Source organism: Ambystoma mexicanum, chromosome 3p, assembly GCF_040938575.1.
Source record: "Ambystoma mexicanum isolate Mex_15411 chromosome 3p, UKY_AmexF1_1, whole genome shotgun sequence".
Lineage (NCBI taxonomy): Eukaryota > Metazoa > Chordata > Amphibia > Caudata > Ambystomatidae > Ambystoma > Ambystoma mexicanum.
In genome coordinates, this window is record NC_090925.1 from 397365924 (window position 1) to 397510102 (window position 144179).

The following is a 144179-nucleotide window of genomic DNA, read 5'->3' on the forward strand; positions in this document are numbered from 1 at the left end:
GAATAGACTCCAATTCTCTGGGCTGGACTTCTTCAGTGTATCGTTGTTATGCCTTCCTGACACTGAGCAGGTTGACATCGAGAGGGCTTAGAAGAACTAGTTAGGTCTTTAGATAAAGTAAATCTGGCCAGACAAGGTACAATTTCTTTAGAAACATGTATAACTGCTTTACAAGTATCAGGAATAAGTCCATACGCATCATCAAGGTGAGTGAGGGGCCCAATGCGATTATTAATGTACAATGCGACAGTTCATTTAGTTTTCCCTGCTGAGGGCGATGGTGACAGTCCAAAGAGTAAATATTATAAAGTTTGTATATACATTAAAAGCCCTCATATTCCTTCCATGAGCCATATCCAACATTCTTGTTTGGCTCCTTAGGTAGCTTATATCCCATGGGGTAGGATGGTTATAGCAGTGGGTAGAACTCTAATTCTACCAATTCCATTACTTAAGGAAGATATCTTCAAAATATCATTAACAATATGTGGGTATCTATCTACAAGTAACCACCACGCAGTTGCCCTGAGGATGCTTTTGCCCCGTACCGGCCCATTCACTCCCATAGCCATTAGAATATGTCAGCCTGCTTCCAGGGTAAGGTCTGATTTATTGGTGTAATGAGTCTTCAAAATTAAATAAACAGCTGTTTCTGTTGGACTTGATCTAAGTGCTAGCATTTGACACAAGACGACTACAAGTAGTGATGCTGCAGGTGGAAGATGAAGTGTAGAATGCATTAAAAGGCAAGCCCTCTGAGTTTGTTTGTCTGGTAACATATTTTGTAAGGTTTTGCAGGGATCATCTGGCTCCAAATTACCAGATTGAGTAAATTTAAGTAGGTCAGCATATGTGACTGGCACCTGACCAACATTGGTCAAGCCAGCTGTTGCTGCTGGTGATTCTTGAGCTGAACCTTCCTTCTGTTTCCTTCTATCATAGACCTTATTGTGGTAATGTGAGAGCCTAGTTAGTCCAGAAGTCTCTTTATTATGAGAATATGGATCTTGAGCAGTCAAGGACATCCTGGCACAACCATTATTAGGATTGAGTTAACATTGAGAGCGAGGGCAGGAACTATATCAATCATATTTTGTGCAACCACAGGAAGGTATCTATTACGGCCATTATTACATATCTTTTGAGTTTGGGTTTGAGTCAACCTGGTCAGACTTGTCATATTAGCCCCCGATCTTAAAGTTTTAACTTTGGCTTTGAGTTGCTTAGCTCTTAGTTGGGCATTATCCAATGACTCTTTAATAAGATCAATAACTGTTCTCATAATCAAGAGCTGGTAGACCCAAAGTCCCCAAATTTCAAAACACACATTGTGATTAATGTTGAAATCATGATCAACATAGATGTTTGGATCAGAGGTATTGGCATCACAAGGGACATTTGAAAAATAAAGTGGGGTGGAACTAAAGATGAGGAAGACTCAGAGGAGTTGGTCTGACCTAATATGGATGATGGCATGTGTGATGTATCATTGGATACATTCACTTCTCCCCAGGGGGATGGCTTTTCGTGTGAGACTAGGGAAGTGAGCCGGCTATGCGATGTTACTCCTAGGGGTGGTGGCAGTGGGATCTCACACAGAGAGACTCCCCTTTGGGGACAAGGACTCCAGTTCCGAGGATGAACTCAGACATAGCTACAAAACCAGAATCCTCCTACATCTGTTATTGTAGTGCCTCTACTGAAGGTAAAAATGTATCTGGTACTCAGATGAGTAAACACCAAGGGGTAGAAATGAATAAAGGACTGTCTGATGCTGGGACGAAGAAACCCAAAGGATTTGGGTAGAGCATAACACCAACACATAGAAAGGACTGTTGCCGGAAACTGAGGAAGCCTCAATATTGCATCATAAAAGTGGCAGGAGTGAAGCAAACCTGGGATTTTCAAATGGGCTACAGGGAGGCAGAGACGCTGACCTCCAGACAACCAAAAAGCACAGAGGAACTGGTGCCCGAGGAGCACCTGTGTGGTGAAAGCCTACCAAGAGGCTACAAAGTGGACGAGCAGCCCGGGAGGGACTCGCTCCTGAGAGGTAGTGGCTGGAGGACGGTGAGAGAAGAAAACCCACTCTGTGGAGGGGAGCAGCTATAATGAATGGCTTAACCCTAATTGACAACAAGTCTCCAACCTAGACTCTAACACCCCCTGTGTCCTCATCGTGCTTGATCTCTCTTCTGCCTTTGACACTGTCAACCATGCCATTCTGCTAAATTGTCTCCATGATAACCTTGGTATCACTGGTCAGGCCCTGGCGTGGCTGACTTCCTTCCTCTCTGACCGACCCTTCCAGGGCCAACTTGGGTCCTTCCTCTCTGCTATCTTCTTCTCTACCTGTGGTGTCCCCCAGGGGTCTAACCTCTCTCCCTGGCTGTTCAACAAATACCTGGCACTCCTTGCCCACCGCTTTGCCGCTCTCTGCCCCAACTTTCAGTGCTATGCGGATGACACTCCGCTCATTTTCAGGCTACCTCCGACCACCTCTTCTCCATCCATCATCTCTGACTGTCTGTCTGCTATCCAGGAGTGGTGTGCCGCCAATGACCTCTGCCTTCATGCCAGTAAGACTGAGATTCTCCTCATCGGCACACCCCACTCCCTCCTTTCCTGTAGCTCTCTGGCCAGCCTCTCTTGGCCCTCTTCCTGCTCCCACCTGCAAGGCTAAAATCCTCAGGGTCATCTTCGACTCTACACTCTCTTTCTCTCCTCACATCTCTGACGACTCTAAGAAGTCACAGTACCAGCTGCACCTCCTCAGAGGTATTCTTCCTTTCCTCTCCTTCCCCCAGAAGCTCAATGTCTCCATAGCTCTGGTTCTCTCTAGGCTGGACTATTGCAACAGCTCTTTCAAATCTGCTTGCTTCTACTCTACGCCCTCTGCATCTCATCTAGAACAGAACTGCGGGACTTGTCCTTGGCCTCAAGCCCAGGGATCGTATATCTCCAGGACTGAAATCTCTGCACTGGCTCCCAGTGGCTGCAAGGATTAAGTTCAACACCCTCTGCTTCGTCCAAAAGGCCTTCTGGGGCCTGGGGCCTCAATACCTTCAACTCTCTCTTCCTAAATATCTTCCGCTCTCGAGCTCTTCGCTCTTCCGCCTCCAACTCCTTCATGGTCAGTCGCGTCTCCAAGCAACGAATTGGTGCTAGATCTCTCTCTTCAGCTAGGGCCTCCCTCTGGAACAGTCTCCCTGCCTCCCTGAAACTTGAGGAGAACCATCGTTGGTTTGGTTCCGGAAGCACCTTAAAACCTTCCTCTATGCTTCTGCTTTCTCTCCCTCTCTCCCCTGCTGAAGTCCTTGCTGATACCGAGACTTTACTGGTTAGCTGGCCACCCATCTGATCTCAGGCCCTAGCCCTGCCAGTTGCACGCCTACACTGCCCTCCTGGCAACCCCTGCACCTGGGGACTGTTTTCTGTATCCCTGCAGTCCCCCCACCAGCACTTATGTCTGCACTCACCCTGCACTGCCACCAGCTGGCCGTTCTTTTATTTATCTTATTTATTATCCCATGTACTGCACTTTCCCCACCCCCTTCACTTTTCTTTTCCCCCCTTCCCTTGCACTTGCGCGATCTGAATCACACCTGGCCTAGTAAAATTGTTGTCTACCTTCCCTCTGTTCCCCCTCCCTTGCCTCGTTACGCCTTGAAACACTTGTGTATAGGCGCGTTATAAATGCCATATCATATCATATCATATATCATATCAAGAAGAGTGAGAATAAATGCAGGACTCTTCTTACTGGTCCCAGTAGTGTTGCAAACCTTAAGAAGAGTGAATCTGACCCCTGTGTGCAATACACAGAGCTAGGGATGAAAGAAGGAAGCAAAGAAAGGGAAGCGAAGAAAGGGAAGGCAGAAACAAGGAAGGGAGGGCGCGAGGGAAGAAGGGAGGGAGGGACATTTGTTATGTTCTTTAACACTGATGACGAGCACTGTAGTTTTAGTTGTGCTAGGTAGAGCAATCCTTAGATTAGTGAAAGTAAGTAATTTTCTTCTTTATTTTGAAGTACTAGCAAAAGTACCCGTTCTCTGAATGGGTTCTGTAGACGGACATGATAACACTCATTAACTGTTGAAAATTAATGATCCTGTAGGTCGCTGTTCTGCCTTACCCTGGCGTGTTGCAGTTTGTTGCTGTGTATTGCAGTGCAAATGTCTTGGAAATCGTGCATCCTAGGGCCTTGAAATGTAGTTTTCAAGGTCCCATAGGGACCTTGAGTTTTGTTCCTTGTGTCGGGACCAGTTCAGAAATAAAATGCCTGTTTCCCTTCCCGGTGAACATGGTTTATGGCTTTGTCAGCAGGCAAAATCTTGCACAAATCCTCTGGAAAAGTAATTTCACCTGATGTAGCAAAAATGTGGAACCTTCTGGAATGCTACCTGCCTTTACATTCGCCTCTCCGTTCCATTAGCCTCGTGTACGATTTTTGTTTCCCTTCCAAGTGAACATGGTTTACAGCGTTGTCGGCAGGTCACAAACACATTTTAACTTTTGCTGAAATCTGGGGAAAGGGGTGGGGTGTCCAAATGTCATGTAGCCGGTAATGTCTGGAGGGTCCTAAAAGGTATCTATGCAAATTTGGTACAGATCGGTGAAACAGTGTGCAATTGTATAAGGAACAACACTTTGTGCCACAAACCACTTTTGACTAATATACACTGTTTAAAACGGTGATCCCTGGTCTGTCTCATCCTTCTGACCCGCCACACATGGCAGGAGTGCAGCAGACAATGATGATGTATCCATGAATGGTTTTGCCCATGGTAGAGGACTATTCTTTGGATGCCACTTATTACTATCTACCTACCCTTAGCGCAGTGCCTGAACTGGAAGCAGTCCAGACACTTAGGTAGTGAAAATATTGTCGTGTGCAAAGGAGCCGCATGACGTTGAGAATACATTTCTACAATAACCAGATAGTTTTGTCATCCTGGGAAGGATCTATTGGCAATACTTTGGGTACATTTGTGTGATGGAAGTCGGAGACCCCCCGATTGTATCCCACAATCCCCAGGGCGTCACCTGCTGAGTTAAGGCGAGCTGATATATTGGTTAAATCTAGAACATTGGTTACTTTGTTTAACAATGTGTAGACTAGAGAGGATTAAACATCCACATTACTCTTAGAGCAGAGGGTTATGTTACCTTTTGTGGTTCTCAATGGACCATCCATAGTACCACTAGTTTTACTGGTTGTGGCTGTAAAGCTTAAAGGAGTAGCTAAATACAGGCACCGCTGCAATCCCATACATAAAAAGGAAGGGGGTGCATATTCTAGAACACTATCTCTCCTAGAAAGGAACATTTGGCAGCGGTGCATCAAGAGAGGGATGTACATCCAAGCTTAACATGTTCCACTAGATTGCAACTTTCTAGCAATCTGAACTGAGTGATTGAACAAAATCATGAATGGGAAAGCAAAATAAACGCACACATATAGATTTTCAAAATATGGGGACATCCTACGCTGGATCTGTTGGCAAATGCCCAGAGCACCAAATGCCCCAGCTTTGTATCCAGAAAAGGGATCACTAGGGAAACTAGTCAGGGATATATGCAAACTCTTTTTCCGGCAAAACTGTTCCTCCATAAAGGAGTTCACAAAATACTTGAACAATATCTTGCTATAATACTAACTGTCCCAATGCAGGCAGGAGAACATGGTACTCCATATCATAAGGTTGGAACTTCAACCACCCAAGAAACTTCAGGTGGTACACATCTTGCTAACACCGCAACTCAGACAATAAACACATCCATACCCACAGACATCGAACTTGGCAGCATGTCTCTGAAGTCCTAGAATTTGATATTTTGGAATTTCCAACAAGATGCATGAAAATAGTAAAGCAGGCCAGAAAACCCAACACTAGACACTGTTATTTCAACAAGTGGAAGCGTTTTTGTGCTATGGTGCACACAAAAAGGAGTTTAAACCGGTTGACTGCACACCTGCATATATTGTAATATACCTGTTATTCATATTGTTCTCCAGACTAGTCTTTAACGCAAAGTTCACCTGGCTTTGCTGGCAGCCTACACCCCAGCTCAGCAAAACAATCTTCTGGAAGCCCCAGTAGTCAAGCCTTTGGGAGTGGTTAAACATATCCACCCCCCAGTTGCACACCACATCAACCACATCACAGTTCTTCAAAGACTCATGGGTGCCCCCCTCGAACCTATACATAATAAAACATTTAAAGACCCACCATATAAAGGTGATTTCTAAATAGCAGTTACTTCTAGTAGATGAATACGTGAATTGCAGGTTCTTTCTGTTAAAAAACCCTTTTTTATCCATTCACAAGCACAAGGTTGGTTTAAGGTCTCACCCTTGCTTTTCTCCAAAATAAATGTAAGTTCTGCGTCAACCAATCCATTGAACTACCTCCTCTGGTTCCAAATCCTCAATGTAGAGGAGCAAGAGCTTTACACACAGACTGTATGTCCATAGGGTTGTAATGTTTATCTTAACAAAACTAAGAAGATCAGGAAAACCAGCCAATTTTTTGTTTCTTTTGCAGTCGGCTGAGAAGAGTATCCCATAACCAAGGCCACTATTTTTAGATGGATTGTCAAATCCATTAAGCTATGTTATTAGTTGGCTAATAAAACTTTACCATTCACGCCAAGAGCCCAATCCACAGCTGGAGCAACATTGGCCTTTATTGCTAATGTACCACTAGAAGAAATATCGAAGGCTGCAACTTGCATTACAGTCCATGCGTTTATGCAACACTACTTTGTAGACACACAAGCAAGAGCAGATTCACTGGAAGGGCAAGATATTCTTAAACATGCACAGAAATGTGGGTTCACCCTAAGAAATCCAGGGTAATCCAGACGTGGACCCCTTCCTCACTGTGTCTTGGATTGGCTCAGCATCACCTCACTGATGAGGCCCGACTAGGCCAAAACACGTGTCTCGGGTTGCTGATGGTACTCTTGTTCAGAGATTTTCCTAGCATTTCGGTGCTGAACTGCCCTTGTGGGTGGGGACAAAAACTGATATGCATATGGATATTTCTCCTCTGTGAAGGGTGCAGTGAGCTAAAACGTATTTGTAGACCCTCATTCGTGGACGAAATTCCATAGAACAGGGTATTTGACCCATGTTCATTCTCAGTAGAGGGGCACCAACACTTCTTTGTAACTTGGTAAAACTTGGGGTTTCACCCTAAGTAACCCAAGGTAATCCAGACGTGGACCCTTTGTTTACTTTGTCTTAGAGTGGCTCTACTTCACCTCACTCATGAGGCCCGACTAGCCCGAAAAACATGTGTCCGGGGTTGCTGATGGTACTGTTGTTCAGTTGAGATTTGCCTAGCATTTCAGTGCTGGACTACCCTTGTGGTTGGGACAAAAACTGATATGCTAATGGATATGTCTCCTCTGTGAAGAGTGCAGTGAGCTAAAACATGGTTGTAGACCCTCCTGAGTGGAGGAAATTCCATAGAACAAGGTATTTGCCCCATGTTTGTTCTCAGTAGAGCGGCTCCCACACTCCTTTGTAACATTCTTAAACATGTATTCTATACTGTGCCTGCTGCTCGCCCAGCACCTTCTTGAGGTACTGCTTGCCAATCTATGCATACCATGTGAATCTAAGCAGATTCACAATCCCCAGAAGACAAATGCTATTTTCCTAGTAATAGGTTTTCTGAGGCCTGTATCTGTTTGAAATACCATGCACCTGCCCAGCCTCCCTCCAAGGGCGCAACAGGAAAGTACAAGATATCAGCTACATGCACAACAATGGTAGTCAGGACAGAAAAACAAAGAGTGTTAGGTTTAGGTGAGACCACTGAATGAACAGGCTTAAGCCGCGTGACTTTGGCCAAGGATTTATTTCTGAAAGTGTAAGCCAAGTCCTTACGAGCAGTGACCTCCAACTGCATTCACACACACCAACTGATACTCCATGGAACCTTGAACCTCTCCTGTACTCTAGGCCAACTAGTTCCAGGTTCCATGTGGTAGTACATAAAACAAGAGCAATGATCAATAAATACAGAACAGAAAACAAATATAATAAGCAATACATACACAACCTGAGCACACTCCTAACACCTCCCTTCCTTACACTACCCAACAGCCACCTTACAACTTGTGTATGACAACCACTCTCTCCTTATTCCAAACCCCTCCACCTTTGAAAAGAACGGATATCCCCATAGCTTTGACAACCTCCTTGGGCTCTGGAAATCTTGAATTGCCTTTCCTCACTTTCACTCATAGTTTCACCTTAATCATATCACCTGAATTCACAACATTTCTGCAACAATTCTTTTTATCAACTCTTCTCTTAGACTTGTACCCACTAACCAAAAACATCTCTCTCACGCCTGCCACATCCACCCTCTCAGACCTCGATCTACCCATCCAACCCAGGCAAACATGGGTATTGGGCTTTCTCCAAGCAACACTTCAAAAGGCGTGACTCCTGTCACCGCATGTGGAGCCAACCTGTACTGGAAGGTTCTCTCCATGACAGCTCTCACCAGTCCCCTCCAGTGGCCACTGCAATCCTGATAACTTCCATCAAAGTGGAGTTAAATCTTTCTACACAACCATTCCCTTTAAGATGATAAAGAGCCGTTGTAACCTGTTCGATGCCATACCTGTCCAAAAACAACTTGAATTCCTTTGAGACCAACTGACTACCATTGTCTGATAAGCATCAGCGAGGGAAACACTCCCCCAGAACAGATGCTCTAAAAACCTTATTATACTGCTATTGGTAACCTATTTCCTCACACAGACTTCACTACTAAAAGATAACAAATCTGCGCCTCAACATCATGCGAGGTTTGTACACCCTCACTCCCTTGCCACCTTCTACAGAATCAGCACACTCTCTAACCATTTCCTCCACGTCCTTGTCAAAATCAGGCCACCAAAAATCAGACCTTGTAAAACCCTTGGTCCTAGCCGGGCCCAAAAGACCACTATGTCCTAACTCCATGAGCGCTCTGCTCATCTTTTCAGAAACTACCAGCCTATGTGCCCTGCACAGATAGCAACCCTTCACACAGAGCTAATTTCTCACTTTCCTTTAGTCCTTAACTCTTTCATCCACAACATCTTTGGAGTTTCTTTTCACCAGATCAAGAACCGACTGATAAGTACTGTCTTCGGTGCATGCAACATCCCAGTCTTTCCTCTTGAAACTCTCCTGTACCTGAAACATTTCAGCTGCCTCCTGCCCATCCTGATCAACACTCTCCTCAAACACCTGGTGATCCAGCACAGACCTGGAAAGGGCATCCGCAACAACATTATTCCTCCCTTGAACATGTTCCATGCGATAATGTAGGCCCTGTCATTATCCTTCTAGATACCCCTTTCAAACCACCAAATACTAATCAGTTGCTTGTGATCTGTCCTTATTATGAATTCACGCTGCCACAGGAACATTTTAAATTGGACAGCCCACATGCATGCCAGCGCCTCCTTCTCCACTATGGTGAATCTCATCTCTGCATCCCTCAGGGTTCTAGAGGCAAACGCAATGCCTGACAACTCCTCACCATATTCCTGCATTAAAACAGCACCTAAACCAGATTACTGGCATCTGGATAGATCATAGTTTCTGCCCTCCTAGAAAACTGCATAATACAGGGGTATTGATGTAACTCTGTTTGGTTGCTTCAAATTATTCGGAACACACCTCATCCCAGTGGAGCGCTACACCTTTCTTCAAGTTTTCTCATATTTTTATCTTATCAGACAACTTCTCTATAAATGTACTATAAAACTCCACCAGGCCTAAGAATTATGCTACATCACTCTTACTTTTGGGACACACCATTCCTCTAATGGCTTGTACTGTATCATGTTTCAGTCTTACTCCCTTCCCTGAAATCGCATGCCCCAAATAGGTTACCTGGCGTGCCCTGAAAGTACACTTCTTTCTGGCAATAGTTAGTCCTGCTTCATTCAAAATTTCTAATACTCTGCTCAAACGCCCATCATGATCCTCCACGCTCATGCCACAAATTAGTACATCATCCTGGTAAAACAATACCCCTTTCACACACCCCAACAAGCGATGCATGACATTCTGGAAAACTCTGGCTGGCGAAATCAAACCAAAGGGCATTCTTCGACATATGAACAAACCAATGGGTGTTATGAATGCCGTCAAATCCATTGAATTCTCGTGAAGTTCTACCTGGTGATATGCTGCTCTGAGGTCAAGGATTGAAAACACCTAGGCACCCGTGATGCCTGCCAGGAGTTCATCAATCCTGGGCAAAGGAACCTTTTCTGTCACCACATGGTTGTTCAAGTTTCTCAAGCCTATACAAAGTCTCACAGAACCATTGGGTTTCCTCACAACAACTATGGGGCTAATCCACTGCGAAGCTTCAATTTTCTCCACAATGCCCTCTCTCTCCATTCTGGTGATCTCCACTTCAACTTCCTTGTGCAATGTCAACGCTATCATCTGCAACTTGGATGATATCGGAACTGCCCCTTGTTTGAGTCTTATGCGATGCACAAACACCTTGAGGCCTCCTAGTCTTTTCTCAAACACACCTGAAGGCCAATCCATCAACTCTAATGATTTGTTGCACCCCTCAGTTCTTTGAACTGTGAGCACCTGCTCGGATGTCATGGATCTAGTCGGATGGCCAACTCTGCTTGATCATCCCACGACAACAATTCCCCCCCTCTTCTTGCCACATATACCATGCCCATGGCTCTTCTCCCTTTGATTTCTAACTAAGCACCAAATTGGCCCACTATGTCAATGGGTATGCCACCATAGGCATTGGCCATTATTTCCGGTTCCTGTAGTGTGCAACAGTGAAACTTACTTGTATGCTCATCAGCGTGTAGTCAGCACCACTGTCTATTGAAATGGAAGTAGGTACTCCATTTATAGCAACCCTTGCATAGGGTTTGCTCCTTCTCACTGTTCCTGAGACAGCCTGTATGGAACTAATAACTTATTTTCCTGTATTCATCCTCTTCATCATCATCAAACACCTCTCACTTGACCAAAGGATCTGCAATTCTTGCAGCAGTGAGCCATATGACCCTTGCGTCCATACTCAAGACGCATTTTGTGAATGGCCACACACTCTTGTCACTAGCCAAGTGTATGCCACTACCACACCTTCTACTCAGAGTGAATATGGAATCTTTGGGTGGACCCCACGTCCATCCTGGATTCCTATTACTACAAGGCACCACGTCGTCTTTTGCATCTCTTGTCTCCCTCTCGCCCATCTTTTCACTCGCCGATCACTGCTTCTGGGACACCTTGGAATTTTTATTTACAGAACCTTCTTCCGGAGCCACCTTGTGACTTTCAGTCCCCTTGTTGGAGTGGAAAGCTTTGATACAGCTTTCTGTGTGTTCTATGCATGTTGCCATTTCAATGGCCCTTGTCAAGGTGGGGTTCCACTCCTTCCACATTTCTTCTCGTATCTTGTCATCGGTACACTTGATCATACATTTTTAGGGCCCAATTTTAACACCCTGAGCTCTTTTCCTGACCCCTCCTTTGTCCTGCTCTGCCTGCGACCTGACTGGTGGGCACACATGGGCCATATGACCTGTGACCCATAACCCCACAAATCGATGTCCACCAGAGAGCCTTGAGTGGGCAGCCAGAAAAGGGCATAGTCAAAGGGCACCACCTGTTTGCCTGATGCCCAAGCTCTGCCACAGTGCCACCCAGCAGGTGGACTTGAGAATTGGTAAAACAAAACACCATTATTGTAATCTCTATTCCAGTAAAATGTGTTGTTCTGCCCTAGAACTCCATAGCATAGCTATGTTATTCCACCCGTTTACTAAAGATTCTCACTATTCATCCAGATTTTTTCGCTGCTGCCAGAAAACCCTCAATGTGTAGATAAATTCCTGTTATGTTGCCTGAGAATTTAATTTCATATCTGTGTTTATTACGTTGCCTTTTTATTTCACTGTCTTGCCAAAGCAACTGATTTGTTGCCTCTGACTTTTACTGCATAGCCAGATTATTTCTCTAGATGCCTTGAATGTAACTGAATTACCCATTTGGTTGATGTTGCTGCCTTGAGCCTCACTGCATAGCCAGATTAACTGATCTATTGCCTCTGAATTTGACTGCATATACAGATGGTCTGTCTTGATGCCTCGGATCTCGTTGCATACTGTCATTTATTTGCCACCTATTTATTTCACTGCATAGCCAGATTAATGTATTTGTGGCCTCTGAATTGGATAACATAACTAGATACATTTTACTGCCTTTGAATCTCACTGCATAGCCAGATAAATTGATGTTGCTGCCGCTCAATGTAACTATATAGCCAGATGTTGCTCCCTTGAATCTAACTACATGGTCTGATTAGCTGAGTTCACCAGGCTGCCATCACAAACATGGGGAGTCTCAGGCCTGCCTCCTTTCTAACCCAAGTCACCTCAGGGTTTCCTGTACCTCCCTTTACCTTCAAATGGATATTGGTACATCGCTGGGGCTTCCAGGGACAAGGGTTTGCCTTGCTGCTCCTTTGGGCTTCTCTCCAAATCTGCGACAACAGTGAGGCTTCTCTCTGTGCAGCTCAGCTTCTAAGTGGTTCTCTCTGTGTTTATGATGGCAGCCCGGTCTCCCTCTGTGCAGCTTGGCTTTGTTGGGTTTCTCTCTATGTCTCCATCAGCGCTGTACTTCATTGAGCAGTTCAGCTTCCTTCTGGCCTTCGGGGGCCTCCCCTGCAGCTCCCGAGAAAAAAGGCTGCAGCGCCCTCCATACTCCTTCTCTGGTCCCCCAAACAACTGTGAAACACCTGCAGCAGAGAGTTTCCACAGCTGCCGTCTGTATCGGCTGGAGTCGACAGGTATCGTTGGCCCTCTGTAGTTTGTATACAATTTAGCCAGTTCCAAATCAGTTCGTTCTATAAGTCCTTCATCTCTTTTGTTGTTTTGTTCTTGATACTGGTGCAGGCCACCTTGTAACAATACTTGCTTGGCAAGTGATCTTCATGTTTCCTACACTTTTCCTCATCATAGTACTTGCAGGTTCCCTATAGTTTGCTACCTGATCGGTTTGCTCTCTACAAAGGAAGTTCGAGGAAAGAGAGGTTAGAGTGTGTGGGGGTGTGCTGATGTTACAAGGGCTGTACCCTAGATGTTCATACTCATCCCTAGAGCAGGAGTCAGTCCTGCTTTATACCACCCCCAGGGGGACTATCAGGCAGCTGCCTCACTTCCCTGGCCTTATGGGAAGGGGCTCACCCACAGGGAGAAGTGACAACATCGACTAAATTGTCACACCATTCAAATAACCCCCAAACAAGTCCCTTTTTGCCACAAAATCTGCACCGCTGGCCAAATTCCTGAAGCGCCTCATTCTAAGAGTCACCACTGATTAAACACCTTACATCACAATACCATACTCTATAGCACCCATCACTGGCACCTGACCCCACCAAGAATTCGGAGCCCATTTGAGGGTAAAAGCAAATGTTACAAACAAACAGCAAGTCTGCTTTCAGCCCCCCATGTTGCGGAATCACATGGGAGCGGTTGTCACTACAGATCTTCTCATCAACGCCTGTTACATTGCCAAACACTCCCCAGACATCTATTATCTCCTTAGTGAGGACAACATAGACCTACTCTTCATCACAAAAATGCACAAAAATGCAGCCCTTAGATGATCGGTCACCAGTCATACATAAAACCATTCCCACAGAGTACAAAAGTAAGTTACATCAGGATTGCTCACCTTCAACCTCATATACAGATCTCCATCCTTCAACTCTTCTTTCTCTGACTACCTGACAAACATGGTTGCAAACCTCTACCTAGACTGCTGACATTGCACCATACTAAGATTTCAACATCTAACTTCAGAAGGAGAACACTGTCAGGAACTCAGAAGTGGTTGGGCCAAATGAGAAGTGCCGAGTTGCCAGTAGTATAGGATGTTTGTGTGGTCAGGGTAAAGGAAGATATAAGCACCTTTATTACAGGACTTTACTCTGTATTATATGCAGGCAGAAGGCTTGGAGCAAGCTACATGGACTTAAAAGCCCTCAGGAGCGTGGAAAAGGACAAGAAACTCCATTATCCAGAAGGCTCGCGTGGCCGCGAGCCTCTGGGAGTCCTCAGGACAACCCCGGACCAACCTCGCATGCGCGCAGAACGCATGAGGATCTCCGCTTGCGCTACGGACCATCGGAGAGAGAATACGTGTGTCGGCGGGCTGCTGCAGGCTGCCTACCGCGGGCCACTCCACGCCTGCGAACACTGCAGGCCCCGCTAAAGACAACAGATAAGTGAATTTGTGATCTTTTAACCGATCGCGCTTGCTAGTAGTGCTGGGAAACTTTGCATGCGGGGTGAAACTAATGAAAGTCAACGCAGGCAATGTTCGGGCTAAGGCAGTAATACAGAGCATTGAGGCTCACACTAAAGCGAGACTCCAAACCCTGCAGCACTATAGTCGGGGCACCAGCACCATTAACCCTCTACGCCGCATGTCGTAGAGAGATGGAATAGAGCTTGTGAAACTATGGGCCTCATTACGAATGTGGCTTAAAGGCAACAACGACCCCGGTAGTGCTACTGGCGCCGTTGTTACCTCTCTGCCACATTACGAGTTCTGCTTGCCGGTGCCGGACTGCATGCGTGGTCTGACCATGCGTGCAGACCGGCACCCACGAGCAGAACTCGTGATTGCACCGGCACCGTTATTAATGGGGCAGAATGGGGATCGGGAGGCCCGCCATACCGGCACCCGCGAATGGGCAATTATCGGCCCATTCATCTCGTAATGGGCTGGTAATGACCCATTCGCGAGTGCCAGGGCCGGTAGCGAGTTTGGCGGTAGCCTTGCCTTAAATAAGGGCTCGGCTACCGCCAAACTCGTAATGAGGCCCTATGTGAAGCTAAGTACTACTGTAATGCGATCCTCCGAGATCTTCCTGGCTCAGCTGGCACACCTCATCTCCTCCTTCTCCCCCAACTTCCAGTGTTTTGCAGACAACACGCAACTCTTTTTCAGACTTCCTGCTGACTCACTTGCACCATCCTTCATCCCTGTCTGGCATCCAGGCTTGCTGCTCTTCCAATGATCTCAGCCTCAACGCTAGCTAAACTGAGATCCTTGCGATTGAGAACCCTGCTCCATCCTTCTTCCTTTCTCTCTGGCCTACAACCTTGGGCTCTCCCCCTGCTCCTTCTTCTGAAGCTAGTAACCTTGGAGTCATCTTTGACTCCTCTTCATCCTTCCTCACTCACACGCAGGGCATTGCTAAGAAGTTCCACTTCCAACTCTTCCTTCTCAAAAGTTATTCTCCCATTTCTCACTTTCCCCCAGAAGCTCAATGTTTCCCAAGCACTAGTTCTCTCTGGGCTTGACTATTGCAACAGCCTCCTCCTCAATGTACCTTCGTCCACTCTGTGACCCTTTCAGCTAAGCCAGAATAGAGCAGCGAGACTTATCCTTGGCCTTAAACACAGGGACCAGATCTCTCCTGCTCTAAAAAACCTCCACTGGCTCCCGGTTGCTGCATAGATCAAATTCAAATCCCTCTGCATCAACCACAAGGCTGTCTGGGGCCAGGGACCACACTATCTGCAACTCTCTCTTATCAAATACTCTCCTTCTAGACCACTAGGCTCCTTTGGCACCAACTCTGTGTGTGAAGCGTTTGGCTAAACACAAAAGCAGGAGGCCGCTCGCTTTCCTCAGCTGGAACCCTCCTCTGGAACAGCTTCCCCCTCCCTCTGCATCTTGAGCAGGACCTTCTGAAGTCCTAAAAACACCTCAAGACTCCCCTTTCTTCTTCCGCCTCCCCTTCTTCCTTCCTCTGCTAATTACCACAGTTGCTTTGATTGGTGTCTTGGACTTCTTGCAACTTATGGGCCTCTGACCATTCACACCCAATCTACACAGCATTTTCTTCCCTCAACACTTGCCTCAGCACAAACTCCACACTGGATAATTGTACTTTCCACACAACGTGGCTCCTGGCCACTCTGAAAAACCTGAAGGTGTCTCCCTAGCTAGTCCCTGGTGAGCTATCATCCAGGTGGCAAGGACACAGCCATCACTATTGGATCCAGTTCCTGGGGGTGGACCAGTGAGGGAGGATCACCTGGATGGGTGGTCCTCTGGGAGTAAGTGTAGGACACCGAAGGGTGAGATCCAGTATCCCCCTTCTTTCAACACCTTTTCCCCATCCTACCACGTAGGACATTCAAAATCACTGTTTCCCCACCCCCATTTTCCGACAAGAACACTTTTGCACGATACACAGAATGGACTAACACCATAGCAGTTTACCTGACATGTCCCAATACAAGGGTTAGGCAATTGATCAGAATTACACACACCTGACGGCCCTTCCCCACAGGAATAAAAGGTTGAGCAAGAGAGCACAGTACGAGCAAGGCAGACTGCACGACAAGACAGCTATCCAGACCTGGAAGTTCAAGAGGAGGAGAAAGGCGGCAAATATCGAGAGGCTGATGAGGAGAGACACAACCTTGCCCTTTTTGACAAAACCCTGTGCAAACCCTTCTCTGAAAGATACTTACAACCGAGGACAATACCCCAGTGTGCTGCAACTGATGTCAACGGTACACAGAGAGTATCAACACTGATAAGCCGGAGCGAGGGAGACTCCTGCTTCCGTGGTACCGGTCTTGACTCCAGTAAGAAGGAACGGCAAGTGGTTCATCACAGCTGGTGAGTTGTGGGGAGAGCCGATAAGAACCAGGCTGTGGTAATTGAAATTGGCAAAGTGAAAGGAGTTTAAAAGAACTGTAACAATGTGAAGGGGAGAGCAGCTGCAAAAAGGGACCGGTAACACGTGGGTGCTGCCCCGAGAAACCCTGGCCAATCCCGGTGTGAGTGAATCTACAGATACTAGATGGCAGTAGAAGAGCCACCAAGATAGGTCAAAGTGGTCATACAGGAGGTCAAGCAGAATCCCTATATCGTCGAAAGCCTTTGACCTAAGAACTGTGAGAAAGCAAGGGAAGTGAATCCCGCTAACATTCGAAACAAATGCGAATATGAAGTGGCAAGAGTAAACCCGGAAGAGGGATGCTGACAAGAAGGGGGCAAGTCTAAAGTCCCAAGAAACAGTGTGTTGAAAAGAGTGAACCCGGTCGAAAGATGTCCACTGGAACTGTTTAAAAAGACATTAAGATTTGTGAGACACGATTTTTGAAAGGTCAGCGCCCGGAAGAGGGGGACCTAGGGGTGAACCCATCACCCAAAGAATATGTGAAAAGGAACTTTGTGTTTGCTTTGTTATTGAATACGTCAAGTCCTCGAAGGTAAGAGACTTTCCACAGAAACAAGACTTGGCCATCGAAGGTCCTGAGAGCTGCAAGTGGAACTGTCGTCTCATGCTGGAGAAGCTCGAAAGTGTGCTGTGCTCCACGATCCCACATTACCCCGTGCTCAAAACGTGGGGAAGGGAGTCCCAGGCTACCGCATTCTGACATATTATTTGAGAACACTTCTTTTCTTGAAAACGTTCTCACACCCCTTTTTGTATTTGTTGTAAAGTTTGCCAATAGGTATCTTAGTATAGGCCTTTTTTATTTGACACAATGCCACTAGGACTGCCTTATTTTCATTTGATGGTGGACGCTTGCTCCCATTTTAGATTTAGGATTAGTTTAGGATTAGATTAGGCGTTTTTCCAACCTACATATAGTTTAATAAACACCCTTGCACTGTGATCACTTGTGTCTGTCTTTACTGCTGCCGCCATGGGTTCCTTATATATGGTGTCATTAGTGGGATGTGACTCAATTGAAACAAATTGGGGAACCCTGAAATTTCAAAAACTTAGTCAGAGAGCTTCTAACCCTTCCATTGCCACCAAGAAATCAATTGTGTTTGATATCTGTATCAGTAGGGAAGCTATTATACCCCGTGGGAAAAGAGGAATGATTCCTATGGACTTGGTTTTGATACCCTCGTCCGGTGTGTTACATACGATTAGCCCCAAAATCTGGCTTATTATGGAAGTTCGGGATAGATGTCTTAGAGGGAGTTATTGACCCCGACTTTAGGGGAGATGTGAAGGTTCTATTACAGAATCATGGCGAAGTCCCTTTTGAGGTACGTCGGGGAGACCAAATTGCGCAGGGAATTTTTGGGGAAAGGGCTTTGTTCCCTCAGTTCAAAGAAGGCTAACCAGATAAGACAGGAAGAGGTTACTTAGGTTTTGCGCAGCTGATACATCTCTTAACGTCGAAGGAAGGAAAGGAGAAGAACCCACCGTCTATCCAACCTAGCCTTTGCCCTGGGAAATGATCCAGCTCTCGCTGAAGCTTTTCTACAAGCAATCCCAGAAGAGGAAGGCATAAAGAAGGGAAGTCCTTTTTTCTTCTTAAAACTTGGGTTACTTTACCAAAGAGAAACCCCCCAGAAGGTTTTATAAAGATCCAACTAGTAATACCTAAAAGCACAGAAAGGTTGTGCTAGGGTTCGCACAATCCCATCTCACTGGAGGATATTTGGGACACGTTGAAACCCAGGTGCATATTAGTGGAACGTTTTACTGGCCAGGTATCCATGCCGATATATGAAAACTTTCATACAAATCTGGGAAATATGTCAGAAGACCAGCCGCAGATCCCAGTACCTGCCCCTCTGAATCCGCTGCTGATCATAGAAGCCCCCTTTCCTAGAATTGGTATGGACATAATAGCACCTCTAATAAACATCTAAATAGGGCAATAAGTATGTCCTTGTGATCGTAGATTATGCAACCTGATATCCAGTGGCATTTCTGATGCAAAACACCACTCAGCAGATCCTGAAACATCTTCTACCATATTTTTCTGGGGTAGGTTTTCCCAAAGAAATATTAACAGATCAAGGTTTCAATTTTATGAGTAAAATGATGACCGAATGTCAAAGAGCTACTCTACATTACCACCTTGCGAACTTCGGTGTCCCATCCTAAAACCAATGGTATAGTAGAAAGATTCAATAAGACCTTGAAACTAATTCTACGGAAATTGGTAGACAAGGACAGGAAAGACCGGGATAGAATGATCCTGTGGGCCCTATTTGACGTGAGGAAAACCCACCAAGCTTCCACAGGTTTCTCTCCCTTTGAGTTACTCTATGGAAGAGAACCAGAGATGTCCTGAACATGCTCTGGGAAACCTGGAAAGAACGAGAGGAGGCTCCCATTCCAATATGACAAATCACCTCTAAATGCGAGAACACATGAAGTTGGTCCGGGACTTCATTTTGTCACACTCATCTGTGTCTCTGCAGGAGCGATGGACGAGCCTCCCTTGACACCGAGTCTTCACTTCCCCTGTTTCATCCGGAGGAATACCTGTCAAATACAAGGTGTACACTCAGACCTGAATTCACCCGATTCCCCTGGTCCCTTCCCTTTTCTTTACTGTGTGCTGTGATGTCCCCCTATGGGTTTACCTTGATGTTTAGTAGGGTGTGCACTCAATCCTGCATTTGCAGGGGTGTGATTCACTCATGTGATTGGTGCCAATGTCTGTAGGCTGAGTCCAGGTGTTTTATGCCTTCACAGCAAGGCTGAGAGTTCAAGGCGCCAGTTTCTTCACTGACTAGAAAGTCCTTCCCACAAGTGAACGTTGCACAGAGAATGTTGGTGTCCAGAATTGTCCGTATTGTCTTTGCCAGTATTTTTGTGGGTGAGTAGCACTGCATGTAGAAACTAGCTGCTGGTAGGTTTGCGCAGCGCCTTCAATTCGAGCACGCCTGGTAATGTCTCTCCCTTTCCCTTGCAGGAGCAATTATGTGGTATTAGCGCCTTGAGTCCGGGTTCAGCGCTACTGGAGACTTGGTGGTTAGGTAAGTTTGCACAGAGGCTTTTGGTAAGTATGCACCGCGTAGAGGGAGAGAGTGCAGTGAAATAAGTGTCCGCGTTATTGGAGCGAGCAAAATGAATAATGTCTCTTCTTTCTTACAGGGGTTTGTGTGCTCGTGCAACTAATCTGGATTCCAGCGTAGCGGGAAGATTCGTTGAGTATGCGCAGCGTTACTGATGTGCGCGTGTTAACGCTGTTCTTCTTTGTTCTTACAGGTGCCGGTGTAGAAGTCCCCTCTTGACTGGAGATAGTTGCGGCGTGGAGTAAGAACCAGGTAAGCTGAAGCTGAATGATCCAGAGCGGGTAAGCTGAAGTAGGATGATCCGGAGCAGGTAAGCAGAAGCAGGATTATCCGGAGCAGGTAAGCATAAGCAGGATGATCCGGAGCAGGTAAGCAGAAACAGGATGATATGGAGCAGGTAAGCAGATGCTGGCTGATCCAGAGCATGGCAAATGTGTTGCTGGTACAGCTCACAGTAAGCAACACGAAGCACTGGAAAAATCTTGGGTGTGGCTTATATAGCCAGCCACACCCAAACACTAGAGAGCTCATGAGTTATCATGCACTTCCTGTTTGGCAACAGGAAGTGGTAACCAGGAAGTTACTACAAACACTATGAAGGAATGAAAGGAGGGATTTGTTATGGGTTCTTTGTGTGCCTATGCCAGGCCTGCCAAGCCTTCACCCAGCTTGCCCCAACTACCTGCCTGATACCCATGACAGTCTTCCCCCTCAAGACCCCTCCCAATGGTGTGTATGAGGGCTTTGGTTTATCAGGATGGTCCTGATGGAATTTCCGCACCAATCGGGAGGCATGCACGTGCGTGCTGGATTCCCATGATCTCTCCTGGGGTCCGTACCCCTTCCAGTCAATCAAATAATACAGGGTCTTTCGTACTTGTTTGGAATGTAATATGTTCTTTACTTCATATTCTGGTGCTTCTTCACCCACTTGTATGGGTGCGGGAGGTGTGGAAGTTTGTGTTCCTGGGTATGCTGGTTTTAATAGTAACACGTGAAATGCGGGATGTGTACGCATATGTTGAGGTAACGCCAGTCTCATGGCTGCTGGATTAATTACCTTTTCTATTGTATATGGGCCGATGTATCTAGGCTGACATTTCTTGGGACCCTTTAAAGCAAAGTGTCTAGTTGCCAGCCAAACCGAGTCTCCCACTTGATAATCTGGGGGTTTTCGTCGATGACGATCAGTGTTTCTTTCTGTGTTTCTTTGGCTCGCTGTAGGTTCCTGCTGGCTTCTCTGGCTGCTTTCATGATGCTGGCATGTATGATAGTTTGATATGATAGTTTATTTATATAGCGCCTATACACAATGGCCCTCATTACGACCCTGGCGGAAAGTGACTGACCGGACCGCAACAGCGTAAATAGCGTTTCCGCCATTGCACGAAGGAGCAAAGTGCGGCCCATTCCGACCCATCGGGCACGAGCACCACGGCATGGCGGAAGTGCAAAGTCCGCGATGGCGGAAATGACCCCAAAACGGCCCACACCGCCGCCGTACGGCACCCTAGGTGCAATACCGCCACCCATCACAGCGGACACCGCAGAGTGCGCCTACCGGAAAGTACGGTGACCGGAAATATACGGAAACGGAAGTAAAAACATGGGCCCGGAACGGGAAACATCCCGCCGTACACCTATAAAACCACAAAAACCACACAACCACTAAAAACACTACCCCGAGACACACCCCAACCCGTCATCCACCCTAGCGAAACCAAGAAAAATGGGAAAAGTAGCGAAGAAAGCGTGCGACCGCAAGCGGCAGGTCCACTTCTCCCGTGAGGAACTCACCGTGCTAACAGAGACCCTCCAGGAGAATGCTGCCGTCGTCTTCTCCACGCAAATGACCAGGACGGCACTTGCGAACAAGAAGGCCATATGGGCTCTGGTGGCACAGCGGGTAAGTGCGGTGGGGACCGCACCCCGCAACCCACAGCAATGCAGAAAGCGATGGGACGACCTGCGGATACGCGTCCGCAGCATACTCTCTGCCAACCGCAACATTGCCACAGCCACCGGGGGAGGTCCTGAATCACCCATCAAGTTGACCCCCTGGGAAGAAATCTGTGCCTCCACAATCGGAATGGAGAGCATAGAGGGAGTCGGAGGGATGGAGAAAGGAGTGCAGACATCCGAAGATTCAGGTAGGTGGGCCAGATAAAACAATGCTAAATCCACAATGTCCAATCATGTGAAGTACCATGTGTCCACATAGTGCAACAGAAACACATGTCCAGGAGAACGTCCACACACATCGCCCTGATAGCGCACTTTAAAACTCACAATAAATACATAAATAATTAAAAACCCCTAAAACACCCACTACACGTGCAGCAGGCACACCCTAACTGCAGGCTGCCAAACAACTGCACCCTCACTCCACACACAAATGAAAGCACCTCCAAGGCCCCGACCCAAATCACCCTCAGGTACCACCCCAATGCATGTGATACAATGCCATTCCAATACCCACAGACCCATTAATAACCCTCGCCCTCCTTTACTCCACCACAGGGTCTGATCCAAACGACGAGCATCAGGACACCCCTACCAGCGCACCTGCAAAGAGGGCCAAGACCAACGGCCAAAGACCCTCCACCTCAGCTGCACGCATCAAGACACGGCAGCAGCACACATCAGGTGGCAGCACAGAGGAGGGAACATCAACAGGCACCCCAGCAGCCAGCATGCCCACAACACCACCACCACAGGTCCCCCCAACGGATGCCACAGAAGGCACTGCCTCTGGTGGCAGCAGCACCATAGGTGACACCCCATTGATGGCAGCATGCTCCGACACAGAAGACGGGGATGTCGAAGTCAGATCCATCCATGACCTGTCCCATTCCCCCTGTCTGTCCCATCCCATACAACATGAGGATACCACGCAGGGGCACCCACAAGACGACGACTGGCCATCCCCCACAAGCCCTGTGGCAAGGCAACATGAGGTCAACAGCCCCTCTGTGACACCCCCGCAAATGGCCATGGCCCAGCAGAGGCAACAGTCCCTCGACCAGTTAATCGTGCAACAGCAGCAACTGGCCACGCTCCTCAAGGACCATGCCGATGAATGTGGGCGCACTAAGGCAGACATAGAAACATCAACTGAGACACTCAGGGCAGAAATGGAGAGAAGTACAGAGACACTAAGGGCACAAATGGAGAGTAGCACCGAGAGCCTGAGAGTCCAAATGGAGAGAAGCACCGAGAGCCTGAGGGGGGAACTGCATGCGACGTCCAAAGACGTATGTGCCGAACTTGCCGCAGTGCGCCGTGTGCTCACTGAGCTCTCACAAACCCTTAGGGACATGCATGGACGTGAGCAGGCAGACACATCATCCGTTGCAAGTTCCGTCCAGGGCAGCCCCCAACGTAGATCTGGGAGGAACCTGCGCTCCACAGGCAGGGGTGCCCCTGACACCCGCAGAGGGGGCTTGCAATAGCGACAGCCCACTGACAATGAGCATCTTTGGACACTGGTGTTCGGGGGGGAGGTAGGAGGGTGGAGGGGGTGTGTTGGGCTCACTTGGGTGGCGGGTCGATAGGGTGTTCAACATGATATCACATATGCCATAAACAGTGCACGATCAACCAATGAGATGTGTGGACAATGATCTTTGTGTACTAGGCCATCATAGGCGTACAGTCCATATTGTGCATGTACCAGACACACACAGTGCCACGAGTCCCGTGTCCATGTATCAGCCACCAGGTGTGAGTGCTAGAAGCATGCATCAATGAGATGCTGACGAATGTCACGGCCCTCCGGTGCCTCGCAGACTCCTTGAGGTGCTGCCACATCCCCACCCTCATCATGACCATCATCAGGTGCTTGCAGTTCTGCGTCAGGGGGCATGGGCACATTTCTACGTACGCACATGTTGTGGAGCATGACACATGCCATGACCATCTTTGCAACCTTCTCATGGCGGTACAGGAGTGCCCCGCCAGACCTGCTGAGGCAGCGGAAACGAGTCTTCAGTAGGCCGAATGCCTGTTCAATGACTACACGGGTACGTGAGTGGGCATGGTTGTAGTCCTCCTCATGCTGGTCCCGTGGGTTCCGGACTGGTGTGAGGAGCCATCTCTTCAGTGGATACCCAGCATCACCTGTATGTGGACGATAAACGTATGATGTGGAATGCCATTGCTACGTACGCACCCCCCCCCCTTCCTGCCAGGTCATTGCCGCATCACATACCCCACATCATCATGCATGAAATGAGACTCACCGAGTAGCCAGGATCTGTTCCCTGCATGTCGCTCCATGTAGCGTGGTATAGTAGAGTTCCTCAAGACCATAGAATCATGGGTTGATCCAGGGAATCTGGCACAACAATGTGTAATGATCCTGTTGGAGTCACACACCATTTGTACATTCAGGGAATGAAATTGTTTTCGGTTGCGGTACTGGGCCTCCATGGCATGTGGGACGACCAATTCCACATGGGTGCAGTCGATGGCACCAATGCAACCCGGTATGCCGCCAAGTGCATGGAATCCCACTTTTGTGTTGGTAATTTCCTGCTCCGAGCGTGGTAGAGAGATGTAGTCGTCTGCGTGCTGCAGGAGGGCATCGAGCACTTGCAATAGTGTCCGTGAGAACAGTGGCTGAGAAATGCCATGCAACTGTCCGACTGTGTGCTGGTAGGTGCCTGTGGCCAGGAAGTGGAGTACAGACACCACCTTCAGTAGGGGTGGGATGGCGGTTGGGCTATCTATCATGCTGACAAGGTCAGCGTGTGTCATGTCCACTATTGCGGCTATGGTGTCCCGGTCCAAACGGTAGAGGGTGTGGATCTGCTCATCAGTGAGGTTGAACGGATGTGCTCGGAGGCGTGGGATTGCGGGCTGCCTGCGTGGTGGTAGTGGCTGTGCTGGCGGCCCTTGCTGGCCCTGCCTTGGCCTCCTCCTCCTCCTGCGTCTCCTCCGTGCGGCCGGTTGTAGTTGGTGTTCGTCTTCTTCTTGGAGTTGGAGTACTTGCAGTGCTATCAGGTCCCCCAGGGCCAACATCGCGAGTCCTGCCGGTAGCATTTCGGAGTGGGTGTGGTTGTGGGAGGAGACTGGGTGTGCAATTTATGTGTTTTCAGGCTGTATGGCCTCCACCTGTGGTGATTCATTCCACCTGTGCAAGCTGCTCTCCCCTTTGGGCGAGCACGTCCCGCACACAACGCTGCAATTCGAGGAATGGCATCTTGCTATTGCAATCATGTATTTGTACCCGATGGCCGTGTAACATTTGTTGATATGTACATTCGGCTATGGTCCCATTGTTTCACATACAATCTTTGCAGTCGCGAACAGACTTGTGATGGGTCAGTGGAACGTAGTACTCGAGTAACGGTGGGCCCTCATGCATCACTGTACCGAGTTGCAACGACGGGCGTGGCGTCCCATTAGTGGGTGATGGCAGTTGCCATTTTCACACACAGCCGCACTAGATGGATTAATTTGTGATTTCAAACGGCCACAGATGCCTTTTCGACGTGATGTTGCAAATGAGGAATTCGAAGGGCGGCGCTTTCGGTTTTCAGCTAGCGGCGAGGAGATGCCCACAGGTCTGACTGCAAATATAACGTTCTATTGTTCAATGTCCTTGAGACAGGGGCCATGGCGAGGAAGCAATGATTGATATGAATAGTTTGGGATGCGCAATAGTGACGTGGGCGATGAGGCCGGACGTTCCCAAATACATGTAACTTCACAACACTGGAATTACGGGCTGGGGCACTGTGGATTTTGCAGGCTGCATAACCCACAGACTCAATGGAAATTTCGAATGTTTTGTGAGTAAATATTCAGGCGTTTTTATAACAGGATGAGGGAATGATGAATGGATGCATGGGCAGGTGATTTGATACAGGGTTTGCCATGTACAGGGCTTCTTGGAATCTATCCGCCTCCCCTGCGCTATGTGATGCAGGGCTGCCATAGTGGGACCATCGTCTATCTGGGCTTGTTGAGCCCTCCCTGTCTCGACGCGCCTTCAGACACTTGTGTCCATGCACGTTAACATTCCCATCTGATGGAATCTGTTTTGACAGACGCATGCACAGGTACACTCATTTGTGATGGTGTTTACACCTCGATATAGATAGTTATGAGTCGCAAGTGGTTTTGGGGTGGTGATGATCCTTTCGAGTGGGCTAGCATGCATATGACTGTGGATTTAGTGTGATCATTGAAGTGAGTTGTTCGAATGTAGTTCTGATGGCCATTCTGTTCTTTTTCTTTTCTTTTGGTTGACAGGTATCTCCTCCCCTTTTGCCACTGCCATCTGTATGCCACTCCTGCAGATGGCGTTTACTCCCGACACCTGCTGCTTCGTGTTAATCAGTGGAGCAGCATTACGATCTTATGGGACGATCGCCAATGGGCCACATGCCCTTACGCAGTACTAGTGGCTCGGAGCAACATTTCGGCCTTTCAGCTGGACTAGTGCCTCCCCATTGGGACGGCCCTGCGGTTCTGTGCGCTTCCATGTTGCCTTTTCGTACGTGAATGTGGCTCTGTGTACCATGATGGAACAGGGCGTCACACAAGTAGTAGCTGGTCATTCCTTGCGGATGCAGCCCACAATGGTGATATGTGTTTTGGAGTTCATGGACTAATGGCTGTATGGGCTTGGTGATTTAGTTGTGCATTAAATTTCTATTCTGATATGGGCCGTGTAGCGTTCTTCTTTGCGAGTGATGTGGCATATTCCTATTTGGGGAGCGATGTATTGTGAGGAGATCTGCATTGGGTTCCAGCTTCGGAGTATAGTCGCGTGGTACTGTGCTGGGCGCGTTTGCCTACGGAGCCCAGTGAGGTCAGGGATGGGGGCTGCCAATATGACTGTTTGAATGTTGTCATGCTCAGGGGCGGGGGATTGGGTTTTGTGTAACAGATGCCGGTCAGCCAGGTGGACTGGTGGAATGTTGTGATTTTCGGAATATTGCTGGTCACAGGTGCCTGTGTTTGCGTGCGTTTCTGGGGGGGGACTGTGGTCATGTCCATTGGAATGGCTTCTGTATTCGTGCCATCTGTGCCCTGCAGCTCCCATTGGCCCCTCTTGTGATTCTTTTGTTCGTTAGCATGCATGGGTGACTTGTACATTTCACTGGTTGCATTGTGACTTCATTGCACCTACGGGGAGTTGTACTTTGTGGGCAGGGAGCGGTGTACAGGCACTCAGTGGGGCCGTTTACGGTTGATTCGCGATGCCGTACTTCTCACCATGGCGGAATGGTGCTTTCCGCCATGCTTGATGGCGTTAGGTACATGTCCGCTAGGGTCGGAATTCGCGTACCCTTGCGCCATGGTGGTATTTACGGTTTGGCATGGCGCGCGCGCGCGTACTTGGTGCAGTTAGCGTTGGCGTTCACTACGGTGTCGCTAATGGCTTCGTACTTTGCGGTGACGGGTCATAGTCGCACCGAGCGCTATTCGATGGCGGTATTGCATTTCCGCCATCGTTTTCCGATTTCCGCCAGGGTCGTAATGAGGGCCAATGTGTTTCAAAACGCTTCAAGGCAAGGAAGGGAACAAGGGAAAATACGACGACATTCTTACAGGCCATGAACAGTAAGGATGTGAAATTAACTATCGTACTCGGCCTGACGACATTTCAGATAGTGCAAGCGCTAAGACATAGATAAGGAAGGGAGGGGGAGAGTGGGAAGGAAATGGAAACAGACAGGCAACTACCGTACTAAGCCTGACGACATTTCTGGTAGAGCCGGAGGAAAACAAAAGGTGAGGGAGAGGGGTGCGAAAGGGAGAGGAGGAACAAAACAAGTGACTATCGTACTAAGCCTGATAACGTTTCAGATAGTGCTGGAGGGAGGGGGAGGGGCAACAGTAAGGGGATAGGGGAGCGACAGACGAGGTTGCTATCATAGTAGGTCCAGGGACAATTCTGATAGAGCAAGTGCATAGAAGAAAGTAAGGGGAGGAGGAGAGGAGATGGGAAAAGGGAGAGGGGAGGGGAGGAGATAACAGAGAGTAAGCAGTCAAAAAGAGTGGAGAAGCAAGAGAGGAGAGCGAATACAGTTGCAGAAGTCAGTAGTAACACATAATGTTGCAAGCCAGGATACAAGATGAAGATGGAACAGCATGATTCAGGGCCACCATGAGTACAAGATGCAAAGGAAGTCCAGCATAAGAGTTGAGAAAGGGTGACGCACCGTGAATCAATGAAGTCCATAAAAGTAAAATCCAGCATTGGCCACAAGACGGTGATGGTGAAAGCAGAATGTATCAGGACAGACCCTGTGTGCAGGAAGGGGGGGTGCAGAAGGGAACAACACAGGGGGACCAGAGAGGGTGGGGATGGCCTGTTGGAACAGAGGGTGTAAGCACATGTTGGTGCAAGCTTACCTGCTGTCTTAGAAGGGGGTCGGACCCTGGATCCTCCTGGTCTGAACAGGTCCAAACAGCAATAGCACTTTTCTTTGACTGTCTTTCACTTTGAACACCCGGGCGAGAGACGCCCTTCATCTAAGAGTTAAGAGCAGGAAGGAAGAGGCAGGGCTAAGAAGGTGGGCGGGGCTTAGGCCAGGTGACCTAGATCCACTTACAGCTGCTCCCCAGCTGCAAAGGAAAAGAGGCTGGAGGGCTCCTTAAGTAGGGAAAAGAGTGGCAAGCAGGAAGGCACCAGGTGGGCGGGGCTTGCTAAGTGGTGAAAAGGAGCGGCAAGCAGGAAGGCACCAGGTAGGCGGGGCTTGCTAAGTGGTGAAAAGGAGTGGCAAGCAGGAAGGCACCAGGTGGGCGGGGCTTGCTAAGTGGTGAAAAGGAGTGGCAAGCAGGAAGGCACCAGGTAAGCGGGGCTTGCTAAGTGGTGAAAAGGAGTGGCAAGCAGGAAGGCACCAGGTGGGCGGGGCTTGCTAAGTGGTGAAAAGGAGCGGCAACCAGGAAGGCACCAGGTGGGCGGGGCTTAGGCCAGGTGACCTAGATCCACTTACACCTGCTCCCCAGCTGCAAAGGAAAAGAGACTGGAGGGCTCCTTAAGTAGGAAAGTGAGCGGCAAGCAGGAAGGCACCAGGAGGGCGGGGCTTGCTAAGTGGTGAAAAGGAGCGGCAAGCAAGAAGGCACCAGGTGGGCAGGGCTTGCTAAGTGGTGAAAAGGAGTGGCAAGCTAGAAGGCACCAGGTGGGCGGGGCTTGCTAAGTGGTGAAAAGGAGTGGCAAGCGGGAAGGCACCAGGTGGGCGGGGCTTGCTAAGCGGTGAAAAGGAGCGGCAACCAGGAAGGCACCAGGTGGGCAGGGCTTAGGCCAGGTGGCCTAGATCCACTTACACCTGCTCCCCAGCTGCAAAGGAAAAGAGGCTGGAGGGCTCCTTAAGTAGGGAAAAGAGCGACAAGCAGTAAGGCACCAGGTGGGCGGGGCTTGCTAAGTGGTGAAAAGGAGTGGCAAGCAGGAAGGCACCACGTGGGCGGGGCTTGCTAAGTGGTGAAAAGGAGTGGCAAGCAGGAAGGCACCAGGTGGGCGGGGTTTGCTAAGTGGCGAAAAGGAGCAGCAACCAGGAAGGCACCAGGTGGGCGGGGCTTAGGCCAGGTGACCTAGATCCATTTACACCTGCTCCGCAGCTGCAAAGGAAAAGAGGCTGGGGGGCTCCTTAAGTAGGGAAAAGAGCAGCAAGCAGGAAGGCACCAGGTGGGCAGGGCTTGCTAAGTGGTGAAAAGGAGCGGCAGGCAGGAAGGCACCAGGTGGGCGGGGTTTGCTAAGTGGTGAAAAGGAGTGGCAAGCAGGAATGCACCAGGTGGGCGGGGCTTGCTTAGTGGTGAAAAGGAGCGGCAACCAGGAAGGCACCAGGTGGACGGGGCTTAGGCCAGGTGACCTAGATCCACTTACACCTGCTCCCCAGCTGCCAGCTTTACTGCGGGCATTTTAATCTTTTCTGGCGGATCGTAGACCGACATTCTGGGGTTTTGACCATATATAGTAAAGAAGGGTGTTGCTTGGGTTGATGAATGTGTTAAGTTGTTGTAGGCATACTCTGCCATCCATAGAATTTCTGTCCAGCTTTGGCTTGTTTGGTGTAATAGACAGCGCAAATACTGTTCCATGGTCTGGTTCGTGCGCTCGGTTTGGCCGTCCGTTTGAAGGTGGTGACTAGAAGACAGACGGATTTCTACTCTTGCCAGGGCACAACATTTCTTCCAAAAACGAGATACAAAAATGGCTGCCTCTGTCAGAAACGATTATGGTAGGGAATCCATGTAACTTGATGATTCTGCCTAGAAAAACCTGCGCCAGGGTCTGAGCTGAGGGAATACCCTTTAGAGCTATGAAATGGGCCATTTTGGAGAAGAGGTCCACTACTATGAGGATGATATTATAACCTGAGTTAGGCGGTAGATCAGTGACGAAGTCAATTGATACTGTGTGCCAGGGTGGTGGCGGAATGGTGATTGGCTGAAGGAGGCGGCTGGTTTTTGCCTGGATGTTTTGTATTGTGCACACACCTCACAGGTGCCTATGTAGGTGGCAATATCTTCTCGCCAAGTTGGCCACCAATAACATTTGCTTACTTTCTTCATGGTTTGGGCTATACCCGGATGGGCTTCTAACAGCGAGTCGTGGTAGTCTGATATGATTGCTTGTTGCAGATCCTTAGTTGGAACATAGAGGCTTTTTTGGTAGCATGGTAGTTTGTCTTGAATGGTGAACTGATCTCCCTTCGTGTCCCAAGCCAGTAGGTCTTCTTCAGACATATTTTCTTTAATTGTTTCCTGCAGAGTATTTAACGGAGATGGGCCGATGCAGAGGCCGAGCATTTTATGGCTGGGTATGATCTCCACCGGGTTAGGGGCATTGTAGACCTCCTCTCCTGTGCCAATGCGGGATAAAACATCCGCTTTCCCGTTCTTAACTCCGGGGCGGTAGGTGATTACAAAATCGTATTCCATTAAGGATAGGGCCCAACGGAGCTGCCTAGAAGACTGAGCTTTTGCTGAGCGTAAGTATTGCAAGTTCTGATGATCTTTTATTATTGTGATGGTGTGTTTTGCTCCTAGTAAGTAATGTCGCCATTCACACAGTGCGCTTTTGATTGCTAGGAGTTCTTTCTCAGAAATTGCATAGTTTAATACTGCTGGGGAAAATTTCCTTGACCAAAAGGCAATGGGGTGAAGGCATCCGGTTTCAGGATTTTGTTGAGACAATACGGCCCCCATGGCAATGCTTGAAGCGTCCGTTTCCACGATGTACGGAAAATCGGGTTGTGGGTGTCGCAGAATTGGGGCTGAGGTGAATTTTTCCTTGAGAGCTCAGAAAGCTTCTTCCGCCTCTGGTGTCCATTCGAACCTTCGGTGTTTGCACAGCAAGGATGTTATTGGATGTACAATATGTGAGAATACTGGTATGAAGCATCGATAAAGTTTGCAAACCCTAGGAAACTCTATACTCCCTTTACAGACGTGGGTGAGGATCAAGTGAGGATTGCCTCCACTTTTCTACTGTCCATCTTGATCCCCTGCGGTGCCAGTACATATGCCAGAAACTCCACCTCGGTGACGTGGAAGGAGCATTTTTCTAGCTTTGTGTACAGTTGGTTTTCACGCAGTTTGCAGAGTACAGCTCACACGTGGGTTACGTGTTCTTGGGGAGTGGTGGAGTAGAACAGAATGTCATTGATGTAGACGACTGCGCAGACATTGAGGAGTTCCCGTAACACATCATTCATAAAATGCTGGAACGCAGCCGGGGCATTGCAAAGCCCAAAGGGCATGACCTGGTATTCGTACAAGCCATAGAGGGTGCGGAACGCAGTCTTCCAGTCGTCCCCTTTCTTCATGCATACCAGGTGATATGCACCGCGTAAGTCTAGCTTGGTGAAAATCTTCGCTTGTCTCACCTGGTCTATGAGTACTGGTATCAGAGGTAACAGGTTCTTATTTTTTATGGTGACTTGATTTAGGGCCCAGTAATCAATACACGTTCTTAAGTCCCCCTCTTTCTTTGGTACGGAGAAGACTGGAGAGGCGGCTGGTGACTTAGATGGTCTAATGAAGCCATTGGCCAGGTATTGATCCAAGTTGGTCCGTAGATGAGTGTTTTCTTCCTCGGTTAATGCATAAATGTGGCTGTACGGTACTTGTGCCCCTGGTTGCAGGTCGATCTGGCAGTCGTAAACTCGATGTGGTGGTAGTGTATTAGCTTGCTCCTTCTCTAACACATCCTGGAACTCCTGGTAATCCTCTGGTAAAGTGCCCACCAAGCCTAAACCTGCTATCTTTTCCTGCAAAGCTAACAATGGGCTTCCTTTGATCCCTTTGATGTCGTAACAAGAGGCGCATTCCGTGGAAAAGAGTAAGGTTCGAGCTTGCCAATCTATCTTTGGGTTGTGCATCTCTAGCCACGGTATCCCAAGAATCAGCTGGAATTGGGGTGCAGCGATAAGTCGAATCTAATACTTTCTCTGTGGCCATCTTGGCAGATTAAGGTGATGATGGAAGTACACTGTGTTACTGGTCCCGAAAGGAGTTGTGTGCCATCCACAGCTGTCATGCTTTCTGCGGTGTCCTCACGGTGGAATGCTAATCCCAAGGTCTTTGCAGTGTTCATGTCTGGGTAGTTCCCAATAGCCCCACTGTCTATGAAAGCCTTGAGGGCATGTATTCTGGTGGGCTATGAAGGGTCTACCAAAACCACAGGAATACTGAAATGTGAGATCTGAGTGCTCCGTTCCTGGCTCGACAGACCGACCTCTACATCTTCCGGGCGTTGGAGTTTTCCGCTACCGCACCTGTGTCTTCCCCCATGTTATCTAGTACCCCCATTGTCTTTCATGGGGGTTTAATTGTGCAGTTCTGGAGGAAGTGACCAGATTGGCCGCAATATAAGCAACATTTTTCCTGACGCCTCCGTTCTCTCTCCGCCTTGGTGAGTGGTCCCCTGAGAACACCCAATTGCATGGGCTCTGAGTGTATTTCTGAGGCCTGTCGATGGGATGCTTCCTTTGGTCGGACATACACTGGTCTATGCTCTGATCTGGTTCGGTCGGCCTTGCGATCCTGTAACCGGTGGTCTAGTTGCATAGTTAGGTCGATGTTTTCACTGCAATCTTCGGGAGGATTAACTACTTGCGCCAAGACATCTTTTAATTCTCTTCTCAGTCCTTGATAAAATAACGTTATTCGTTTCTCCTCTGGCCAACCTGATTCGGCTATTAAGCAATTGAATGTGGCGACATATGAGATTAGATCCTGACCACCCTGTCGCAGAGAGAGTAGCTCATCATCTAGGACCTGACCTCGAGTCCGATGGGCAAATAGTTTTTCCAGTTCACGCTGAAAACCTGGGTAATTTCTCAGTAAAGGGTCGTCCCTAAGCACTAACGGGACAGACCAGTCCGCAGCGTGCCCTCCTAAATAGGAGAGGACAAAAGTTACTTTAGCTTGGTCGTTCAGAAAGTTGTCTGGTTTGCATATGAAATGTAGCCGGCATTGATTCATGAACACTCCAAATTTCTTGGGATCCCCAGAGAAGCGTTCCGGGGGTGCTAAAGGGATGTTGCCTGGAAGCCCTTTGGGCTTACCTTGATCTTTAGTAGGGTGTGCACTCCATCCTGCATTTGCAGGGGCGCGATTCACTCATGTGATTGGTGCCAATGTCTGTAGGCTGAGTCCAGATGCCAAACTCTGTTTTATGCCTTCACAGCAAGGCCGAGAGTTCAGGGCGCCAGTTTCTTCACTGGCTAGAAAGTCCATCCCACAAGTGAACGCTGCGCGGAGAATGTTGAGTGTCCAAAATTGTCCTTATTGTCTTTGTTTGCCGGTATTTTTGTGGGTGAGTAGTGCTGCGTGTAGAAGCTAGCTGGTGGTAGGTTTGCGCAGCACCTTCAATTCGAGCGCGCCTGGTAATGTCTCTCCCTTTCCCTTGAAGGAGCAATTATGTGGTATTAGCGCCTCGAGTCCGGGTTCAGCGCTACTGGAGACTTGGTGGTTAGGTAAGTTTGCACTGAGGCTTTTGGTAAGTATGCACCGCGTAGAGAGAGATAGAGCGCAGTGAAATAAGTGTCTGCGTTATTGGAGCGAGCGCAATGAATAATGTCTCTTCTTTCTTACAGGGGTTTGTGCGCTCGTGCAACTAACCTGGATTCCAGCGTCGCGGGAAGATTCGGTGAGTATGCGCAGTGTTACTGATGTGCGCGTGTTAACGCTGTTCTTCTTTGTTCTTACAGGTGCCGGTGTAGAAGTCCCCTCTTGACTGTAGATAGCTGCGGCGTGGAGTAAGAACCAGGTAAACTGAAGCTGAATGATCCAGAGTGGGTAAGCAGAAGTAGGATGATCCGGAGCAGGTAAGCAGAAGCAGGATGATCCGGAGCAGGTAAGCATAAGCAGGATGATCCGGAGCAGGTAAGCAGAAACAGGATGATCTGGAGCAGGTAAGCAGATGCTGGCTGATCCAGAGCACGGCAAGTGTGTTGCTGATACAGCTCACAGTAAGCAACACGAAGCACTGGAAGAATCTTGGGTGTGGCTTATATAGCCAGCCACACCCAAACACTAGAAAGCTCATGGGTTATCATGCACTTCCTGTTTCGCAACAGGAAGTGGTAACCAGGAAGTTATTACAAACACTAGGAAGGAATGAAAGGAAGGATTTGTTATCGGTTCTTTGTGTGTCTATGCCAGGCCTGCCAAGCCTCCACCCAGCTTCCCCCAACTACCTGCCTGATACCCATGACAAATTTATACTCATATGGGAAAGGCCCAGAACCAGCAGAAGGCTAATTGCGATTTAAAAAAGTAAATTTAAGATCTTGTTCTGTTGGACAGAAAGTACCAGTCCTCTTACCCACCTCGGAGAACAAACTAGTTTCGAAGTGGCACGGACCTTACGAGGTAATAGAATGAACAGAACTTGCACGTATAAAATAGGCCAACCAGACCGAAAATAGAAAGTCCACTTATACCACACCAACCTCTTAAAAGAGTGGAAGGAAAATCCATCAGCCACCCATGCCAAAGTACTAGCCTGCCAGGTTCCAGAAGATATAGATAACTTTGACTTAATTCCTTCTGAGTTATCATTCCAACAACGAGAAGATGTAAGAGATGTAGTGGTCTCATTCCCTGATGTATTCTCAGAAAAACCAGGAAGAGTAAAAGGGATCTACCATTATATTCAAACCCCTAAAGGCAAAATGGTTCATCTAAAACCCTATCGTCTACCAGAGGCATGTAAACAGATAGTGATTGAGGAAGTCAACAAAATGTTGAAGGCCAATATCATTGAGCCCTCCTGAAGTCCCTGGTCCTTTCCTATTGTGTTAGTTACAAAATCTGACCATTCCTGGAAATTCTGCATAGACTTCCGTCAAGTGAATGCCATATCCGCCTTTGATGCCTCTCCCATGCCACGCATCGATGACTTCATTGATGAACTCGGAAGACCACTTATCTATCCGCCCTAGATTTAACCAAGGGGTACTGGCAAGTCCCCGTATATGGGCCAGTTAAGGAAAAAACTGCATTTTCAACGGGTTTAGGATTATTCTAGTTTAAAGTCTTCCCTTTCGGCCTACACAGTGCACCAGCTACGTTCCAACGCCTCATGGATAACATCCTGCAGCCCTATTCTGATTTCTGTGGCGCTTATATTGACGATATTGTCATTTATAGTAAAAACTGGGAGGACCATCTCTTCCATCTTTATACCATCATGAAAGTCCTCAGGAATGCTGGCCTAACTGCTAATCCAGCTACATGCAGATTGGCACAATCAGCCGTGAAAAACCTTGACTTTTTCCTAGGGAATGGGAATGTACAGCCCCTACATGAAGAGGTAAAAGCCGTCTTGGATACTCCAACTCCCAAGACCAAAAGAGATCCTGGGCCTTTCCTTGGTCTAATCAGATATTGCAATAGGTTTATCCCTAGCTTTCGGATAAAATGGCCCGGCTGACAGATAAACTTAAAAATGCCAAACCCCAGAAACTTCATTGGAACGATGATGACAAGATATACTATAACATCTTAAAGCAGATGTTCTGCCAAAACCCAATATTAAAAGGTAGTCGACTTCTCAAGAGTGTTTGCGTTACAGACGGACGCATCTCTTACAGGGTTAGGAGCCGTTCTGTCCCAAATTTGCAACGGACTAGAACACCCCATACTAAACACCAGCCGCAAATTATTCCCACGTGAAAAATGTTATTCTCTGATAGAACTAGAAGCCCCAGCCATCAAGTGGGCCATTATCCATCTTAGGTACTACCTATTGGGATGAATGTTCACACTGGTTACAGACCACTCAGGCTTAGTCTGGATTAGCCAACGCAAAGAGTCCAACCCTCGGGTCATGCGCTGGTTTGTAAACCTCCAACCCTATTGCTTCCCAGTGGAACACCGGAAGGGAAAAAAACAGGGAAATGTGGATTTTCTTTCCCGGTTCCCTGTTAAGCAAATGTGGCTACATCGCATGGAGGAAGGGCATGTGAGAAACCTGAAGGTGCCTCCCTAGCTAGTCTACAGGGATCTGTCATCCAGGTGGTCAGGACACAGCCATCGCTTTTGGATCCAGTTCCTGGGGGTGGATCAGTGAGGGAGGATCACCTGGATGGGGGTCCTCAGGGAGTGGGAGTGGTACACCGATGGGTGAGACGTGGTATCCCCCTTATTTTAAAACCTTTTCCCCATCCTACCATGTAGGACATTCAAAACCATTGCCCGTCCCCCCTTTTCCGACATGAACACTTTCGCACGATACACCAGAGAATGGACTAACACCAGAGCCGTTTACCTGACATGTCCCAATACAAGGGTCAGGCAAAGTCAGGCCATTGATCAGAATTACACAGACCTGATGGCCTTTCACTTCCCCACAGGGAGAAAAGGTGGAGCCATGATGGGAACTATGGCGAGAACGTCTGGACATGTATTTTAATGCCACAGGGGAGAAAGATGACCGAACAAAAAAATGTACACTGATATATTCAGCAGGGCCAGCGGACCACAAGCTTTTCAAGACCCTGCGCCCCACCGATAATTCATACAATGAAGCTGTCAAAGCGCTGTCGGATTACTTTGCTCCCATGGTGAATACCGACTATGAAGAGTTTGTCATGTTCACAGCGATGCAAACAAGTGAGGAGAGCCTGGACAAATATTACAGTCGCCAGAGACAGCTGGCTGCAACCTGCGCCTGGGAGAATATGGAGGAAGAGGTGAGACTCCAAATCATTATTGGGTGCCACTCTGTCAAACTATGAATGCATATCCTTTGTGAACCAGGAATTATGCTTCCCAGAATCCTTGAGTTGGGATGCTCTCACGAGCTGTCGGTCGTCAGAGCATTCAAGATGGAGTCGGTGCTGAAGTCAGTCAAACTAGAGGAGGTGTGCTCAGTGGGGAAACAAGCCTTGAAAGCCCAAGGAACTCCTGATGACAGAAGAAACACAGAAACCCCTCGATCCCTGCCCCCTGCCCACAGTGCAGATATGATCTCCCCCACAAGAAAGACTGGCCAGCAAAAATGTACACCTGCACAAGGTGTGGTATCCAAAATCACTTTTCCAGGGTATCCAGAGCATCAGCCACTGCCAGCATACTGAGGGCTAATTAACGTCCCAGAGGCTTCCCGCAAGATAGGATGGCCAAGACCGCCAAGACCACGTCCGCAGTGTTTCAGATGGAACCACCCGTTGGAGGCATAGGGGATGAAGACAAAGACGTTTTCTTCATATCGGCCGTGCTCACAGTCGGTGGCCAGGGAAAGCGCCAAACTGATGCTCAGTTACTATTCTGGGCACCCCCGTCCATGTACCTCTCCATACTGGTGCCTCGGTCAATGTCATGGCCGATGAGCAATACCAGACGCTACCCAGACCTCCATCAGTCCAAGAGACCAAAGTGTGCATATTCACTGGGGCAAGACCCCACTACCACTAGAAGGCACCTTCATTGTCGCTGTCCAACACCATGGTGTCTCCATACAAGCCCGATTCTACGTGAACAAGGTAGTCACACAAACATTGCTCAGCAAGTTGAAGCCCTGGGACTCATTCAATTCGCCCATGGAGTGTTCATCGAGGATGTACAGGTACTGCTACAGATGTTTCAAGGCTTATTCACAAGAATCGGCAGATGGTGGACAAACCAATCCGGCTCCACATTGATGACACAGTCCAGCCGGTGGCGTTGAAACACAGAAGAGTGCCTTTACACCTTTGGGAGAAAGTAGAGGACGATATACAGAACCTAGTGGAGCCAAGACCACGTCCGCAGAGTTTCAGATGGAACCACCCGGTGGAGGCACAGGGGATGAAGACAAAAACGTTTTCTTCATATCGGCCGTGCTCACAGTCGGTGGCCAGGGAAAGCGCCAAACTGATGCTCAGTTACTATTCTGGGCACCCCCGTCCATGTACCTCTCCATACTGGTGCCTCGGTCAATGTCATGGCCGATGAGCAATACCAGACGCTACCCAGACCTCCATCAGTCCAAGAGACCAAAGTGTGCATATTCACTGGGGCAAGACCCCACTACCACTAGAAGGCACCTTCATTGTCGCTGTCCAACACCATGGTGTCTCCATACAAGCCCAATTCTACGTGAACAAGTTAGTCACACAAACATTGCTCAGCAAGTTGAAGCCCTGGGACTCATTCAATTCGCCCATGGAGTGTTCATCGAGGATGTACAGGTACTGCTACAGATGTTTCAAGGCTTATTCACAAGAATCGGCAGATGGTGGGCAAACCAATCCGGCTCCACATTGATGACACAGTCCAGCCGGTGGCGTTGAAACACAGAAGAGTGCCTTTACACCTTTGGGAGAAAGTAGAGGACGATATACAGAACCTAGTGGAGCCAAGACCACGTCCGCAGAGTTTCAGATGGAACCACCCGGTGGAGGCATAGGGGATGAAGACAAAGACGTTTTCTTCATATCGGCCGTGCTCACAGTCGGTGGCCAGGGAAAGCGCCAAACTGATGCTCAGTTACTATTCTGGGCACCCCCGTCCATGTACCTCTCCATACTGGTGCCTCGGTCAATGTCATGGCCGATGAGCAATACCAGACGCTACCCAGACCTCCATCAGTCCAAGAGACCAAAGTGTGCATATTCACTAGGGCAAGACCCCACTACCACTAGAAGGCACCTTCATTGTCGCTGTCCAACACCATGGTGTCTCCATACAAGCCCGATTCTACGTGAACAAGGTAGTCACACAAACATTGCTCAGCAAGTTGAAGCCCTGGGACTCATTCAATTCGCCCATGGAGTGTTCATCGAGGATGTACAGGTACTGCTACAGATGTTTCAAGGCTTATTCACAAGAATCGGCAGATGGTGGGCAAACCAATCCGGCTCCACATTGATGACACAGTCCAGCCGGTGGCGTTGAAACACAGAAGAGTGCCTTTACACCTTTGGGAGAAAGTAGAGGACGATATACAGAACCTAGTGGAGCACGACATCATCAAGCAAGTTTAAGGGCTCACCCCCTGGGTGTCCCCAATTGTCATTGGACACAAACCGAAACAGCAGGATAGTGTCTGCATTTGTGTGGATATGCGACTGCCCAACAATGCTATAAGAAAAGAAAGGCACTTAAGCCTCACACTGGATAACATCATCGCCGAACTGGAAGGCGCAACTGTTTTTCCCAAACTAGACCTCCGCTCAGGTTACCATCAACTTCTGCTTCACTAGGACAGTCGGTACATCACAACATTCACAACACATGTCGGCCTCTACAGTTATAAGAGGCTGAACTTTGGCATCTTGTCGACTGCCAAGGTTTCTTAGAATGCCATAAGCAGAGCCCTGGCGGGATTGCGGGGAACCCTGAATGTAAGCGATGATATCTTCATACACACCAAGTCAGAGAGCGAACACCTAGAGCGTCTAGAGAAGGTACTGTCGGGAATCCAGTCTCATGGCTTAAGTCTTCATTGCGAAAACTATGCGTTTCTCAAGAACAATATCGAGTTCTTTGGTTTCGTTTTTCAGGAAGGAGGGTTATCTGCCGATCCAGCCAAGGTCAGAGACATCTAGGAGACCAAAGCCCTGGAATCCGTTGCAGAAGTCAGGAGTTTTCTAGGGATGCTCACCTACTGTGGCCGTTTTATCAAAAACCTGGCCTCCCTATCTGAGCCCCTGAGAAACCTCACCAAGGGATCCACAGCGTGGCGGTGGACAGTCCTGGAACAAAACTCGTTTGAAAGCATCAAGAAGGCACTGTCAGACGAATGCATCCTCGCCTTCTTTGACCCACAAAAAGATACCAAGATCATTGTTGATGCAAGCCCAATCGTCCTTGGTGCTATACTCACACAGACAAACAAAGACGGCACCCCGTACACAGTTGCATATGCCAACCGAGCCCTCTCTTCGACCAAGCCGAGGTCTCCCAGATTGAGCGCGAAGCTCTTGCCGGTATTAGTGAGAGCTCGCCACCCAGCAGGAAAGTCGTCTCTTCCCCATGAGGCTTCTCCTCTCAAAGTAGTGTGAGTGCAAGGGTTGTAAATAACAGCCGCAGATGATCGCTGGCTGGTGACACAGAACTCCAGTTTCTTTCAGAGACTCTCTCGACTGCAAGCGGACTGGTATAGCGGAGAGTGGACAACACAACCCTGCTCTCCGATGTAGGTGACATGGAGGGCGACAACCCGAGAGAAGCACACCCTGAAAGAACAATGGATCCAGCACCCAATGGAGAGGGACATCACATAGATGCTTCCCCAGCTGTTGAGCCTGAAAGGCGATACCCAGCCAGTGAACTAAGAGGGCCCCCGGTGCGACTGAGATACTATGTTCTGAGCGCCTGAATTTAGACGCTTGGGGAATCCAAAGCCCAGCATTACCCATAATCTGGGGTAATCGTGAGTTTTGAGCATGTGGCATGTTAAGTCTGTTTTTGTTCAATATGAGTCTTACTGTTGTTTATGACATGTTTTACAAGACAAAGTTTGCTGTTATAAAAATGGGGAGGAGTGTTTTATCACGTGAATATTGTGATTTATTTATTTAGATTTATATAGCGTGCAAACATCCCTTGGGCATAGAGGCGCTGTTACATGTGATGAACTTAGTTACAGGGGGCATCAGAGACGCCTTAGGAATCAATACAGATTATTTGCATACATTTATAAATAGTAGGCAGGCAGTATAAGTGGCAGGCAAGTAGTATTGACAGTGTGATGTAGGTGCAGCATATGGTAAAGGTTTAGATGAAGAGTAGTGTCTGGACTGCTTCCTGGAAGGCCATGTGTGAGTTTTCTGCTGTGAGAGATGGTGGAAGGGCTTCCATTACATTGCTGCCAGTTAGGGGAAGCTGGCTCCACCTGTTCTGACTCACTTATCTTGGGAACTGTCTGCCTGTTAGAGTATCGGGTTTTCTGATCGTGTGACGTCATCATGCGCATGAAAGAATAAAGATGCCGGCTTTGCACTCTTTTAGTCAAAGGAACAGTTTGGATTTCGAAAGGAGCATGCAACGACTCATCAGCTACTGAGAGTGGTGGACACCATCAGCCATGGATTCAACATCAAGAAGTCAACAGGAATCGTCTTCCTGGATGTCGCCAAAGCATTCGACCGAGTCTGGCACAAGGGACCTCTGCACAAGATGATTGGCCTGGGATTTCCAAACTACCTGGTGAAGACGATTGCAAGCTACCTGGGAGGCCGCACCTTCCATGTCGCCATGCGGTCTGAGATGTCCTCATCACATCCCATCAGAGCAGGCGTGCCACAGGGATCGAACCTCGGACCCTTCCTGTTCAAACTCTTCACCAACGACATCCCGACAGATCTCCACAAGACCGACCTGGCGCTGTATGCAGACGATGTTGCAGTCATCTCCCAGTCATTCAGCAAAAAAGGAAGTGGCGAAGAACCTGCAAGCTTCATTGGATACCATTGCGAAGTGGTACAGCGACTGGAGGATAGAACTGAACACCAGCAAGACAACCGCAACGCTGTTCACCAGAAAGAAGACCAAGGAGCACCCACACATCAGCCTCAACGGGGAGACCATCAAATGGGAGAGCAGCAGCCGCTACCTCGGTGTGACCCTGGACAGCAAACTCAACTGGGAAAGCCACATCGAGAATACTCAGCAGAAGGCAACAGGAAAGATGGCAGCGCTGTACCCACTCCTGAAGAGCAAGTCCATGCCCCTCCGGACAAAGATCAACGTCTACAAGGCGATCATCAGACCAACCCTGACGTATGCCTCCCCAGCATGGATGACCTGCCATGAGCGACACCGGAAGAGTCTTCAGATAGTCCAGAACAAGGCCCTGCGGATATCTTCTGGAGCTCCAATCTTCACAAGGATAGCAGACCTTCACAGAGACCTGAACATCGAGATGTTGGACGAACATCTAGCGAAGCTGAGTAAGAACTTCTGCCAAGGACTGGATCAGAACCCGAACCCTCTGATCAGAAGACTCACTGCCACCACTGCAAGCCCCTTCGACCGCTACCTGCGGCCCTTCACTGCGAAGACCCTGTGAAACCAGCTCTACTGTGACAAGACCACACAGACCAAGAAGAAAACAAACCCACGACTACATACCCAACCCGAGAAGATGGAGTAATGAGGCTCAAGCCTCGGTATCCAAAAATCACCGCTGATGGATAAAAATCTATCAGCAAGAAGAACAAGCGCCGCGTCTTTTAGTCAGAGCAGAGCCAGGCCTCCTGATGCAAAGAACACTGCGCGCGCCTGTCAGTCTTTATGCGCTGCGCTTTGATGCCCAGCGCTCCATAACATGTATCATAGAACCACGGCAGGCACACAGAACTTCTAAGCACTTTTCTGTGTACGGTGTAGGAGCACGCATCACCCAAAGATGCCGCCGAGAATCCTATTAAAAAACGGATACCGAGTAAATTGTAGTCATTTGGTGATCACTCGGCCGAAACATATTAAACAATCCCATTATGGCAGCATTGTAGCGGTAAAGATCTTACGCCACTAAACCATTCCATGATGGCTGCTCCTTTCATTTTGGGCCGTCAGTCTCACGTCACTTTTAGGGAGGTGCTGCCATGGGCAGGCCAATCGTTCCCACTATATGGAGTGCAGGCGGGGGCTTCCTGCCGGGTTACCTAGCGACGCGTCCTTCGCCGAAAAGCAAAAGTCTGTGCCAAAGTCTCTGCTGTGTTGTGCCTCGGTGTCCATGGCGGGCCCCGCGAACCCGTCACCTGCTGGCAGGGTTCTGGCAAGCGGACACCGACCCCATGGGCTTCCCAAGCTGGCTTCCTGCCGCGGCGGACGGCAGTACAGCGTTGCCGTTCTGCTGGAAGCCAGCGGAGAGTTGTTCGCCGCCCCAGGTTGCAGCCCCCAGACCCGTCTCCGAGAGCTGAAGGAGCAGCTGGAAACCGTGGCAGGGGTCCCGGCCGAGCTGCAGCGGCTCAGTTATCTGGACGAAGGTGTGCGGAGGGTTTAGGAATTTCTTGCTGACGATGTAACGACTCCGAAAGCCGCACTGAAATAAATATATATATATATATATATATATATATATATTTAAAATTTATGAATGAACTTGTTTATTGGGGGAAAAGCAGTTTAGTAATTCTATGTTGAATTAATTTCCCATGGGCACTGTGCTCACAACACATATTGTGCTTATTAGCTCACTCATTATTCTGGCGCATATTGCCATTCTGCACACTTAGTCATTTTGCGTTTGCGCATACTCATACTGTGCACAAAGTAAATCTGGGCAATACATTGTTACCCACAGTTCAACTCGTCACTTGCCATATGCAACTGTAATCCAGTTCCTTTGTGCAGTGTGTCGTACTGCATACATAAGTCGTTCTGTGCATCGTTATACTGCACAATAAATAATTATGTGCAATGAGAAAATCGCAACAGTCTCACACGCCACACTTTGAAACATTCTGTGTAGTTATCCTTCCCACTGGCATTCCTAAGTACTATTTTGTTTGGCACACTTCAGACTTTGACAATGTAGCCTACCTATTCTGTGGCCGGTGAAACTGCACTGCTAGACAGCACACTAACTCCCAGTGAGCATTGACTCGCAGCACACTTAGCGATTTTGATTCTGAGGTGTATTTAAAGAGATGGAAAAAGGCTCTTCTTATTTGCTCCAATATTGATATGGAGCAAATTAGAAAAGTCTCCTTTCATCACAGAATGACACTTTAATTCTTTTTTTGCATATCGGGCACATGCTGCCCCACCGTCACATTGTTAATTTAACAGAATATGGTATTTTAAGAAAAGTGTTTCTCCTCTGTGGAACAACACTTTTCTGTTTGTGCATGCACCTCAGAATCTGGCCCTCTGTCTACTTACTCTACACTGTGTATTCACTGAGAGCACGTTTCTGAACTTTTGAGAAAAGTAGTGTGGAAAGCCAACATTCTCCGCTCCCAGTTTCCAGCACCACCATTCTGAGGTGGGTGTAAGGGCTGGAGGGGAGCAGGCATGCTATCCAGCAGCAAAAGCTGCTACAATATGCCGTTGTGGGTCCAGCATATGCACCAGGGTCGCTGTGAGGAGTCCTAAAATGTCTGCCACTTTTCTAATTGACTGAAGTGTCCTTGGGCTTTCAGTAAATCGGAAAAGTGGCGGTGCTGCCTGGGAAATGCCTTTTAATTATTAACCAAAAAAGTGCGCATTGTGTGTTAAATAAAGACCGATCACAGGTGCCACATTTAACTACTTTTCAATGAAATGCAAAAGTCGTGTTTTGCAGGGAGAGTGCCCTGGCAATGCTTTCACTGCATTAATAACGGTCATTAGGACCGTTGTTGTTAGGCCATAAATCAGGGTCACGTTGGAGCCGAGGCTTTCATGTCAGTGTACCAACCTCATCTCTATTATAGAATAAGGTGCTTTTAGGAAAAGCGTTCCTCCTCCTTGGAACAACAGTTTCTATTTTTACCAGACCAGGTCTTCTATGCGCAGAACATTTGTGTGTGTGCAAGAAGTGATTTAAATCACCAAGTCATGCATGCACTGTAATTCTTTGCCCGGCTGTTAATGCTTATTCTGTACACTCAGTCGCCTAAGCACCATGCCATGTTAGTGTGTTCAGCGTTTTACTGCTGTGTGTTATCACAGTCATTGCTAAATGTCCACAGCATGTAATCATGTGCACTGCTTACCACTCTACGGAACTTCAAGCTGCTGTCACCCCGTCCCTAACACAGTGGTCTGAAAGCATAGGCTCTCCAGATGTTTGGGACTACAACTCCCATGCACCCTAGCTAGCATAGTGAATGGCGAGAGATCATGGAAGTCTTGGAACCAAATATATGGCAGGCAGCAGGGCGCGCAGCCCCGCTCTGGTAGGGCAGCAGTTGGGTCCTGCAGAAAGGCCTTGGCATATACACACCATCAGGGCGATGACGTAAAGTGGCAGCACAAACGTGAAAACTACTGACTGATTACAAATAACCAGCCACTTCTGTAAACTCTGAAGTTACCTAGAAACACGTTGCAAGGAATGCATTTCGGTGTTGTGTCTGTGCAAGAGTTAAAACACTACCCTTTCACCTCTTTTCACCTAGGAGACATGCCCAACGAGTCCACGTTTACGTTCAATGGTATTGTTCCCGGGGGCACGATAACTCTGCGCGTCTGGTCCCAGGATGGCTGGAGGGATCTGGTGCAAGCGGCTGCAGACGGGGATCTCATGAAGGTGAGTATGACATCATCACATGAATAGCATTCTCCATCGCCCTGTGCAACAAGGGCCTTGCATCCTTTCACATGGTGGGGTTTTACATCACGTGGCGTTACTTTGGCATTGGGACATTGCTGTGTTCCCATCTGTTGGATAGATATCACTGGTGGGCCAAGTGGTATTTAAAAACGGTGCCATTCGCCATGTCCATGTCCTTTGGGCACTGAAGGCTGTGGCAGAGAGCCGAGGGTGTTTAGCTAGGGCATAGCTGCCCTGGATCTCTTAGGCTTTGCCGAATGTTTTATGCAAAATGGCAACTTTGCTGATTTTTTTTTTTCTTTTCTTCTGGCGAGTGGCAACTTTGTCAATTTTTATTTATTTATTTTGTTCATCCATTTTTTCCTCCTTTTTAAAACATTAAAAAAAAATGTTTGCCACAGAAAGCGGGGGGAGCTCCCCCGCAAGCCCTCCTTATATACCTTACCCATACTTATCATCAGTGTTAAAAAAAAGTTGACATTTGGCAAAAGTGAGCAACACCAGCTGCCATTAGCAAAGATTTCATATAGAATATGTTAGATGCACTCTAGATTCTGCGGATATTAGTTACATTTCTTCAAAAATAGTCGCCATCACTTATGGCGCTGGGGGAATTTAGGGGTCTAGCTACCCCTACAAACTAAGAAACCCAATTGATTTTGTTATTTATTACGCGCCTACACACAAGTGTTTCAAGGTGCAACAAGGCAAGGAAGTGGAACAAGGGAAGGTAAGACAAATGATCTTACTAGGCCTTGTGACATTCAGATCGTGCAAGTGCGCAACGCCAAGTGCAGGGGCAAGTGCAACCAGGGCAGCAGGCTCTGAGTTAAGTGCGAGGAAGGCTGGGACAACAAGATTCAATCCCAGCCAGGAAGTGCAAGGTATGCAGGTGGCAGTGTAAGGTAGGCCAGGTAGCAAGTGCAGGAGGATTGGTCGGGGGGGCGGGGGAGGGCATGGTGCCCTGTAAGACTCAGGGGGCACCAAGCAGCCAGTCTGCAGAGTAGGAGGAGCAGGAGCAAGGGTATGTTAGCAGGGGAGAGGGAGAGAGAAGGAAGAGGAGAAAAGGAGGGTCTTGAGCTTCCGGAATTTAAGGAGATCCGGCTCAACACGGAGAGATGCAGGTAAGTCCTTCCAGATTGAGGCTTCTGCAGACGAGAGAGATCTTGTCTCCATTAGATATGACACTTACCGGACCAGGAAAAAAGACCTTGTGGGACCTCCAATAACCTTAACACGCATTGCTATGAGTCTGATGCCAGCTCAGTCGGGAGACAAAGGCAACAGTTTTTCCTTCTGCAGTGTTGAACAGCAGTCTTTTTTACTATTTCTAGTAGTAATGTTCTGTGTAATCAAAAACGAACTTAGGCACATGTTCACACATTTAAAAGTAATTATCGGTTATGTAGGGTCTATGGAATGATCTATGGCTATTACAGTACATTGTGAAAGTTGCATTTCAAAATGCTTTGTAAATTCAATATAGTAACTTAAATGGTGCCAATAACTTTTAAAGTCTAAGAAAGGATTGCAATGTCGTTTTCTCATTCACAAATCATGTCACATCATACACTCACATTCTCACAAATCACTCAGACACACCCTAACGAGCATAGTGAAAAAGCCTCTGTACACCATAATACATTACACCATGTCTGTTAGTAATGCCACCTGTACAACCCGTAACTTTCTCAGAAGTTATTATTGTATATTGGAGATCCTAGTTCATCACGGTGCGTTTAACGCATGTTTTGAAATGCTGATGTCACCAAATCAAAATGTCTGTGAGTTGAGTTAATCAGCTATTCAAATCGGCCCTACATACCCAATAACAAAAGTGAATACATCTGTGCAAGTTAGTGTTTACACACAAAGGAACACACCCACCATCAATAATAGACATAGGAACAAAATAATTACTGCTTTGAAGGGGTACAAGGAACAGTAGTGGTTTAACCTCCTGCCTACTCAACCTACACTATTCCTAAACCAGCAGTGATGCCAATCAAAAAGGTGAAACGGGCACAGCCCGAAAGTTATCGCCATATCATCTAGAGATGGGGACAGGGGAATAGGGATAGGGCTTCCCGCTTGATTCCTTCTTGAAGTGGGGCAGGTGGACGAGCAGGTCGCGTGCCAGAGCTGATGCTACCCCAGAGGTGGAGTGGAGTGGGCGGGTCCACAGTCCCTGAACCTCCTTAATGTAAATTGATTGTTGACACAGGTACCATTGTCAATTCTCCCTAATGCAAGCACCTTCGATTCTGGCCCGAGTTCTCTTTACTGTCTTTCAGGATTACAGAAACCACAATGCAGTGCAGTAATGGGAGAGCCCAGCAGAGCACTGAAGAATGTTGATGACCCAGAGACAGACTCTGACGCTCCGGTACTGGTTAAACACAGAAAGTAACAGCATAACCCACTCTGGCTCAGAGTGAGCCAGACGCCGAAACCACCTTGAGTGATACCAACAACAGACTGCTCAAACTGCTGTGCATGGAAAGGGGGGGCAGGCTAAGAGGGGTTGATCTAACCTTGTGTTGTAATAGCCAAACCCCGGGGAGAAAACAGGTAGAGATTGGGCCATCGAGTCAGGTGGGATGTGGATCCATTAGGAAGGGGGAGAGGACAGAGACAGGAAAGAATGTGTATGAAAGTCCCAGAGACGCAAGACCGAGTGAAAAGTGTTTGTGTGAGGTCAAAAGCAGTGGAGCTGGACAGAGAGTCCAGACAGAGGATGGAAGGTGTAGTGGAGTGGTGGCGAGTCTGTGGAGGAGTTGATGAAAGGTGATGTTTTGTGTGTGCGAAATTGTGGTACCCAGTGCAGAGAGTGTAGCTGTGATTGTGAGAGCCTATCTGAGAGTGAGGGATAGTGGAGAAGGGGGTGAGAGGTAGAAAAGGGGGTAAGGTGAGAGTGTAGAGGGTGAAAGAGAGAGAGGTGAGAGTGAAAGAGAAGGGAGAGTAAGAGTAGGAGGGAGGGAGGAGTTGTTGAGAGAGAAAGGTTGGAGGCAGAAGTGAGTTGTTGGTGAAGTGGGTAAGTGGTAGAGATGGAATGGGAGGAGTATGAGAAGATCAGAGAAGGAAAAAGGTAGGAGGAGAGACGGAGAAGGTGGGACAGAAAGAGGAGAAAATGGGCAAAGGAGATGGGGGAGAGTAAGGAGACCCAAGATCAGGGAGAGGAGCAGGGAGAGTGAAAGAGGCAGAGAGTATAGGAGATTACTGGCACCATTTCAACATCATTGATTGCCTCTGTGTGGGAATATTATTACAGTAAGGAGCCTTTAGGAAGTCCTGGACGGAGCAAGATGGATAAGGTCTCAGCCTTTAGGTCCTCCCTTGATAGAGACGCTACTATAGATAGCAGGGATGACCGATCTCTAAAGTTGATTATAACCTTGGATGACTGGGAAGCCCGATTTAGAGTGGCGAGAGCCCACAGGAGGTTGAGGGACGAGTCAGAGAAACCCATTGACAAATCTATCTCCAGGCTCATGAAATCAATACTGAAGTCCTGTTAATAACAAACCCTTGAACCATCTTTCAGACTCTTGAGTCTTAAGGCCATCTGTGACCAGATATATCTGGCATGGAGGTCTTCTCCCAATGGTCACAAAGTTCTCTCCAGTCATGTGTTGGTCTCCTTTCAAATAACTCCTGGTTTGTAAACCTCTGTGTTTCATTATTTTAAATGAGTACTCAAGGGTTTGAAGATAGATGCCATTTGTGAGGCACTGTACAGTCCTGTGATCAGGTTTTCCTCCAGTGACAGTGTCTGCCTCTCAGACTTCTCCAGCAGTTACGGCCTCTGTTCCGCATTCTACACCTTTGATCCCACCGTGCGAGAACCAAGGGCTTCTATTTAATTGACTCAGTCACAGTGGTCCATACATCTGACTCTGAGGAGCCTGAGGATGATACCCCATCCTCTGTCAGTGCCTCGAATGATCGCCTGCAGGGTATTATGGGATTCATGTGGTTCCCTGTTGCAGATCACCCTCTTGTTGAGACATTTGTTGTTGGTTCCTGCCCGCTTCATAATTTTAGGGCTGGCCACAGGCATTTATATTCAGCCAAATATCTGTGTGTAGGCTAAGTAAATGTAGGCATTCCACACTCTTGTAAGGCCTTGATGAACCAGTTGGATGTCCGATATCAGCAGCCTCTAGCTAGACAGATTTGCATGGCCTCCCACTTTTTCCCTCTTATCCTCTTTGGTAACCATGCATTTGGGGAGGGGAAAAGAGCAATTGTCTCCATCTGCTATTAATTGAGGCAAGGAAGAGAAGTTTCTGCACACCATTGACAAGAGTTTATCATAATTCCTCTTCTGCCATTTTAGCTGGGTCCAAGCTACACTTAATGGAAGGACATGGTCGACTTTGGAGACTCTCTCCTTATGGAAATATTGGAGTGCTTCCAAAGCAGTCTGGTGCAAGCTAGGAAGCTGGTGATTGACATATTAATGAATTGATGAATATAGCTTTATTTCGGTATATAAACCATAAAAGCAGCAATGCATAAACTCACTCAATACAGTGTACAATTACTACATACAAAATTACAACATATTGCATGCAAACGTGGTGCATGGGAAGACAATTCCTATGATCTAGTGGATCTTGTGCCTGGGATTTTGGGCAACCCCTATATTTGATAACCAATACATTTACTAAAACCATATAAAAGCAGCAAATAACAATTTGCTACATAAAAAGTTTAAAATGTGTCCATCGGGCTTTTCTAAAATGTGACTGGAAAGGGTTGGCTTTTGAATAAGTTGCTCTGGCAGGCGACGCCTTACAATCCCGTGAATTAATGTCTGTTTTGGTTAATATTAGGAGGCCTTAACCTTATGGCCATCGAAATAACAAAAAAGATGTCGCAGCTCTCTGTATCTGGACGGTGATGAAGCCTAACCGTCCCTTGAACAGTGCAACATAAAAAAGACTCCAGGACTCAGTGCCATCCAGATTTGTGTGTTTTTAATTTTGATGAAAAATCACACATTAAGAAGAAGCCCATATACGATAACGCGTGTTTCGGCTCTCCGAGCCTTTTTCAAATCGGGGCCGTGGTTGCAAGAAACCTGTTCCAAAATGTGATCGCTAAAATCCTAAACCTTCTGATAGTAATAACAACTATACAACATTATAACATTATTTTGGAAGGTTATCAGGCAGATTGCCCAATGCTATACAACAGTCCTCCTTCTAAGCAACGCTCTGTGAACATACTTGGCAATGTGATGTCACATATTAGATCATCACATCTTCTACAAAATTCCAGAACCTCCATCGTCCTCCTAAAGCCTTGTGATCTAGATAGTGGCAGTAAATACATTACCCTAAGGTCTCTATACTTTGGACAAAACAACAAAAAGTCAAGTACAGATTTACTGTGGGTATCACAACACTGGCAGTCAGAGCAGCAGCCATTATTCCAGTTTTTCTCAAAGGAGGCCACGCGTAATGTTCCTGCTCTCAGGTCGAACAATAATGAGCGTGGAGGGCCCGGAGTGATGATATCCAAATATTGTTCCAAGCCAAATATGTTCTTTACCTGTTTGCACAAGATAACACCAGAATCTGCCTATAATGTTTTATGCAGGCAGCCTTAATGACTTCCTTGCTGTCAGGACTAATGCTTGATGGTCTCTCCAAAATGTCTCAAGACCCAAAATATTGACATATTGGAGAGCATTCTGCATCGTGTAAACATAATCTCATGGCAGTTGTATGGATGTAGACCTGGAAAGGCAGGCTTACCACATAAAACCTGCAGGAAGCCCAGAACAAGGGCTTTACCTTTGAAGGATGCAACCTCCACACCCCCTCCCACCCCCCATGGATGATTAGTTGACTTAAACAAAGACTATGACACAAACTGCAAAGTACACCATGAAGCAGCCTGCGAAGCCAGCTTGAACCTCCACCCCTCAAAGGTCTGACCAGCTTCACCCATTGGAGATGTCATGGCTTCCTTGAGTGGCCCAACATGAAGGATCATTCTGCCAGTGGTTCACAATGAAAATGGCAGAAGACTGGCAAGTTATTCCAAATGTAAGGGTTGATGGGCATGCAATTGCAGCTTACTCAACCTTTTGTGATGAATTGTGGGAATTCACCCCTTCTCCCCGAGGGGGAGCCCCCTCACCTGTGAGGCTACGGAGGTGAGCCGGCTTCGCAACACCCCCGCTAGGGGTCGAGTCAAATGGTACCTCCTAGGGAGAGACTTCCCACCCCCCCCTTTGGGGACAAGGGCTCCCATTGTTAAAGAGTCAATTTATTTTGGAAAATCTCCTGCTGCTAGCCTCCCTGGGAGGGAACCCATGATGTGCAAAAGACAGACAGAGATAACGACTAGCCGGGAGTATGTTGTTTCAATCACCCATCTTATAGATAACAAAAGAATATATCTGCTTTTCTTACTTTTTATACAACACTTGTAGTGTGCCAAAAATTACATAATGTTGTTATGCAGATACAGACCTTCTATTTTGATAGGCCAATTTACTTAAAGGTTAAATGTATCACATGGCTTCCATTGGACATAAACACTTCCAGAAACACATGATCATTTTCTGTCACAATTACCTAATTTTTTCTAACCATTATGATAGGTGTTTTACAAATTTCACTAAACCACAAGATATATTTCACAACCTTAAAACTAGAAAAAGCAGGTTTTGGAAATGACGCATGTTTCCAGGCTTCTAGCACATTCTTTCCAAGGTCATCTGGCCTTGCTTATCTGCTTCAGCTCACTGCCAAATTGTATTTATAAAAAACCTTTGACCATCACTGTTAAACTGTATATTCCTACCATTTTAAACTGCTGAATCAGCTGCATACTGGCTCCTGCCAAATGAACTCCCTTTTTGCGCACAGCACTATACTTTCTGTTTGCTCAACACTTCTAAATCTTCATGTAGCTTTGAGGCCTGTAGACATTTATAATACATGACGTGGCATTCATTTTGAAAGGAATGGATCCTTTTGCTGACCTACATTCTATATAAAAAATCTATATTCTGTGTTAATTATGTTGTGCGCAATGTAAGCGTTCATTCGTTTGTTATCCTAAATAAACGTGTGCAGTGTCACCTATTATCTAATGTACCTGCCTATAATAAGGGCAGCCTAGCGGCCTCAATGAACGAGGATAAGAAAGCAATTGAATTGGAAAAGGCACTAAACAACATTGCATTCCAAGTACTTAACTCAGAGCCTACTACTGATAAAGGGAATCAACCTGATTAGATACTCGCCTATAACATCGAGGCACACATAGGGAAAACCACACCCTGCATTTAGACTGACCATTTCAAGGTGTCTTTCTCCATGATGGTAAAAAACAACCAACCAAGAATTAATAATGCACATGTAAGAATCTTGAATAGAAATTGAAAGAAAATTACCCCTGCACAGATAGAAACCCGTTTTAAAACCATCCTAGAGGGAAGTCCGGTGGATGACTCATGTGATGGTATTATTGCCAAATATAATAACCACATACAAATATTATTAGAGCAAGAGGCTCCCATCAGGAACAAGTTGGTCAGAGTAAATAAAAATCATCAAAAATGGTTCCATTCCGAACTAGAGAAGCAGAGAAGGGAAAAAAGAAGGAAAGAGGTTACCTGGCAGAAAGCCCCAACAGAAATTAATAAGAACAACTGGAAAGAGATAGAAAGACATTACAAAAACTGCATCATTGAGGCAAAAAATAACTTTTTTAATGAGGCGATTTCTCAAGTTTCTAATTCATCTAGTAAATTATTCATCTTGAAATCAATCGAAAAACCCAAGGCACAATCTCCACCCATTGCCCCATCTCAGAAAGACTGTGATAAAGAGCAAGAATAAAATAACTAAGGCAGGAGAAACCATACAAAATGCGCAAATACGCAAATACTATCACAGTCTCAAACAAAGTCTTCCGCCTTGACAGAGTTAGCAGACACTCTGGATAAATTTGATTTCCAGCCGATTACTTTGTAAGAGATGTTAAAAATACTGACGCTCATGAAACCGACCTCTTGTGCAGAGAACATACTCCCTCCAAAGATCATCTTGGAAAATAGAGATTTTTGCACCATTACTTACGAGGATGGTGAAGGCCTCTTTTATAGAAGGAATAATTCCTGAGAAGCTCAAGACAGTCACGATCACCCCGCTGATATATAAACTAGTACAAGATCCAAAGGACGCCAGCAATTTGCGGCCGATAACGAATTGCAATTTCCTCCTCAAGATCATGAACAAGATTGCAACAGCCCAGTTCCAAAAATGTGTTGAAGCCAATGAAATTCTGCATAAGCAAGAATCCGGGTTCAGATCAGAACAGAAACGGCCATGATAGACCTGCAGACTCACATGCTGAACATCTGGGATGGAGGCAAAACAGGTGTATTGGTTCTGCGTGACCCAAGTGCTGCTTTTGACTTGCAAGACTTGCAAGATCAAAAGCAGCTACAGTGGGTCCTATAAAAGGTGTCAAACGGTTCTCCATAAGCTACCTAATGGCTGATCTCCTTCATTTCAGGCAGAAAATCCAGTCCACTGGGGAGATATATTCTCCCCTGAAGTGCCTATTGACTGTGGTGTCCCACAAGGCACTAGTCTCTCCCCGCTATTGTTCAAGAGAGAGCATAGGAGCATATTTTACCAATTACGCAGATGATGCCCATGTAGAGGTTGTACTAAGTGGGTGTTACATCCAGTACTGTGCCAAGCTGGGAGCCACTTATAACAATATTGAGGCATGGATGTTGAAGAACTGGATGTGCCTAAATGGGAAAAATACAGAGCTGATGATATTCGGCTCCACTCAAGCCAGAAATAAACTCAGCCATCAAAGACGCGTCATCCCAGTTAGAGAGGAAGTGAAAACACTAGGCATGACACTGGAAGCCTCTTTGGGAGTGAGGCACAGGTCATGTATCTGCAAAAAAAACTGTCAATACTACACACGCTTACTCTGGTCGATTAGACCATACCTAAGTGAAGAGAATACAGCAACAATTGCAAGAGCTATTATTTTATCCTGGCTGGATTACGGGAACACATTGATGCTAGGTTCTAGGAAAGGTTGTATGGACAAGTGCCAAACTAATCTAAACAATGCAGTTAGAATAATAAAAAAGAGGACTTGGAGAGAACACATTACAAAATATAGAATTGATCGCCACTTGCTCGCAGTGGAAGAAAGAATAATCTTTAAAAGCATGACACTGGCACACGAGTGCTTATTTGGACAGGTTGCTAGAAACCGCAACGAAAGGATCACTCTATACACACCTACAAGAGCCTTAAAATCATGGTCATGAATCAGATAAAAAGCACCCTGTTTAAATGCTCTCACGGCATGGGGGGAGCGTTCCCAGTCAGAGTAGCCCAAATTTGGAATAAACTCCCAAATGAGCTAAGACGGGAAAGAAATCATAACCGCTTCAGAAAAAAGCTGACTCACCTATTTAAGTGAACAAGCGATCAATAAAGTTTCTCTGCACAAATCTCAGTAGATGAAGTCTAGTCTAAATTGCCCTTTCATTGTTTGTCCTTGTCTAATTTTGTTTTTCTGTTGCACCCTCATGCCTGCTGGCTATGGCGCGGTACAAACCAATAAATGCGTCTGACTTTTACAATGTTGGACAGGAGGGCGGGGCACATGCACTTGAATTACATTTTCGCCTGTCTACTACCAGAGAGGGGATGATCTATTACTCTTCACCGTTCCATTGAGGAACACCCAAAAGGATATCCCAGTTTAAAACCCTTGGAAACATCATACCAAGATTTGTATACAGTGAGAACGGCCTTCTGTTACTGTCGGCGAGAAGCAGTGCATGTCCCTTTTTAAATGGAGAGTTTTTCATTTAACTGTGACAAAGAATCTGACCCAGAGAGCGAAAACGCAACGACCAGAGAGAGAGAGAGAGAGAGAGAGGGGAAGTGCTATGCCGATGTAGTATCAGAGAGGGGAGGAGACTCTGAGACAGAAAAAGCCTGCGGGTTTCGAACTGCTCACAGCCCCCAAACAGAACGCTGGACATGCCACATCCTGGGAACCAGAGAGAGAAAGAGAGGCAGCGAGTGGTGACATGACGACGGAAATCCTGTGGTGATGCTGAAACCACTATGCGGTTGAAACGGCCTACCGTCCTGACATCTAAAGAGTTGGAGGTCCGTCAAGGAGAGTATGGTGGAAGGCACATTGAAGGAGGCAAAGAAGCTGTGCAGTTGAGTGTACAGGAAACGCAGAATGAAAAGAGAACCCAGCAATGTTTTCCCTGACAGGTAAAGGGGAAAAAGGGAGACCCGGGAGGCAACTGCGCGATTGTTATGGGACTATTCATACTCGTCTCAGTCTAGTTAATGAAAGTGTAACTTGCAAAGCCAGAGAGCAGATTCGTCCTAGTCAAGAAATATATAACTTGGGAAGCCAGAGAATTGAAGGATGGGAGTGAGAGAAACAGGAGAACTCTAAATAAGAAAAGGGAGACAATAAGCACACGTGAAACGCCTGGAGAGAAAGTCAATGTGATTCATGTGTTTAAAGACAAAGACTATAATGAGTGAATATTATGGGTCCCATATAAAAGAAGAGCAACTAAAAAAAGAGTTGTAAAGGCTGGGCATCGCTACCCTGGAGAAGGGAAAATTACCCCTTTTATTATGAATGGAGAAAAGGGAGTAAGAAGCCCACACACAGTTAAGACGAAGCAAGATCCAAGTATAAAGTCAAAAAAGAAACAAAAGTCTAACAAGATTCTGAAAGAGTTACACAAACTGATTAAAGGAATGCTTTTTAAAGATCAGTTATTAAGGAGAATAAAGAAGAAGCTTGTCTGAAGCAAAGCCCAGGAGAAGGGAGTCATTCTCCTGCTTTTAGTTATTAAGAACAGTGGTAGGGGCAGTTAGGGTTAGTTTGGACTGTGGACAGATTCTTTTTGGACAATCCTAGATGACTGATGAGCACCTTCGTTTATTAAGTAGAAAAGATCGTTTATTAAGTAGGAAACACCCCAGTGTATATGGAGAGTTTGGCCTTATACTTCTTCTTTAATAAACACCATTCTGAAATGTCCTCAAAGAGTCTGTATCCGAAGGTGCCACATGATGACAGGATGTGGGATGTGTGAAGGAGGCTGACATTCTATAAGTATTTAGCAGAGCAAGAACCTATTTGAACCCAAAAGATAATATGTCTCCTCCTGGTAGATCAGTATGTACAAAGCAAGTGTTTATAATGTCTCTGGTGGGCTCACATCTGAGGCTCATCCAACGTTCACTAAATAACTCTGATCTTTTTCTTGGGGCTGCAGGTTTACTGAACCTCCTTCAGAGGGTCTGGTTGTTCCAGAATTATACTTGGACCAATGTTCCAGTGTCTGGCCAAGTCTCCTGATGTGGTCTAAATTGTTGAGAAAGTTGCTAAGTCTCCTGAGCACCCGTATATGCTCCCAGAGCTTCTGGACCAGAGAGGGCCATTGGTCGGGTCTTTTGTTCTCCCTGCTTCAGAGGCTTTGCACCCGAGCTTACCCTCACCTGGAATGACCCGATATATGCTTTCTGACCATCGTTGATACTGCACTGACTTGTTCCTCTGTCTGCGACTAATGTCTGCCCTGGACCAGTCTGGCCCACTGTAACCTGCTCATTGCGGGGAAGCGGTTCATCTGGTCTCTAATCTGCTCTTCAGGTTTGCTGTAATTATCACACCCTCTGGCTGGCACTTTGCTTTCTCGCCTGCATCCTAGGGGTTCAATGTGGTTGGCAATGCACATCTTCCATCTAGGAACTCACCTCACAGATGTCAACCCTCCTCCAATAAACAACTTCCCCTTGGATGGTACACCTCCTCGTCCAACACAACCTTCTAAAAATTCCACTTTTAGCCTCCTGCCTTCTCCGTATGCCTCTAGCTAAATACTCTCATTCAAACTTCTCTCTAGCTCCCACTCAAACACCTGATTCTTGGAGACTGTTGAGGGCTACCTTTATACCCATTCCCCTTCACCTGAGATGGATTATAGGGCAATTTGCGGCAGAAAAGTAGCGTGGGATGGATTGATTGTAAATTGGATTATGTGCTTACGGTCAAGTAGTCTGTGAGCATCTGGGTCTTATCTTATTTTAAGGCCAGCCAACAACCAATTCAGATTTCAAACTGTGGCTGACTGTCGGAGCTGCCATTCTCTTCCTCAGAAGCTGTGGTAGGTTTGGTTGTTTCTTTCCAGTGGTATCTTGTTTGTCAGCATGTGCAGTGGGAGGCAGTACCTTCTCGGAGCAACCGTTCTACTGTGGAAAGATTTTGGCACTTGACAAATGATGGTTTATGTCTCCCATGCAGTTCGATTTAATAGTCAGAAAATTGAGGTGATAAAATGTATCTGTGCGAGTTCTGCAGACCGCACTGGGAGTACCTTCATCCAGTCTTCATGATGTAACCGTATCTGCATCAGTCTCTCTAATATGAACGCAGTGTTTGGGTGTTTTCTCCAGCGTGGCTGCCGAAGAAATGAAAAAACTACTCATGACTTCAGATTTCTTTGGCGGTACCAACGGTGAATACATGTATCCAAGTTACCACCATGAATCATACTTGGGGTAACCTTGCTTTCTTACTATGTTTATTCATTTCAAGCCCTGTAGCATGGATCCTTTAAAGAGGCATGCCGCTTTCTGTTACCAGATGACAGACTTTGGGTGACCAAGGTACAACAGCTCTGAATTGGGGGAATCGCAGATGTTACCTGCCAGGTCCTTGGGCCGCCCCGCAGCCCCATAGATCGCAATGGGATTTTTGGGTGAATTCATGTGACAGTTTCCCAACTGACCATGGAAACACAGCAGGGCCGTGTGGGGATTTCTCATTTACCTTCTCTGGGTCCAGCATCCACCAGCTGTGCGTCATACCTGGACCATTTAATCTCGTTGCTGTCAGTAGGCAGGACAAATGAGGAATCCCATCACAGAGACGAAATTGCTCTTAACCTGAGGGTGTTGCAAACCATCACACAAGATCCTGCGGTGGTGGGATGATTTAGACGCCCAATGATTCTTCTCACCCTCAAGCCGCCTCTTTCTCAGACGATTCTCTTCTTCTCCTAGAGAAAATATTCAAATGACTATAGTAACAGACCCTTGATGATGCTCCAGGATACAGCCTAGTCCTCTTTGCCATGTTTTATACTGTGGAGGCAGAACTCATAACTATTCTCAGCCTCCCCCTCTCTGAGAAGATTATTACCCCAGCTCTTATCTGGTTCTCTCTGTTGCTGAGTAATTGTCTATTTGATGGAGATTTGTAGTATCTCCTCCTTTGCAGCTGGACCCTTTCCTGCCAATTCCTACAGTTTTCAGCAGGGGATTCCTAGCAAAAGCATCAAGTCCTACCTTTTGGGTTGATACTAGCACCCAGAGTTTGACCAAAGTTATGAATAATGTGGCAGAGTTTCTCCACCATTGAAGGGCATCCACATCCTCCCCAAACAGGATACAAACACATTCTAGCTACATTCTAAACAAATCCATATACATACAAAAGTTCTGATCATACCTCAACAAATGACTAACCCCTCCTCCACCTACCCCTTCTTGCAGCTCCTCTCTTCATTCCTTCCTATAGAGTCAACGTTAACAGTTTATAACATTTCTGGGTGCAGTGAACAATGGTTGCCCGTTATCCCAAACATACATATTCTTACATGTGGTGTATATATGCGCAGTGTGTATTTTATATTTTTTACTATTGTGTATTGGATTATACAATTAAACCTTTCATAATTAGAAAGACCATATTCTTGACTAAAATAGGTATCATGGAAAATGTACAATTTCATATCAATTTACAGATGATTTAAAAGTTTAATTGAAATAAAAATAAATATTTCCAACAAGAGTAAAAGTCCAATTAAATCGAATTGGAAATGTTCCAATTTAAATATCACAAGTAGCTAGGCCATGAGATTACTTGTGAAATGAGTATTCCAGTTCAGAAAATTAATGTATGTTTTACAATCTCAACACTCCAAATCTTCAATTGATTGTCATTAAAATTCTGAAACCATTATTGCATAATCTTTATATATAAAGCTGAATGTATGTTTGTGAGGATATCTAAATCCACACTGTTGAAACCACTGCTACCAAATGTTGCATAGATTCCTCATTTGTCTGGGATAAGATTGTGGTCTACGTTTGGATGCAAAAAATGTACTCCGTAGATACCCTAATTTACTAATGCTCACCCGATTCACTACAGTAGGTACTAGACGAAGGCAAAATTAGGAAAAGTGTCTGAAAAAAAATGTGCAATGTGTTGGTTATTCCTTTGAAATGCATTATTACTGTATACAGTTCGAAAGTGTTTTTATTAAAGCATTTTTAAAGGGAATAAAAAAATAAGAAAAGTTTAATTAATTTTTATCACACCCCTCCAAATGTGGGAAATGGCAAGGTTACAGTTTACTTAAGTTCATTCACAAGAAGAGGGCACAACCTTTCTTAGACATTTTCTCAAATGTGCTGAAGCCATTGAGTGACTTAAGCATGCCGCACAAAAAACGAACATCATTAGGAAAAAGTCTATATGATGCAAAGTGAAAATCAATATCAAGAGCTTCTGAAACACAGCAATAAACAGCAGCACGACTTGCCAACCAGAGGACAAGAGCAACTTTCTCCAGGGCAAATGAGATGCCAGAGCAAACTGGAGCAAGACTTGCCGACAAGAGGACAAGAGCCACATCCTCCAGGGTCCTCCAGACACCACTCGATCAGGACGGAGCAACGCTGGGTACCCCAGCTAGTTATATGAATAAACACGGATCCCTCCTTACCAAATAAAATAAAGACCATTTCAAAGTAATATCATGGAAAATGCTTTAAAAAAAAATGTACAGAAGGCTAAGATCAAGGAGACGTTGTCGCCGAACATCATCCTGGCCCAAGGGGCTTCCCCTACATCAACAATTCTACCGTTTCCCCACAATATATGACAAGTTTTTTTAATGTTTCAGTTTTTTGACTAGCACTGCACTAGCATCCGGTTCTTTTGTCTCTAGAAATTCCCAACCCAGGCTCTCCAGCGTGGGAAGTTGGTTAAGTTTGAATTTCAAGTACCATTTTCTCAATTTCTGACCGGGAAAGAGAGAGATGTATTTTGAAAGACTCTTTCTTTCTCGGATGACTTGCAAGTATTCTCTGTAGTGTGAAAACAATGGTATACTATCAACAGTCAAACACCAATCGCTCTGTGTTTTTTCTTAACCCTTGTGGGGTTTAGAGTATGTTCATTGGCATTGGTGTCCATCTCTTCTAAAAGCTTATTAAGTGGATGACCACATTTTGTTAGTGATTCTACTTTGTTCACGCTTACTTTTTTTGTAGATCTTGAAACAAACGTAAGGGAGGTGGAACATATGTTCTGGCGTACAGACTGAGCTTTTTCCATACCACAGTGGCTTGGAGCAAGATGAAGCCTAACTCATGCCGTACAATAGAATTTGGCACTGAATGTGCCAACCCAAGTAGCTCTTTCCACATCTTGCCTCGGGTGTGTTTTTAAAAAATTACCTATATCATGAAGGCCCACCTCTAGGCCACAGATAAGTGCTGCAGATGTCAGACTTGCTCTTGCCCTCGTAGTGTAGCTGAGGAGTTCTTCTTGCCAATCTACCAAACTGATTGAATAAGAAAACAACCAGAACAGTTGATTGGCCAAAAGATGGAAGACCAACGAAGAACCCGGAACAACAGAGGGCAGGATACTATAACAGGATGTCTCAGGAGCACAGGCGATGACCCCAGGTAACTGCAAGAAGAGCACCAGTAACCACCATGCAATTCGTAGCAGTACTTAGAATAGAACCAAATAAAATAAGACTAACCTGTATCTTGAAAACACCTTGGACTGAAGAACCGGGTTAGTAGTTTCTAGGAATGGGCAGAACAGCCAGTAGATCGTGGAAGCCAGATGCAAAGGTAAGAACAAATCCAAGAAATAAAAAGTTCCAAGACCTAACCCGATGGCACGCGGATGCCTAAAAGGTACACCAAGGCAGTCTCTAGTCCGTGTACCGAATAGTTCAAGGTCCCAAGAACAATCCAAGGTCAAGTACACTTCCAAAGTCTAAATGCCGTGAGTGGAGCGGAGTTCCAGGCGTTGAAGGTCAGTGGGGTTGAAGGAAAGGATTGGGAAGCAGTAGATCCTACAGTTCCATGCGGGCTCCGCTGCACCTTTGGCGGAACGAAGAAAGGCAAATCCAAAAAAAATAACGGTCCGAGGTCGTGAAGCGGTGCGGGCAGCAGCAGTACAAGAGGCAAGGCAGGGCAAATCCATAAAACGGTCAATGGTCGAAGAAACAAGGCGGTCAGCAGAGGCACAGGGGACTATGCAAAACAATATCAATGGAGGGCCGTGGTCGAAGAAGCCAGAAGATCCGTAGACAGACAAATTTCCAAGAACGAGGAAACAACAAGAGCCTAAGAATACAAGATTCAGAAGCGCCGACTCGGAGTAAAGGCGGAGCTTAAATAAGGTCACCTGATGTAAATGGCGCTCCTCAACGTGCTAGGCGAAACCAGGAAGTACAGGCAGGACGCCATCGTTTCCATGCCAACCTCCAAGATCCCGGCAGCTGAGACCTTAAAGGACCAGTAGCTACCGATCCTCTGTCTAAACGCGAGTCAGCACTCCCACGTTTAGACATAACTTGATCTGTACTACGCCCCAATACATTTGAACGTTGCCAATATCTAACAGTAGACCTTTAGTGCAGCAAAATGGAGTATTTACTGTAGGTTGAGTACATGTGTCTAAGCTGGGCCAGTAGGGGTACCATCCTTGCTTCTAAACTCTGTTGAATAGTGTTTAATGAGGAATTTTGTTGAATAGTAAATCCCAAATATTTGAAGAATTTAACTCTGTCAGATTTATGGTTACTTACAGCCCATTTCATAATCTTTGGTGAACGTCTATTAGAGAAAATTCCAATTTTTGACTTGGTGCTATTAACCAGGGGCTTATTATCAATTGTGTATAATGAAAAAATATGCAGTTTCATTTGAAGGCCAAATGGGGTTGGATCAAATAAGAGCAGGTCATCGGCAAAGGTGAGCCAATGAAGTTCAAGAACAACCAGTTTGACCGGAAGCACATTTGTGGATGCCCACGGATGTTCTATGTCTGATGGATATACATTTAAATAATATTGGAGCAAGGATGCAGCCCGGCCTTAAGACTAAGAAAGTTTCAATGGGACAGGTTAAGAAGCCATCAGATGTGTGCCTAATCCTAAATTTGGTGTCAAGTGAAGTAGGACAATTAACGGAATCAGTTAGCCCCAGGTTTCCAATTTCCACCACAATCTTTTGACTCTGTCAAATGCACTTGTCCTATTCTAGCTTGCAATATAAACGGGTGTGGATTTGGGTTGTCAGACCTGGCATTGAGATGAGCAAGAATTGTCCCATTTAAGGTAGTGTCCACACGTTTTCTGAACCCTAATTCATATTTCTTAATATTTTGGGAGTAGGTTTAGTTTCAAGACCAATTTATCCAACTCATTCAGTATTAGAGATGAAAATACCATGCCTGTATGGCTATTGGTCAGTAGTTTGATGGATCCATCCTGTTGCCCTTTTTATAAATAATTACTACTTCCATAAAAAAGTCTATGGAGGATTTTAGACCATAGTTCTGGCGCATATTTTAATGTGATGGGGCCAGATTATCTCGAGCTGGAGCTTTTGAGGCCTTCATTTTTAAAATCGCTTCCTGTATATATGTATTAGAAAACACTTGTAGCCAATTCACCCAGTGTGTAATCGTATTACTTCATTAATTCATATTACTGCACCCTCTGAAAACCTTTCACCAAATGTCTTTTACTGTTTTAATGAATTTAATAAGTTTAATCAACCTCCTATGTATTAACTACATCCTATCCCATACATAAGACACTATCAACATCTGAGGTGCTGATGCTTAAAGTGCTACAAAAATAGAGCAATCCATGACAATACTAACAATTAAACCAACTAGAATACACAATGCATAGAAGAAAACAAAATATGAAACATTTCATATTTCATCTGACCTATTTTGAAGAAAAATGTATTTCCAGAACAAACACTTCTAATTGTCTCATTACATCTTACCTCAAAAGAATACATATGCTTATTTAATTGCTTGATTATGTCTCATATATGACGGACTGACTGATAATATTAGAATGGCTGGTGTACAGTCTTAGCTGAGGCAGGTTTAATTCCTATTCTGAATACCCTACATGCACATGTTTCTTTCTAAATCTGCTCACATAGCATAGACTTTTATCAGGGGTTTTACACCATTTACATTCTATTAAAAAAAATTCTGTTCTGTTCTCACTATGTTTTCATGTGACAATGTTACGTCCCAACAATAAACATCAAATCTTCACATTAATGCACCTCTGAATTGAATAGAACATTTCTTTTGTTGGAAATCATTGTTTATTCTGTTGTTCAGCATTAATCCATCTTCCTTTTTTTTCTGTAAAAAAAAAAAAACAAACAAAAAAAAATGAACACTGCGTCATCCCTCTGATATAAGAGACTCATTTCTAGATATAAATCATATATTCAGATGAGGAACGATCCGGCTCTTATTGTCATTGCATTATTTCCTGTCTCCTTCTCACTCCCTCCAAACCTTGGAGATTTTACCACACTTCATGTAGCTGTTTTGTAAGGACAAAAAAAGGCAAAACCCCATGTCACCTACAGTATTCTACTTGCCATGGCAATAAACTGTGACAAACCTTTTTGGTGGGGTCTCCTTACCTGAATGTGTTTCTTTCAGGATGATGATTGTCTATGCTTCCCTTTATTTATCTATGTTTTCCTCATATCTATGATATGTTGAACACTATATCAAAACTCAACCGATGAGGTTATCAAGTAAAAGTCTTCACTAGCAAACTTTCTATCTGGGATGCACCACTTTCACTTCTTCAAGGTTTCGTGGGTCCCTTATGCTCAAGTTCCAAGTTTTATCGGACACGTAGTTCTCATGTCTTTTAGGACGCGTAGTTCTCATGTCTTGCAACGACAAATCGCTCAACTTGCTTTTAAAAACTACTTACAAAAGAGGAGTTTGAAAGGGCGTTTTTAAAGCAAACACATATGTAGAAAAAAAGGTCAATGACAGCAGAATAGAACAAATACAAAACATATTCCAAAAACACGTCTGCTCAAGGTGCCCATGGAACCCCAATTATATATTATAGTAGCCCCATATCTGCGTGCAACATTTCTGCTTAATACTAAGTGCCACATTGTTCAGATGTAATATTTCATTTAATACATTTGTATTAAGATTATTGAAATATGAACTGGATATAACATCCAGTAGTACAAAGCTCATGCATTACCAAAAGAAACATGGTTATGAGATCATGCCAACATAGCAATATGAGAGAATAAATTAACATAGTCATGTAATCACATGTAATATTTCAAGCAAGTGCTTCTTGATTCCTCTACAACTAAAATATCAGTATCCTGTCACCTTACATCTATTCTCCTATGAACTTTCATCTATTCATTCTCCGAACAATGCCCCACTCAATATTTACATTGAGCCCATTCTGATCACCACACGTTCTAAGAATCTTTTGTTCTAGTATTACTAGTTTCTCCTTATTCCGTATAGTGGCTGTGCCTTATACCTATATATATTATTTTCCACCCATGTTTTCCTTCTTTATGGCATCTCCAACCCCCTTGTTTCTCTCCAGTAATCATGTCATTAATGAAAGTATTGGCTCCAGGGCTTTTCTGTATTTCACTGCATATCCCATACTACAATAAACCATATAATCTAATAGCTTTACTCTGTCCATACCTTCCTCCTATGCCTGGAGTTCGGGAACCAACTCCTTTCCCCAGTGAACCACAATGTCTCTTTTGCCAAAGATATACCTTGTAGCAAGGAAAGGTTAAGGAGATCTTCTGACCATATTCCTAGCAAGGATCTGCTGCCACCTGCCATGAACACACCTTTGTCAATTTCCGGAGCATTTGAAGTCAAATCTGCAGACTTCTTTTCTGCAACCCCAAATGGTATGGAGAAAGTCCCATGCAGAGCCCCTACACTTGAGGCAGTGGCTATTCCCACTCCTCCCAATTTCACGCATTTGTTCCCTAGAGGAATGCGCTCTATGCAGAAACCACTATTGGGTAAGCTTGATTTACACTTTAGCTGCGATAGAGACTGTGAGGAAAAATCTGAGAGTACTTTGTGAAGAGTGGATGTTTGTCTTCTCATGATTCTCTCATCCAGAACATTTAGTTCTAACAGTGAGCTCAGGGGATAAATCAAGGTCCCCCCTCAATTGTGTTGTGCAGGCATGTCTTAGTTGTTTGAACTTGTTGAAGCCAACTTGTGACCAATCATAATCTATTTGAATTTCACAGAAACTTTTCATCACTCCTCCACTCCCCCCTTCAGGACGTTCCCTATGACTTTAATTCCTTTGCGGACCCATTACTGAAACCCTTTCAGTGTGATTATGTCTATTAGGGTTTTGTCCCCCCACCCACCTTTTCCCCACCCACCTTTTTTTACTCTTTCTATGGAAGCCATTTTTGTGACTCTCCATACTTTATTTTGGGAATCATACTTTACTATAACATTTTGGGGATCTACATTTTATTATTGCAGAACACAGGAATTTCTGTGCAGTGTTGCTGGGGAGCCCCTTGGGCTTCCCTTTTATTTTCTCTTGGGTTCCTTGTGTGAACTATTGTTCCCATGGGCAGAAGGGTACTTTTTATTCTTTCTACCATCCCTATTGTGAGATCAGCACTCCCTACCTTATGTGGAGAGCGGAGGTGTCACATATTATGCCCTTTGTCACTGGTTGCGTAACATTTCTGTTAGTGACAACCATATCTTTATGGCTGGTGGCAGTGGACGTGTTCAACCAGCTTTTATGTGATTTGTATGCGCAGGCTGTCAACCCAGCCGCGGTAATGCACAGAAGGGTCACCATCTAGAATGATGGCTGTATTCTTTATTTTTTTTTGTTGTTGCTATTTTTAGTGTGCTTGTCCTTTCTTGGTCCTTCTTCTGCTGTCCTGGGAGGGTGAGGTCCTTGTTTGATATGTCTTTGGCTCAAATCCTTTGTGTAGCCCACCGAGGCTCCAGACTGTTTGTGAAGACAGTAAATCAGAAAGGAGTCTGAAACTCTGCAGCCCTTTGTCTTTTGGTATGCCTGCCTGGATCCAGTCCTAACTGGGAGGCTGGTTCTCCTGCAAGGACAGCACCCCCAAAGTTTGAATGTAGCATGTGCGCTGATTCGCTGGATTCCTGGATAAATGGCCTGGAGATGGAAGCCAAAAATAAGTCGACCACTGGAGCTGAATCCAATGGGGAAGAAGAAAAGATGGCTGTGGCTGATTCCAGCGACCAGAGATGCCTGCTGTGTAACTGCTGCATGTGCTGACGCCTTCTTCCATGTGACAGAGGAGTCCTGAAGACTCTTAGTCTGGTGGGACCAATCAGTCTTAAGAAGACATGAATTTCGTGCCATCCCACGAGGAGCTGTGACCTTCCTGGGCTGCAAACCGCAAATACCCTGGGACCTCGAGGCTGAGTGCTGTGCATCGTCTTCCTGTGAACGAATCTCGCTGAAACTCGGTAGACTCCTGTTGGACCTCCAGAAGACAAATTACACTCCTTGAAGTCCCCTCACCAGAGTGCTAGACTGAGATGGTGAGGCAAATCTATCAGACGATGACCTTGCCACATCTGGCACCCTGAAAAGGGCACCAAATCCACAGAGGCACGAGAAGCACTGAAGACCCCTCTGCTGGGAGCCTTTCCTCTCAACTGCTGCAGCAATTCCCCATGCAGTGTCCTTTCTTTCATCACCACGACCAAGGAAACCAGAGACCGGGTTCTGTGCTGCTGCATCTTGAAGGTGTCCATCTGCAAGCTCTTCTTCACTGCTGAGGTACTGTGTGGCTTGAGGTAAATACTTACCTAAATTCTTTGTGCCACTCCTGTGTGGCTAGGGTGGTGATTTGTCTAGTTGGGAGTTTGCCCATACCGTCCGCCCAGGCATTCTACTCGAACGCATCTAGAGAACACTTCCACTAACTCTAACTTGTTTGATGAGAAATCCTTTGGAACTCTGACTTTTCTGCATTTGTGCCTCATCCTGAGCTGCCTACTGTTGGCACCTGGACCACCAGTGTACCCCTTCGGCCTCTGAGAACACTCATGCCCTAGATTAGGGAAGGACAGCTAAAGGTAAGACCTCGGTGAAGAAAATATAACAAGTGTTGCAAAGTACGTACTTGCTATGTGTTAGTGCCGCAACTGAATATTCCGGAAATAGAATAAGTTACACAAGTGTTACAAAGTTATTACTTACATATGAATTCTTACTGCCATTCTGAAAAGTATTACACAGTGATTTACTTACCTTTTGAATTGTGTTCAACTATTCTAGAAAGTAAAATTCTTGGTATAACTGTATTATTGCTCGAAACAGAATAAGTGTAACAGTTTAATGCCAATAGGGGTTGCTTGCCTTGACTTGCATACTGCCATATCTAAATGTGTAACACTGGATTTTACTCACCTTGTATTGTGTTGGTTTTTATATTGTGTTTATGACTTATAATAGTCCTTGCCTTTCTAAGGAATTCTCTTTGTTTATATATTTCAGTGCATTAGTCTTACTTTGGACCATATGTATGCTACAAGTTCTTTGTACCTTCCTAAAACCACTCTCCCTTCTAAGATAAGCCTGGCTGCTCTGCCACCTGCCAGTACAGTGCGTGGTACAGACCTATATTAAAGTTGGAGTTTCTGTATTGCCCAAGAGCTAGTCTTATAAAGTCTTACTAGGGTGGACTTTAGAAGAACTGTCCGAACACTTACCCAGAGGCAGTTGGTTATTTGCTTTCCCTACGTTAAAGGAAAAATTATAATTTGCAAGTGATTTATCCTCCTATATTTTTCCAGTTGTATTAAAACTAGGCGTCTGTGTTATGAGAAAGTAAAAGGAAACCATTATTTTGACACTACAAATTCAAGTTAATATATATCAAGAGAAACTTGTAGAGCTTTTGTGCTTTATGAAAGTGTTTGTGTGCATTGATGATAAGAAGCATGGCAGACCCCCTCATATTATTATGGATATCATAAAATGATCATAATGAAAAGTGGTGAGGAGAGGGGTCTGATAGCATCGATATTTTCAAATCAGTATTATCCTGAATCCGGGACAACTTGTAGCAGAAGAGCTATTGTGATTATTGCCCAATTTTTCAGTTGATGTTATCTTATTTGTTTTTTATACTGCGCTAAGTTGCCACCTTACTAGTCCCAGAGCACTTAGGCCCCTCCAAGTGTTGGCATATTTTGCTCGAGCCAGGCGTATCCGGGCCGTAGTCTGCGGAAGGAGAAGGAACAGCGTTGGGTAACATGCAATAAGTGTCACAGACCAAAGCAGGTAGAAGTGAAGTGCTGAGGGGGGATGGGTGCATGCCATTCCTGCTAGGTGGACCATAGTATTTATGATGTAGGAAGATGGATTCATTTTAATGTGTGGGATGGGATTGATTGAAATGCATTACAGGGCATATTTGGAATAATACATACAACCTGAAATGAGGCTTTTTCGTGCTAGCACCCCACCATCGCGAGTGAAATCTAGCAGTGTCTACTATGAGGTTGATCTCAGCAGGGTTGGTGGCTAAGCAAGTCATTTATCTGCTTTTTACAAGCACAAATAATTTCAACGTAGAATGTTATGTGAAAATAGCCATACTGGCAACGCTGATTTCAGCTGAAAATCCTTGTCATTTGGTTAGCACTCGTGCCATTAACACTTTCTCAAATCTAAATGAGTATCATACAAATCCTAACCTAAAATCTGTTTGTTTCTCCAGCTTCAGCGTTTAGGTGTCACTAATGATTCTTCGTACAACACCCCAAACTCTGAGCTTTTGGGTCCTAAGCAGAAGCTGGACTGGATTGCACGAAGAGCCTTTGTGGCATTGTATGTTTCAGCCCACCGGGGTCATCTTGAAGCAGTGAAATATCTTCTACAGAATGGTGAGATGGGCTTTTTCCTACAGAAGTACACCAATCTCCAGGCAGCTCTGCTATTAGTTACTTTTTATTTAATTTTAATGGCACTTTTTATAAAGCTCTTTTCAGAGTTTCAATTACAACAAAAGGATTTACTGATTTACAAGAAGTTTAAAAAGGTATAAATAGCCACTAGGCTCATAAAGAGAAGGTGGAGTAAGCAGGGTAGGCAACCCAAAAAAAGAGGGCCTTCTCACCAGTTCTAAGGCACCATATGTTAGTGATTAATATATGCTCAACAGCAGGAAGCTACTGAGGTTTGGGGTGCGGCAAGAACAGTATAGTATGATTGATTTGCAAATGGAGGAGGGGGGAAGGAAGGGGGGTGCAAGGGGTTGCAAGTGCAACGGGAGGCAAATGGAGAAGTGGGGGTGGAAGATAACTGCACTTAAGCCTGAAACCTGATGGTGAAGAAGTAATTTTATAGATGTGAGATGAGGGGAATATTGGGATATGTAGTTTCCCTACAATAGGGGCACCCAGCACATTTACAACTAATTTGAAAAGGAGAAATAGAATATGCACAAAGTTCAATGGAAAAAGAAACATTAGTCATTTTAAAGATTTCTTCAAAGTTAATGCTTTAGAGGACGACTGTGCCGAGTTCAGGGATGTCAAGTTACCTTCTGTGAGAAACCTGAAGGTGTCTCAACCGCTAATCCCCAGGGATCTGTCATCCAGGTGGCCAGGACACAGCCGTTGCTATTGGATCCAGTTCCTGGGGGTGGACCAGTGCAGGAGGATCACCTGGATGAGGGGTTCTCAGGGAGTGGAAGTGGGACACCGATTGGGTGAGGGTGAGACGCGGTACCCCCTTCCTTATAACACCCTTTTCCCCATCCTACCCCGTAGGATATTCAGATGTTCTACCCCCCCTTTTCCAACAAGAACACTTTCCTACACTGTGACAGACAATGGATTAACACCACAGCCATTTACGTGACATGTCCCAACGCAAGGGTCAGGCAGAGGCAGGCAATTGACCATAACTACGCACACCTAACAGGCCTTTCCCTTCCCCACAGGGATAAAAGGCGGAGCACAAGAGCACACTTCAAGCAAGGCCAAACGCATGAGGAAGCAGCTATTCTGGACTGGCAGTTCAAAAGCAGGAGAAAGGCAGTGAGACCTAGAGCGCCGACGACGAGGAGGGAATTGCTCTGGCCCTGTTCAACTCGGACACGTGAAGCCTCCGAAAGGGAAATCATAAAACCGCGAAGTCCAGCTGGCGTGTGATGAGACTGGTGTCAACGGCACATGGGGCCCTCCCACGCTGATAGCCAAAGCGGGGAGAAGCGCTTGCCGCCGTGGTGCTGTTGTTGACTCCCGAAACAAGAAACTCCAACATTTCAGCACAGCCGGTGAGTCAGAAAGGACTGATAGTAAACCAAACTGTGCTGGTTTCAAGGTTGCAGGCAGAAACATTGTTGAACAAAGAACGTGTTTATTTGAACTTTAAAGAAACCTGAGTAAAGGTCTGGAGGCAGAGTGGGCCGGCGCTGCGGGGGCACTCATTCAAAGGACTCTAACTGGAGCCTTTTTGTGCTGTTTTGTTGAAACTACGAGAACCAAGAGGCCGGCATGAAGTGTCAAAGTGGTTCTATGAGTTTTGAGCAAAGCCCCTTGTACACTCAAAAGTCTTTGACATATTGAGGAAAACTGAGTGAACTGTGAAATTGGCAAATGTGAACCCGACTGAGGGATGCTTGCGAAATGGCGTTAAACAGTGATATAACCCTGAACATTGTGGTGACAAGCGTGAACCCGTCTGAGGGATGTCCACAGTGAAAAGTTGTTTAAAAAGTCATTGAGGCTTTTTGAATGATATGTTTTTGAGTGAAAGGCCGTAGTGAACCCAGCTGAGGGAGGCTAACGCTGAGAGAAGGATCGAAGCCCGGCCGAGGGGTCCAAAGGCGAAGAGTAATCGCCCAGCATGAAGAGTTATTGAAGACAATTGTTTGTTGTTTATGGTCCATCAGGCCTTCTAGGGCAAGAGACTTTGCAGAAAAGAGACTTGGCCCCAGAAGGTCCTGGTATCATTGAAAGGAACCGTAACCTTGTGCTGGCAATGTCCAGGAGTGTGTGGTGCTCAAGAGTCCCACCTTGTCCCATGCTAAACATGGGGAAGGGAGACCCCAGCCATACCATCCTGACTTATCATTTGGTGAACACTTCTTTCATTTCTTGATAACATTATCCCACACTATTTTGTAACTTAGTGGTAAGGATTGGCAATAGGTTTTTTAGTATAGGCCCTTTTTTATTTGACAAGACGCAACTAGGACTGCCTTATTATTTTTTAATGGTCGTAGCTTGCTCCCATCTTAGATTTAGATTAGGCATTTTTCTCACCCATTATACAGTTTAATAAACATCCTTGAACTGTGATCACTTGTCTGTCTTTACTGTTGCCACCATGAGTTCTTTACATATGGTGTCAGGAGTGGGATGTGACTCAATTGGAACTAATTGGGGAACCCTATAATTTCAGAAAAGTAGTCGGAGAGCTTCTAACCCTTCGATTGCCGCCAAGGAATCAATAGTTTTTGTTATCTGTAGCAGTAGGAAAGCTATTTTCCACCCTGGGAGAAGAGGAATGATTCCTACAGACTTGGTTTTAATACCCCCTCTGGGGTGTTGTATAAGATTGGCCCCGAAATCTGGTCTAGCATGGAAGTTCGGGATAGACATTTTAGCAGGCGTCAGCCATTCTGACTTCCGGGGAGGTGTACAGGTTCTCTTACAGAATCGTGGTGAAATCCCCTTTGAAGTACGTCGTGGAGATCAAATTGCCCAACGAATTTTAGAAAGGGCTCTATGTCCTCAGTTTAAAGAAAGTGAACCAGACAAAATAGAAAGTGGTACTTTAGGCTTTGGAGAAGCTGATAAACCTAACATCGAAGATAGGAAGGGAGAAGAGCCTACCATCTATCCCGACCTAGCCTTTGCCCCGCGGAATTGTTCAGCTCTCGCTGAAGCTTTTCTACAAGCTATTCCCGAAGGAGAAGGCTTAGAGAAAAGAAGCCCCTTTTTCTTCTTAAAACAAGGATTACTTCATAGAAGAGGGACATCTACGGAAGGCTTAGTAAAGACACAGCTGGTAAAACCCAAGAGCCACCAAAAGGTTGTGCTAGAGATTGCGCATTCCTATCTTACCGGGGGAGCACTTAGGACAGTCTAAAACCCATGCACATATTAGTGGGAAATTTTACTGGCCAGGTATTCATGCTGATATAAAAACTTTTATCCAGACGTGCGAAATATGTCGGAAGACCAGCACGCACATCCCATTACCTGCCCCTCTGAACCCATTGCCGATCATAGAAGTCCCTTTTCAAGATTCGGATGTTCATAATTGGACCTCTAGAAACATCCAGGCTAGGCAACAAATCTGTCCTCGTGATTGTCGACTATGCAACCTAATATCCCGAAGTATTGTCAATGTGAAATAATACCAAACAGCAAATCCTTAAACATCTCCCACCGTATTTCTCGAGGGTCATCTTTCCCAAAGAAATACTGACTAGGGTTCAGATTTTATGAGTAAGCACATTACAGAAGTCCATCCATATCCCCACCTTGCAAACTTGTGTGTGGCATCCCCAAACAGATGGCTTGGTAGAAAGATTCAATACAACTCTGAAGTTAATTCTCCAAAAATTGGTAGATGAGGACGGGAAAGACTTGGGATCGAATTATCCCGTGGGCTCTATTTGCAGTAAGGAAAACTCTTAAGGCCTCCACAGGTTTCTCTCCTTTTGAGCTGCTCTATGGTAGAGAACATAGAGATGTCCTCGACCTGCTCCTGGAAACCTGGGAAGACCGAGAAGAGGCACCCATTCCCTTCTCGCAACCGCCACCAGAATGCGAGAACATATGAAATTGGTTTAAGATCTAGTCTGTACTCGTATGGAAAAGGCCCAGAGCCAACAAAAAAGCACTTAAAACAAGAAGGTGAGCTTTAAGATCATTCTCTATAGGACAAAGTACTGGTCCTCTTACCCACCTCAGAAAACAAGCTTGTCTCCAAGTGCCATGGACCCTATGAGATATTAGAACGAACGGGAACCTGTACTAATAAAGTAGCCCAATCGGACAGAAAACAGAAGGTCCATTTGTAGCATGTAAATCTCTTGAAAGAGTGGAAAGAGAACCTCTTAGCCACCCATGCCAAAGTACTAGCCTTCCTGGTTCCAGAAGAGATAGATAACCTTTTGAATTGATTCCTCCAGAGCTATCTATCCAACAACAAGAAGATCTAAAAGATGCAGTTACATCATTTCCCAGTGTAGTCTCAGAAACATCAGGAAGAGTAAAAGGCACATACCACTATATTAGAACTCCTAAGAGAAAAGTGGTTTATTTAAAACCGTATAGACTCCCAGAAGCCCGTTAACAGATAGTGATTGAGGAAGTCTGCAAAATGTTGAAAGCCAATATTATCGATCAATCTCCAAGTCCATGGTCCTCTCCTATCGTGTTGGACACTAAACCTGACAGTTCCTGGAGATTCCGCATAGATTTCTGTCAAGTTAATGCCATTTCGGACTTCGATGCCTATCCCATGCCACGCATCGATGACCTCATTGACAAACTCGGAGCAGCCACCTTCTATCCACCTTAGACTTAAGGTACTGGCAGGTTCCTGTATATGGGCCAGATAAGGAAAAGACTGCACTTTCAACGCCGCTAGGACTGTTTCAATTCAAAGTCCAGCCACTTTCCAATACCTCATGGATAAAATTCTGCAACCCTGCTCTGATTTCTGTGGAGATTATATTGACGATATTGTCATTTATAGTAAGCCTTGGGCCTAACTGCTAATTTAGCTAAATGCGGACTGGCCCAGACAGCCGTAAAATGGGAATGTACAGCCTCAACATGAGAAGGTGAAAGCCGTCTTGGATACACCAACACCCAAGACCAAAAGAGATCTTGGAGCTTTTTTTTCGGGTTAATAGGATATTACCGTAGGTTTATCCCCAAAGTTTTGGACAAAACGGCTATGCTGACAGATAAACTCAAGTATGCTGAACCCCAGGAACTTCATTGAAATGACAAGGATGATATATGTTATAACACCTTAAAACAGACTCTGTGCTGGAACCCAATCCTGAAGGTAGTCGACTTCTCCAAAGGGTTTCTATTAAGGCGGATGCCTCCCTGACAGAGTTAGGTGCAGTCCTGTCCCAAGTTTGCAACGGATTAGAACACCCCATCTTATTTGCTTGACGCAAGGTTTTGCCACGTGAAAAAAATGACACTGTGTTGGAACTAGAGGCCCTGCCCATCAAGTGGGCCATTATCCATCTTAGATACTACCTATTAGGAAGAAAGTTCATACTCGTTACTGACTACTCACCCCTAGTTTGGATTAACAAATGGAAAGATTCCAACCCTCGGGTCATGCAATGCTTTCTAAACCTACAACCCCATTGTTTCACTGTGGAAGACCGAAAAGGCAAAGACCAGGGAAATGTAGACTTCCTTTCCCGGTTCCCCCATGAAACAAATGCGGCTACATCGTGTGGAGGAAGGTTATGTGACAATCCTGATGGTGTCTCACCAGCTAGTACATGGGGATCTGTCATTGAGGTGGCCAGGACACGGCCATCACTATTGGATCAAGTTCCTGGGGGTGGACCAGTGTGGGAGGATCACGTGGATGGGCAGGAGGGTCCTTGGGGAGTGGAAGTAGGACACCGACGGGTGAGATGCTGTACCCCCTTCCTTATAACACCTTTTCCCCATCCTACCCCGTAGGATATTCAGAAGTTCTACCCCCCCCCCCTTTTTCCAACACAAACACTTTCCTACACCGTGACAGACAACAGACTAACACCAGAGCCGTTTACCTGACATGTGTCAACACCAGGATCAGGCAGAGTCAGGCAATTGACAATAACTACGCACACCTGACGGCCCTTTCCCTTCCCCACAGGGATAAAAGACTGAGCACAAGAGCAGACTTCAAGCAAGGTCGAAAGCATGAGGAAGCAGCTATTTTGTACCAGCATCTCAAATGTAGGAGAAAGGCGGCGAGACATGGAGGGACGATGAGGTGGGAATTGTCCAGGCCCTTTTCAACTCAGACCTGCGAAGCCTCCGAAAGGGAAATCAAAAGACCGGGAAGTCCAGCTGGTGTGTGGTGTGACAGGTGTCAACGGTACATGAGGCCCTCCCGCACTGATAGCCAAAGTGGGTGAAGCGCTTGCCGCCGTGGTGCCGTCCTTGATTCCCGAGACAAGGAGCTCCAACAGTTCAGCACAGCCGGTAGTCGGAGAGGACTGATAGTAAACTGAACGTGCTGGGCCCGAAGTTGCAGGCGGCAACATTGTGGAACAAAGAACTTGTGTATTTGAAACCCCTGTAAAGGTCCAGAGGCAGAGTGGTCCTGCGCCGTCGGGGCGCTCCATTTGAAGGACTCTGACTGCAGCCTTTTTGCGTTGTTTTGTTGAAACTACGAGAACCAAGAGGCATTAGGAGAGGCCGGCATGAAGTGTCAAAGTGGTCCTACTAGTGTCGAGCAACACCCCTCGTACACTCAAATGTCTTTGACATATTGAGGAAAACTGAGTGAACTGTGAAATTGGCAAATGTGAACCCGACCGAGGGATACCTGCGAATTAGGGGTAAACGGTGATATACCCGTGAAGAATGTGGTGACAAATGTGAACGTGGCTGAGGGATGTCCACAGTGAATAGTTGTTTAAAAAGACATTGAGACTTTTTAAACCCTACGTTTTTCAGTGAAAGGCCATAGTGAACCCGACTGAGGGAGGATAACACTGAGAGAAGAGTCGAAGCCTGGCTGAAGGGGTCCAAACGTGAAGAGTAATCGCCCAACGTGAAGTTATTGAAGACCCGTTTTGTTTGTTGTTTATGGCCCATCAGGCCTTCTAAGGCAAGAGACTTTGCAGAAAAGGGACTTGGCCCCAGAAGGTCCTTTTATCGCTGAAAGGAACTGTAACCTCGGGCTGGTGAGGCCCAGGAGTGTGCTGTGCTCAAGAGTCCCGCGTTGTCTCGTGCTAAAAACGTTTGGAAGGGAGACCCCAGCCATACCATCCTGACTTATCATTTGGTGAACACTTCTTTCTTTTCTTGTGAACATTATCCCACACTATTTTGGAACTTAGTGGTAAGGATTTGCAATAGGTTATTTAGGATAGGCCCATTTTTATTTGACAAGACGCCACTCGGTCTGTGTTGTTATTATTTGATGGTCGTAGCTTGCTCCCATCTTAGATTTAGGTTTAGATTAGGCATTTTTCTCACCCATTATACAGTTTAATAAACACCCTTGAACTGTGATCACTTGTGTCTGTCTTGACTGTTGCCACCATGAGTTCCTTACACTTCCCTGATGATTAGCTGCATGCAGTGCCCTTCCAGTGAGGTGGCAAGATCCTTTGGTAGCTGTCCCTCACCATCATCTGATACCTTCCTCACTACCCCTCCCACCCCTGTCTCCCACATCTGGGTTCTGATTACTGAGCCTTCCAGTCTTGTCGAAACCCCAGGCCCTCCCCAGGACTAGCTGTCAAGCAGGGAGGCTGGCTGGATCCATGTGACTGGCGTGCACCTGGAGCAGGCTTAGACTAGGCCTTCTCCATCCACCTAGTGGGGGACACAGACTTGCAGACTGCCACTGAAGCCATAGCAGATCAAGTATCGTTGGCCTATTGTCCTTCCTGGCAGATGCTAAGAGAGCATACGGGTCCTGCTTTTGCCCATGGCTTTCATGCGCCATAGCAATACAAAGAGGATGTCCGTGCAAATGTCGGCGTCCTCCTTCAGTGCTGATGGATAACCTCTGCAGCACTTATTGACGCGCCTCCTGATGACTAATATAAATGATCCCTGAAAGATTGGGAAGGATTTCACTGAGTAGACACTTGTAATAGTGTTGATACTGTAAGGAACTCATGGTGGCAACAGCAAAGATGGACACAAGTGATCACAGTTCAAGGGTGTTTATTAAACTGTATATGCGGGTTGGAAAAACACCTAATCTAAACCTAAATCTATGATGGCAGCAAGCTACGACCATCAAATAATAATAAGGCAGTCCTAGTGGCGTATTGTCAAATAAAAGAGCCTATACTAAGAAAAACCTATTGCCAATCCTTCCACTAAATACAAAGAAAGAGTGTGGGAAAGGATTTACTGGAAAGAAAGAAGTGTTCATAAATAATTCAGGATGCAGTAGTCGGGGTCTCCCTTCCCCACGTTTTGAGCATGGGACAAGGGGGGATTCCGGAGCACAGCACACGCTCAAGCTTTCCCAGCACGAGACAACAGTTCCGCTCTTGGGTAACTGGACCTTCGGTGGTTAAGTCTCTTTTCTACAAAAAGTCTCTTGCCTCCGAGCACCTGATGTGCTTCCAAATATAATAAACAAAAGTTCCTTTCTGCTTGCAAGTTCGGTGATACCTTTTCACCCTTGGATCTCCCTCTTCCGGGCTCAGACCTTTCTCGAATGTTAGCCTCCCTCCGTCAGGTTCACTACAGCTTTCAACACAATCTAATCTGCGACATTCACAAATCTTAATGTCTTTTTAAACAGTTAAGTGTGGACATCACTCTGCTGGGTACACTCTTGTCAACACACTATTTATCAGGACTTTTGACTTTGCCCCCTCTTTACCGGCATCCCTCTGTCGGGTTCACTCTCGCCAAATTTGTGAACCACTGCATTCCTTGCACAGTTCTTATGATGCAGGATTCACTTCCCTTAGCTTCACAATCATCTGTTAGTCAAGGACTTTTCACTGTAGAGAGGATTTTACTAGACCCCTGTATGACCACTTTGATTCCTTTCTTGCTTTTCCCAAGGCCTTCTGGTAACGGTAGTTTCAACAATAAGGTAATCGGCCAGAGTTACCCAAGTGAGCACCCACGTGGTGCCTGACTCCTCTATAGCTGATTTTCCCCTTTCGTATCAACACTGCTTTGTACTTTTTTTAATTGGCCGTTTGCTACTTTGGTTCAACACAGTTCGGTTTCATATCGGCTCGCCCCTCGACTCTCTGGCTTTTATGAACCGCTTGGCCTTTCTTGTCTCTGGAGTCAAGGCTGGTACCACGGTGGCAAGCGTCTCTCCCCGGCTGGGTTATCAGCAGAGGAGGGCCCTGTGTACCGCTGACATCTGCTGCAACACACGCTGGCTATTGTTTGCAGTCTTATGATTTCTACTGCTGAGTTTTCAGAGGCCTTGGTTGGAAAGGGCAAGGTCGATCTCCTTGTCACCCTCTCAGTCTGTGCCGTCTTTCTCCTCCTCTTGAACTGCCGTGTGGAGTTAGCTCTCTCGTTGTGCCATCTGCCTTGCTCGTCTTTTGCTCTTGTGCGCCACCTTTTAACCCAGTGGGGAAGGGAAAGGGCTGTCACGTGTGTGTGATTCTGGTTAATTGCCTGACTTTGCCTGACCCTTGTGGTGAAACATGTCAGATAAATGGCTCTGGTGTTTGTCTGTTGTTTTTTGTGGTGTGTGAAGTGTTCATGTCAGAAAAGGAGGGAGGTTAGAGTGTTAGAGTATCCTATGGGGTAGGATGGGGGAAAGGGTGTTCTAAGAAGGGGGATACCGCATCTCACCAGTCAGTGTCCCACTTCCACTCCCGAGGACCCCCATTGCAGGTGATCCTCCCTCACTGGACAACCCCCAGGAACTGGATCCAATAGCCATGGCTGTGTCCTGGCCACTTGGATGACAGATGCCCGGGGACTAGTCAGGGAGACACCTTCAGGTTTCTCACAACACTGATCAATACATCTTCTCCTAATACAAATACTCATAAAAATAATGGTCCGTAAGTAGGAGCTGTTATAATATTTGTACAATGCGGATTCTATCATCACTAGCGGCCGCAATCCCAAGCTCTGGTACAACACTCAACGACTTGCAGGCCTTACCCCAAGGTTTAAAAGTAATCTGACATTTCCGAACTATCAAGAAATCAGAAACAGTTGTGTATATTTGATAATTGTTGGAGTTGGCAATCATGGAGGCTTATGGTCTCCCTTTGCCATGTTTCCATTAAGCTGGAATCCCACAATCAAGTACTGCTATCACAGACCTCTTATTCCATGAAATAAACTCTTCTCCCAGGATAACAGTATTCACCTGGTTTTATCTTGCTAGCAATACCATGCTAACCCAGGGAGGTGAAAGAATCCCTATTCTAGGAAGTATAAAGGTCCCAGGGAGAGTCACCCTCCCTTACAATTGTACTGTCCTCTTTCAGGCCAATCAGAAGAGTTCATAGTACGGAGGCTGACTTCCATAGACACCTTTGGTCAGACCACATCTCCCCTGGAGTTGCTACCACCACTACAGCAGGACAACATTCACTTTTCTACTGCTGCAAGTCCAGAGCCCCATGCGTCATTCACCCGGCCCTCTGTGTTACCGATAAGATACTGGTCTAATAGGCTACTGATCACAAAACCTCAACCAGGAGTAGCTGTACCATTCACTTCTATGCAAGCCTGCCTCTCCAAGCAGCACTAGCCTATGCCTGAAACAAACACATGGAAATTGGGCCTAGTAAACGCGCGCTATGCTGTAAAAGGAAATCTATAACCATTGTGAAGCACCAGGAATGAAATACGGACACAGAGAACTTGATTTTGGTTATAAACTTTTATTGGAGCAAAAAGGGGTTGGAAAATACCTCGCTATTCCTATCTAGGACGTTTTCCCTACCCCAACTAAAAACTAAGGGGGGTCTGTCCTTTATCAAGATGTCCAAACAAAAATTGTGTCCAAAATCCTATTTTGGCCCTCACACTCTAAAACTAACTCTAAAGTGCAAAGGGTACAGTCTCTGGTTCTCACAAGTGCACAAATGTTCAAATCCAACACAAAGGTGTAAATAAAACCAAAAGGTTCCAAATGGACCATGTTCACAGTTCCAGGGAATGGCTCCCTTCCCAGGACTCCTTTTATTAATATGACCAGTTCAAATACAGAATAGTCAAGTTCCTTGGAACCCAAGAGGATCACTCCCTCCTCTTGGCGTATTCATGGTTCTCAGGGAAATAGCTCTCTTCCCCAGGTTTTTCTTTACCTTCAATATAATCCAAAATCTTAAGGTCATATATCTTCCTAGGGATTCTCTTTTCACTGTAGTATTCTCCTTTCTTCATTTATAACAGTTCACACTCTCAAAGGCATTGGCCTTCCTTGAGATGCTCCTTCTTTTATTACGTGTTCACACACACTGCTCCTGCCAGGACTTTACTTTACAAACATTCAGCTTCACCTGGTATACTCTCCTGCCAGAACTTTATGCTATGACTTTTCCTTTTATCCATGAAATGAGATTAGCCCACCACTGGCATATCAACCCTTTTTTCATAGTGTTTGTTTTAATATTCGCTTTCTTTTTCACCAAAGGGTTCTTGGCCCTTTTCTCAAGAGCATTCACTTTTACTTTTGCCTTCTTCACTGCAGTATGCTCCACAAAGACTAACTTCCTCAATGGCCTCTCTTTGTGCCTCTCGCTTAGTTCTTATGGAGCGGCACACACTTTCAAGCAACCCTGTAACCCATCTGTCTTCCATGGGCTTACCGGTAGCTCCTCACATTCCTACACTTTGGTTTTCTTCACTTTGCATCTCTTGCTTTAATCTTAGGGAGCTGCATATGCTTTCAGGCAACCCATCTGTCTCCCCTGGGCTTAATGGTTGCTTCTTGCGTTACTTCGCTTTGGTTCCCTTCAGCTTACTGCCTCGGTGTGTGTCCCGTTAGCCGCTACGCCTTCACAGTGTCCTTTTCGACAGTGCTCGGTACCCACTACCTTGTGTTCTCGGGCAGCGAAACGTCTCCACACTGCTTTCTCTCAACACTGTTCGGACTCGCCTCCACACCATTTCCCATGGTGTGCTTTCCCTCAGTGTGGTGCTCGGCAGCAGCACAGGTTGCGGTGCAGCCCAGCATCTGCAGATATCTATTGTAGTCAGCTGTAGCGGATTTAAACTTTGCAGCATGGATTACATAGTTTCCAAAGACTAGTCTGTTGAGTTGGCATACCGGTTTTAGCCATCTTCACTGCTCCTTTGCTCTTTCTCATCTCAATCATTACGAGGCTGTTCCTGGTATGACATTGAAGAAGTTGATATTGGATCTTATTGGGAGAGATAATTACTGCTCCCTGCCTCTCCCTCATTCCAGGTATATACTGTTATTTGTGGGGTGTTTGGGAATACTTAAAGTACATCTAGAAAGAGGTCAAGGTAGAGTGTTACAATATGCCATCAAGGAATGAGGAATTGAGGAAACATCCCTAAAAGGGAATGGGGGGTATGTGACGTCCTCCAATTATCTTGTGTTAACCCCCTGAGGTTCGCCTCCCCTAGGTGTTCCTCCCTCATACAATCGCTCCAGTGTCAGGATCAGGGAGTGGCTGCTATCCCCTGGCCACATAGGCATCTATAATAGAGGATCAACATATTAGCCTCTTAACTATTCATGAAACTTAGTTCTTAGATAATTTCACGAAAGCGCTGGTCTTTATGCTCTTAGCTGCCTTTAAGATAGTCCCCAGAAATCAAGGTTTCGAAGTGCTAGAGTAGGGGGGGGGGCATACTCTTCACAGAGTCCATTAAGTGCTCCCAAACACACTACATGCCCAGGTTAGTCCTATAGGCGAGGGTATCTGGACTATCCATAGAAAATAAATTCATCGAATTGAAATCCAATTAAATGTATTCATTGAAACCCATTTCCATCGAAATGCACTTTCATTGAATACATTTTGTTGGATTTCGATTAGGGTTGGGGTTAGGGGGTGCCCTTGGGTGTTGGGGTCAGGGGGCCCCAATAAAGAAAATGTTACATGAAGCTGGCCAGTGCCGAAATACTTTAAAGATTTCAGGATTGGACAGCTCCATGTAACGTTTTAACGTGAAAAATAAATGCATTGAAATGCTTTTACATTTAAAAGTACATATCCATCGAAACTTGTCCATTGCTATATTCTATGGACAAGTTCGATGCATATGTACTTTTAAATGTAAAAGATGGCATATCGTTGCATTTTGTTCGATGGATTTTCGTTTCGAGGGTTGATTTTCGATGTAAAGACCATAACCCATAGGCGAGTAACAGCCAAATGCCTCCTAAATGGCAGGTTTTCCCTGACCTTGGTTATTTTCCGTTCCCCCTCCGTAACTTTGACAAATCTTTCCTTGATCTTTAGATGAAGGTAATAACGGATGCTTTGGAAAAGTCTCCTGTGTGTTTCGTGCTAAGGGATTTTAAAGGTCTGCAAGAGTGGGAATGTATATGCACAAGAAGTAACAGCCCCTAATCACAATTGGGGCATACCCTTGACCTGATGTTGTTCTTCTAGAATCGAACCCTATTGAATTGGCCATAAGCATCCTCTTCTAGTAATCCCAGCTTCTGATCTCCAGAATGCTCCCTAAAAAACATGGGAACCATATGGCTAATAGGAACAACGATGGAGTTATTTCCACTCTCAAACCCTATAACTCTTTAACCAGGGTCTTCTTTGCCACCACCTTCTGAATCCTGCAGGTGCTGGACCAAGCCTCACACTCCCCTGAAATCACAAAATCATTCAACACTCGTAGCACTTCCAGCCACCAGGACGATTAATCCCCCTTTCCCAAGAACACAAACCAACTATTCAACAACAATCTGTCAGATCTGAAAAGGTCGCACAGAAAGTTAGAATGTACATGGAAGAACGCATTATTGGAAGGAGAGGGCTGACCTGAAAGCTACAAGCACGCATTCACCAAGAAGCAATCCACATATGAAAAGTGGACGTTTTTTAAGAAAGATTACGTCTGAACCAGAGACCTATTCCCGATTTACAATGAACAAGACAACCCCAGTGCCCTTAATGCCCCCCCAAAAGTAGCAGGTGAGTCTTGCGCACTTCTTCTCACTAAGATTGGCAGGATCAAAGTGAGTATCCCACTTTTCTCTCGAATCTAAGTGATCCGGCCGCGGCTGAATTTACTGCGGCCGGAACGTTTGCATGAGAAAGGTGCAAAGTACCAAATGTTTGCAGCTTTCTCATGCAAACACACATACATACTCACACCCACGACACACCCCCAACCCCAACATAAACATACCCTACTTACATTCTTCTTCACACTGGTTTCCTGCGGCGCCACTTCCCTTTCCCTTCCATGATTGGGAAATGGCGCCGCAGGGTCCTTTTTTTTTTTTTTCTTTCTTTTTTTCTCTTTTTTTACGGGGGCTGCAGGGGACACCCCCGCAGCCCCTGTTTTTTTCATTTTTTTTTTTTCACGGGTTTGCTGTGGGGGACAAACGCGCAGCCCCCGCAGACTTTTTTTTTTTTATACTTACCTATAATGCTACCTACCACCAAAGGGTCGAACTTTTGGTGGTTCGAACCTTTGGTGGTAGCATTTTTCGGACTTTTAGTCCATGCACATTTTTGGATGCGGTCCGTTCGACCACATCCTTCTCTCCCCTCATAGGTCCAGCCCCAGCTCCTTCCACACAACTGAAAGCACTGCAGCAGTTGCCAAGCAAGACGCGCCGCAAATAGTGTCGTCTTAAAGGCTTCTTTGACATAAAACAAGCTCTCTTCCCTGGCGCCTCACCTGGGTCATTAACGGCACCAGCCACTGCCTTCTGGAAAGCCTTCCAGCCCAGGTCCGTGCAGGCCAATAAGGAACCAAGGCATCTATCTATATGTGATTCAGGAAGTTCCATTTCACGAATCAGCCACTCCTTGTTGTTATCTTTGCCTTGATGGGGAGGGTGATTTCCCCCCTAAACTCGCTGTTTTCCCTTAGCTCCCCTCTTCTTAAACCGCACTATCCTTTTCCCTCTGCTCCCTCTGTTTTTGTTGTTTATTAAATAGTTGTTTCTTGATCATGTAATATAAAGATTTACTTCGTTAATATGTTTGTGTGCAAAGTGCGCAATCCAAAACCAACAATCCTTTGCGACTATGGCCTGATTGCCAACATGCTGCTGAGAGTTAAAATCCTGAAAATTACTATTTTCCTGCAATGTACCGGGTAGACTGGCTAGCAATGCACCTATCCTTTGTGTTCTATTTATTTGAGGTAAAAGTACTTCGACCAGAAACACTGTACCCTAGACATCTCGGAAGGCCGGGCTGGGTGCTTCGCAATCGCAGCACTAGGGCAGCGTAATGCAGATGGAAGGAAAACACATTGATGATGGCAGACGTTGGAACGTGACCAGGGGACAATCCATGGAAATGGCGAGATGACGTAGAGGCGTGCATTAGCGCAGGGACCGTTCTCTGCTTGCGGGAGGAAGGGGGCGTGGGGATGTCGGGGGATGGGTTAGCATATGACTTCAGGGAGTTTTTGGTGCTCCTTTGAGAGAAATGAACATTTTTACAATACAAATTATTTATTAAAAAGCGAAAAAAACAGGTGGTTACATGGTGGAAGAATTCGTCGAATACGAATTCGACATATTTTTTTAATGAAGTGTGGCCGAAAATGTATGTGGAGGCCGGGTAATTGTGATACTCAAGATAGGGGAAAGTGGGAGGGAGGAGAGGGGTGCTAATATTTGCAGCCAAATTAAATGACAGAAAAATAAAATGTAAAATGATAAATCGTATTCGTTAATTTGTTTTCGATGTAATCACATAGAACCGGTAAAACTGTGAACGGTGGTTATGATTTTAAATTTCAAATGGGATTATAGTCCAGTCACTCTGATGAAACAGCAGTGGGAGGCCGCCCGGGGTGGCGTCACAATGAAGAGGTTGGGGGGAGAGCTTGAGATTGCAGGGTGCAGTTGCAACCCCTCTTTGATGCTACCTGATAAATACAGGAGATCTGGCATGAGGCTGAGTCCTTTATCCAGTGCCTCCACCAGATGTCAATGATCAGATGCTGTGCCCCACAGGGGGATATTATATGAAAGGGCCTCCACCAGATGTCAATGATCATATGCTGTGCCCCACATGGGGATATTATAAGAAAGTGCCTCCACCAGATGGCAATGATCAGATGCTGTGCCCCACATGGGGATGTTATAAGAAAGTGCCTCCACCAGATGGCAATGATCAGATGCTGTGCCCCACAGGGGGATGTTATATGAAAGGGCCTCCACCAGATGTCAATGATCATATGCTGCGCCCCACATGGGGATGTTATAAGAAAGTGCCTCCACCAGATGGCAATGATCATATGCTGTGCCCACATGAGGATGTTATAAGAAAGTGCCTCCACCAGATGGCAATGATCATATGCTGTGCCCCACAGGGGGATATTATAAGAAAGTGCCTCCACCAGATGGCAATGATCAGATGCTGTGCCGCACATGAGGATGTTATAAGAAAGTGCCTCCACCAGATGGCAATGATCAGATTGAGTGCCCCACATGAGGATGTTATTAGAAAGTGCCTCCACCAGATGGCAATGATCAGATTGAGTGCCCCACATGAGCATGTTATAAGAAAGTGCCTCCATATATGCATTGAAGAGCATTACGGTCCTAACATTATACTTTAACTATGTTGTCCTTCTCTTACCACAAGGCCCAACAACGACCACTGGGGGTTGGGCGGTATGGTATCTTTTTTGTTTTCTCACATTTTCCATAGCTACATTCATGAATAAAGCCAAAGCATATTTGGATGTAGGCGATGCAACCACAAAATAATGATGCAGTCATAGATAATGTTAAGGCGGACAAAATTGGGAGTCTTGTACCTAATTGGATATTTCACGCTTTAGGTGTGTAATCTTCAGACTGTCGCCCATCCCTGCATTGCTGCTTCCTTGAGCTAAAGGAAGCAGCCACCCAGGGTGGCAAAGCTTGTAATAACTTCTCCTCTCTTCACCTGGCACGTGTTACACGATTGCTAGTAAGTAAGCAGTAAGAGTCCTAACAACTGGGACCTGGGGGTAACCTTGCTCGGTCACCCACTTGAGGTCATTAGGAAATACTCCAAAACCCTACCTGTTGGCATTGGGGGCTAAACAAAGGCATCAGTCAGTTTCCACATTTGCTGCTTGTTGGTCACACACCTTTTCCACTCGTAGAGGAACACCCATAAAGATGCACCTTGTAGTATGGGAGCAGCTACTACTGACAATTCCTATCATTACCTCTCCATAATACTCCCGTCCTAATCCGCCCATGGTACCGGTAAGCTTACAGGCACTGTTGTTTCCGGACCGGCATATGCTGAAGCCGCTGTGCCCGACAGGTTGGACCCTGCTGGACACACCAGCCACAGTAAGCAGACCGTCATCGAAGCACTGTGCCGGTGCTTCTGTAATCCCCCGGTGTTACCGGCAAGTCGGGCACTGGTAAATCATTATGGGTCCGGCGGCAACCTGCCGGGAGTATCGGCACAGTTACCGCCTGACTTGTAATGAACCCCAATGATGCCCTATTCCTTCCTTTGGTACCTCACCAATCAATGCCTAGATACATGAGCTTGCCTCTCTCTTTAAGAACCTCTGTCATATCTTGACACATGATGGCAGTTTTCCTGTCGTTATGTTCTTGGATTTGCCCCTCCCCAATAAGGGAGGGGAGGATCTCAGGAAATCATAACACTCCACTCAGGGATTCTGTTTACAAGACCATTCATCTGAGAAACAGCCTCCTTCCTTTCTCGTCCTCACACAATTTCCTCAGCTAGCACCTGCTTCCCTTTTCAGTCACCGGCCCTACAGTCATTTGCTCCGCTGCCTGACAGTCATGCAGCCTCTGGGATACAGCGTCTCTCTTCCAGCTTTCTTGGAGGCCCCATGCTGCCACATACTTCCAGGCACCTGTCAACCCAGTATAGAGCCATCTGGCCACAACCAGACAGCATGATATCACACCAGAGACTACTGACTGGAAAGCTTAACCCCTTCTGTCCCAGGCAGGTTTTTACCCACATAATTCCCAGTTAAATAAGAAACCAGCATTCTGGGCACACTAAATGACATGGATATTACGTTATGGCAAATAGCTAGGTGGAGAGGGGAAGTCCATGGATAGTTTTATAGACCAGAAGAACTTGCAGGAGGCAACGAGTGAAGGTGGCTGAGGAGCGAGGCAGGCTGTGGAGTATTTGGGTGGCAGGGTGATAATTCTGTTAAGGAGAGGAAAGTGGGGGTGCCCCACAAGGTGGCTGGAGCAGTAGTCCAGCTTGCAGAGAACCAAAGTAGAAACTAGGGTTCTAGCAGAGTGAAAGGGAGGCAGGGGCGGATTTTAGCAAATATGCCATAGGTTGAGCCTAGCTGCTGTGGCAGAAGTGGTGATCAACAGCTGGAGGTGAATAGCGAGTTTAAGGAGTACACACAGTTTACCAGCCATACAGTGTGGGTTCAGCAAGTCAGTTGGAGAAGAAGTGGTAGAATGTTGGGAGCAGGGGGTGATTATTCAGTGCCACGCATGCGCATGACGACACCCATGACATCCACTGGCGTAACACAAAATGTGGGGGCCCCCCTGCGAGCCATGCTGAGGGGGCTCCCCCAACTCGGTGACAAATCACAGGTTGTGCCACACTCTGGGCCGGCCTAGATTATCACGATTGCACAATACGCACAAACGTGCTGCTGAAGGGGTATGCCGCACACTGTGCTAGGAGAAAGATATAAATATGTGTTTTAATGCAATATACAGCTCACTTTCTGAGAAAAATTGGCTAAAAAGCCAGGGTGTTTGCAATTGTTTTGTAGAGTAACACCAATCCAATACATGCAAGTCACCAACATGCACAGGAACATTAATGCTTTGCTATTAAAAATGCCATGCCACATTGAAAACATGTCCCACTGGCTGCACACTGTAGACCAGCGTAGACACGTAATAACATTACAGTAAAGCAGGCCAGGCCACATTTAGACATACATAGACTGGTTGCACCAAAATGCCAGTCGAAGTACTAACACTCATCAAGAAGAGAGCACACATTCAAGCTCGGGTCTCTGCGGCCTCTAACAACATGGCCAAACTCATTAAAATCTGCTAGGAACTGGTCAATCCTGTTGCAGTCTCTACCTCTCCTGTTCACTCCTAGGCCCTTTGTATGGCTCTGGCCTCTCACATCTCCACTAAAACTCAGGAAATCCTGTCCTCTATCTCCTCTTCATCTCCCTCTTCCTCTCTCGGCCCCTCTTTGGCCATCTCTATCTCTCCTCCTCCTTTCTCCTCTTTCTCTCTGACAACACCCGACGAGATTTCTAGACAAGTCCGATCTATGAAAGTGTCCTCCAAACAGGTTCTCCCCTGCTCCTCCAGAACCATTAAGGACCATATTGACACCCTCGCTCCAGCCTTGGCCGATTTCTATAATCACTCTTTCGCCACTGGAACATTCCCCTCTCCTCTTAAGCACTCCCTTGTGCACCGACTCCGCAAGAAGCCATCTGACGATCCTACCTGCCCGGCAAACTATTGCCCAATCTCCATCACCCCTTTCCTGGGCAAACTATTGGAAAAGCTGGCCATCTCCCAGCTTACTCTCCACACTGAATCTGTTGGTTGTCCATGACCATCAGCCAGAGGCACGGAAACTGCTTCCTGAACACCCGTGAATATCTGCTCTCTAACCTTCATTCCAGCATTCCTTCTGTCCTAATCCTCCTTGATCTTTCCTCTACTTTCGACAGTCAACCAGGCCGCCCTGATCAATCGACTAAGTGAGAACCTGGGCATCGTGGATCAGGCCCGGGAAAGGCTGACCTCCTTCCTCTTGGACTTCCCCTCCCAGGTCCAACTTGGTCCCTTTCTCTCTGCCACCTCTCTCTCTACCTGTGGCATTCTCCAGGGCTCTATCCTCTCACCCTGGTTTTTCAACCTCTACTTGGCCCCTTTGGCCCACCAAATCTCTGCCTTCTCCTCTAACTTTCAGTGTTATGTGGATGACACTCAGCTTTCCTTCAGACTCCTCTCCTCTCTCGCTCATTCCTGACTGTCTATCTGCGATTCAGGATTGGTATACCTCCAAAGATCTCTGCCTTAATGCGGTTAAGATGGAGATCCTTCTCATTGGGACCCCTGCCCCTACTTTCCCTCTCTCACTCTGGCCACCCACCATGGGCCCTCTTCCTTCGCCTTCCTGCAAGGCAAAAAACCTTGGTGTCATCTTCAACTCCACTCTTTCTCTCCTCACATCTCGGACGTCGCCAAGAAGTCCCACTACTAGCTGCTCCTCCGCAAAGGGACTCTCCCCTTTCTCACTTTCCCCCAGAAGCTCACTGTCTCCAGAGCCCTGTTTTTCTCTAGGTTGGACTACTGCAACAGCCTCTTTCCCAAACTGCTTTCCTCTACTCTCTGTCCTCTGCAACTAATCCATAACATGACTGCAAGACTTATCGTTGGCTTCAGGCCCAAGGTCGTATCTCGCCAGCCCTGAAATCTCTCCACTGGCTCCCGGTGGCTGCAAGGATCAAGTTCAAGACCCTTTGCATTGTCCACAAGGCTTACTGCGGTCGAGGCCCAAACTCTCTCTCCTCTGCAGGTGCCTCCCTTTGGAATGGCCTCCCTCCCCCTCTCAGACTTGAGCGGATCACCTGAAGTTCCGGAAGCAGCTCACAACTTCCCTCTTCTCCTCTCCTCTTCTTTCTCTCTCTCTCTCCCCCCCCTGTTGACCTACCTGACCTACCTGTTTGCTGTACCGACTGGTTGCTTGGCTACCCTCAGAGTCTCAATGAGTCCATGCTCTTTCTTGATAAGTCACCCTTGCGATAGGCCCGGGCCTATCACACACTTAGGGGCTTTAACTGTAACCCTACAGTCCTTTAAGCGTCTTGCACTACCCAGAGCTGCGCTGCCCTGGCTGCACTTACTCAGAGCATTACTGCCCTGTTTTTCCCTCCCCTCTTCCCTGCACTTCTCACCTCCCTTTCCTCTTGCATTTCTCATTCTCGCACTTGCACGATCTGAATGACACAAGACCAAGTAAGATTGTTTGTCTTGTCCTCCCCTATCTTGCCTCCCTTGTCTTGTCGCGCCTAGAATCACTTGTGTACAGGTTATAAATGACTTATATCATATCAGTTTGTCACATATGCCCAAAAAAAAAAATATTATATATATATATATATATATATATATATTTATGGTTAAGTTGCTGTTTCCATAGGAAGAGCACATTTTGGGCGGCTTATAACTTCACTCCCCCTGGACGAATCCTCACCAAACTTTGCAGAAAAAGTATATGGCCCACTCTGAATTATTTAGCAAAGTTTGGTGAGGATTCGTTCAGGGGGGGGGAAGTTATAGGGGGTGTCCCAAAACTTTTTTTTTCCCCCATAGACTGAATTGGAAAAAACTTTGCGCACGGCTACAGCCCGACCCGCTGGAAGGATTTACACCAAATTTGCGGCAGGAGCGGCGGCCTGGTCCCGAAAGCGCGCTTTTGCAAATTTCGTGTAAATCTGTCCAGTAGTTTTTTTTTTAAAATGACCAAAATGTAAGGCAAAAAAATTAGTGATCTGTGTTCGCTTCGCAGACGGACTTCCCTGTTCGCTCCGCGGACAGCACCCCGATTAGCCCATGGCCTTGCGTCATGTCCGCGGACATGCAACGTGTTCGCTGATTGGACGGTGAGGGGTGTGGAGCGCGTCAGATTTTCTGTGGCACCTGCCATCTTGTATTCGCCGTCGACCGCATACAGCGCGGTGAAACGTGGATAAAAAATTGTATTTAGTGCCGTGTGTTGGTGTGTAAAGTGTTTGGGGAGGGTGGGGGAGTATGAGATAGGTTCAATGTTTTGTTTTTTTATGTGCTAGACGTTTTTGTTGCATTCGATTTGTCCGCGGAGAACACGGCTGTTCTGACATTTTGTAAATAAACTAAATGGTGGGGTGTTTAGAGGACGGAGTATGTGTCATTTTTGTTCGCAAGGAAGGTAAAAATGAGCTATGAACACTCGCGGTGTACTTAATTGTTCGTAAATACACAAACTGGGGGTGTCCTCAGGACGCTGTCCGTATTGTAATCTGTCTAGTTGAATGTGTTCTAAGAACACTCGCGGTGTCCCGAAATGGTTGCAATTACACAAAATGGGGGTGTTCTGAGAACGTTGTTTGTATTGTTCGTTGTCAGGGTGAAAGTGTTTTAAGACCACTCCTTTTATCCGCTAATATTACAATTTCCTATGGGCATCAACTGACTTTTTGTCCACTAAAGAAACGATAAATCCGGCTGGTGTGCGCCGACATTATGTGATAATCCTATGACTGGGGCTATTGACCTGGCCGACTTGCTTTTGCGACACTAAATCATATCTCCCGCCCCTAAGCCTGATATTATGAAATCATTCATATTCCCTGCCTCTCTCCGTGACGTTACAGGGTGCGTGATCAAACGCGCCCAGTTCTCTGCAGTCCTAAGTGACTTTACACAGAACCCGGAAGACAACACATATTATGTCACAACACAGCGCGCCACAATTCGGAATATGAAACAGTGATTTGAAAGCAAACAGCAAGATTGTAAATTTTGTAAAGTACATTTATTTGACATCAAATGTTTAGAGAATATTCAGCAATTTGCGTTTGTCTTTGTTGTCGATCCGCAAAAGTTCATGTTGAGGCACGCGATGTTCCTTTGCGGTACAGAGGGTGTTAGATCAGCTTACAACTCAGTGCGCCACAATTCGGAATATGAAACTGTGGTTTAAAAGTAAACAGCAGGATTGTATATTTGGTAAAGTACATTTATTTCACATGAAATGTTTAGTGAATATTCAGCGATTTGCTATTGTCTCTGCTGTCGATCAGCAAAAGTTTATTTGGAGCCACGCGTTGTTCCTTAGCGGTAGATAGGCTGTTGGTTTATGATAAAAGCAGTAAATGGTCCCTCTGATAATCGGAAGGTTGCCATTAGACCACCCTATTGGTTGGTATGTTGTTTGTAGCCGCTAGTACTGCGTAAGGGCATATTGGTCCTTGGCTATTGTCCCATAAAATGGTGAGGGTCATGAAGTTGCATATTTGGACCTGCACCTGGCAGTTGAAGACCCCATCCGCTGGAGTCTGTAAATCGTGACATAGGCAAAATGGGGCCACATACCTGTTTTAAAAAACATAAATTAGTCTCACTAGCCGATCTTCATTAAAAATCATCATTTTATTTATTAGGGCGTGAAACTATTTGCTATCGAAGATAGTGCAACGGAGTATGTTAATAATAAAATATTTTCCCATTCATATAGCGCTAAGAACCGTGAGGTATCTAAGCGGTGCTTATTATTAACCACGGTGTGTGGTGCTCATTTATCGACCACGGAAGGATGAAAGGCTGAGTTTGGCCTTGCCGGAATTCGAACTTGCGTTAGCAAGCTGTGCACGGATGTCAAAGCGAGCGTTGTACTTGCTGTGCCACTTGACAGGCTACAGTGAAGTGGCACAGCGAGTAGAGCGCTTGACCGCCTATAGACCGGCTAAATTATTTCTATTAACCCACCCTGTGTCATCTGCCTTTTTCAGAGCCCTCTAAATGACAGGGGATCAATTCAGCGGTGATAGTGCGCGGTAGAAAACATTATGCCACTTTCAACGAACAAGTTCAACTTGAGCGGTCTTTAATGCTACCCTATTGTAATTATATTTGGTATAAAATAATCTAAAGGGTTACTTACAGTACAATTGCAATTTCCATTGTCTACGAGTGGTGCAGTCCCAAAATATGACTCTGTGTGTGCGAACGATCTTTCGCATAGTGATATAATATATAAAAAAGGTTTAGTTTCATAAATGTCATCTTTATCTTCTCTTACGTTTAGCAACACTCCTTCAAGAGAAGTCTTTCATCACAATCTCTGTCTGTCAAGGTCAAAACACAATACAACCTTATAGTCCGCTTCGTGAGCCTCTCCGGGGCCCGGGAAAAAAATGGAAGCAGCTGACCTTCACTGTGAACGAGCATAAATTCTTACTTTGCAACATTCTGTGTAAAGCCATCTGTAGAAGTTGGTTTTTGCATGCCATGTTTGTATATTGTTTGCATGATATTAAAAAAAGTTTGTTTAAGGGACGTTATGGTTCTAAGTACAGCCGAAAGACCCCTGAAAATCGCAAGTTATGGTAAGCTATGAAAAATAACTCGCGCCACCACCGTGCACTGCTAAGACTAACACCCAGGACATCAAAGATGACATCGCAAATGTCATTGATGAAATCACTGATGACATCACATGTGTATGTACTTTTCATGGAATTTGTGTACTAGGGATTTTTATTATAATGTTGCGAAAAAAGTGTCAAGGATATTGCAATAAATATCATACCGTTATTAGTGCTGAAGACGATGCATTGATATAAATAGCATTGTATTATGGGATTCTATCTAGTATACTGAACTACTAATGGAGAAACATAGCATTGTGTGCAGAGTACAAGATGAAAGTATAATATTTGTAATGTTAATATGTTGAATAATGAAATAATTGTCCTGAAATGTTCTAAAATTCACAAAATGGGGTGTTCTTAGGACGTTATTCGTATTGTGTGATTGCTTAGCTGTATGCAATGAGGGAATGGCACAGAGAGTAAAGTGGACGCCGTCCGTGGACACCGCGGCTGTTCGTGGACAGGGTGTGCTACATCCGGGTTTTTCCAGGAAATCCAACATGGAAAGAAGACTGTACGGATCAGCCAATCAGATGTCGAGGTTGTGGATTTGTGTTGAAAGAGACTGTGTTTGGTGAAGATGGCAGAAGTAGAGAAAGTCAGGGTGTTGGTGCTTGGAGATATGTTTGTGTATGGTTTACAACAGTACGCTCAATGCAGGCATGTTGCAAAGAACTTTGATGTGAAAGGAGTGGAGGCGGTGTGGAGCACTGTGCCTGATTGCAATGTACAGGGAATTGTACAAGTTTGCGAGGATATGGCCACGATGAACAGTCCGCATGTGGTAGTTTTGCACTATGGTGCTTTCCATTTGGGCAACGTCAGAGCCCCTACTTTGTTGGCTGATTTGGAACGCTTGGTTCAAGCCGTAATAAAGATCCTTCCAAATGCGAAAGTAATTTTTTCTGGATTACTACCTAGGGCAATATGGGACAATAGTTCAGTTTTTTGTCCTCAGCAAAACATTGCTAGGTGTGTCATCAACCGAGGCATGTGTGCCTTCATGCTTAGAGCTGGTATGTTCTTTTGTAATAATGAGAATATTGATGCCAGTAATGCTGTTAATTTTAAAGAAGATGGCATTTCTTTTATCTTTTATGGGAAATGCCTTTCTATTTTGGAACGTAAGGGTTGCTTTGGAGAAAGTTATGTGAAGATTTTAGGAGTAAAGTAAGAAAAAAAAAAAAGAAGAAAAATACAAAATAACAGGTGTCGGTCGAGCATCTGTAAAAAAACAAACAAAAAAACGGCTCTTTTCAGAGCCAACTTCAAAGGGGAAATGGGGCACACTATTTAAATTTACATTCACCTCGCTCAGATTTTCGATATGTCCGCGGACATGAAAATCACTACGAGGGGGTTAGTATGTTCTATGTTACATGTATATGAAGTCAGGGATATTATGGTTAAGTTGTGCTACTAAAAACCTATGAAATTCAGTAAAAAAACTTTGTTAAAGGGACGTTATGGTTCAAAGTAAAACCGAAAACCCCCTGAAATTCGGCAGTTATGGTAACATAAGCAACCATAACTCGCGCCACCGTGCACTGCTAACACTAAAACCCAGGACATCAAAGATGACATCACAAATGTCATTGATGACATCACGGATGACATCACATGTGCATTTACTTTTCACAAAAACTCTGTACAAGGGATTCTTATAATGCTGACCAAAAACTGTCAAGGATCATTGGGATAAATATCATGAGCTAATTAGTGCATTAAGCAATGCATTGATATAAATAGCATTCTATTATGAAGTTCTATCCAGTATACTAAGCTACTCATGCAGAAACATAGGCAGTGTGTGCAGCATACATGATGAAGGTGCCATATTCATAATCTTGCCATGTTGAATACTGAAATGATAACTGCTTTCTTATTAGAGTTTTGCGTACTGTGAAACATGTAATAAGTAGATAATAAAACCCACTTAATACATAATTATTACAGACAAAACACAAAGAGACAACAACACATACAAATATGAGTATATACAGGGACAGTGAAGTAAACAAACAAGCAGAAGTAGTAGCAGAAAGAGTTCATAACCTAACTGATTGTCTTTATACAGAGAAATTATTGCTCTGCTTCAAAGCTGCTACTTACCATATGTATGTGTATCACATGATGTGACTGCACCCAAAGGAAAGGAGAGTGAGTATAATGTATACAAATATGAGCATATACAGGGAAGGTAGAGTAATAAAAATAAAACTATGAGAAAGTGCTGATAACCCTAATGATTATCTTCATGCACAGAAAGGATTGCTCTCTTTGAAGCCTGTGTCTTCCGCTATCTATATGTTTCATATGATGTGACTTGACCCTAAGTCTACAAATATAGTACCTTTTCAATTTTTACTTCCTGACTGTTACTGAAGAAAACTATGTGGCTTCGATATGTCAGTAAAGGATAAAAAGGGAGAGCCAGCCATGTGATGTCATCAGTGATTTCATCAATGACATTTGGGATGTCATCTTTGATGTCCTGGGTGTTAGTGTTAGCAGTGCACGGTGGCGCGAGTTATGGTTGCTTATGTTACCATAACTGCCGAATTTCAGGGGTTTTTCGGTTTTACTTTGAACCATAACGTCCCTTTAACAACGTTTTTTCACTGAATTTCATAGGTTTTTAGTAGCGCAACTTAACCATAACATCCCTTTAACAAAGTTTTTTTACTGAATATATATATATATATATATATATATATATATATATATACACATACACATACATACATATACAATGCCGCAGTAAGAAATGGCTAGACTGGCAGTACCCAAATGCCAGTCTAGCCAGGTTATTACACTTAGTAGGACTACTTTATCAGAAATGCGCAGTTAAAAAAAAGTCATAATAAACTGAGGAATGACTAGACTTGCTGCACCAAAATGCCTCTCTAGCCACTAATACCACATATCATGCCTGCTTAGCCTGGACATGGACAACCTTTATGATTTATCGCACAGTTCCATCCCCTCTCCTTCCCACCCCCTACGAACAAACTCCGAAACCAGCTCCTTGGCCCAGAATTACCTTCACACCCCTCTTCCTTGTCCCAGAACTTACATATGAGGCTCCTTGCCTCATAGGTAAGTAATGGGAAGAGGAAGAGTGGGACTAGGAGTAATGAATTGTACAGGTAGCTAAATCGGGCATTACCTCCATGTACCTCTACCTCATCCCAGTACTTGTGTATGAGGCAGAGTGCCTCATATACAAATACTGCCTCATACACCAGTACAGGGACGAGGAAGAATAGGGCGAGGATTAATGACGATTTCAAATAAATAATCAAGGCATTAAACACGAGTAGTAGCGTAACACAACACCATTGAGGTGACTGGGCTTCAGCACTACCCCTCTGAAATTTTGGGCTATGTTGACTCAACCTCGCTGACCTTCAGAGCAGTTGCCGGACAGAACAGGACACAGATGTTAAATGGCACCTGGGTTTCGCTCTTAACAAGGGCCCAACAATTACTAACGTAAAGCATTTCACTGTTTGTACCTGCATTCAAATGTCAAATCTTTTAGGCAATTTAAATCGTGATGTGGGTTTAGTACTTACATACCAGGGGAGTGATTGGAAGGGTAGAGAAGGAAAAAGAGACCGCTCATTCTCACAGCAGTCCATAAGTGGTTGCTTTCAGACTTAAAGGACAGATTTAACTGCTTGTAACATTGAAGCTGTTCTAGAATAGTCTCATTAAAATGCGTAAAGAAATGAGATGCCCGCACACGAATAAGTTTGCCACTCCCCCACCGTCTGTGAAGTTAGCGCCTCTCCCAACATTTGAAGGATTAGCCCCCCGAAATGTAGATTTTGTTGCGCCCCTGAACACAAGCACACACCATTCACCATATAGACACATGCATACCCAGCAATCCATACATTTAAGTGTGCACGTGTTCACCATACAGGCGCACCGAGCCAGGCATCCATACATTTAAGTGTGCACCCTTTCACCGTACAGGCACACCCAGGAAGCCACCCATACATTTAGGTGTGCACCCTTTCGCCGTACACGCACACCCAGCCGGCCATACATTTGTGTGCACCTTTCACCATACACTCACTCACGTCATGGGTTTGAGGGGCGCCCTATTACTTAAAAAAGAAATTGTTTCTTTTTGAAGTCACTCTGACTTCATAATGAAATTATTTCCGTTAAGGACCAAACCATAATGGAAATAATGTCTTTATGAAGGCAGAGTGACTTCAAAAATAAACTATTTCCTTTTGAAGTCATAGGGCTCCTCCAACCCCATGATATGGAGGCCTCCAGCCTGGAGTCTTCCATGTCACGGGGTCGGGGGGAGCCCTCAGACTTCAAAAAGAAAGTTTCTTTTTGTTGTCACTCTGTCTTCATAAAGAAATAATTTCTGTACAGAAAGGATTTCTTTATGAATGCAGAGTGCATTCAAAAAGAAACATTTGTAAAAAAATATTTTGTTAAGCATGTGATGACATCATGTCTTAAGTGATCCATCTATGGGTATTCTGGGTAAAGCTTAGTGTGCTGGGGGCAGTAGTAACACATCCTGGGTGCAGGCCATGCCCCGCGGGCACTATGCGTGTTCTGCCCTTGTTGCACAGATGAAAGCAGTATTGATGGATCATGACCATTTTGATGACGTAATTGATTTTATATGTGCTGTGATGTTTGATGCTCTGAGACTTCTTCTAAGGTTTGCTGCACAACCATTGCGAGCCTTCCACTGAAGCTTTTGCTCAGAATAAGTGCCCCTGGATGAGTGCCCACTCAGCATTTTTCTTTGTTTTATATAGCGCCACTATCACCAGAAATCTACTTGGAGAGTGCTTGGAAATTGATGTTACTTATTACCATCATTTCTACCCACAATGTGGTACTCGGTCTATCAGGTGGGGCGTTCAGGAGGGGGGTGGAGGGCGAGTTGGCCCGTCCTGGGTATCTAATCCATGATGACTGGCATTGTCCTGTTCCCAAGGTGAGCATGATGCGCTTGAAATATCCTCCTGGGTAATACCCAAAAAGATAGAGGAAGAAAAGATCGAATTTGGGATGCCCAATTATCTGTCTTTTGGTATTTGTTTTTTTTTTCCTCCAGACAATTGATGGTAAACCATCCTCTTGGCCTGTAGCAATGCCTAGAAACAGTGCTGCTGAGCTCAGTTCCAGCACGTTCTCCTCTGTTTCATGCAGAAGTCCTGAGAAGCCCCTGCCTGCAGGACATGGCCTATGGCCGCTGAGCACTGTAGCAATATCCTCTTGTCCTGCAGCCATTTTCTGTTGGTGGTGTGCTCCTACCTAAAGTGCCCACAGACTGGTCCTGCAGCCTTGCCCCCCAGGCCCAGCAGTGGTGTCTGCCAGCCTCTGGGAGTGCTGCCTGCCATGCTGAGGTGCAGCGCCCCTAGGGGCCGTGCTGCGCAATACACTTGAAACATTATCAATTGAGCTCGTGCTATTCATGAAGCCTGTGGCTGAGAGAGACATATATGACACATCGGTGGAATCTCAGTATGAATACAATATATTCCAGAATCGTTAAAATCACTCTGTAAGATTAATATGTCAATCCAATAAAGTGAAAGTCGCATACAAACTGCACCTACAAAGTAACATTCTTCCTAGAATATTCAAAACCAATTATCTCGTCATTTAGATGACATGTCAACAGGAATGGCTCTATACTCTTCCAATGGTTGTGTATATATGTGTAGTAATATCCGATATCGCATTCCAAAAGTTGGTAGAAGTATGACATTAAGATAAGGGAGAGGTTTAAACTTTTGTCGTTTGTCAAAGATTGTCAAACATGGCGGATGTTTTTTTTATCTTATAGGGGGATTTTAACAATTCTATAATGCACTGAATTCATTTTAACGTTTCACTAATGTGTGTTATATGCGTTTCTCCCTTTCTAGGTTATATACATGATTAACTCGATTGATGTTTCTAGTTTATTTTGCATGTGTGTGTCTCGTGAAGCGATGTGTGATATAATATTGCTTAGATTTCCTTGAGCAGCTCCTTTTTCTGGTGGCTGCTTTGAAACGTTTGTGGTTTAGTTATTTTCTTAACTCGGCATGGCCAATATTTGTCTATGTGATGGTTAATCCCCCCTCACTAACGTGAGAGGGGGTTTAGATTCTATTAAAGACAAGGAGGCGAGTATTATGCAAACTTCTTTACTTCTGATACCACAGCAGTGAAGAAAAAAAAGTTTACAAATAAATAAGTTTGCTCAACAGAAAGCGAAACAGTACTTAAAGTAAACCAAGGGAATAATCCCCAATCCAACATAGAGGCTAGGTAATGCCATGTAGGCAACCAATGTTCAGAGACCATATAAGTCCTTTCCTCAAATCCCAACTCCTCTTCTGCAGCTGCATCACACCGTACGCCAACCCTGAATATTAAACATTTGTAATTCAGAGAGACGATCCATCACCAATTCTGAGGATCTCGAACCCTGAGGCATCACGAAATTGTGAAGGCATCTTCTTGACTGGACCACCTCACTCCGAAGCTGTATGCAAAACAAAAGACAAAGGGTGGGTGGGATAATACTCACCTTGTTGTCTTTAATAGAATCTAAACCCCCTCTCCCGTTAGTGAGGGGAATTAACCATTATATGTCAAGACAGTCGGCTTCATATTATGCAAGTTTAAAGCCCTTGCATCACATTTGCAACATGAACAATACGTTTGTAGTAAAATGTTTTGAACGTTGATTCCCTGGACCAATCAGTTGCCTTCAAAATGTGTTCCAGACTACTCCCCAGGAAAGTGGCGTTAGAGGCCATAGTGCCCCTAACCGAATGGGAACCGAAAGAGGAAGTGTCAACCCCTCTTCCTTCATAACCCCCTTAATCCACCTGTCTAGCGTGGCAGGGGATATTAGTTGGTTTGTGGGGTTTTCTACAAGGAATGAGCAGCTGAGAGGTATTATGAGGTTGAAGCCCCTCTGTCTTCAACTCAAAACATGTAAAGCATTGTATCACACACAGCTTTGGATCTTCTGGAAAAGCTGGATAAGAAATGGAGGAAATCAAACACTTACTACTCCTGGAAACAAAGAAAGTAACGCCTTGCGGGGTGAACACCTTTTTATCCACATCCAATGCTCTAATATCAGAAACCTGCTTAATGGAAATAAGGCATAACAACATGGCTAGTTTGGAGAAAAGTTGTTGCAGAGACAAATCCTCATTACAAGGCCAAGAGTGAAACAAATCCAGCACCATATTAACACCCCATAAAACAGAATAATTAGCCTTAGGCGGAACATTGATGCAAATATATTTGAGGGCCTTGCGCACCAAGAAGTGTCTACCCACTGATTCCCCTATTACCAAGACATGTCCAGCTGAAATGGCTGACCTAAACTCATTGATAGTTCTGTATTCCTTGTCCTCCTTAAGAAACTACACTAAGAAATTAAGCACTTCTACTGGAGGGGCAGAAATGGGATCGAAGTGTCAAGCCACACACCAGCCAACTCGGAGGTTCCATGCTGAAGAGTGACCTGACTTGGCAGAAGCTGCCCAGGAGTCCTTGATAAGACAGATAGGGCCTCAGTACAACCTTGGCGGTATGGAGTGAACGGCGCCGTAAAAGGTGCCGGCGCCGTTCACTCCGTACCACCGCATTACGAGTTCCCCTCGCGGGACCCGGTAAGCACGCCTGGGAAATCTAGGCGTGCTTACCGGGTCCCGCGAGGGGAAGAGGGAGCAAACAACGGGCCATCTCGTAATGGCCCCTTGTTTGCTCCCATTCAGCCCTATGGGGGCTGAAATGGGAATGGGGAAGGACCGTGTCCGGGTCCTCGGAGGGAGGAATTACCGGGACTTCCGAACTCGAAATGGCCCGATAAATCCTCATTCCGAGGACCCGGACCCCGACGCGATTTCGGCAGCAGCCATGCCGCCAATAGCGGCATGGTTACCACCAAACTCGTAATGAGGGCCATAGTCCTGCGAAAGTCCCTGGAAGCACCAGGAAGAGCTGAAATCTTCCAAACCATAAGGAAGAGATGCCCCTGAAGGACCAGCTCATGAGGGAGACCGGATGTGTCCGTCAGGAGCCGTGGGTGGAGAGGGAGAAGACGAGGAATATCCACCGCTAACTCCAACAGGGCTGGAAACCATACCTGGGTGGGCCAAAAGGGAGTTACCAGAACCAGTGTGGCCACCTGTCTGCACACTTGAACTAGGACCCTGGCTATCATGGCAAAGGGGGAAAGGCGTAAGAAAGGGGAACCGACCAATACTGGAGGAAAGCGTTGGTTGCTAATGCACTGGGATCTGGTCTCCAACTGTAGATCCAGGGAACCTGACAGTTGAGTCTCGAGGCAAAGAGATCCTCTTGAATCGGACCCCAGAGGGACACGATTTTGGCAAATAGAGCTTTGTCCAACATCTAGTCACTCCTGTTTTGGAGATGTCTGGAATTCCAGTCTGCAACAGCGTTGTTGACCCCTGGAAGATAGTCTGATTTCAACAAAATGTCCCATTCCAAGCAAAAATGCCAGAATTCCCTCGCCAAATCCACCAGCGTCTTGGTCCGAGTTCCCCCAAGATGGTTTATGTATCGAACTGCTGAAATATTGTCCATCCGAAGAAGGACACACCAATTCCCCTGATCCATGAGAAGACTCTTGACTGCAAAGGAGCCTGCTAACAACTCCAGACAGTTGATATGCAGCCTCTTCTCTAAACTGGACCATTTTACCGCCCATGGACGCCTGTCCTATCCTGGCACTCCAGCCCGCCTATGCTGCCATCTGACTCCAGAATGACACCCGGAGTGGGACCAAAAATTGCTCTGCCATTCCAGGCATCCATGTGCCTGAGCACCCAAAGGAGTTCCAACCTGGCCTTGGGAGACAGAACCACTAACTGAGAGTAAGACAGACTTCTGCAAAGATGTTTGGCCTTGAGGCGTTGTAATGCCCTATTATGGAGGGGGGCTGGGAAAATGGGTTGACAATATCCCCACAACCCTGGTTAGCTGTCTGAGGGACACCCTCTCTCTATCTTGAGGAGGAGGCGGATTTCCTTCTGTATTTTGGAGCATCTGCAGTCTGGAAGGAGAATATTGCACTGCTTGTAATCTATATTGAAGCCCAGAAATTGGATGCTTGCGCAGGCTGGAATATGTACTACTTTGCATTTATAGCAAAGCCTAATGCCTGTAACAGAAACTGTTTAACCCAGATGAGTCTGAAGAATCTGAATACTCTGAGCTAGTAGAAGCATGTCGTCTAGGTAAATTATTATTCAAATCAGTTTGGACCTGAGGTGGGCCATCACCGGCTTCATTAGCTTGGTGAAGCACCAGGGGGCTGACGAGAGGCCAAATGGAAGGAAGGCAAACTGCCAAGTGCAAGACCCCCATTGGAACTGTAGAAACTCCTGATGGGGAGGAAAGACTGGGACTACCAAGTAAGCATCCTTGAGGTCTATCTTGACCATCCAATCTGCTGGGGGACGGGAGTCCCTGAGGAGATGAATTCCCTCCATCTTGAAGTGATGATACACTAAAAATGAGTTGAGGGCTTGCAGGTTTATGTCTGGGTGAAAACCCTCCTCGGGCTTTGGGACTAGAAATATTGTGCTCAGGAACTGGGAGGCTCTGAAGGAAGCTGTAACTACTGCCCCCTTGAAAACGAGGTCCCTGTCCTCTGCATCTATTAATTTCTGTTTGTCTTTGTTGAACACAAGGCGAAGAGGCAGGGCGAGCTGACAAGGGGGTGAGTAAAACTCTATTTGAAACCCTCTCACCATCTGCAACACCCAGGGATCTGTGGCGAGTGCCTGCCATTTAGGAAAGAACCTGGTAAACCTGCCCCCTAAACCTTGTGGGAAGAAACATTTAAAACATGTGGCAATACCTGGAGCTTCTCTCGCTACACCAGCACCCCTTCCGGTACAACCTCTCTAATGGAACACCCTCTGGGGGTAGAGCTCAGCCTGGGCTCCTTGAGCAGAGGAGGAATTGTGAGCACCTCTTGATACATATTATTGGGGGTGGGTAGCGCCCTGGCAGAAACGGCCAGAGGAGCGGCTCTACCTCTTCCTGCCCTCTCAAAAATGTTGGGGGCAAAAACCTTCTTTATGTTGACCTGAGCCTTATCCAAGGAAGTGAAAGTGTGTACATAGGCCGACAGATCCCTGATAAATCGATCACCAAACAAATTACCTTGGGCCTTAGGATCCACTTCCCCTACCGCCATATCCGCTAACTTGGAGTCAAGGCGCACCAGGAGAGACTTACGCTGTTCCCTAGAAATAGCGGCGATCTCTGTATCCAGACCCGGAGGGCTTGCACATAGACAGGGGAATTGTAAAGTGAAGCCTCTTCTGCCAACTCAAAAATCTGCGTCACAGGCCCCAAAACATCCAACATGTCCTTGCAGCTCCTCCAGTCTTTATCAAACCCCTTCTTGGGATCTTTCCCCTTCTGGGACAAAAAAAGAGACCACAGACTGGTCAATGTCTGTGGTAAGGGCCACTCTGTCTGGGACCACTGGTCTGGGGCACTCGGAACGTAGCTTGTTCTTGTCCTCTTTGGGTAAGGGGCATCTAACCCAATGGTTCAAAAAGGCAGACACAGCATCCGAGGGGTGCCACTCTGCTGACCTTGGATGTTGAATAAGGGAAAGGTCGAAGAACGGAACCCCACTAAAATCCAACAATGGCCCTTGGGATGAAACAACAGGGTCCCCCTTTCTCTTATGTCTTTTCGGAGGAGAGTCTGAATCCTCTGAACTGTCCTCCGGCGATATGGCGGCTGAAGAGGCACTTGCAAGAAGCTGTGAGTTACTTGGCCAGCCGGGAACTGACTGGGACTGATGGGAAACCTCCAATTTATGCTTTTGACCCCTCCCCGGGGGGTGGTGGTGGGGATGGCGGGGTAACCTGACTTGAAGATCTAGACGGACTGAGTTGTCCCAGCAAATGCTTAGATGTTTTGGCACACTTACGGGGAACATGTACTGGCATCTCAGAACCCTCCTCAGACTAAGGGTGATAATCAGAAATCTTATTTATAAGCCTTTCAAAGGATGAGGCCAAAGTAGAATTGAGATCCTGAAGGACATAGTCTTAGGGAAGTCTGAATCACCTGAGCCACAGAAGGTTGGCTCCCTTGAAACCTTACTAACTGTATCCTCCCCCAACCTCTCACTTTTCTTGGAAGGTCTAACTTGTGTGCTGGCATTGGCTGAAGAGGGCCCCTCACACCCTCTGTTAGCCATGACAGCAGCAGCACCCAAATATGGGAAACAAAACAAAAAATAAGAAAGAAACCACTCAATCACTTTTGACAGAGAAAATATATATTTAAACTCGCCCAGCAGGCAAGGGTTACTAATATGTGAACCACGGTCCACACACAGCGTAGTTGCTGACGGGAAAAACACGCTGAGCAGGCGAACGTATTACAGCTGCTCCCCCCGCAGGGTGTATTCGAAAAGCAGCACGCTAGGGAAATGCCTTGCAAAGACAGACGGGCAAAGCCTGAAGCCAAGCAGGCAAAAGCCACGTGTGCAGCGTGGGTGGGCAGCCGATGCTGGGAAGCTTCCCTTATGTGAGGGATAACCCAGCCTCTCTACGCACACTCTAAACAGGTCTGCACACGTCAGGCTTGAAACAGCCTCCATGTTGGATTGGGGATTATTCCCTTGGTTTACTTTAAGTACTGTTTCAGTTTCTTTTGAACACACTTACTTCTTTGTATACGTTTGCATAATATGAAGCCTCCTGTCTTGACATAGAATCTAAATGATGTTTGTCAGTGCTTATTTGTATGGTCACAGATAAAACCGTTTTTTCCAGTTGTTTCCACCACAGAAATACACCCACAGATATAACTTTTACACTACGTCACAAGCCGCAATAGGCACATTAATGCGACAAAAATGCAACACCAGTTCCGTGACAAAAATGTGTTTTGCTATCTCTCCAAGCGTTTCTGATATCCCTGAAATGCTCAAAGCTGGTGTTTCAATTCCGTGTTTTCCAGGGGGGTGTTTGGCTGTTGGGTAGCGCTGTCTTAGTTGTGGCCCGGAGGAACTTCATATATTCAATGTGTACATACTAGGTAAGAAGGTTTGAATCTGTAATAAATACTTGGTTTACATTGTCTGTGTTTGAATTATCACAGGTGCCGATGTATGTGCGAAAACCAAGCTTGGTACAAGCGCCCTCCATGTTGCCGCCTCCATGGGACAGTCAGACTGCCTCGAGGAGCTCCTTGCCCACGGTGCACAGATTGGCGATGTTGATGGAAAGGGACGGACAGCTCTGGACCTGGCACACCTGTGGGGCCACAAGACGAGTGAACGCAGATTGTTTCTTTTCAAGTGGCGCCAAAGAGCAGCAGGCGTCAAAGTGAAGATGCACCTTGATGAATCTGAACTTTTTGCACACCAGAAGTTCGACTCCAAACTGAAGACCTGGCGGTCCGGGACACACGCCAAGCGTTACATGGCCAACCTTCTGAAAAAGGGCGAATTTCAGGGTTCTAGTTTCAGTGCTTCGAAAAATAATTAACGTTCCAAATCTGGTCTCTGTAAGCATTTCAAGCTCGCCCAAGTTACAGGGCCAAATTGGACCAGGCAATAGCCCCGGACCAGGGCCGGCCCTAGGATTTGCGTGGTCCTGGGTACCATAAGATATGTAGGGGCGAGGCTGGTTTATTTGAATATTCAGTGACATTACAGAATGAGTCTGTGGTACTCGATGTGCTCATGTAAAGTTTCATAGAAAGAAGTTAACAGTAAGCAGAGAGACAATTCAACTATGATGTCCAGTTTATGAATTGTCACGGTTAGCAATTGTATGTCTTCTAATATCAGGAGGAAGGCTTTCTTTGGAGCAGCAGACCATCTGAGCTAAATCTATTCTAGAGACTTCGAAATTTGACAAACAAGGAAAGGTGAAAAAATGCTTTGCCCAGGAGTACACACTTTGGTTAACTGGAAAAGCTAGAGTTGAGATCAGTCTGGAACTCGGGCGCATGCGCGAGCACATACACATCCATCTAGCTGCGATACTCTATTCTACAGGACCTTTTGTAACATTGCTTTGATAACGCCAACTCACTTTGGAAACCAGTGGAAAGAATTGTGATTGTGTTCTGGTAACTGAAGTAAACTGTTGTCGGTTGATGATTATTTTTGTGAGGATTACTTGAAATGAATCTCCAAGCAATGCTTTTATCAATTTAAGCTACATACCTGCAAAATGTCTCCTTGTGTGACTGCGGGTTTCAAGGATGTCGGGGTGGGGATTGAGCCTGGTGCGGACAGGGCATAGCATAGTGTGATCAAAGTGCACCCTATTTACCGGCACGACTGTGCGGCAATGAGAGTAAGCAGTTTTAAAGGTCTTCATATGTTAACAAAGTCAGCAAGGCTCAAGGCTTAAAAAACGTGTGTGTGTGTGTGGGGGGGGCGGGGAATTATTGATATACATACAGGAAATGAACAGATCTTCTATACAGGAAGTGAACAGATCTTAAAGTGAAAACTGAAATTCAATTGGCCCTTCTTAGTAGAAGCAAGTGCACAGGACAAATGAGCATTGGCCTTTCAAAAAATCCATCCCCACCCGAACAACCAAAGAGAGAAGATTTTCCTACAATGAAAAGGTGCGTAACTTCTGATCCCAACCATCTATATTGAAATATTCCCTGCAAAGCAAAAACCCAAATACAAGACATGCTCTGATGACAGTTTCATGCGCTCTTGCCCTGAGAATGTGACAGCGTGGGATCAAATGCCAGTGGCCGTGGCCGAACAGATCAACAAAAACTAATATTTTTGTAATAATGTCAGCATCAAAATAATCCAAAGGGCTGATGGCATCCAACCTCTGGAACAAGTGGGTGGGCACCGGCCACTCACGTGGACCCTCGACTTATGCTCAGGGCCAGGTCCAGGGAAAACCAGCTCTCCAGTCCCCAGGCCAGCAATCTCTCTTTCCACAACCATACCTAACGATAATGTAATGACTACATGTTCTGAACTCTTTTTTTTTGTCTTTTTTCCCCCTTCCTCATCCCCATGTTTGACTTTCAGCAGCACTCTATTTTATAAAGGTGACTTGAAAAGTTCATACATTATATTAAAGTACTTGGACACAAATATAAATATTTAAAGAAATATGCTGAACAAAAAGAGTATGATTGTGGAGTTAGTTTCTCCCATCTTGAATGGAAGACCAAATACCAGAATGCACTTCAGTAAAAGGCAAAAAAATTGCCAGCAGGGTATTTAATGTACTTTCAAGACTTATATTCAGAACAATGTGAAATAATAACCTGGTTGTTTTTCATGGCTTAGCAAAGGCGTGCTTCATAAAGGATGAACACATGAATTTCAACAAAAAGTGCTTTTTTCTGTGTCAAGTAAGTACACATGAACATTAGGGAGATATTGTAAAATGATTCTTAATTGTCTTTGAGGGCATTTATTAAGTTGGCTGACTGGTGATTTGTGTGTGTTTTCAGACCTCAACCAAAACGTTAAGAATAACTTATCCAAAACAATGGCTGCTTAAAAGAACTCTCACTTAGTAACAGCTGCCACTTTAAATGCTCCTCAAACCAAAGAGAGTGATGTGTTGTATTTGCAAGGCCTCAGTCAGACCTGCCATGCATCATCTGATGGGCCTGGGCTGCCAGCGTGGGAGGGGCCTATGACGTGGGAGGGGCGTGGCTAGGAATTAGCTTCTCATTTTTTCTTTTGTCAAGAAAAGGTCCAATAGCCATAGTAACATATTATTTATTGTTGTATTGTAAAGACTTGTAACCGTTGGGATGATCTGTAAAAAGTGTAATGTATATGTTGTAATGTTAAACATATATTAATAGGGGAATCGTGCCAGCCTGTGGAGCAGCTGCATCTATTGGCTTTGCCAGTGCTTGTTTGTTTTCTTTGGCTGCCAGTTAGAGTGGGGAACAAGAGTGACACTCTGCATCAGGGTCGGACTGGGAGAATTAAATCTGCCCAGGCACCAATGTAAAAGTGGCCCACAATCACACAATATAATTAATTACTATCCAGAAAAGACTGTGTGTACTATCCAAGGAGGGTGGAGGGAAGGGGGAGGGGTGTCAAATATGTTTCAAACGGTGCATTTGAAAACATATTTGCTTAGCAGCATTGGCTAAAACTAGTGTATTAACTTATGAAACTGGACCTCCCTGGCCCAAAAAGTTGACCATACTGTCAAAAAAATAAATAACTGGCCATCCTAGAATCATGGGCTGGCCCCTCGGGCATTGCACTATTGCGCTATAGGCCAGTCCGAGCCTGCTCTGCATCCCTTTATATCGTAGTTTATTTGTTATTTTACAAAAAGGTGTCTAGCTTTTAATCGCTGTGTCTAGCTGTGGCCTGTGCATTTTTCCATTGCTAGTGTTCACTTCATGAAGCAGAGCGACTGCGCATCGGATTTGTATGTAGCAGAATTGTGCTCGTCACACTGTACCCACCCGAGTGCAGCACGGTGTCCAGTCAAAGCGTCGCATGAAAAGGACCGAAATACAATTGGTTCTAGTCAAAAGGACCTAAAACAAAAAAATCGAATGCTTTTTTAAAAATCATTTTTTTTTTTTGCTTGGTATAGATAAAATGTGTTGTTTTTGGCCCAAAAAACGGGGGCTTGGCGGGGACCCCCCCCGCCACCCAAAAAAAAAAATACCTTCGATTTTTTTGTTTTGTTTTAGGCCCTTTTGACTCAAACCAATTGTATTTCGGTCCTTTTGATTCAACCTCTTCACCTATAACCGTGCACAACATTGAAAGCACAACATGTAATACAAATACATTGTATGATAAATACAGAGTGTTTGCTCTACCCCAAATGATACCTCCAGTAAATATAACCAAAATAATATTGTCAACATTATGAGAAATGCTAATGTATATACTGACTTAAACATTACTCTGCTTAATACTCGATCATTACCTAAACACTGCACAGATCTGCATGATTACATTCAAGAGTATCAGCCAGACATTATGTGCCTTACGGAGACATGGCTTACAGAAGCTCTTGGACCGACTATAGAACAGGTAACCCCTCCTGGTTACGTGTTCTTAGGGAAGCATAGAGAGAATAATATTGGGGGCGGAGTAGCCATAATATGTAAAAAGCAGTTGGGGTTTTGTGAGGTCAAAATAGAGTGCACTGGATGTGATATCATCCATGTGAAACTGACCACAAACCCTAATTATAGCTTAAATTTGGTCTTACTATATCGTCCGCCAGGAGAAGTATGTGAATTCAATGATGATTTAGTTAAGTTGATAGCACCCATGCTGACCACAAATTCAGGGTTGGTAATATTGGGTGACTTCAATTTATAGAAAAATGATAAAGCAGATAAGAAAGCACTCCTCCTGGAAAAAATGATGAGTACTCATATTACCTATCACAATACAGAACCAACGCATAATAAGGGACATATCCTTGATTGGGTTGGAGGGAGAAATGTCCAATTTAGGCCTATCTCTTCCCTTCAATGTATTTGGTTGGATCATTGCTTCTTGACATGACGCCTTGGATTACCAGTTAAATCCATAAGAGTGCATGCTAAAGCACATAAGGTCAAGTCACGGAATTTTAAGAACATCACGTCTGATATTTTAACATCCAGTATGACATTACTGTTAAGTAAAACAGACGATTTGGATGATCCCGAGCGACTTATAAAAGTTTATAACATTGTCATGTTAGAAATGTTGGATAAACATGCACCTATGAAAGATAAAACAGTTAAAGATCTGCCCAATTGCCATAAGTGGTTTTCACCCGCTCTAGCTGAACTTAAAATCACTAAGAGGCAAGCCTAACACACCTGGCAAAAAAACAAAACAAATGATAATTTATTGGCTTGGAAACACATTGAAAAGCGCTATAGAGTGAGGACTACAGAGGCTAAGAAATCCTTCTGTGACGCTCAAATAAACCAAGCCGGAGATAAAACAAAGGAACTATTTCGCCTTTTCAGGGTATGGGAAATACCTACTGTCTGTAATCCCTCGATCAAACCTACTATAGACGACTGTAGTAGAGTTGAGAAAGCTTTCGCAGACAAATTGTCAAAGGCACAAAAGAAAATTGAACAGGAAATACTCACTTCCCCTTTGCCCAATCCTCTGCCAATACCTAAAATACCTAACACAGGTAACCCTATTAGTACTTCAGGTAATTTTAACTTCGTAGAACCAAACTTAGCTGAAACATTGAAGCTATTGAAAGATATGCGTCCCACAAATTGCCCAGGGGAAATCTTTCCCTCAAAATACATATTGGAGCACCAAGAGCTGTTTGCTCCTTTTCTCTGTCAGTTTATAAAGTCTTCCTTTCGCATAGGTTCCATTCCTCATTCCATTAAGAATGTAGCGGTTACCCCCCTGATAAAAAAAAGCCAGGCCTGGATCCATTAAATGCAGCCAACCTAAGACCGATCACAAATACACTATTCTTCCTTAAACTTATTGATAAGGCAGCGACTACACAGCTACAATCCCATGTACTTAACTCTGGCATATTACATGTGAAGCAATCGGGGTTTTGAAGCTTTCATGGAACGGAGACCGCTCTATTGGATCTCCAAACATATATGTTGGGTAAACTGGAACATAGCAAGTCGGGGTTGCTGATGTTATTAGATCTTTCGGCAGCCTTCGACTTGCTGGACCATAAAATCTTGCTCAACACAATGGCTTCGGTGGGTGGACTTTCTAAAAATGCTATTTCTTGGCTTAGATCTTTTTTGGAGGGTCGCCAGTCTCGTGTCCATTGGGGTAACTGCGCTTCTGAGCCACAGATTATCACATGTGGAGTCCCTCAGGGGGCATGTCTCTCCCCCCTGTTGTTCAATATATACATTCTTCCGTTATGTATTGAGTTGGAATCCCTTGGGATCTTCTGCTGTAATTATGCAGATGACTTCCAACTAGTACTGAATATAACCGGGAACTATGAGGCTGATCAACAGATGGTAGCCGAAGCATACGACATCATAAAACAATTGATGTCAACTAATTGGCTCTGTTTGAATGCTGCTAAAACTGAGCTGATGCTTTTCGGCTCCCAGCATGCCCAAGCCAAACTTAGCCAAGACTATAACTGCTTCATGATAGAAGGTGCCAAAATTAAAACCGTGAAGAAAGTTAAGACCCTAGGTACATATATGGAGGAGAGTCTCGATAGTGAGGCACATTTCACAGCCATCTCTACCAATGTCAACTACCATCTAAAGGTACTTAGACAAGTAGCCACGTTCATATCGGTAGAAAATCGCATAAAACTCCTAAGAGCAATAATATTGCCTCGCATGGATTATTGTAATGCACTGTTGGGGGGAGCTAACAAGGCTGACATTCAACAGCTACAGAAGGTACAAAATGCAGCTGTCAGAATCATCCTCCAGGTGAAAAGCTCAGAACCCACCAGTGTGGCTAGAAGAAAACTTCATTGGCTTCCAGTGGCATCCCAGATCCAATTCAAAATACTTACTATGTGCCATAAGTGTATTTTTGGAAACGCTCCTGCATATTTGAAGGAGAAGATCAACGCTTATCAACCAACAAGAAGCTTACGCTCTTCGGCTGGATCTTTGTTTATCTTACCCCGGATAAAAATATCTTGTGGTCTGGGACTAGCCTTTGGTGTCCAAGGCGCGCAAGCCTGAAATTCTCTACCGACACAGATGCGCAAGATTGAGAATCATCTTGTTTTTCGTAAACAGTTGAAGACAATCCTGTTTAAATACCTTAGCCCTGCCTTCTGCTACTTCTATCCCTCGGTGCCTGGATGCCTGCAGGCTTTGGCTCCTTATAAGTGTAATTAACTTAACATAACATAACAATACATTAATCAAGAAATAAACTGTAGCATTCTGTCCCAAGAAATACTGAAACCTATCCGGATTAACACGATGCTAAAACAAATGAAAGTTCTCCTGAAGAAGGACACTATGCAGTGCGGGGAACTGCAGACCGAAACACATGTTGGTTAATGAAGGCATCTTCCTATCAAGCTAACATACTGTCTGATTGCTTTTCTTGAACAACCAATATGCCATTTTTTTCACCTGGCAAAGAGAGCATTCCCTGCCTTCATTTTGATCACTACAGAGGCACAAGGAGCAACACACTTTACTTACTTCAAAAGCACGAGAAATGTACATTGTGTTTTGAGTGCACCTAGAGGTTGATTGCATGCAAGAACTATACAGTTTGAAATAACAAGTTTACATTTTTGTAGTTTAGAAATTGTTACTAACAGAATCGCGTGGCCTCTCTGGCACCTAGAACTCTTTAGTTTGTTTGTCCAATCCCTTGGAGTAGCAAGTTTAGGACCTTCTATGTAAGACACACCATTCTGAAGTAGATCTAGGAGCTGCAAGGCCATTCTATCCAGATATATCACTGGCAGAAGACATGATATTTGTGACCAAGGCAACCAAGGTTGGCAGTAGCATGCTTCCCTGCTATTAGGGGAGAGAAGTGGAATTTGGAAGGCCAGAATATCCCCAGTCTATTCTCCTTTGAGTGCAACGGTCGGATTGAAAAGATTATAGGCAGTCAATGAAGAGAGATAGTGAGCTGCCTTTAAAATGTTCTTAATCTGTCATTACAAATCAAGTCATTTTTAGATTAAGCAGACCAAAGCTGTAGTAGCAATTTCCAGTGTTGTCATGGTGTGAGAAGAGTATGAACCTTCACCGAAAATAGACCACGCTCTGCCTTCAAGATGTCATGTTTCAAAGAGAGCCAGTCCATCCATGCCCTACACTCCTGCGATAATGCTTTACGTGCCCTCAACAGATGCAACATGTAGGTAGATAAAGCTGGATGTCATTGGCATACTGGCACACTGTGATGCTCATCCTGGTGATATAACCATTTTATCGTTCCAGGTAAGGATTAAATAAGAAATCACTGGCTGGAAATCAGAAGGCCACTGCAAGGCATGGGTTCAGAGTTCAACCTGTCATCACCAACACTTTGGTAACTGGAAGAGATAAAAAAGTGCCAGTCAGTATTGGTGCTGCTCAGAAAGAAACGCACAAAATTTCAGGAGGTTAATAAGTGCCCCTTTGCCGAGCATGTCAAATGCCACTGAGATAATCAAGCAAGACTAGCAAGCAAATGCCAAAGGCATTAAACAGAGCCATTGAGCACCCGAAGAGTGCTAGGTTTATTGCCGCAAAGAAGAGTGCGACCTATTCAAGGAATGGGGTTCCTGGGAACCAACTTGTCTAGTATCCCGGCCCTGAGGTGTGTTAGGGATTTTATAATATAAATCAGGCCTCCAATAAATAAAATGAGAAAGGCCTTCCTGGCAAGAGCAGGAACAGTGACCTGCATCGACTCTGGCATTTACTGAAGGTTCCTGTTCTTGCTTGCTGTCGCAATCAAAAGGACACTCGTCCGACTGTGCAGTTGCTCATTATCATGTCCAAAGAAGAATGCCATTACGTTTTGTCTTTCAGCCATCATGCAACTAGCAGAAAGTGTATTGGAATTGTATTTGCTCTTGAAAATCAACATTTAATAGGAGTACGTCAATTAATATTGGTAAAACATAGTTCTGCCGTGTTTGAATCCCTGAGTGCAAAATATCAAGCACAGAATATTACACATTTGGAGTGCATAAAGAAATAGTAAGATGATACAGGGCAGAGTGCATCTTAAGCAGAGAAAAATGTATTTGCATTAAGTGACTGTCTTTCTCTAGAGTGTCAAACTAATGCATTAAAATTGTAAGCCATACCTCAGTATTTAGTGTTAGGACTGACTTTCTATACTCTGGCCTGGTGGATAGATGTATAGAAGGCCAACCTATATTCTGACAGGGTCACCTCTGGGAGCTGTAGCCAAACCTGTTAAAGGTAGCAAGGCGAGTGTTCTAGGCTAAGTCTCAAGCGGTGGTGAGATTGTAAGGGGTCCACAATGAGTACACAGAGTGAAGCATTAAAGGAACACACTTAGACAAACAGGTATAAAAATACTTTTTTACTTATGGCCAAATAATACAGCGAAAAATGACCCCTAACATGGAACATTATCACTCAATACTTAAAATTAGATACATATATACAATTACCGGAGTAGGGCAAAATACACATCAAACCCCCGAAAAGGAAGGCACATTAGTATTAGCACTACTAGTCCACAGAGATTCAATCCTAACTTCAGAAGTCCATCCCTAAAATATATGGTGCCTTGTGCCCAAAAGTTCAGGAAAGCTCCATACAGTTTTGTGAAGCTGGAAAAAATGAAGGTAGGATCTCTGGGGTCCAGTGAACAGTTCAAAGTGTCAGGGGACAAGTTAAACTAGCTAACCAATGTGTTCCCAACTTTCGGACAAAGTAAGACAAAAGTTTCTAAAAGTTATCCAAACTTTTAAAAGGGAGTTTAGCAGTCAGGTAAGTATTTCTACAAATCACCCCCACTCCCCTCCAATAACCTGGTCCTTCACAGGACTTGGCAGGTCAATTAAAGAAGATCCCAGGTTGCTTTTTCCGCACTCAGCCTCAGCCCTCAATTCCCAGGTGTTGCAGGTTTGAGGTGCTCTCCGGTCAGTGTCTAATGCTGGTGCAAAGTCTCCCAGTTGAAGAATGCAGCGGAACCCCATGCAGGGCCCCTCTCAGGACAGGAATAGAGACAGGTAAGCAGTTTCGGATGACGACTACCGATGCATGGCGACGCAAAGGGATTCACTTGCCACAGTCAGACTTTCCCTCCTATCTCAGGTACCCTTGATGCTAGGACCAAAACATTTCACAAAGGTAAGTCTTGTTGCACAAGCAGATGATCCCCCATGTTTCAGGCCTCAGCTCGAAACAGCAACATCTGCTGCACGGTAGCCCAAACTCAGAGCTGGTCAGCTGTTGCTGGGGTGGTCCTGGAGCACTCCGAAGGCTCTTCTTCATAGGGTTTAGAGCTGACGTCGGGAAGGGTTGTTTCCTCCACTCCAACCGTCGCAGCTCCTTCGCAGGACTGCTGGAGATCTTCCACAGGACAGGGCTTTACGAGGGCAGCAGCAGAAGTTGGTCACCAAGTCATCTTACAATGGGTCCATGGTCTCCTCACAAGTCTTGTAGCTGGAAAGGCGTCTTGGCTCCTTCAGTTTCTTCCAGGATCTTTCCAGAGTGTGTCCATGGGTCCTCTCCTTATCCTAAAAGCCAGATAAGAGCAGCAACTCCCACAATGACCGATCTGCCACACACCCCCACCCCAGCAGTGGGTCAACCAGGACCACTGGGGGCAAAACTCATGCATACCACCCAGACACACTGGCACCAGTTTGTGGATTGGGACCAGAAAGTCCCAGCACACTTCCTGGCAGCAAACACACATAGCCCTCCAGTAGCCCGCCAAAGGCCTCTACTTTCCCAGGGACTGGAAGTCCATATAGGGATTTTCCTGGCTTCATAGACCAGGAAGAAGGCTAAAAGTCAAGATGACCTAAGGACAAGAGAAAATTCTTGTGGCATGGCTATGTTTGACCACTAGCCACAGTTAGTAGCCAAACGCGGTAACCACTGTAAGGCTAAAACAAAATGCACCAATACATGACAAAAAGTCACTGCTGCCACCATTTAGCACACCTAGAGTAAGCAAAAATCCTCAGAGTGTTAGTCGAGGGCAAAACAAAAAGTGTATTCCAGTGTACTGTATTGTAAAGTGCATTGTACAGTGATAAAAAGTGACCACAGTTTCCCCATAACAAATTAGCAAAAGCCAGTGTAGTGAAGCTTAAGGCTTCACTGCAATATAAAAAGAACGGGTTGGATTCAAAAATAAAAGCAAAAAGTTTGGGGGTCCATAGAAATGGAAGGAAAGGTGCCGTAAAGAGGAATCTTTCCTAACATTAAGATGGATTTTCAAATTCATCCCTGCTGAGCAAGGAAGACACTGAGAGGTTAGCCAAAACCCCAATCAAGGTAAGGTAACTGAGTAGTCAAGGCTTAGTCTCAGAAATGTGAGGAGTGGTCTAGGGCTACAATAAGTAAACAAAGAGCAATTCCAGTTAGGCAATAAGTATACAAATGCAATTATTTATTAGGCCCTTAGTTTACACACGTACCATGTATAAATCAGAGGTTAGTTAGTAATGTCACAGAAATCCTTATAAAACATATATACGCATACTCCCTAGGAGGAACCATGCATCCAAATAGGATTGCACATGAATCATTACCAGGGAAATACAGGTGAGTAGTCAAATGCCAGGGAAATACAAAGAACTCTGTAGAATCAACATAAACCGCTTCCCTCAGTCTTACAAAGTCCAACCCTAAAATGGTTTGGGGCCTTGTGGGTTTATGTACAAAGAGTGCAGTTGCCAGTGGTGGTGATTTATTAAGAAGTTCCAAAGTTAGATAAAAGTTCAAGTAAGCACTCAAACCAATACACTAGGATAGGCATAGGGAAGTATCCTTCACGGAGGTTCACCACCAAAGGTTAGGTCAGGGGGAGTTAGGGGCACAACATTATACCCAATGTAACCCTATGGAGAAAAGAGGGAGACGGGTGTTCCAGAATCCGTTGGAGACAATCCTCCGTGCTTGGTCTGGCCGAGAAAGGCCTAGGGATGTCAGTGCGGAGGTCACTTTCACCACCAGGATTTTGTTTTGGACGGTTGTGGTGCACCGGAATTGGTTCCAGCAGCTTCCAGTAAAATACATAAAAGAACAAAAGATAAAGACTTTTGCGATGCAGCCCCCCCCTTAGGACACTTCATGGGATAGAAGAAATATTGTTGCACCGAGAGCCACCATGGTCAAGTGGCGACAGGCAATCTTCAGGCAGTGAATACAGGAGCAGGCTGAGCACAGCTTCCCTTGGTGTAAGATGGCTGAGATTGAGGGAGCAGGTGACTTGGCCTACAAGCTGAAGATCTGGAAAGTTCCAAGGCTCTGCTCATAAGACAATAGTTGCAGCTGGGTAGCACAGGACTAAGTTGGCCAGTCCATTGGTTAGTCCAGGGACACCTCCAAAGGCTCAGCAGGCATTTACCCTTGAGCAGGGGTCGAGACTGGTTGTTCTCACTGGTCGGGGGTCGAAGCGCCAATGAAGACCTCCTTCAGATTGGGACAGATGAGCAGGGCTTTACTGGGACAACACTGGAGTTGATGCTGATGAGCTGCAGGAGTGGTCTTTGGGTCGTTAGTGGGCTGCTCTTCTTCATAGAAGCCTTGGTCCCAACTATAATCAGCCGAACAGTGACAGAAGGAGTACTGTTATTCAAGATTCAGACTGGGAGCAAGCTCGAGCCCATCGATGGAAAGAATCTGCACCATTCAAACAGACAGGGGTTGTCCAGTAATGGATAACTAATGGTCCTCCCATCTGCCCATCAACAGGAACACATTACCCCTTAGACAGTAAAGGGATTTCCTATAAGGAATTTACTGACCTAAGAGGGCAGGAATAAGGCCAAAGAACAATCTGGCCAACGAACAAGCAAAACAACTTGTGGCACGGCCATCTTGGGTTGTTGCTAGCCACCTTTAGTAGCCATTTGCGGTAAACGCAAAAGTGCACATGTAAAATAACACAAACATTTTTGAAATCAGCTTGTTTTAGGCACGTATAAAAAGTAACCAAAACACTATTATATAAAAAGATAAGAATACAAAGTATCATTATTACAATTCACTGTAATGTGATGTGTGCAATTGTAACAATATGACCATTCATAAAGAGAGACATAGGGCCTCATTATGACCCTACCAGTCTGGAAACAATGGTGGCGGTAAACCCGCTGCCACCGTTGTTTCCAGACCGGCAGACTACGAGTTCAGCAGGCAGGTGGCCTTACTCCCGCCAGGTCTGACCTGGCAGGAGTAACGCCACCCGCCTGCTGATGGAAATGGAAACACTGGCACCGTTAATTAGGATGCCAGTGTTTCCACGGTCCCCATTCCCATGCAGTCCTATGTGACTTCATGGGAATGGGGAGTAACGCAATGCCGGCTCTGGAATTTCCAGATCACTGGGGCTGTAATGCCCCAGTTATTTCGGCAAGTCTGGAGCCGGTAATTAATTGGAATGAAGCCTATCGTTTTTTAGTACTGATAGTCTTCGCGACTAGTCAGTTTTCCCATATGAATGAACAAAAGAGGCAAGGGAAGTAAAGCCGAAAGCTATACTTACCTCTAAAACGTCAGGTCTGGTTTCAAAATAAGCAAAAAGAAGGTGGTTGCATGGAAATCTATGGAGGGAAATGTGCAAAAGAAAAACCTTTCCTAAAATTTAGTATAGAATCCTCTGCTTAAAAGTGCACAGGGCTGATTTAACCAAGAGAATCTGAAATGCAAGAATAAAGCTGAATCAGTTTTTTGGCTTCAGTTCTGCTTTGTTATACAAATGGGCTAGCACCTGAGATTATATCAACACACCCTAATCCCAATGCCATATAATGGGTCCAAAGATTACTTTGAAAGAAAATCTGTAACCTATTTTATCATCCATCAAAGTCAGAGGCTTGTAATAATGCTTTAGCTATGAGAAATCGACAGAGAAGGGAACTGGTAGTGCTACAGACTCCTACCAAGATGGCCGTGCTTCTCTGAGCTCTGTCTTGACTGGATATATGTGGTATGTTAGACCGTGTATTTGATGCTCATGTTGGTGTGCCAGTGGTGTTGTGCTTGAAGGGGTGAAGACGGCCCCTCAATACTTCTGTGGCATTTTGGGCACTGAGAGTGTGGTGCTGCGGCACTCCAATTTCCTGGGAGTGAGGGACAGGCGGCGCTGGTGCAGGCGTTTGTTTGTTTATTTGTTTATTTTATTTATAATGTGCGCCAGACCCACAGGTAACAGGCCGCAGCAAAAAACAAGATGCAAAGCTCACAAAGTTTCAAATAATTACAATATGATCACAAAGATGTACAGGTGAGATTAATTACAAGCAGATAATAGGAAAACATTTTAAGGTTATATACAAGTCAAGCTACACAGTACAATTGCAACTATTATTTACAGTGATGGGCAGCATAGGTGGGCTATCGTATCTGACTATCCTTCCGTCAGGTTGAGGTGGGTGATATATCTCTTTCTAAAGTGTAGGTAGGGTTGGTCTACTCTCAACATGTGAGGTAGGGTGTTCCAGAGTTTGGCGGCCTTCACAGGAAAGCTATTGCCACCAATCTTAGTAAGTTTAAATCTTGGTACCACAAGGCAATTAGAGTTACTAACTCTTGATGGCCTACTAGAAGTAGCTATGTGCAGCATTGTTTAGGGCTTTATGGGTCAGAGAGGCCATTTTTAACTGTATTTTATAGTGGGTAGAGAGCTACTTGTGTTGAAGTCTAATCGGGGCAATGTGTACTCTTTTATTTATGCCTAATGCAGCTCTGAGTGCATTGTTTTGCAAGATTTGTAGTCTCTGGATAGTTGCTTTATTAGCACCACTGTATAAAGCATTACAGTAGTCTACCCTAGAGAGGATTAATGCTCTAGACAGAATAATGCAACTGTTATTAGAGAGGAATGGCTTACCAGCTCTGATAAGCTTACATGTGTATGCTGTGGTAGAGGCCAGTGATTTCAGTTGTTTATCAAAGGACATGGTAGAATCGAGGTAGAATCCAAGGGTTTTTACCTCCTTGGAGACTTTAATAATGTTCCCATCGATGGTAAATGAAGATGAGTATTCATTGCCTAAATTATTGATGTTGGAGTGAGTACCCAGAATGATCAGCTCTGTCTTGTCATCATTCAGGCATAGACCATGGGTGGCCATCTATGCCTGAATGATGAGCTATACCCTGTTCACCAGGTCGCCAAGTCCTTAGAATGATCCCCAGAAAGTGGGAGGAGAATCTGTGTATCATCTGCATAGTTAGGGTAGGTGATTCCCAGAAGATCCAAATAATCGAACAAGGGTTTGGTGAATATATTATATAGGGTAGGGGAGACACAAGAACCCTGAGGTACCCCACACAGGATCGGTGAGGGGTCCACCGCTGCCGATGGGGAGAATACCCTCATGATTCTCTTGCTCAGGAAGGATTCTATCCATTTGATAGCCTCTGTGGAAAAGTGGGCTGCTGAGTCCAGGTGCCCACAGAGGACCTTATGATCCACCAAGTCGAATGCAGCTGAGAACAAGTAATAAGAGCAGTGCTGTCTTCCCTCTAGCACTCAACTCATCGATCTGTGTTTTCAAGTCTATCAATGCAGTTTCTGTCCCATGTATAGGACGCAAGCCAGACTGTCTGACCCCTAAGAGTTTATGTAGCTCAAGGTACTTTTGAATCTGTGTAAAAATGATACTGTTGTAATGGGGTGGTAGTTGGTAGCTATAAGTGGATCTAAAGTTTGCTTCTTTAGGAGTGGGAGAACCCAAGATTATTTTAAATTGGCCAGGATAGTACCAGATGAAAAAGAGGCATTGATCAATTTAGAGATAAATGGGGAAAAGATCTCTAGCTGCGTCTTTTATGATCTGTGCTGGGCAGATGTCTCCTTTGCAATTAGATGGCTTAAGGGATAACATGATTCTTTCTACTTGTAAGACGGAGGTTTTGGTGAAGCGGAATCTATTGGTCTGGTCAGTGGGTATAGCGCTAAGTGGGAGGGTATTCGCAGCGTGTGGTAGGTTCAGGGAATCTTTCTTTAGTTTTATTTTGTTTTGGAGAGTGTTGATTTTATTAGCTAGTGCCTGTTGAATATCTGAACACCAGGTCTTATTTTTGTCGCACAAGTCAGGTATGGGGATCGGTGACTTGAGTTCTTTTAGTATGGAAAATAATTCTTTCGTACTTGAGTTAGAATTGGCAATGCGTTCATTATATGAGTTCCGTTTTGCCAGGCAAACTTCGTTTTTATAATGCACAGAAGTAGTTCTTAATTCCTTTTTGTTCTCGATGGAGGGGCATAGTCTCCAGACCGTTTCGCACCTTCTCTTCAGTAGGCGAAGGTCCTTTAGTTGTGGAGTGAACCACTTGTTAAGGTGGGCTTTTGCTTTACTTGTTCTTAATTTAAGTGGAGCAATTTTATCTAAAGTAGTTACCATGATTTTATTATATTCATGCACCAGTGTACTAGGGTCAAGGTTGTCTGGTAGAGCGTTTAAAGTAGGGAGGATGGCAGGAATCACTTTATCTACGGGGATGTTCTTTTTGTTTCTCGTTAGACAAGGTGGAACCTTGTGTGGTGTCATTTGTTGGGGTCTGGTAGTTGATAGTGTGAAGGACACATGAGAGTGGTCAGTCCATGGTTGAGGCGTGATAGCGGTAATGGTGGCTAAACAGTTATAGTCGGCCAACCAATCTAAGGTTCTACCCTTTATATGAGTAGTTTAGTTAACTTTTTGCGACAGGCCAAGTGCATTGATGGTATTGGCTATTTCTAAGGCTTGCCTGTCCGCTGTATCATTAAATCCTAGGTTAAAGACACCTAACAGCAGTATTTGGGAAGTGGATTTAAGGTTGTTGGCAAGTATGCTATGTAGGGCTTCCTCAAAGCTCCCAAGGGGCCCGGGCGGTCTGTAGATTAGGTGCATAGTAAGTTATTGGGAGTTGTTTAGGGGGAGTTTTACCATGAGATTTTCACATGACTGCAGAATTAGGTTAGTGACTAGTCTCAATGCCATGCTCTCTCTAGATATCATGGCTATTCCTCCACCTCAGCTTCCATCTCTATCTTGTCTGGAGATAGTATATCCATCTGGTATGGCTAGCAGGAGCACAGGCGTGGCAGAGGGAAGGAACTGCAGGGGCAATGTAGGCAGAGGTAGCCTTGGGGAGGAAGGCACCCAGAGCGATCACTGTGGTGCTTGGTGCAGGAGCCGGGGTAGGATATTTAGCACTGCGTCAGGGCACTGCAGCAGCTGGTCAGACGTGGCATCAGGTGCCAAGAGTTGGGGAGGGCTTTGGCGGACATGCACCAGTACTGTGGCGGAAGACTGGTGGACCGGCAGGGCCCTGATTGTGCTCATCAGTGACTGTTGCAGCCTGGTCAAAGGGCTGTGATCCCTACAGGTAGGGGAGAGAAGGAGCTCCGGTAACCTGGAGTGAATGTTTGCTGAGGTACTGCTGCAGGATTTGCATTGGAGGCCCTTTTTTCCACCTGCATTACATGTGGAGTGGGTTTTCGTGTGCTCATGAACTGTTGGAGCTGGTGAGGGATAGCCAGATCTGGCTGGGCTGTGTCCCTGTGGTCCTGCTGTACCCTGCGCTGTGCTGGAGGGCTTGAATTCTACTGCTGCCTCTGCGTTCAGGGGCCTGCTCTGCTGGTGCAGAGGCTAGTTATGTGCCTTCACGATGACAGCGACATTGGCCATAACAATGCATTCAGGTGTTAACTGGGTGTGTAGGTACTACATGTCCTATAGGTGGGGAGAAGTGCCTTGGCTCTGCAGGATTTGTGCTCAACCCTGTGCAGTTGGTTGGAGCTGGAAGTTGGAGTTTGACGTTGCTGTCTGGGGGTGAGAACTTAGACCCTCCATCAGAATTGTGTTGGTAGACTCTGGGTGGCCAGCTGGTGGCTGTTAATGCATGTCCAGGGGCCCAGCGGTCTGGGTGCTGTTGTTGGGGGACTGCTGGGGGCACGGCATGCTTCATCCCCACAGAGTCCGCAGGATGGCAAAGGGACAGCAGAAGTTGGAGAAATGCATGGGGGGCAGGGATAAACAACCTAAACAGAAGTCGCAGCACACTGATGAACCGGACCTGACTGAAGGAGGGGTCACTATGGCCGAGTTACTGGGAGCAAGTCAGGATTTTCGGTCATCACTGGATGGTAAGGTGCAGACGGTGTCCGTCAAGCTCTCATTGGTAAGACTGGACCTCAGGAAGATGGGTGAAAGAGTCACTGAAGCGTAGAAGAGAGTTGGGGAGGCTGAGGACACAGTGGCCACATTGCAGTCTCAGATCGATGCGCTGGCTGCTGCCACACGAGCATTGGAGGTTAAGGCCGAGGATGCTGAGGGTCGATCTCGGTGGAGTAACATCAGGATTCTCGGGGTTGAGGAGGGGAGGGAGGGCCCTAGCATGGAATTGTCTCTTGATCAGCTTTTCACAATACTTTGAAAGTTAAGGGGTTTTCTATGTGGTTCACGTTCGAGAGGGCACACAGGGTACCAGGAAGGAGGTCTCCGGTTGGACCCCCCCACCCCACGCCATAATTGCAAAGTTATTGAACTTCAGGGATCGGAACACGATCCTTCAAGATGCACGGAGGACGTTGGTCTACAGAGTGGGGAGCATAAGGATACTGTTCTTCCTGGACATCACGCAGGAAGTGGAGAAACAACGCAAGTCATATGATGCAGTGAAGCAGAGGCTGCGAGACATGGGGTACAGGTACATGCTGTTCTTCCGAGTGAAGTTTAAGGTACTGGTGGATTGTCATTCCCTTTTTTTCAGCGCCCAAGTGAGCTCTGGGATTGCTGGACATTGACCATGGATGCAATGCGAACTCACAAGGTGGGCAGCATTCGGGTCTGAGCCCCAGGACCAGCCAGAAGGAAGCAGATTGAAAGGGATCCAGGGAGAATCTGTGTGAACATGGATGGCACGTTGGTATTGAGAGACGACTCCCAGCTCCGGGACCCCTGTCACTCTGGAGCAATGGACAGGGAAGAGGATGTGGGTTCGGGCAGGAAGGACTTGGAAGGGACTGGCTGAAGGACTGTACCTTGACAAGGAGGTTTATGTGACTCTGTTAATTCATGCCGAGCGTCATCTAGGATGTTGTTCAGTGTGCGAAGGTTTCTGTTTTTGCTGTGAGAGTGTTAGGTGGGTGGGATCATTGTCACACGTTTGTTGAAATGGGGGCATTATCTGAAGTTGTCTTCTGTTGACGGCAGGAATTTGGACTCTGTAACCCGATATTCATGATGGGGGTCAGTGGAAATTTTGGAATTGGGCAGGAATGTCAGGGCGGCGTGCCTGGGTTGGAGGGAGTAGCCCACCTTTGGGTGTTCTACTTCTGCCCTTGCTTTTGGCCACCAGGTCCGGACCAGGGGTGTAGCCTATTTTTGGAAGGCAAAGGTTTGTGTGTGATAGGGATATGGGCCTTTGGGGTGCGTCCTTTGTTGGTGTAATTGGGTGCTGGGATGTGCTTTGGGTGGATGGGGGGGACTGAGGGTTTTGGGTGTGAGTTTATTTGGTTATGTTTACGGGAGTTACGTTTTGGGTTTGGTACTGCTGGGGAGGGTATTGTAGGCACAAGGTTTATTTTATGGCAGCATTGAAAATTCTTAGTTGGAATGTGAGAGGGCTGAACACAGTTGTTAAGAGGTGTAAGATACGTTCATATGTCATCATGCATAAGTTCGATTTGGTGTTACTGCAGGAGACTTACCTTGATGTTCTGGGGTTACATGAATTGAGTACACGTTCGAAAGGGAGGGTAATTGGCACTGTCTTCTCCTATGCAAGGAGGTGCTCTTGTGGGTTAGAGGTGCATCTAAACTGCAGGTGATGTAGACAATTGTGGATAAGGAGGTACGATATGTGGCAGTGGTGGAAGAACTGCTGGGGCGCTCTGTGTTTCTGCAAGTGACATATGCCCCCAATGTGGGCCAGGCTGGGTTTCTTCAGGACTTGCAAGATCTAAGTGCGTGCCATAGGGATCACTGGACGCTCTGGCTTGGTGACTTTAATTGTGTTTGGATTGTACGTTGGATGTTGCAAGTGCTGTGGTGAGACCCCAGGGTGCCCTGACTAAGGCCTTGGTGTGGGTGGTCACTGATTTGTGCCTTCGGGATGCTTGGCATGCACTGTACGATAGGGAGCAGAGTTACTCCTATTATTCGGCTGTGAATGCGTCTAACTCTCGTATTGATTATGTGTTTGTGGGAGTGGAGGGGTTTGATTTGGCTGCGTTGGTGGATGGGATGCTATTGGATCACTCGCCACTGTTGTTGGGGTTGGTCAGGACGTTTGTCCAAGCATTCCCAAATGAAAATTTGAGAACCGGGTTTGACAGCACCTTTAGAACATCTCTGGGGGAGCTGGTACAGCAGTTTCTTGAGCTCAATTGAGGCTTAACAGCACGTGGGTCTACGGAATGGGGGGCACTTTGATAAGAGGGGGGTCTGCATTTCGAATGGTGTTGGAGTTTCTAGGGTTCTCTCTTGGGAATTGAAGGGTTGTGAATTGAAGGTAGTGACTTTGGAACATGAGTTGGCTAGAGTGGGGGTGTCAGCGGATTTGGCGGAAGAGGCATGTTGTGAACTGCACAAGCCTAGGGAGCTACTAGATTCTCGTTGCTATTCTGGTTATGTTGGCCGGCAGCATTCGGAAGAGGATGAGGTGGGTAAACCGTTGGCATGGTTGGTCAGAAAGGAGACTGGGCAAAGCATATGTGAGGGCATCAAGGAGGGGGATGGGTTGTTAATAAAGTATTTTTGGAGTTTTATGCTTCTTTGTACGACGAAAGGTGGGATTTGATGTGCAACTAGCAGCACAATGTCCTGATGAGGCGGCCCTTGGAGTGCTTGACAGAGAGCAAAGAGAACTCCTGGGTAGGAAGATTGGTGAGCACGAGGTGTTATGGGCGATTGGCGCTTGAAAGCCTATGTGTACAAGGCATATGGGGAGATACTAGTGCCTAAACTACTTAAGGGTTTTCTCTGGGCCAAACAGAGGGTTCCCGGTCTCGATGTTTGAGGCACTGGTTATACTCTTGCTCATGCTAGGGGAGGGACATAGCTGAGTGTGCCTCTTATCAGCCTTTATCCATGATAAATGTGGATGTCAAGTACATGTGCAAGTTATTACTGGTTCGTCTTTTGCTGGTCATGCAATGTCTAGTGCATCCGGATCAGACCAGGTTCATATCGGGTAGGTCCACTGTGCATAATCTGAGGTGGCTCGTTTTTATTCAAGATACATTTGACCATTCGACAGAACTGTTGGCTGTGGTCTGTTTGGATTCCTATACACCCCCCGACTCAGTTACCTGGGAATTCCAAGGGATGGTGTTGCATAGAATGGGCATGGGGAACGGATCCATGGAATTGAGTGAGGCTGCTGTATGGCGTATAAGCATCCAGAGTGGAGGTTAATTGGGTGATTTCCAGAGCCTGTCCAGTGCAGTGGCGCATGAGGCAGTGGTGCCTGTTGTCCCTATTGTTTTTTGCGTTGGTTATAGAACCATTGAGCAGGGTATATAGGAGGAGACATCGAGAACGGGCCCTCTAATTGGGAGGATGGCTAGGCACTGATATCGTTATATGCGGACGACATGCTTCTGTATGTGCAGAATCCCTTGGTAAATTTGGAACCTACTATGGCTATGGTAGAAGAATTTGGGAAGATATCGGGGCTAGCAGTAAACAACTCTAAGTCGTCCTTTTATTTGTTACCTCAGGAGGAGGAAGGGTAGTTGGTGCCGTTTGGAATGGAGATTCTGGAAAGGGTTTTCAGATACATGGGGGTCAGGGTTAGTGTGAACCTGGACTGGATGTACCTGACAATTTTGTAAAGTTGCTGGAAGCATTCGGGAGGCTTGCAGACTTCGGGACCAGATGATCATTTCTTTGATGGGGCGAATTGCTGTAGTGAAGATGATTATGCTTCCCAGATTCCTATATGTGTTGCAGTAGATGCACATGGTGTTGAAGGCTGTGAGTTTTTGAGTCCTTATTGGAACTTTGACATGATTGTTCTGGAAGGGGAAGGGGGATGCGTTAAGCACCTTGCGGCTTGTTGGACTGGTTTGTGCAGCCACATGAGGACCATATCACAGGTTGGCCTGTGAGTGAATTGGCACAGAGTGAGGGTTTTAAAATTGCTAAGGGGAGGCGAGACAGGGATTTGGGTGGCTCCTGATTTTGATTGGCACCATTATACAGGTTTGGTGGATGGCCACCAAAGGGATCGGCCAGAGATTTCTCTTTATGCCTCCGGTACCATTGAGTTGCAGCAGACTAAGGCCTGTATGTCGAAGGGTGCAGGGGACTACTGTTGGTCATTTTGGGGGCAGGGGTTTGATAGGTGATGTGTATAAGGAGGATAAGGCTATCATAGGGAGTTTTAAATTGCTCACTCCGTGGGTTGCCTTAACTTTTTAGAGTCTGCTACTCTGACAGCAGGGGTGAGGAGAGCATGGGATGGGTTCCTGGCTAAACCTTACGTTCAGAGGGTGATTGTGGCTATGCTGCAATGGGGGGAGGAACAACTCTGAGCTGTATGCGGTGGATAGGGGTGAGCAGGATATATCCGCTGGTGAACTAAGACAGAAGTGGGAAATTAACTTGAGGTGCTAGTTCCCAGATGGCGAGTGGGAAGGGTTCTCAGACATGCAAGCAGGTATCCAGGAAAGCCTGGTTTCAGCGGATACAATATAAGATTGTACAGAGGGCGTATATAACGCTGGCCAGGGTGTTTAAGATGGTAGCTGGGCCGGATCAGAACTGCTGGAGGTGCAGGGAAGAGACAGGGACCTTTTGTAACATTTGGTGGGGATGTGACCGAGTGATGGGTTATGGGGAAATGGTAGTTGAAGAACTATTTGGGCTGGTAGCAGTGAGGATGCAACTCATGGTCCAACAGTATTTTCTGGGGCTCAGGACTCTCAGAAAGGGCAGGAGAGGCAAGGCTGTGACCAAGGTCCTATCCTTGGGTTTACCTCTAGCCAGGAGGGCAATTGTAATGGCCTGGAGGGTGCTGGGGGGACCCCAGAATGGGGGGGATTGGTCTAGGGACATGCGTAAGGGGGTCAGAGCAGAAATGGAATTGGGGACTTAGGGGTATCAGTCGATGAAGGTGCGTCACGGTACACAGCATGGCATGTGGTGTTAGATACTTTGGAAAGATGTGAATGCATTATTAGGGCGAGGAGAAAATTAATCGAAAAAGATATTGGCGCTGGGTTGGCCTTGGAGAATCCTCCTCTGGATTCTCCTGACAGCTCCCAGTCTCTCAGCTTCTCTGCTCCAGACAACCTTCCCAGCTCGCTTTTGGTGTTTGAAGAGGGATCCCCTGCCTGTTTCAGCCTTGCAGCCTCCCTCCTGCTCTCCCAACTGCATCTGACTTCTCTGCCTCAGAAGCCTCCTGTTATACACTGGTGTGATGTTCATGGGCTGCAGCTGTGTGTCAGGGTTGGGTCTGTCTGACCTTGCCTGACTTCATTAGTGGGACAACGTGAGGGTAGTTGGTGGTAGTCTTTCTTCTGTTTCGTAAGGTGTTTCATACAGGTAAACTTTGCTACTCTTGGGTACTCCTATCCTTGGGTTTACCTCTAGCCAAGAGGGCAATTGTAATGGCCTGGAGGGTGCTGGGGGCACCCCAGAATGGGGGATTGGTGTAGGGACATGCGTAAGGGGGTCAGAGCAGAAATGGAATTGGGGATTTAGGGGTATCAGTCGATGAAGGTGCGTCACAGTACACAGCATGGCATGTGGTGTTAGATACTTTGGAAAGATGTGAATGCATTATTAGGGCGAGGAGAAAATTAATCGAAAAAGATATTGCCGCTGGGTTGGCCTTGGAGAATCCTCCTCTGGATTCTCCTGACAGCTCCCAGTCTCTCAGCTTCTCCGCTCCAGACAACCTTCCCAGCTCGCTTCTGGTGCTTGAAGAGGGATCCCCTGCCTGTTTCAGCCTTGCAGCCTCCGTCCTGCTCTCACAACTGCATCTGACTTCTCTCCCTCAGCAGCCTCTTGTTATACACTGGTGTGATGTTCATGGGCTGCAGCTGTGTGTCAGGGTTGGGTCTGTCTGACCTTGCCTGACTTCATTAGTGGGACAACGTGAGGGTAGTTGGTGGTAGTCTTTCTTCTGTTTTGTAAAGGTGTTTCATACAGGTAAACTTTGCTACTCTCAGTTGTCTCTCCTTCATCCCAGTATTATGTGAAAATGGGGAGGGGAGATGTCCGTTTGAAAATATCCCAAGAAGGTAGAGGCGGGTTGCGATTGTGGGTAACTGGTAGAAGGGGGATACCGTGTCTTATCTAGGGTATTCCCATGAAATTGACCCCAGACTCCCCTACCCAGGTGATCCTCCCTCACTCGTCCACCCACAGGGTTGGGATCCAAAAAGCGACGGCCCTCCCTTGGCCACCCAAATAGAGGATTCTCTGGGTCTAAAAGTGAGAATACCCCTAGGTTTCTCATACTTTCTTCACCTTCCCCAGAAGCTCAATGTTTCCAGAGCTATGGTCCTCTCAATCTCCCTCTTCACTCCCTACGCCCCCTCGAGCTAATCCAGAATAGGGCTACAAGACTTATCTTGTAGCCCTTGTAGCCTTGTAGCCTCAAGCCCAGGGACCGTATCTCTCCTGCTCTAAAATCTCTTCACTGGCTCCTGGTGGCTGCAAGGATCAAATTCAAGACACTCTGCACCATCCACACAGTCTTCTGGGGCCTGGGACCATGCTACCGCCAACTTTCCCTCCCTAAATACTCCCCTGTTAGAACCCTACGCTCATCTAACTCCAACTCTTTGACTGTCAAATGCTTCTCCAAGCAGAGTGGGGGGCAGGTCTCTCTCCTCGGCTAGCACCTTGCTTCGGAACAGCCTCCCTGGGCCTTTCAGACTTGAGCCGGGCTACCTCTTTCCCTTCCCTGCTAATCACCCTGCTGCTGCTGTGACTGGTGGCCTGATCCTCATGAATCTCACAGGATTCCAGGCCCTTTTCCCCAGTCAATACCAGCACCCTCAACCCCCCTCACTGCACTGCCCTTGCGGATCCCTGCTTGGCGGCTATGCATCCCACCCTTGTGAGTTACCTGCACTAGCACTTAACCTGAGGTTCTCCTCCTTGGCTCCCCTTAGCACTTCCCTCCTGGGCCCTCCACCAGCACTTGCCCACTCTTCTGCCCCCCCACCTTTCTCTCGCACTTCTCCTCACTGCACTTGCACGTCCAAATGCCACAAGGCCTAGTAGGACCTTGACCATATTTTACTGTTTTTGCCCTATTCCCTTCCCATTTAGCCTTGTGGTGCTTTAAAACACTATTCAGTTGGATAGGCGCATAACACATGCTCAATAAAATAAAATAAAATAAATAAATAAACTAAGAGGGGTTTCCCTGCCTCTAAAGAAACTAATGAAAATGTCAGAAAATCCTAAAATTAAAAGTCAGTCCCTGTCGTGTCGAAAGAAAACCTACTTCTGCACCCCAAATTAATAGTGAATTTCTTTACTTCGGATAAACAGTGTTCTTGGTAAACAGCAAAGTCTCCAGGCGCCCTGGTAATAAAGTGATTAAAAAACAATGTTCTAAAATAGCGAGTTCCAAAAGTAGGGGGATGCTCCTTTCCCCTAGGGTTGTCATCCTTCCAAGAAACTGTTTAGCAGACAAAGAATTATCTCTTGTGTTCCAAGTCTTTCAATTCCCCTCACTTGGCATGCTCCTCAACCAAGTATAGGTTTTCACTTTCACAACTCCAGAGTCTACGGTCCCCTGGTTTCCAATTTTCATGGGTAGAGCGAGCCCAAGATTCGCACAAGTGGTTCTTATAAAATGTCTCTTCCCCTGGGTCCCAGACCATTCTGAATTTAGACTGTGGTTTCTGATATGGGTGCAGGTCCCAAACTTGCACAGGTTCACTCTCATGCCAAGTATGCAACTTCAGGGTTCCAGACCCTATGCTTCTTGTTTGTTTATATGGATGCACGTCCCTGTCTGGCACAGGTTTGCTGCCCCTTGGATCACTCTCCTGCCAAATATGCAATTTTCTTTCAGTCGATTTTGGGTCGCAGACCTTTCTCTTCCAGTTTTTATATTCACTCTCAAGCTTCCTCAGACCTGCAATACGTTCTGGTAAACCTGTGTACCTGTTCTATCTCTCTGAATCGGTACCAGCATTTCCCCAGCTCCTCTGTTGCTCGTTGAGGCTCCGGCTGCTCTCTAGTGGTTGGCGGGGTCTGCAGCGTTCCCAAATGGTCGCTCAAGTTTGTGTCAGATGTGTAATAGCACACATGATCCCTGGACATCCCCCGCTTAGCCTGTGTTTCTGATCAGCAGAGATACGAAGCGTCTGCGCTTTGCAGATCTGCTGCTGTGTTCCAGCATGTCTGCTGTGCTGGGGGGACACTACACGCAGACACCAGTCCCCTGGGTGAATGTGCAGAAAACCTTGCACTGAGCAGAATGAGGGTCTAAGCGACAAATGTTCAATCCACTTGCATCTTCAAAATCACATCACATAATATTCATGTGTGTCCCTTACCACCCTGCCATCTACCAAGACAAAGCTTTTAGACTTGGAGTGTGCCCGACATATCCTACCGCAAACGTCCATCATTGGTTATTTACACTAGCTGGGTTTACCTGATTGGCTAGAAATGCTAGGTCTGAAAGGTTTTAAAATATGAATTAACTGAGTTAGTTTGGCGTGCAAAGCCCTACATCTCTTATTCTGAACAGTATGCAGTGACACTTCTTAATTTTATCGAACAATTGCACTATGACAATTATACTGTTTTACTATTTGTGTCGTTACAATGGTGAAGCCCAGTGATTTAATCTAACACATGTTTATCTACATCTAGGGATGGGTTGGGATTTGAAGGATGAGGAAAGAAAGTGCTGGATCCAGTCTATACTGGAACAGATGCCCAATGGTTGATATGGCAGCAGAAATTGGCACAGGTGGTGTTGTGATGTTTGCAAGGGTGAGTTGATGGGTTGCATTGGAACCACAGCTAGAGTGTGGTATGGTTGAGTGTGATGTGGAGGCAGGTGAATTAAAAAGGGGCCCTTCTTCGCCCGCTGTTTTTAGTGAAATGCAGGAACATCCTTCAATGAAAAGGTGCATGAGTTTAACGTTTCCATCTTTTTTTCCTATATAACTGATGTGTAGATATTACAGTTTGTCATGGATATTAAAACGCCTGACCCACTGGCCCCAAAGAAGCCATTCAAACACTCGCAAAAGAAACAAGTTGCCGAGTGGTTCATCCCCCAAACGCAACAAGCTCAAGAAAGAAATAAGGAGGATCTCTGCCTCTCTTCCCCACGCCCCAGAAACACTGCCAAAAGGAAATGTTGAATTCATCAAAGAATTAAAAACCCCTCCATCTCACAACACACCTTTGACCCTCTCTTAAAAACTCCTTGACTCCCTCTTAGCACTCTTGAGTAATAACATTAGGCCTCATTCTGAGTCGGGTGGTCCGGTAAAAAAGTAGCAGTATTTGTGGATACCGGCACTTGACCGCCCGCCTACTGGTTTGCCGATTGGGCACCTGGGTTACCTCCAGCTGAAAGCAATAAAAGCCGTCATGAAGGTAATGATGACAAATCCCCTAGTCACAGCATTCATCACTTTCAGCAACATAATCCTGCTACAAAGGCTCTGGGTATTTGAACCAAAAGGAACTATGCTACGCTGGAACTAGCAGGAACCATGCTGCGCTGGAACTAGCAGGAGCCATGCTACGCTGGAACTAGCAGGAACCATGCTACGCTGGAACTAGCAGGAGCCATGCTACGCTGGAACTAACAGGAGCCATGCTACGCTGGAACTAGCAGGAACCATGCTACACTGGAACTAGCAGGAGCCATGCTATGCTGGAACTGGATTAGCAGGAGCCATGCTATGCTGGAACTGGACTAGCAGGAGCCATGCTACGCTGGAGCTAGCAGGAACCATGCTACGTGGGATTATGCTTTCCAAACGGATAGAAACGAGAAGAACCACAAAGCCTCTTTCAAGTAAAACCACCTACCTCACCAGATGGAGTGCACCCCAAGGATATAGTCTGTCACTGCTGCTCTTCAATATTTAAAGGAGTTCCTCCCTTTGAACTCATCAACAACCGGGGCCTCACCACATCCCCGCACACAAAACCCAAAATATCTCCAAACCCAAAATAAATGTCAAGAAAACCAGACCTTACGTCGGTTCAAGTATGACAATAAACGGACTCAAATGTAACCAAACCAAAATGGAAACAATGATTTACGGTACCCAGGACAAATGCCCCTATGTCCACCCCCTGGCCTGAAGAAATGGGTACCTACCTGCAGCAGATTAGCAGATTGCAAGGATCAAAAAACCTCGGACATGTTACGGGCAGTGCCTTTGCCCTCGGACCCCAGATAAAGTCCATCATAGGAGCTGCTTCTTGCAACTTTGAAGCATCTGCTGCACCATGGCATTTCTGACCGTCCCGCGCAGAAACATGGTGGCCATCACACTTGTGCTCTTCAGTTAAGGCTATGCCAACAGCCCCGAACCTGGGCCTTCTGTAAACCAGTCTGGGGAGCCAGAGAGGTCCGTGAACCCTGCGGGATCTGCAACAGTGGGTTTTCAGTTTTCCAGGGTTGAAGGGGACATTTAAAGCGCCTTCTTCAGGACTTTAAGAGCATGGGAGGGGTTCTTGGGGCCCATAGCTTGTTCAGGACCTCTAGGTGGGTTCAGGATGCCTGGTCTCTCCCACATGTTGAAGACCAAGGGAGAGTGACGCAGGGATCCTCCCCATTCCACCCCCAGGCCCATCTTCCACTGGCTCCGGGTGGCACCTGGCTCCCTGAGCCACTATGGAGTGGTCTTCATAGCCAGGCAGGGGACTTCATCACAACACACAAGGGGCTTGTAGTCACCGGTTGTTATCTGAGTGGAGTGCAGTTCAAGGGATGAGCTGTTCTCTTGTATAAAGATAGCATTTGTTAGAGAGTAACTTGAGAGCTGTAACTAAAAATGTGTGAGAGAGAGTACGCACCCACACATCCCTTAACCATGAGCCTAATACCTCGAGCTCGGAGTGCTGTTTGTAGAAGGAAAAAAGGATGTGTGCATTTGTGCTGCCGGTCAATATATATTAGGAGGGCTAGGGTTGTGGTAATGTTATTTCCATGTTTCCCATAATGTTTAGGATGGATTTACTGACTTTGCAAGCTGGTCTGTGTATCCCGCAAAATGGGTCTGTAAATCCCACGGACCCACAAAATGTAGGTTTGTGATTTCCTGGGACCATAGAAGGCCCATCAAGCACCACCTTCAGATGCTTAAGGGCATGAGAGGGCTTGGGGCCCTAGCTTGTGGGGGGCATCTGGCAAATTCAGGGTTACTAGCTGCTCCCAGTAATGTGGGAACAGGGGGATTGGCCTGTGGATCCTCCTCATTCCATTTCCTGCCTCACCATTCACTCGGTCAGGGAGGATTAGGGCCCCAGAAGACACTCTCCTGGCACTTCGCAGAGCCATGCAGGAGATTTGATCACATCTATCCTTGTGACACAATGTCAACTGCAGAGGTGTGCACACTTGCGCTTTTTTGATTTTTGCTATGCAAAATGCTGCTGCTTGTTTCTCTCAGAAAGTGAACTCTGCTGCACAGACCCCACTATTCAAATGCTCCATGCTAAAAAGTAAATTTCACACATGTACTTTGCTGGCCCAGCTTACTGCCACATTAGTAGCTGCAATGTGATTTGGCAACCTAGCAGCTACAGAGTGCATGTGCGTTCCTTATATAGCCTGCTTGAATCACCTTAATTCCAACAGCCATAGGCACCGTGATTCAAACCATATTTAACTGCATATTCTCATGGCCTGGTGGCAGAACTTTGGTTAAATAATATAAAACTATGTCCAGTTTGACTGCCCAAAGTCCCCAGACAATGGGGTGAAGCTATTCCCCACCAGCTGTTGAAAAGGCCAGACTCCTGAGTGAAACTGGTATCCAGGACGCCACCTTCTGAAGTGCCAAGCTCTGCAATCGCCCACTGTCAACCTTCCTGGTTGGGAAGGGCAGAAGATGGGCTTACATCTCCTCAGAGTTTAGGGCACCTTTTTGAGCTACACCAACTCAAACATTGCCTGCCTATACCAAGCTTCTTTGAGATCTAGCCATTAATAAAATGGATTGAGTTCTTGCATCAAGTTGATTCAGCTCGCTGCTGAAGTGCAATTGCCACTTGCATGCATTGAGACCCAGTCAAGCCCCACTCCTTTTAGGATCAAAATAAAGTGGTGCAGAAAGTTTTAAATGTATTGGGAGATAGTTTGCGAGGGGGAACCGACATTTCAACTGCCTAGGGGCTGCCACAGAGTTAAATCCTGTAGAGAATGTCACTGGAATACCCCTCCTCTCCTCCATGAACTTGACAGCCCAAAGAGTCAAAAACGCACAGTCACTCATTATTCGGCCAGGTCCCAGGAGGACCAGTGACTGACACATATGCAAAGAGATATTCTCTCAGACAGCCATGCAAATCTTATCCAGTGAATGTCTTTATGGATAAAGATGCTTCAACATTGGCCATGGACCCAAATGACTCGATGGATGACTTTGGCTAATGCTGAGAGACCACTGTGCTGATGTCATTAGTGACAACACAACATAGCCACGTTAGTCATGAAATACACTCGCAACCATGCACTCATGCACCAGAGCTGTGTAAGCATGTTCTTCATGTATATAGATATATATACATGAAGAACATGCTTACACAGTTCTGTAGATAGAGGACAGATACATATACATACTGTCAAAAGCGTTTATTATTTTTCTCATTAGCCAAGTGCAGAAACTCTGAACGCAAGGCAACAAAGGGATGCAGAGCAAGCTTGCAGATGAACTAAACCTATGGGAATACAGGATCAAATAAGGAGCTGACAACACCAAAAACGACTAACCTATAGGCAACAGAGCACGGTGTCGATGTGTAGAAATCATAATATAAGTATAACAAGAATTACATAAGGCCACAAGCTGCAGGATGAGAGACAAAGGAAAGCAAAATCAGGTTGCTTAGAACAGGAAGGCCAGGGCTCACAGCCAATGTCAGAGACAAGCAGCACATTCCAAACCAAAAATGAAAAGAGCCATCTGCAGAAAAAAACAGAAGAAATCCTCATAAGATGCAGACAAGAAGAGCTTGATTTTGCAGTCCTCAACCACGTAATGCGGCCGAGCTAGACAATGGTTATTCACACGCGGTGCAAAGACGAACAGTTCTCAGCAACAGAGACATGAAGTGACACATGAACTTGTCAACAACTTTGCAATGGTGCGGGCACTCTCACAGTCAAAAGTGGTACTACTAACAGGTACATTGTGAACAAATAGTCATTGTCAAAATAAATGAATAAATAAAAATAAAATAAAAATATATCATTCTCATCACCTTGAAGAGGTGCACAGAGCACTGAGAACAGAGCTGGATCCCAAGCCTGGGGAGACCAGTTCCAGCCCATCAGGGGATAGAAATCCAGTGGTGGATGGGAGGGGGCAAGGACCAATGGTAATCCTGCGACCCTGCAACAATGTAATAGATAGTTTCTTGGGGAAGGGGCAGCCCAGCCACCTCACATGAGAGGGCCAATTGACTAAGATCCATAGTGGAAATCTATACTGTATCCCCCTTTGATCACCCAACCAAAAAGTGGGATAGGTTTTTCAGGGAAGAGCCCATGTTGTAATGACACTTTGCAAAAAAAAGGCTTGCCTCAGCTTTGGGAGCGGTGACTATGGAGATTTTCTGAATGTCCTGTATGATCATTGCAGGTTTTTGTAATAAACGACAGTCTAACTTGCCCTTGGCTGAGTCCTCCATTTTTTCTGGGCAAAGGGTCCTTTGGCCCTGGGAATTGAACGGGTAAGCTCATAATAACCTACCTCATCAACAATCCGGCACTGCTTGAACCGTCTGGATTCGAACAATGCCACTTGTCCCAAGCTTTGGTCCAAAAGCTGTTGCCTCTAGTTGAATTGCACTGCGTTGCTGAATCCCATCAAACCAGTTTGACCGACTAGGAACAGAGTTGATGCCCCAGAAAACACAAAGAAACCTATCTCACCGTTATTGCGCTTCTGAAAGAAGACAAAGGGTATACATCAGTGGGTGTGCCACCCAAGTATATGCCTTAAAGACCTATTCTCACCCTTGCCTGAATTTATTTACTTGAAGACCCCTGTACTTTAATACCCAGAATGCCTGTTTCTTCCCAAAGTCTACATTCACTGTGCATTTCCTTAAAGTGGTCGGTTGTTAGTGTTTTGGTTATTTTTCCTGTCCTTTTAGTTTAATTAAAGACTTATTTTTTAAGAACCTTGATTGGACATTTCTTTTGTTTTGGTACTTACTGTAGTATTGTTTGTGTGCTTCCTTGCTGAAGGGTATAGCATGCCTCGGCCCATGCTACCTTAAAGGGTCAGAGGTATATTGTTCAGCTTGTGCTTTTTACACTTTTATGATTGAGATACCTGCTCTTCTAATAGTAATGTAGGGCTGTGTCGGACTTTTTAAACCACTATTCATTCCTGTATTTATGCAAGGCAGTCATTATTTGATTGCACTTCCTCTGTCTTCCTTTGTTCCCAAAGGTTACTTGCTTCATGGCAGGACTTTCCATGGACTACCAAAGAGGTATGTGGCTGAATGGCCACAAACCACCTCATAATTCTGTGGTTGTTATCCTATGCCTGGGCAAGTGGAGGGAGCATGGTCTGTGATCAAGGGGAATTACTTCACTGTTAGATAGTCATTTCTGTCCTTTATGGTTCACCCAGTGGTGGAAGTGGGTGGGAGCGGTTGGGAGCGGTGCACCTTGTGAGAAACCAGAAGAAGGTGTCTCACCCACTAGTCCCCGGGATCTGTCATCCAAGTTGCCAGGACACGGCCATTGCTTTTGGATCCAGTTCCTGGGGGTGGACCAGTGTGGGAGGATCATCTGGGTGAGGGGCCTTTGGGGAGTGGGCGTGGGATACCGGATGGTGAGACACTGTATCCCCTTCCATATAACACCTTTACGCCATCCTACCAGGTAGGATATTTAGGAACTCTAAACCCCTGCCCCTTTTACAACGTGAACAATTTCTCACGCACAGCCTGCTATGAGAGAAAAACAGACTGACACCCAATACCTGATGTGTTCCAATACAATAGTATAAAAGGCGGAGCATGAGAACACACTCTGAGTGAGGCAAACCACACGAGAAAACAGCAGTTTTTGAGACGCCAGCTGAACGAGAGAGGAAATACGGCAAAACAGAAGGGGATCGTAAGGAGGGAAGTTCCTTTGACCTTTTCAACAAGGAACCGTTTCTTTCCCAAAACTTTGAGAATAGAAATAGTAAGACCAGGAAACCAGGCTGAAGAGTCCTGCATTGTGTGTCGGAGGTACCTGGCTCCCTCTTGTGTCAATAATCAAGGCGGGGAGAAGCACCAGCCGCCGTGGTGCTATCCTTGGCTCCAAGAACAAAGCAGCGTCAGTGAAATCAACACAGCCAGTGAATTGGGGAGACCGATACAAGACCGATCTGTGTTGAAGCCTAGGTTGCAAGCAGCAACATTGTATGGCAAGCACTGGAACAAACATTGTTAAAATGCGTGTGATAAGAGACGCAAGTAAAGTTGAACTGCTGATGAGTGATTGAACTTTAAAAGCAAGATACAATACCTTTGACAGTTGAATGTCTCTGTTAGGTATCCATCTCAGAATTGGCAAAGTGAAAGTAAGAAAAGGTTATATCAAGAAGAGAATGAGTATATGTGAATTGAAGTGGTCCTGTGATGGGTCAAGCTAAATTCTGTGCACAGTCGAAAGTCTTTGATTTTGATAACTTAGATAAATGTGGGACTGAGTCGAGCGGAGGTGGGCCCGGGGTTAACACTAATTCACCCAAGAAGTTGTATATGTGAAATATTTTGTCCGAGCCTTGCAAAGGAAGACCAATTGAAGATTTTTTGTCAAAGTGGGTCTGAGCCCGGCAGAGGGAAACCCGGGGTAACAGTAAATCACCCAAGATGTTGTATGTGAAATCCTAAGAAGAAAGGAACTTTAATGTTTGTCGTGCTGCATCAGGCCCTCCGAAAAAAGAGACTTTGAATGTCAAAGAGACTTTGGCACAGAAGGCCCTGATGTTGAGGTTTTGAACTGCATCCTCGTGCTAGAGAAGCAATAGAGTGTGCTGAGCTTGAGTGTGCTGCCTTGCCCCATGCTGAAAGCATGGGGAAGCGAAGCCAATGGCTTGAATATCCTGACATATCATTTCTTGAGCACTTTTCTTTTGCGTAACATTACTTCTCACACTATTTGTATTTAGAAGTAAGGATTGGCAATAGGTTTATTAGTATAGGCCCTTTTATTTTGACATAATCGACTAGGACTGTGTTATTATTATTTTATGGTCATAGCTTGCTCCCATCTTTAGATTTTGGATTAGCTAGGTGTTTTTCAAACCCAATTGAAGTTCAATAAACACCCTTGAAATGTGATCACTTGTGTTTGTCCTACTATTTGATAACATGCCTTCGTTACAACCTCTACTTTAAAAAAAGGTTTTACTGTTCCTATACTTTTATTTTAAATAGGAACCTTTCCCGCAATGGTTTAGTTTCAAAATAAAAGTTTAGGGAGAAGTTGAAACTTGCACTGCACTGAACATTCCCTTAAACAGCAGGTGTGTTTGTTTGAGGGTTTGGATTGCGCACGGGAGGGGGTGTGGCAATGGGGTTTGAGGGGAGCGGCGGCAGGCCAGCAGGGAACATAGTCCGACTACTACTTTTCGTATACTTCGACCACTGGTCCCACCTTACAGGCAATCCCCCAGGTACTGTCATGGCATAGTTGTTTCCCCTCTTCTGGGGATTCCTACTAATGGAAAGTATGGGTTGCTCAAACCGGTTCCTGACTTTACCCAGAACTGCCCCCAGTCCCATCCATGAAACATATGTCTGAAGGTAAACAGATCTGAAAAATGAGGCGTGATTAGTAGGGGCAGATGGCATGGCATGCATTTTAACTGATTAAAGACTTTTTCACTTGCTTCAGTTCAATGTATTCTGTTGTGCTTTGACCCCCTAAGTTGTTCTGTTAGGGGTCTGGCGGCAGTTGAGAAGCTAGGTTTAAAGCATCTACAGTAGCCTGCATACCCGAGGAAAGCACAGAACTTCTTTTTTGTTTGTGGGAATATTCTGCCATAGTTTGGACTTTTCAAGCCAAAGGTTGTACTATTCCTTTTTCAGCCTCAAATCCCAGATAATTTATGGAGGACAAGGCCAGGTGACAGTTGGCTACATTGGTGATGAGACCCTTTTTCCATAACCTGTGAGCGAGTAGGTAGAGGAGCTTAATGTGATCCACCCAGGTATGGCTGCAAATTGTAATGTCATCAAGGCATGTCCCTGAGTAGGCCTGATGCAATTGGAGCACCATGTCCATCATCCTTTGGAAGGTAGGAGGCTCAAAATGGCAGCCAAATGGTAACCTGGTGAATTTATAAAAACACATTGGTTGGCAAAGGCTATATTTGCTTGGTCTTCCAGCTCTAATGGAATCTGCCAGGATCCCTAGGTTAGGTGGAGGATAAAAATGTACTTTGAGGGCCCATTGCATTCAATCATCTCATCTGCTCTTGCCTAGGGTGTAGACAATGAATTTTGATATCTTATGACTTTGCAGAAATCGATGGATACGCACATGCCTCCATTCGGTCTGAAAACCAATCAATTCGTGATAACCACTGCATCTGTGATAATGTGATGATGCCATGCTGGGACATCATCTTAACTTCCTACGTGTCTCTGGCAGATGATAAAGGTGACATCTGACAAATTTTCCTGGCATGGTCTCGATTTGATGGGTGAAACAATGTGCGCATTTGTTCGGTGACAGAAGACATCTGAGAAGTTCTTAAGGTGGGCCCAAATATTCTGTTCTATTCTGTCGAGAAGTCTTCAGGGATGTGGAGATGGGACCCTAATCACCCAAGGCGATCCACCACTTAAGAAGCTAGTGCACGTTTATTGTACAATCATCTCGGGAGGGACTAGATGTTGCTGTACAGTCAAACTAACCCAGGTCTCCCAGAACCACACAAGTTGACACAATATATACATTTTTGCAACAGTTAAAACACTTCTATATAATGTATTACAATTCACCCCTCACATGTGATTGGACAAGTCCTATACAAAAGAAATCCAATCTTTCTCCTATTCTCCCGTTCTCATTTGTTGCATTTATTTGAACTACCATCTTCAGATCATATTCATAGCACACTCCTTTTTAAGATTTGTGTGTTGTAGGTCATGACATCATCACATGGTTACACATTCACATAGAAACATAATTCATTACAAGTCCCAGCTGGCCTGAGACCTCCGAACCCTAAATGTAATTGCACATGGTTTGCACAAATACTTCAAATGACATGAGGAGAAGAAGAATTAACAGTTTCCCTTTGAACTGACGATAACCATCTCACCTACCTCGATGTTACTGGTGTCTCCGGAGCATTCTAATCTAAACAACTAACATTTCAGAATGCATGGCACATCCTGAGAAAACAATCAAAACCCATGAGTATCACTCTGGCCTCGAGTGTCTCTTCACCCCACGTTTATTGTTGGTCAGAAGCAGATGGCTGGACCCCTCTGCAAGCTCCTATGCACTTAAAAAAGGTTACATCTGCCTTCTCCGAAACTACCAGGCCGTAAAAACCCTGACCGGTTTGTTAGTTGACCATTTGCTAAGGTTGTAGTTTCTCATTATCTCTCTTCTGGCCTTTGAAACCCTGCAGAACCAGTTGTTCCCAGATGCTCAGAATTCACGTCACACACTCCTGACTGCAGAGTTTAATCCATTCCTAAGGCGAGCACACTACATGTAGATTTATAAATTTCCTGTATATGTCTATCAGTGTGCATGCATGTTTAATAACCAACGTCTCTTCTCTAAAGTGGGTTCTTCATGACAAGCCCCCTTCTCCGTAGCGCACCATATCTGCATTATATTTATATTTCATTTGGCGATTTTGGCATTTATCTTGCTACATGTGTGCAAATCTAATGTGTATCAACTTGAACACAAAGTAACATTTGAAGTAACACATCCCATTCACATTTAACTACATTGGATACTTATGAAATTGCAACATTGCACCAATTTTGCCACACCCCAGTCACAAATATGGCACATGCAACATTAACCCCTCTATCTCTGTGAGACCTTTCCTGACCACCCCAACATTCCCTACTTCAGTTAATACTTTCACTAATAAATCTTATTCTAGTTCTTTAAAACCATATTCTCGGGGGAAAAACCCTATCATCATCTCTCACATTGGTCCCAATATGGGCCTACTCCTCCGCTGAACAAACCCAAATCGTACCCACACCATTTTTGCAGTCTACACTCTGCACCACACAATCATCCCAACTCGGTGGAGGACGCAACACACCTTCAGTCCGACTACCCATGTGATATGAAATAGTATGCGCTCTAACTTCTGACAGGGTCACAGTCATGTCAGCTGCTTTTGGCACCTGGGCAGAACAATATCATAAGGGCATTTGACAAGATCAAACGATAATAAGAACAAAATACACAAATAGACACCAGAATTCTCATGGATGGGCTCATCCAAGACTGCAGCCAAGAAAAAAAGAGTCCAACCACTGTCATTTTTGATTCCTGCCTTGTTCTCCATGATCACTCTGAGTTTGTGCGGCAACAGTCTGACCAGGGACCCATTCTCCGAATCATTGGGAGGCTCAAACATGCAGCATCTGCGCCCTATCGTCTGGCAGACCCATCCCTCTATAGCTTTTAGGATGTAGAGGATATACCTTTTTTTGTAAGGTTATAAGCCTCAGGCCCCGCAGTTCTTCCTTGATGGCACTGAAAGCTGATTCAGAGAAATTTACAAATAGAAGAAGTTCATACCTGGAGCCAATTGGCATTTGTTGCGGCTTGGACGCCAGGTGCTAGGAGGGATAAACAAAAATCTATTGTGACTAAACAGCCAATACTGTTCGGGGATATCCATTTAGGCTTTTGAAAATGCCAGTGAAAGGTAGCTGGACTGGTTGGTGTGTCAAAAAGTTCCTCCTTTCTGTGATCAGACAGAGTCCTTGATACGTCCATGCGTGATGATAAAGTGGACGCAAGGGGTATAGGGGACAAAGGGGGCAGAGATGTGGCTTGGAGCATTGGGCGGGCAAGGATCAAGTGTTCATCAGGAATGACAAGGACAGGCACATGTAACATGGTGAAACTACACAAACCTCACCAGGCTGGGGGCCACTGCCTGTCCAAAAAATGTCCAAAAGTGCAGCTGTCCCTCCAGCCAGGTCGGCGATGCAAAGGATGTGGCTGAAGTTCCCACTTGTGCCAAGAGGCACAGTACCATTGCCCTTAAGAAACAGAGAAAAAGTATGTAGGTGACTGTATCTTCCACACATTTCCACATTCTTGGATTACGCATGCCATCCCTTTTTCTTAGAATCCCCTCATCCCTCCAGCTCTGCAACTCTTCACCCCTTGCTCCGCCCGGTTATTGATGATAATAGCCCCTTTTAAACTCAATTGGAATCTTTGCGTACACCAAACCTTCTTCTGCTCTTTACGATCTGTAGCTGAACATTCTTCGTCAACAGGTAAAATGTATGCTGTGACTGATTGCCTTTGGTACTGCCCTCAGATCCTGCACAAAGCTAAAAGCAC

At 45.8% G+C, this 144179-nt stretch overlaps 1 protein-coding gene across 1 annotated transcript; it reads left to right on the forward strand.

Annotated features, from left to right (window-relative positions):
* Positions 1-42925: 42925 nt before the first annotated feature.
* ANKRD60 (ankyrin repeat domain 60) lies at positions 42926-106955 on the forward strand. Its single transcript, XM_069651075.1, has 4 exons — positions 42926-43266; positions 45385-45515; positions 69497-69662; positions 105945-106955. Exons 1-4 carry the CDS (start codon positions 43014-43016, stop codon positions 106331-106333), a joined length of 939 nt encoding a protein of 312 aa, XP_069507176.1. The 5' UTR covers positions 42926-43013; the 3' UTR covers positions 106334-106955.
* The last annotated feature ends 37224 nt before the right edge of the window (positions 106956-144179 follow it).

Excerpts from the sequence above, each read along its gene's own strand:
- ANKRD60 (XM_069651075.1), top strand. The coding sequence starts at position 43,014 with ATGGCGGGCCCCGCGAACCCGTCACCTGCTGGCAGGGTTCTGGCAAGC. Across the intron at positions 43,267-45,384 it reads GCTCAGTTATCTGGACGAAG|GAGACATGCCCAACGAGTCC; the intron begins GTGTGCGGAGGG and ends CTTTTCACCTAG. Across the intron at positions 69,663-105,944 it reads GAAATATCTTCTACAGAATG|GTGCCGATGTATGTGCGAAA; the intron begins GTGAGATGGGCT and ends GAATTATCACAG.